At 37.8% G+C, this 144,179-nt stretch overlaps 1 long non-coding RNA gene across 1 annotated transcript; it reads left to right on the forward strand.

Annotated features, from left to right (window-relative positions):
* The first annotated feature begins 8,356 nt into the window (after positions 1-8,356).
* On the forward strand, positions 8,357-99,411 carry LOC127484469 (uncharacterized). The gene is made up of 5 exons (XR_007911496.2): positions 8,357-8,418; positions 47,877-47,944; positions 49,506-49,576; positions 85,601-85,656; positions 99,265-99,411. It is a non-coding gene; the product is annotated as an uncharacterized lncRNA (long non-coding RNA).
* Positions 99,412-144,179: the final 44,768 nt, after the last annotated feature.

Consider the following 144,179-nt stretch of genomic DNA (forward strand, 5'->3'; position numbering starts at 1 on the left):
ATGTCCAGATATTGCCACATTGCCAACAATATAGCGTCATATTATGACACTCTTTCACTTGAAAGCATCACTGATAAAGTAATCTACATTACATTTTGAAAGTAAATGGTTGCAAACCAAATTAGGAGGACTTCTCTAAAGTAATATTACCCAAAACAATATCTTGAAAAATATGGAGACTGTCAATTAATATTTTTTAAAATCTAATGAGATAGGTATTATTATTATCTTTGTTTTACAGGAAGAGAAAAAGAGGTAATAATAGGTTACTTATCATAAAAAGATTTAGTCATCTGACACTTGTAAAGTAACTCTTAAACATTATAGTATGCTTTCACAAAGGACCCCAAAATGTCTTTATGCTGTTGGTTAGCAATAGAAAATAATTCTCTGCCTTCAACTTAATATGTGGAGAAGAGAATTGATAATCAACTTACCTAATACATGAAACAACTCCAAGATAGAGGCAGAGAGAGTAAGGCTTGCCAGTTAACCAAATTTTCCATCTTCCTCTTCTCCATTTTACTATCTGTTATTTATACAATTCTCTTTTCAACTCATTTCCTTTGGGCCCTGCCTAGTTCCTGTCTTCATGAGCTTTTGCCTAACTGTGCCATAATTTGCATATTGCCACCACAGATTTCTATTACAGAAATCTGATCATGCTGATGTCTTGTTTAAACATTCCTTGAGGGTTTCTTTGGTTTCTGGAAGATTCTAAGACCTCTTTCCATTTGGCAATATTCAGCAAATTTGAAGATTCACTTAAAGCAGTGATTTCACAGTCAGTTCTTTATCTCAGATTGTCTCTTATATTATGTGTGGAAGGATATATTTAAAAATGTTCCATGCAGCATTGTTCATAATAGTGGAAAATGTTAAAGTTAATGCCATTTTTTTCAGGGCAATAAATACAAAAAAAGATATATTCAAGTAAGTGAGTATTGGACATATTTTTTTATTTTTGACAAAAATTATACATATGTATGATGTACAATATATTTTGAAACAGAGTACAGAATGAGTAAGCTAATTAACATATGTAATATCTGGCATGGTTACCGTTTTCTACTCTGGGAAATATTTAAATATATAATACATTGTTATTAACTATACTCACACTTGTATAATAGATCCCTTGAACTTATCACTGCTGTGTAACTGAAATTTTGTATTCCTTGACCACTGCAGTTTGACACCCATCCTCTGACAATCACCGTTTTATCCCCTGCTTCTGTGATTTCACTTTTAGATTCCACTTACGAGAACATGAGGTGTTTGTCTCTCTTTGTCTGGCTTATTTCACTTAACTTAGTATCCTATAGGTTCATTGATGTTGTAAATGATAGACAAAGACACTAATAACTATCGTCTAGTGTTACATAGTTATTGGGTAGAATGTATGAAAATGTGCCATGAGGGAAGAGGAGGTAAAAAAAGAATTATATATGTAATATCATCTAGTGTATTTTTATTTCAGTTTTTAAGCTGGGTATCAGGTACATATGTCTTCTTTGGACTTTTGTACATACTTTAAATAGTAAAATGTGAGTCATTCCTAGAAAAATGAGTAACTGGTAATAATCCTCCCCCAAAAAGCTGTGCCATAAATTGATCTCTGTGTGCATTTCCAATATCACGCTTGTCAGTCTGTTGATGCTTGCCTTCTAGTTATGATGTGTTATGAACTGTTTTCTAAACATATCCTTTCCTCTCCTGTGAGTCAGGCCACCGGTGTTTCTATTCGTGATGATTCCACGAACTGGATAAGGCTCATCCCAGAGCTCTCATGCTTTAGGAACTTTTTATTAAAGCTTTAATCTCACATATGGCCATTAGGTTTCTCATAGCATCATTTCTACTTTTATGCCAGTCCTTAAAACAATAGTTATTACTCTTTGTTCAAACTACATAGCCAATGTGTGTTGCTAGTGGGGCTCTGCTTGGCATAGCCTCTCAGAAAGCTGGGTAATGAAAATTGTGCTGGTGCTGCCACAGCTGCTGTGGAAGAGGAAAGCAAAATAGTAGATGATGGCTTGGCTCTTGAGTTTCTACCTAGAATTGACCAAAATCACTTCCATTCATATTTTCTCTGAGTAAAGAAAATCAAATAACCTCTAATATCAAAGGGAATGAGAAAGTGCAAGTCTTAAAATGTAGCTAAGTGAGCCGGCGCCGTGGCTCACTAGGCTAATCCTCCGCCTTGCAGCGCAGGCACACCAGGTTCTAGTCCCAGTTGGGGCGCCGGATTCTGTCCTGGTTGCCCCTCTTCCAGGCCAGCTCTCTGCTGTGGCCAGGGAGTGAAGTGGAGGATGGCCCACGTGCTTGGGCCCTGCACCCCATGGGAGACCAGGAAAAGCACCTGGCTCCTGCCATTGGATCAGCACAGTGCGCCGGTCGCAGCGCGCCGGCCGGGGCGGCCATTGGAGGGTGAACCAATGGCAAAGGAAGACCTTTCTCTCTGAACGGGGCCATCAAAGAAGGAGGTACCTTTCTCTGAAGGGAGGAGAGAACTTCCACTTTGACTATGACCCTGTCTAAATAAGATCGAAGTCGGCGAACTCAAAAGGCTTCCATAGCCTTGGCAACTCATGACTAGAGCCTAGGGAGATTACTGACGCCATAAACAAGAGTGTCAAATTGTTAAGTCAACAACAGGAGTCACTGTGTACTTACTTCTCATGTGGGATCTGTCCTTAGTGTGTTGTCCAATGTGAAGTAAAGCTATAACTAGTACTGAAACAGTATTTTTCACTTTGTGTTTCTGTGTGGGTGCAAACTGATGAAATCTTTACTTAATATATACTGAATTGATCTTCTGTATATAAAGATAATTGAAAATGAATCTTGATGTGAATGGAATGGGAGAGGGAGCGGGAGATGGGAGGGGTGTGAGTGGCAGGGAAATTATGGGGGGGAGCCATTGTAATCCATTAACTGTACTTTGAAAATTTATATTTACTAAATAAAAAATAAATTAAAAAATAAAATAAATAAAATAAAATGTAGCTAAGTGCAAGTCTTAAATGTAGCTAAGTTTTGTACACTGCAGTGTACAAAACATGTGATCAGTCCAAAACACTGCTACAGCCATGGCATTTCTTATGCTTTCATGAATTCTTTACTCTGGTGCAGAACTTTTGTCTTTGTCATCCTTGTATAGCTACCTCACATATACTGGTACATCCTGAAGAATATGTGTTGACTGAATAAGTTCACAGTTCTATTCTAGAATATGCTACATCTGGATGGATCATCCAAAAAGAAATATTTGTGCATGAACAACAGCATTTCACTATTGGCTCATTTTTCTGACCATATCCTGCTTGGTGGAGTGTAGGGTTATTAGACTTTAAGTTGTGAAAGCAGATCCCATTCAGCTCAGTTCTCCCACAAAGGAAAGGGGCTCTCAGCTCCTGTTCACTTTTATGTATCTGACAGACATTTTCTGGAAAGTGATCGATCAGGTCAGCCTTTTGGAGTGTTTGCGTGTGATCCGAGGGTAAGAGAGCCAGTTTCTTCACTGTTCTTGGCATAGACACTCACTCAGAAATCTATACTTTATCAGGTTTTTCTAAGGCAGTTGCCGATTCCAAATTGTGTTTCCGTCCCTCCTTGAAACTGGCTTACCTATTTGCTGTCAAAACAATAATGTTAATAGAAATCCAATGAGTCCTAAGATTTACTATTTTAAAATAGATTTCTCTTGATAAATTTCTTTATTTTGATAAAGGTTATTTTAGTGTGTTGAGTTACTTGAAAGAATGTGTCATATATTTCCTTTCTTCTTTACTCCTCTGGAATTATATCTATATAATATAGAGAGATAGAGCCATAAATATATATCTCTTTATATATAATAGAAATATATTTTGATATATATAAATATAGGTATATAAATATTTGAAATAAAAAATATATATTTGCAGTTTGCAGTGTTTAACATTCTGGAGAATTCATGAAACTTGGACTAAAAACTATTGTTATGGATAACTCACCTAATATATAAGATGTCAAGTGTAAATAATTAGCAATAGTGTGTGTCTTCACATCAAGGTTTAAATATATCACCCACATTTATGAGAGAAAAACATCATTGCATTCTGAGTTCTCAGTATTAACAAACATTTTAGTATGGCCCTGCTAACCTAACAGTAAATCCTGTTAACTGTTCACTGAAATAAAACTCGGAACCAGTCCTGCATGTAGTTTTTTGGTGCTACTTCTTGTGGTCGAGGCCACCACATCAACTATTTAGTGGTCTCCTGTCCTCACGATGCATGACCCTATATTTTTTCTTTTTAAATCTTATATCTATTTTTGAAAAATTGTACTTCAGTTATACAAGTTTAGAATATTTCATATAAACAGATCTAGGAACATGGTGACAAATCCCTCTACCTTCCCTCCCATCCACACTCCAACCCTCTTCCCCCCTGCATCTTGCATTCCCACTCTTAATTTTTACAAAGATAAATTTTCAGTATACTAATTACCATATAGTTAATACTGCTCTGAGTAGAAGAGATCAAAAATTATATGAAGAGGAAAACAAAACACTGTTCCTTAGTGGAAGAGATGGGGCTATAAACAATCATCAAATCTCAAAATGTCTATTTCACTGCAATACATACTCTATTAGTTACCTCGGGTCAAGGGAAATGTACGTTGTGTGTATTTTTGTGACTGGCTTTTTCACTAAGTATAAAGGTTTCCAGTTGGATATCTTGTTGCAAAATACAGGATTTCATTTTTTTTAACAGCTGAGTAGTACTCCATAGTGTTTATAAACCATCCTTTCTTTATCCAGGCAACAGCTGATGGACATCTGGGTTGATCCTTTTAAAGTGCGGCTCAGTGAAATCACAGTCACATCAGTCCTATGCCTGAATCCTCCAGGGGCTGCCTGTCTCGCTCGGAATGGGAACCACAGTCCTGAGTGTGGCAGTCAGTCCTGCTTACCTAGCCCTGCGCACTGCCACAACTGCGCCTGGTTCCCTATTGTGTTGGTTTTACCCTTTTGTCCCAGGACCCTTGTTCCTGTTTCTCCTGCCAGGAGTCAAATGACTCCCCGCCTCTCTTACAAATCTTTCCTGAGAATTCACATTTTCAGGGAGAATACGTTAGATAACAGTATCTAAAATTGTATTATGACATTTTCTATGTCTTTCTTCCATTTTCTTTTTTTATCTTCACATTTATCATACAGTTGGTATATTTGCATGCACATTCATATGCATATAAATACAAATTGAGATCATTATTTGAATATTCTCACTAAAAAAAAAAAAATGAGGTCCTACCAGGCTGGGCTTTTCTGATTTTATTCTCCAGTACCTAGAAGGGAATCAAGGATTTCATAGGTATTCAGTAATATTTGTTGAATGAATATGTAAGTGCCTGAAAAAAAACTCATACAGAGTAGATCCCTTCCTCCTCAAGGACTTACCCAAGTCAGTGGTACTGACGTCCCTACTATTTATGTCATTTGAGTCAAGGACTGTCGTTGCAAGTGTACCAGACATAGAGCTTCATCACCAGTCTGATCCATACCCTCCAAAGCTCAGTAGGGTTCCTTAGTTTCCTGTACTTCTTTCTTCCCTGCCTCTTTCCTATTCTGTTTTCTGTTCTTTATTTCTTTTTCCTCTGTGCATTCTCTATGAATATTAAAACTCCTGCAAATTTGAGGTCTACATGCCCAAATTCACCTTCTTAGGTGAATTTAGCACCCAGATTTCTGAGTTTTTACTGAAGTATAGATGTATAAAGGAATTTCAAAGAGTACATGGAAGTACTGATTACAAACAATGCTGTGCATGAATTTCAAACTTGCTTGCATTAAACAATCCATGGACTTTTTGAAGTTCCCTCATGGGTGTTGCACAAAATGCTGCTACTTCAGCACTGGGAGAATACTTTTACTCTACATATTTCTTCAATACTCATCAAGCTGTGTAGGAAGACAGCAGGCCAAGCATCGCTTTTCCTTAAAACCTCTGTCAAGCAAACAGGGGTGAATCACCAGACACTCAACATATGATTAGAGCTGGGTACTCCCAGACATAAGCACCATGGCTAATGTACTAGTGTACTATTGTAGATGGTACATATTTTCTCCATAGCCTCTTTCATTCTGAGACAGCAAATAGGAATTTAGTGAGGCAAAACGCCAGCATTTTGTAGAGAACTCCTGGCTTTTAGTTGTGGGGTATTTAATACACTTGATTAGGGAAACACAAGTCCCCTCCCATCAACGTAATCAGGCTTTGCTCTTAGCACAGTGTGAAGTGACAGAACTGCAGCATTCCACTTTCCACTGGGGCACTAATCTTGTATAATGTGGCTTCCATCCCCGATCTACTGCCTCAGTATTCTACTAGGATTGACAGCTGTAACTGCTTAGTTGTATCTGGTTTCCATTGAGCAAGGTCTCATTTCCAAAAACGTTCAGCTCTGCAGGAAACCAACATGCTCTCTGGGAGTCCAAGTTGTAAGAATCTGTCTTAGGCAATTTAATCCTTATATCTCACTTTGTTTAGTCACATCTCTTACTTTTTTCTCATCAGTTTAATTAGCTGAGTGTGAGTAGGAGCTTATCTTGCCATTATTATTGAGAGAGTCTGTGATGGCGTCACATCATAAATTTTATATTGTTGAGCCAACACTTTATGGTATCATAGTCTCAAAACACACAAAGACCATTTCCATCCTATTTAAATTATCTAATCTTTTCATCCATTTGCTTGTATTTAACACATGTAAATATAAAGTTGACTATGTGTGAGACACTCCTGTAGGTACTTCATAGCGCTTGACTCATTTATCTCTAATAAAAAGTCTATGGCATAAGTACAATTATTATGATCATTTTACAAATAAGAAGATGGGGGCATGGAGCTGAAAAAACTTCCCCATGGTCCCACAACTAATGAGTTTATAAATTGCACAGATTAGTCTAACCTTAGTTCCTTGACTACTGCTTTTAATCAATAATTAATTAATTAGTTTTCTACTTAAGAATTCTATGTATACATTTGTTTGTAACTTTTTCCTAGTTTCAAGAAAGGTATGTCTTCAGAATAATCCACCATAGACAATGATGGTTCTTATCTTAAATTCCCCATTCAAATTTCATTTATGACCTTGCATATGTAATTCCAGCTTTAGAAATGAAACTATTGTACTGCTATAGTAGTACCCTTCTAGATTAACAAACATATTTTCTAGAATATGACATCTTGTTGGCAATGTTTGCCCAAATGCTATTAAAAATATGCAATTTAAGGGTGAACATTTGGCCTATAGGTTAAGATGCTCACAACCCACCTTGTATAGCCTGCATTCAAGTCCTGTCTCTGCTCTTAATTCACTTTCCTGCTAATGTGCACCTTAGGAGGCATCAGATGATGGAACAAGTAATTGGGTTAAAGATGCAGATGGAGTTTCCAGATGCTAGCTTCAACCTGGCCCAATCTTGGCTACTGCAGGCACTTAGGGAGTGAAACAGTGGAGTTGTCTCTGTCTTCTCTTTCTGTCTCTCAAATAAATAAAAACTAAATACATACATACATATATACACACATACATTTGATATTAATATCTACTGTTAAGTAGGATTTTCGAATAAGAAATCTGTTTAGCATTTCTTAAAAGGCAGAGTTGCATATATTAACCTTTAATTCATTTTTAACTAATTTCTCTTCCAGCACTGAACAAGCACAGATGTGTTTTGACTGTTACACTACTGAAGGCATTGTTTTCAAAGACATTAATTCAGTCATCTAGTATCATATTTTAACAGCTTTAATAAGAAACTTAAATGCTCACCTCTCATCATTGATCTTTTCTTGATTAGAGCTTATCAAGTGTTTCTTTCATACTCAGATCTATAGCTCATGCAAAGTAACTTAAAAGAAACACACTGAAATATATCTGAATTTAAATGACAGTTTTAGTGTCTTTGACTTCAGAAAATGAAGATAAGAGAAATAAATTGGCTTAAAATATAAGTATTTAGATTAATCTGTATATCTTATGGAGCTGCAGGGTGATTGTACCTGTGTCCCAGTGAAAATTTTATTTGAGTTATTATTTTGTAGCCACAAAAAAGCTATAGTTGTCTTAAAAAGATACTGTTAGTAGGGGAACAAGGATACCTATTGAAAAAGATTATCTCTACTCTTTTGGTATAATGTAAACTCTCAGAACTTTAAATAAAAACATCATTCAATTCCAGAACATAATTTTCTATCAGCAAATGAAATTAGATATTCCATAGCTCTGTGATGTCATCCCGGTCATCCAATTACAGAGAGGGTTACATGGCACTTTTTTTTTTTTTTACAGAGTTCAACCAGTGGTCTTATGTAGAACAAACAGAGCAACAACAGCAACAACAACACTAAAAGGAATAAAATAGTAAGTTGTTCCTCAACAGTCTAGATACATGGCACTTATCTAAAAGACCTCAAAGCCAAATTCACTTTAAATGACTCAATTATAAGATCTATTTTTTTAAAAAACTTTAAAATGAAGTAGAATAATAGATGGAAAACTCGTGAATATGATTACACAGAAAGTGCTTCCTTGCTCTTAGGCTCCCCCAATAGGATTTGACTATTTTAATTCCAGTAGTGTGGGGCTGGCCCCTTTATGTCATCTCTTAGGACTCACCCTTCTCCCCGTGAAGAATGCTCAGTGTTCTTGCTCAAGTGCTAGATTTCCAACAAAATCCCCCAACCCTTCTGTCATTTCACTGATTGCTATACTTTCTCCCTTTTCCTCTTTAAATATGTGTATTTAAAATCTATTTGTAAATATTTATTTGAGAGACAGAACAACAGAGAGAGAGATCTTATATACACTGATTCACTTTTAAAATGTTTGCAGGAGCCAGATCTGGGCCAGGCTGAAGACAGGATTCAGGAACTCCATCCTGATTTCCTACATGAGTAATAGGGGCACAGGTATTTGGACCATCTTCCACTGCCTTCCCAAGTGAATTAGCAAGAAGCTAGATCAGAGATGGAGAAGTGGAACTCAAATTGGCTCTCTGATAAGTGATACAAGTGTCTCAAGCAGTAGCTTAAACTGCTGTTCCAGAATGCTAACCCTTGAAAGTTCATTTTTTAGAAAAAGATAAATAAATATTTAGCCAGTCTAACAAAGAAAAGTATCTAAAAATAAATAAAATTACAGATGAAAAAAAGAAAAAAAACTCTAATAAAAAGAATAATGATTCCCCAGAAATGCAAAAATATAATTGAAACAATTATGAAGAAGTACATATTAACTAATTGGGAAATCTCAAAGAAACAGACAAATTCCAGGAAACATATAATTTGTTAAAACATTGAAGCAGTAACTATAATTCTCCCAACAGAGAAAAGTCCAGAGCCTGATGGCTTTACAACTTAATTCTACAAAACATTTCAAGAGTAAATAAGCACAGTACTATTCATTATATTCCAGAATATTGAAAGGAATTGAACTCTGCCAGACTTTTTTTCTGAGACCAGCATTACTCTGATACCAACACTAAAGAAGGATGTAATGTAAAAAGAAAACTATAGGCCAATATCCTTGATGCACGTAGATGCAAAGATTCTTAAAAAATATTAACAAAACAAATCCAATACTACGTTAAAATGTTTGTATGTCAGTATCAAACTAGGGAATGCAAGGATGGTTCAAAATCTGCAAATCAACAAATGTGATAAATCACATTAAGAGAATGAAGAACAGAAACTATATGATAAGGGCTGGCACTGTGGTACAGTGGGTTAAAGCCACTGCCTGCAGTGCCAGCATCCTGTATGGGTGCTGGTTCGAGTCCTGGCTGCTCCAATTCTGATCTGTTCCCTACTAATGTGCCTGGGAAAGCAGCAGAGGGTGATCCAAGTGCTTGGGCCCCTGCACTCATACGGGAAACCTAGAAGAAGCTCTTGGCTCCTGGCCTCTGCCTGGCCCAGCCTGGTCATTGTGGCCATTTAGGGAGTGAACCAGGAGACAGGAGATCTTTCTTTCTCTTGTCTCTCCTCTCTCTGTAACTCTCCCTTTCAAATAAATAAAATCCTAAGAAACCATATGATCATCTCAACAAAGAGAAGGAATTTTATAAAATTCAACACCCCTTCATAAACAAACAACAGATATTAGGTAAAGAAGGAACATACCTCAATATACTGGCTATATAGGATGAACCCACAGTCAATGTCATACTGAATGGGAAAAGCTGAAAATTTTGCCCATGAGATCTGGAGTAGGACAAGGATGTCTGCGTCATCACTCTTATTTAATATAGTACTGGAAGTGTTAGAAAGAGAAATTAAGGAAGTTAAGGAAGACAAAAAGACATCATATTTGAAAAAGAAGAAGTCAAAATATCCATGTTTGCAAATACATGGAAAAGCTTAAAACACACCCACAAAAATATGAACAGATAAACTAATTCAGTAAAATTACAGGATTCAAAATCAACATTCAAAAGATAGCAGCATTTCTATATGCCAACAATGAGTTTGCTGAAAGGGAAATCAAAAAAGAAAATTCACTCTTAATAGCAACAAAAATCGAATATTTAGGAATAAGCTTAATCAACTTAGTGAAAGGTCTCTACATATGAACATTAGAAAGCACTGATGAAAAAGCATGAAGAACACACAAAAAATGTAAGGATTCCATTTTCATGGATTGGAAGAATCAATATTGTTAAAATGTCTGTATTACCTAAAGCAAGGTTTAGCTGCAATTCAATTCCCATCAAAATTGCAATATCATTCTTTATAGAACTAGGAAAAAATGCTATAAAATGGATAGAGCTAGAAAAGATCCACAATAGTCAAAGTGATACTGAGAAAAAATATCATGATGGAGACCCTGAAGTATAAAAGTTAAAAGGAGAGTATAAAATGATCATAATTAAAATAGCATGGAACCGGCATAAATATTGAAACATAGATCAGTGAAAGAGAACAAAGAACCCAGAAATCAATCTACATTCATACAATCAACTTATTTTTTATGAAATTGCCAAGAAAATATGTTGGAGAAAGCATAGTCTTTTCAATAAAAGATGTTGGTGAAACTGTATATATAAAAGTAGAAAAATGAAATTAAATCTCTGCCTCTCACCATATAAAAACTTTTAACACAAGATGGATCAAACACCTAAAAGGAAGAGCTAAAACTGAAATTACTAGAAGAAAATAGGGGAAACACTCTAATACTTCAGTGTAGCAAGGATTTTTGTGGATATTTCCCCCACAGACAGGGAACAAAAGCAAACTAGCCAAATGAGATTGTATCAATAGTTTCAGCACAGGAAAGGAAACAATCAATAGAGTGAGGAGCTATCAGACAGAATGGAAGAAAATATTTGCAAGTTACTTACCTGACAATGGAAAAATATCCAGCCATAACAGGAACCCAAATACTCAACAGCTAAAACCCAATATTTTGATTAAGAAATGGGCAGAGGATCTGAGTAAGCATTTTTCTAAAGATTTTTAAATGGCTGACAAATAAATGAGCTAGTTCTTAGTATCACTTGCCATCAAGGAACTGTGAATAAAAACCACAGAGATATCACCTCATGCTTGTTAGAATGGCTATTATCAAAAAATAAGTAACAAATACTAAAAGTGATGTACAGAGAAAGGAACTCTTATAAGCTGTTTGTGAACATGCAAATTAGTTCAGTGGCTTTGGAAAACAGTATGGAGATGCCTTCAAATACTAGAAATAGAATTGACCTATGATCCAAAAATCTCACTACACTGGGTGTATACCCAAAAGATAGGAAATCATGTGAAAGTGATAACTGAACCACAATGATTTTTGTAAAAAAGTTACTTCATTTATTTGAAAGGCAGAATGACAGAGAGAAGGGGAGAGCCTGAGAATGAGAGAGAGTGTCCATCCCCTGGTTTACTCCCCAAATGCCCAGAACAGCCAGAGCTGGGCCAGGCTGAAGCTGGGAACTCTATTTGGGTCTCCCATGTGGGTGGCAGGGGTCCAAGTAATTGGGCCACCCTCTACTGCCCTCCTAGGCATAGTAGTTGGGAGCAGAACCAGGACTTGAACTGGTGCTCATATAGGATTGGGCTTTGCAAGCAGCAGCTTAACACTCTATGCCATAATGAGGGCTATGAACCACCATGTTTATTGCAGCACTATTCACAGTACCTAAGATAGGGATTTTTTTTAAAGATTTATTTATTTATTTATTTGAAAGCTATAGTTACACAGAGAAGGAGAGGGAGGGAAGGAGAAAGGGAGGGAAGAGAGAGAGAGAGAGAGAAAATGAATGAATCTTCCAATCATTGGTTCACGCAATGGCTGGAACTGCGCCAGTCCAAAACCAGGAGCCAGGAACTTCTGGGTCTCCCATGTGGGTGCAGGGGCCCAAGGACTTAGACCATCTTCCACTGCTTTCCCAGGCCAGAGCTGAGAGCTGGATCAGAAGAGGAGCAGCCGGGACTAGAACCAGCGCCCATATGGGATGCTGGTGCTGTAGGTGGGGGCTTTAACCTGCTGTGCCGCAGTGCTGGCCCCCAAGATAGCAAATGAAAAAGAGTCCATCTTTGTCTAAATGGATAAATAGAAATGCTCCATGTATACTCTTCCATAAAAAGAAATGAAATCATGTCATTTGCAGCAAAATGGATAAAAATGGAGAACATCATATTAGGTGAGACAAGCCAGTCACAGAAAGGTGAGTGTTGCATGTTCTCCCTCAAATGTGTAAACTGAAAAAAAATCAATTTTGAACACAGAAAAGTGATTACTGGAGGCTGCAGGCATAAGGGATTAGAGAGAGTCTGGATAACAGGTTCCAGATCAGAGTTACATGGAAAGAATTTTTCCTAATGTGGCACAGCATAGAGAGTGACCAACATGTACAGTTACCTAGTTTATATTTTATAAACAAATGGAAGAACAGACTTCTAAGCCTCCAATCATTAGGCATTATCAAAGAAGGGGAAATGATCAGTACACATTCTATACACATATTGTAATATCATGCTATAGCCCATAAACATGCACAACTATTATTAATATTTTTTAAAAATTTATTGATACATTAGTTTTTCACGGGGGCAAAAGAAATGTTTTAGTTACTGTACTTTTAATATTTTATATTAAATAAAGCAATTTCATCAATATGAGACATTTATACATTTTTGTGGAGTACAGTATAGTAGGAGTTTAATACACACACACACACACACATATATATACAGTGTAAAATGTTGAAACTAGTCCTGTCTTACATTTTAATAAAAACAGTATTTTTTCCTCCTAAAATCCCTCAAACTAAAGAAAAAGTATAATATTTCTGTTGAATCATTCATTTCTTGGTAGAATATTTTTTGAAAGTCTGATATATATATGGCATGTTTAAATGTTGTACCTTTTTGGCAAAGTCTGTCCCTGGAATGGAAACACAAGAACCCAAGAAACCATTGATTGTCAGATTCCTGAAATCAAGGGTCATAACTATTCCCACCTACATATGTCTGCCCTTTTCTATGCACTCTTCTACAGACGGCATGGCAGGGAAGCAGGTGCACTGAATAATTATTAATTGAAAACAAACCACCCTAGAGTATTATGAATATACCACCTTCTACTATTCTTCACATTAAATAGCTGTTTGTTTGTTTTAGACTGAACACCCCAGGGACAGTTATAATATCTTATTCACAGCAGTAAACCCACCCACATGCTGATACATAATAAATGCTGATTTTTCTCACAAAAAAAACCCTATACTTTAAAATATAAACAACTATATGATGGAAGGAATAAAAGATACAGAAGCAAACTCAAATTCATACCCCATTTTTCTCAGTGTGTATAGTTTTAATTAATAAGTGATAGGAATTCACTATGTCAGTTTTGGGGCTAGACAATGATGTGTATGATACCTCATTTACTAGTCGAAATAATAATGTACAATGTGTATTTCAACACTTAGGAGAATCTTTGTTTATTGTGCAAAAAACGAAGAAAGCTGAATTTTGAATCTTGGTTTCTTGAGCCCAATTCCTGTTGTCTTTGCAATTTTTTTATTAAGTACAAGAATCTCTATTCCTACAAATTTAGATTCTCTTTAGGCTCTTCATTTAATAAAGGGCAAGAAGAGGACGGAGCAGCCACTGTTATGTATTCAGCTACGGGAGGCCCAGATAAATGAACTGCACTTGCACACCTGAGACAACAGTGCCCTAGATTCAGTGATTTAGCACAAAACAGAACAACTAGTCAAGAAAAATGATGTGGTTAGCCTGTGTGATGAGGCAGTAATGAGAGGGATTCAGGCTGTCATGACCCTCTTACCAGCTAAAAGCTATGATCGCTTTCCCAAATGCTAAGCTAGTAATCTGTAACCACGGAGGCAGAGACTAAAGCTTACATCCTTCAAATGCAACCCACTTCTAGCGTATTTACAGTTATACAGTGGTTTTAACACTCTCCCTGTTTTGAATTCTCCAATCTAGAATTAAGGTTTTATAAAAGACTATACTCAAGCATGAAGAACCTTAATATCCAATCTTGTTTTGTTATTTTGAGAGCAACATGTGTTTAATATCATTTAAACATGCTTCTAATGTTTAATGTTAGTGTGCTAATTCAGGACAGAAATTTTAAGTCTTCTTTGGCACGGTAGATAAAGGTACTTACACTGGCAAAGGAGACCTCAATGGGCTGAAATTTTCATCTTTGCCTGTGTCTAACCAAGTAACTCCATTTCAGGTTTCAATGTCTTATTCGTTCCTCATCAACACCTTAACTTTTAACATGAACTATTTAGTAAGTCCAAGAATTTAATAGATCATAAGCAAATATTTATTTCTATTTATCAAAACTGGAAACATAGATACCTCTCATTTAATGAATAGAAAACCAGTCTATGGTTCATATACAAATATTATTTAGTAATGGAATAATTGATTTCTAACACATACAATACCTTTGATAAATCTCACTTGTAGTAGATCAAGGAAAAGAATCTAAACTCAAAAGGCCAGAGAATATATGCTTAAATAAATGTTCTAGAAAAGGCAAAAATATAATAGACAGAAAACAGATTTTTTTTCACCAGTATTTGGAGATGGAGGCCAAGATATGATCAATAATAGGTCTCAAGTGAATTCAGGAGGGTTAGAACTTTCAAAGGTCCTCATTGTAGTGATAGCTACAGGACCATACATGTTAATCAAAACACAAAGAACTGACATTTACTATCTGTAAATGTTATATTATTTTTATAAGCCCCATAATAAGATAATGCTATATAGCCACTGGAATAGCAAAAATTAAAGTGCCTGTCAATACTAAGTATTACTTAGGATATGGAACTAGTACAATTTTCAGACACATATATTTCTTGGTAATATAACATGGTACAACTGTATCACACAAAAAAAATATAGCACTCTCTTGTGAAGTCCACTGTAGTTATTATACAGTTCAAAATTTTAAATTGCAGATATTTACCCAAGAGAAATAGAAACATTTGTCTATACAAGGACTTGAACAATAATCTTAGAAGCTTTATTCATTGTAGTCCCAATCAGAAACAACACTAATGTAAACCAATAGGTAAACAGATAATCAAATCATGATGTATTTAGTAAGTCAAATGCTACTCAGGAATAAACATGCAGACCATTGATACAACAATGTAGATGACTCTCAAAATTTTCCATGAAAGAAGTGCTGTGAAGACAAATTTAAATTACAATTGTTGAAAACATCTGGATTTTGTTTTTGGTTATGGATGATTTGAAGAATTGAATGCAATAGAGAATAAGGAAAGCTTTTGGATGATGGAATCCTCTATATTTTGGTGGTGTTTACATGATCGTATATATTTGTCAAATTCATGTAACCATATCCTTATGAGTTTATTATATGCAACTTATTAACAAACATTTTACCTACATGATTTATTTCTGAAATAAATATTACAAATTTGTGAGTTGATGTTATAGATGGGGGTTTGTTAAGAGCGAATATGCAATATTTCTGGGGAATCACTTCCACAACACTGTCTTTTAGGAATTTACAATGAGGAAAAAAAATCATTCTGCTGAAAAATATCCCACAAAGGAAAATCACAGTATACTACAGAAGTATGTCAAGAGAGACTCAGCAGATGCCACAGTGGGGAATGGTATTTTTCCCAAGGACTTGAAATAATAAATATTAAAGAAGCAGTGAAGAAAATGAGCAAACAGATACAAATAAACTATGAAGCAGCAAACTCCAAAATATATGACTAGCAGCAGGCTTACTTAGAAACTAAGGGGCAGGCATTATGGTGCAGAGAGTTTCACGGTGGGTTGGGTGTCACGGTGGGTTGGGTGTCTTGCGTTCCATACCTGAATGCCTAGGTTTGAATCTCGCTTCCACTTCTAACCAAACTTCCTGCTAATGTGCATCCTGGAGGCAGCAGATGATGGCTCAAGCACTTGGGTCCCTGCCAAATCCTCCATGGGAGGACAGCATGTTGTTCCTGGCTCCTGGCTTTGTCCTCCTGATCTGTCCCTGATTCAGCAGATGTTTGGAGGCATGAACCAGTATATTTAAGATCTCTGTGTAACTGTTTCTCAATCTTTGTCATTCTTTCAAATAAAGTTTTAAAATTAAATAAACATTTAATAAAATATAAAATCATAGTGCCAATAAGATTACAGTCATCTAAATAAATTTAAAGAATAATTAGCAAAAGAGCAAGAAGGTATAACTCAGGAAAATTGGTTTGGAAAATATAATGAGAAATTATCCAATAATGAACATAGACAAATATTAAAGATATAAAAAAGAATCAATAAAAACGTGAAAGAATTAGATTTTCCAACATGCATATAATAGAAATTTCTCCCCAAAGTGGAAAAGAAGTAATGAATAGAAAAGAAGACATTACCGAATTGGGATTTATAATTGAAAACTGATACAGCCATAAGGAAATCAGGGAGTCTATTTTATTCCAGAAAGGTGTTCAGGATAAACATATTACCAGAGACAAAAAAAGGTCTTTTTCAAATAACAAAAGGTTCTATCCATTAAGAAGATAAAACAATTAAAATGTGTGTGTGCCTAATAACAAAATTTTTAATACATGAAGCATAAACCAACAGAACTAAGGAGAAGAAAACAAATTTCACAAACATTTGAAGATACCTCTTGATAATGGCCTTAGCATGTAGAAAAAGAAAGAATATGTATTACCTGAACAATATCCATCTCTCCCCCACTCTCCCCTCCCCCTCCCCTCCCTCTTCCCCTCCCCCTCCCTCTCCCGTGTCTGTGTCTGTGTCCTCCTCTCTCTGTAAGTCTGACTTTTAAATAAATAAATTGATCTTTTTTAGAATTTTATAACCACACCCAAAGGACAGCAGCTGAACCAGTGGCTCAGGGTTCTGTTAAAAGGCAATCTGTATAGTGGTTCATAGCTGTGATTCAACAAGGCTCCACCAGGAAGAATTTGCAGATAGTAAATCTGGTATTGATTCTGAGAAGAGTTTATGCATAAGTTTATTATTCTAAAAGGCTTTTAAAGGAGGGAAGTTTGCAAAAAAGCCATTTTACTCTTGCATATTACAATTTCTCACCAAGATTATATTTTCTTTTCTTGAGGGAAACTATTGGCAATTATCTGGCCAAGAGCCTATATCTCTATATTGCAATTATGGTAAAGAAAGGAAAATTAGGAATTGCAAAGGTAATATATTTGAAAAGTTAATATAGGGAAGATAGGGAATAGAAGAAAGAGACAACAAGAAAATACAAGAAAAGCCAAGAAATAGATTACAAAGATGGTGAGAAAAGAAATTATGGCAATGTAATTCTGATTTGGAGAGAGAGGATTGATTCTGAAAAATAGCATGCATTTGACAACTAATAGCGTACTTGCCTAGGTTTTTAATTTTCTTGTCTCCTGGAAACAAAAACAGGATGACTGAAAGATCGCCAAGTTTTATAATATGATAACAAAATAAGTGAAGGTCTTGTTTGTTTTGTTTTTATTCTGGTGATTTCTAAAAGCTAATCCTGGAATCTGCTCAATGAAATATCCAGAATAAACACACACACACAGTATTTGTTGCCATCTTTAAATTATAAAAGAAATAAAGTAGAAGCTAGCTGTGAGAATTTTTGTATGCTATGTTAGATAGTTAATTAACTGACACATGTAAGGGATAGATGATGCTCTTGGGACCAGTGTAGTGGCTCAGAAAGTAATGCCTGTATCCAATATTGAAGTGCCCATATGAGTCTTTTTTGCTCTGCTTGCAATTTGGCTCCCAGCTAATGCACTTGGGAAGGCATAAGACGATGACCTAAGCACTGTGCCCCTGTCACCCACCCATGTGGGAGACCCAGCTGCAGTTCCTGGCTCCTGATTTCAGCGTGGCCCTGCCCTGACTGTTGTGGCTATTTGGGAAGTTACCCAACAAACAGATGAGCTTTTTCTCTGTGTCTCTCCCTCTCTCTCTGTCACTCTGCCTTTCCAACAAATACAATTTTACAAAGAAATGATGTTCCTAGATTCTGTAGCTACTACAGAATGTTATTGCTTTTCTATCATTTATTTTTATTAATCATTTATTCATTCTATAAATATTTGATTTCTTCTGATGTGCTTGATACTGTTCTAAGTATTAAGAGAAGTAAACAAAAATGGTAATACTAGTAAAATAGTATTTACTATTAAACATTGCTATTAATCATTTATTATTTACGAAATATTGTGAGTAAAAATAGAAATTTCTGTTTCCATGCATGTGGCATTCTAATATGAGCCCATTAATTTCTATCAGAACTGCAAGGAACTACTTTAAGTTTTGTGTTTAAAAAACACATTAAGTCAACACTCCTTACAATAATCCTTAAAAATACATGATATCAAGTAATAGTTGTGTTCTCTCTCAAATTTAGAAGTACTGCTTGTTTCCAATCATGAATTTATATTACTCTTTCTCTTCATTTCTACCAAATTATTATTTATTTTTCCCTTACACATAAGCATCTGTTCCCCATTTTGGGGCTAATTCAGGCACATAGGGCATTTCAGGATTTTTAAAAATACTCTAACATTTTTTTCACCTTTCTGAAGTAATACCAATACTTACTTCCCATTTTCGGATTCTCACTTCTCACTTTGTCATTTGGGCGCCTTTAGATTCTGAATAATTGTCAGCTAGGGGAAATCTTGGAAAACTTTAGAAATTGGCTGTTTTTTACTTTCCAAAATTATAACAACAACAGAGATAATCATCAATATATGCAATTTTTCATAAAACATTTCTATATTTTCAGGCTGCCTGCGGCGCCAGCCTCCCATATGGGTGCCAGTTTGAGTCCCAGCTGTTCCTCTTCCAATCCAGCTCTGCTATGGCTTGAGAAAGCAGTAGAGATGGGCCAAGTGCTTGGGCCACTGCACCCACATGGGAGACTCGGAAGAAGCTCTTGGCTCCTGGCTTTAGACTGGTGCAGCTCCGGCCATTGCGTTTATTTGGGGAGTGAACCAACGGAAGGAAGACCTTTCTCTCTGTCTCTCCCTCTCAGTGTCTGTAACTCTACCTCTCAAATAAATAAATAAAATCTTTTTTTTTAAAAAAAAAAGAAAAGAAAATAATTACAAAACTTGCATTCGTATAAGGATCTAAGATTAATTTATAGTCTGTTAAATAATTCCAGAAAAGTTTCTCTAACTGGGTCACTCTCAAAAGTGTCCTACTTGTGAGTCAGTGACTGGGACACTGACATAAACAGCCAGCTTATAGTATTGTCACTTGACATCATGGAGAGCAAGTAGCCACCTATTATTCTGACGTTTTTCTTGTTACTGTGCCTTATATAAATATGGCCTAGTCTTAAATGATCTTCAAAGTAAGACTCAGGCTGGTTGTAGGATGTCCAGTTTGAATGGAGGAGAAATATATGCATCCAAGGGACAGTTCTCAGTTAAACCCAGCGTCAGTGCTTTTCATTTGTTACATGTAAAAGGTAGAAATGCTGGAGTACCGCACTTTTTACTGAATTTTTTCTTAGATCTAAAAATAACTGAAAGAATCAGTTCCCAGTTTTTTTTTGTAAATACTCTAGAGTCTGAAGCAGTTTCTCTTAGGCGAGTCATGTTTTGCCTTTCCTGGGCAGCTGAGGCATTTTCATGATGCAGTAGGGCCTTTGCAGCTCTAATAGAAATAGTTTTTTTTTTTTTTTTTTCTGACAGGCAGAGTGGACAGTGAGAGAGAGAGACAGAGAGAGAAAGGTCTTCCTTTTGCCGTTGGTTCACCCTCCAATGGCCGCCGCTGCAGCCGGCGCACCGCGCTGATCCTGGCAGGAGCCAGGAGCCAGGTGCTTTTTCCTGGTCTCCCATGGGGTGCAGGGCCCAAGCACCTGGGCCATCCTCCACTGCACTCCCTGGCCATAGCAGAGAGCTGGCCTGGAAGAGGGGCAACCGGGACAGAATCCGGCGCCCCAACCGGGACTAGAACCCGGTGTGCCGGCGCCGCAAGGTGGAGGATTAGCCTATTGAGCCACGGCGCCGGCTAGAAATAGTTTTTAATTAACTGGTTAACTGATTCACATTTAGAAGATGAGTAGAAAACATAGCTCAGCCAACTCTCTCCAACCTTTATTTTCTCGATTCCTCTGTACTTTTCAGAGGAAAGTTGATTTCCCGAATCTTACTGAGGTGTCTGCATTATTTCAGCTCTCTATCGTATTCTTATATTTTAAAGATTTATTGATTTGTTTATTAATTTGAAAAGCAGAGTGATGAGGAGAGGGAGAGGGAAATAGATGGATCTTCCATCCACCGATTCATTCCCCAAATGGCTGCAACAGCCATGATCGGGTCAGGCCACAGCCAGGAGCCGGAAACTCAATCCTGGTCTCTCAGATGAGTGGCAGGGGCACAAGTGTTTGTGCAATCTTCCACTTCGCTGCCTCTGGGTTCATTATCAGGGATCTTAATCAGAAAGGGGCAGCCAGGACTTGCACAAGTATTCTGATGAGGGATGCTGGCGCTGCAAGCAGCAATTTAACCCACTGTGCTATAAGGCTGGCTCCCCCACCCTCCCACTGTCCGGTTCTTATTTTTTAACCTTATTTTTTGTTTAACATGAAAAGTATTATGTGTTTATGGAATATAATGTGTTCTGAAATATTTATAATTTGTGGAATAACTGAATTAATCTAATTAACATGAATGATTTTACATGGTATTTTTGTCATGAGAACACTGTCTATCCATCTTCTTTGCATTTTTAAGTAATATGGCATGTCATCGTTGGCTACAGTCACCGGGCTGTGTAGTATATTGCCCAGATTTGGCCTAATAGTAATTACATACCTTTTGAGCAACATCTCCTCAGTTTCTTCTCCTACCAACCACCCAGCCCCTGATAACCAGCATTCTGCTCTCTACTTTTATAAGATCAACATTTTTAGACTCCACATATAAGGGTGTTTATGTGGTATTTATCATACTGTGCCTGGAATATTTTACTCTACTGTTTCCCCTGAATTCATACATGTTATTGCAAATGACAGGAATCCTTTCTCTTTTATTGCTGAATAGCGTTCTGGTGTGTGTGTGTGTGTGTGTGTGTGTGTGTATTTATTTATTTATTCATTCATCTCTTCTGGATACTTACTCTTCTCTATTGTGACTAGCACTGAAATAAATATGGGAGTTCAAATGTACTATTCTTTAATTCCTCAGAGAGAGTGACTGTTTTCATTATTTTAAATTTTGAATGCTCATAGACTTTCTCTATTAAACTTAAACTAAATATAGTATTTTATCTTCATTTCATTACTAGACATTTCTATATGGAACACAGTACATACAAAGAATTTATATTCCATAAGCATATTTTCATACTATTTATCTACCTCATTGCTGTATTCTGCTGAGATAAGGAGGCCCAGTAGTACAGTGAGCTTATTATTTCCAGTAGTAAGATGCCATATTCTTATTACTACAGGCTAGAATTACATTAGGATTTTATTTACGTACTTATTTATTTACTTGAAAGGCTGAGTTACAGAGAAAGAGGGAGATTCAGAGAAAGAGATTTTTCCATCTGCTGGTCTGCTTCCCAAATGGCTGCAACAGTGGAGGCTGGGTCAATTCCAAGTCAGGAGCCTGGAACCTCAGCTGGGTCTCCCATATGGGGATCAAATGTCCAAGCACGGGGGGTTATTTTTCACTGCTTTCCAAGGCACATTAACAGGGAAGTGGAGCAGCCAGATGCGAACCAACACTCATAGGAGATGCTGCTATCTCAGGTGGCAGCATAACTTATTGTGCCACAATGGTGACCCCACATTAAATGTTTTGAGCTGTCACGTGATAGTGCCAACTTGTATAAAACTAAGGCTACCACCAAATGTAATTTTCTTTTAAACTTGATTATAGCCTATCAATCCATATTGTCATTAATACTATTATTTTAATACTTCTATCATTTCAGCTATCCCTTCCAGCTGTAGACTACATGTAAAATTTATTTTTAAGATTTATTTATTTATTTGAAAGGCAGAGTTACAAAGAGGCAGAGGTAGAGAGAGGGAAGACTTCCATCCACTGGTTCACTAACCAGATGACCACAATGGCCGGAGCTGTGCTGATCTGAAGTCAGGAGCAGGAGCTTCTTCTGGGTCTCCCATGTGGGTGTAGGGGCCCAAGGACCCAGGCCATCTTCTGCTGCTTTCCCAGGCCAGAGCAGAGAGCTGGATTGGAAGTGGAGCAGCCAGGACTTGAACTGGTACCCATATGGGATACCGGCATTGCAGGCTCTGGCTCTGCCTGTAAGCCACAAGGCTGGCCTTGTAAAATTTTTAAGTGTCTTGATGTACCTGCTTCAGTTCTTCATTGTATCAGTAATAAGCATATTTGAATAGCAAAGAGTTAAGGACCAACATCTGAAATACTCTTGTGAGTAGCTATTGAACTTTCACCTTTAAAATGAAATTGATTTCCTACCAGGTGCAAAAAAACACCAAATGGATCTATTAGTTACTCTTTAATTATTTTAATGGAAGATATTTTCAGATTTTAAATATATCTTTTGTCTTTCACTCGTTCTTTTAAATTTATTCAAAATAATTTTGAAATGGAAATAAAGTGAATATGCTGTGACTTTCATATGATAAACCAGCTTATAACAGTGTTTGCTCATCACTGCGCTGGACACATTCCACTTTCTAATCTGATGAGTTTTATTCTTTGATTCCGTGTTTGTTAAGCTAACTGACAGTTTGTGGTTGTTTTTCTTGTGTTTTTTAGTCATGAAATGTTGCTTGGCATTTTGTCTCTGTTATCTGCCAATCTCCTCAATCAGAGCACTTGAATTTTAAATGTAGACTAAGTCTAATGACGGGTTGTAGAATCAACTCTGTTCACAATCAAAGCACATTTGAAGACTATCTGTGCAGGGTCCCAATGAGTCACTCTCAAGTCAGATTTGCTCTTCCTTGCACTCTGACTTCTTCCACATCCACCGTTTCCGCCATCAGCTCTAATATGCTTTATAATGTTCATAGTAGGTCTCTCATAGTACAGTCCCTGACTTCAGTTTTATTATCCATGCTCTATGTGTATGCTGTATATTTAGGAGTAATGTGAGAGACAGGGGAGGAGAGAGGGTAGGGGAGAGAGGAAAAATGCAAAGGAGTGAGAACAATCCTTTACTTGGTAGCCTGCTTAGATGGCCAGTCACTCTTAGGTCAGTATGTCTTCAAATCCCGTGAGCCCTTTTGGACTAGGATGCCGCCTATCTCACAGTCCAGTGGGAAGAAACTCATTTCCTGTTGATGAACTTTTCTAACCTTTTCTACTTTCCATCTGGTTCATTTTACTGAGCCTCTGCTACTTATCTATCCAAAGCAATGCTCTCTGCTCTTGCGTATTAACCTTGCAAACTTCTCACATATCTCCTGCCTGTTTAGACGGACATCTGTCTCTTATCATCTAAATCCCCAGACATGGGGTGTTCTGGTTCACTGACTACATGCAAGGGGGAAGCAAGTCTTGGAAATTCAGACTCCTTTGCTGAAAGGCTGTCACTGCTTCTGCAGCCCTCAGATTTCTGGACGACTTGGAATATTCTATGTCCAGCCAAGTCTAACAATTCTCAGCCAAGATGCTTTCACAAACACCAATTTCCTAGACACAGCTAATCCTTTTGCCTCTGTATCTGCCTGCCAGACCTACTTTCAAATGACTCTCTCTAGTCTCTGCACCTGAGCACTTTGTTTAACTCTAGTTTTGAAATCCCAACCTAGTTAATGCCTCATTTCCCACATGGTGCTAAGAATTAAGTGTGTATATGTAAATATATATATATATATATTTCCTGCTCTTCAAGATTCTACTCACTTTCTGCCTTTGTGAAACCTCACTCTTCTGTTGGAGCAAAGGAGTCATTTATATCTTTTTCATGGTCCTTAGGACACATCTGCTATTTATGGGCTTGTCTCTTCTACTTTAAGGTGTGCTATCTAAGGGTGGAAACTACATGGATTTTATCCAGTTAGATAAACATATGTAGCAACTACCACTTGCTAGGAACTGTTGGCAATGCAGATTTTTAAAAATATTCATTTATTTATTTGAAAGACAAAGAGACACATGAAAAGATGGAGAGGCAGAGAGAGAAAGCGTAAGAGAGATGTTTCCATTCACTGGTTCACTCCACAAATGACTGCAGCAACCGTGGCTGGGCAAAGTAGATGCCAGGAGCCTGAAACTCCATCTGGGTCTCCCATGTGGGTGTAGGGGCCCAAGTGCGTGGATTATCTTCCTTTGTCTTCCCAGATGCATTAGCAGGGAGCTGGATCAGAAGTGGAGCAGCTATAACTGTACAAACTCTCATATGGGATGTGGGCATTTCAGGTGTCAGCTTAACATGCTATGCTATGGCACTGGTGCAAAAATGCAGATTTTAAAGAAAAAATGCAAAATTTTATGTTTTCTGTAATGTAGAATCATGATTAAATTACCAATATAACCAGCTTAAATAATTTATAGAAGTTTATTGGATGAATATTTGTTGACTGACTACAGTTCTTTTTAAAGTTTAATTTTATTTGGAAAGCTCAGTGACAGAGTTAGTGATTGTCCATCCACTAGTTCACACTCTAAAGGCCTGCAAAAGCTGGGGCTGCCCAGGCCTCAACCAGGAGCCAAGAACTGCATCTGGGTCTCTAATGTGAGTTTCAGGACTGCAACTACCTGAGTCACTATCTGTTGCCTCTCAAGTGCATTAGCAGTAAGCCAGAATTGAAAGTGGAGCAGCCAGGACTTGAACTAAGCCCTCCAGTATAGGATGTAAGTGGCAGTGAAACCCACTATGCTACATTACTGATACTGATGAGGACAGATTCTTAAATCTTAAATACTTGCTTTAGTGCTTGATCTCCAGGAAGCAAATGCCATTTATTGTGCAAAACAAATTTTAGAATGACTGTTGAAGCTGTTTGAGGAGCTTGGATTTGGAAGATTATTTATCATAATTAAGATAAAATTCTAAGCCAGGGACCAGCAATTTTTTTTCCTGTAAAAGACCAAATAATACATATTTTCAGATTTGTGATGATACAGTTTGCCAGAATCACTCAACTCTGGTGTTGTGGCATGATGGCTGCCACAGACAATAGCTAATTAATAGGTAAAATTTTAAATTACAGATCCTAAAATTTAAGCATGACAGAATTTTAATGTGCCATGAAATATTGCTGCTTCTTTTTAATTTTTTTTCCTCAGTCATTGAAAAGCCATTCAGTTTGAATATCTTGCAGAAATATTTTGGTGGATTTTGAACACTGGTCCCTTGTATATGACCCTTCATCTGGGTTTTCTCCTGTAATTTTTTTTTTTGACAGGCAGAATTAGACAGTGAGAGAGAGACAGAGAGAAAGGTCTTCTTTCCATTGGTTCACCCCCAAATGGCCACTACGGCTGGCGCTGCTCTGATCCAAAGCCAGGAGCCAGGTGCCTCCTCCTGGTCTCCCATACGGGCGCAGGTCCCAAGCACTTGGGCCATCCTCCACAGCAGAGAGCTGGACTCGAAGAGGAGTAACCTGGACAGAATCCAGTGCCCCAACCGGGACTAGAACCTGGGGTACCGGCACTGCAGGTGGAGGATTAGCCTAGTGAGCCGTGGCACTGGCCTCTCCTGTATTTCTTTTGAGAGCCTTTGTATTAAGATGAATCTTAGATTTCTTGATATAAAACTTTTCAAACTCCTGCAAACAGAAAATAACTTAGATCTGGTTTAGGTTTTTAATATCTGACAGGACAAGAAGGAACGGTGGCAATTTCAAATAATCAGGACAAAGCAAATATCATGCGCAGGTGCAAGAGCATCCACGCTCCTGTGTTGGTTAACTCAGAGTCATGTACGTGCTTATCCTCTAGACTATTTTTGGTCTTTGTGTTTAGTGTTTCCTTTCACTGACATAATAATAGAGAGGGCCAAATAAAGTTCAAGGAAATTATCTTTTGTGATTAGATTTGAAATGTGTCTGTGTTTTGCTTAGAAAAAAATCATCTTTATTGGAATAATACATAACACAGGCATGTTTAATCTCAGGGTACTGGGTCAGCCTTTGTCTTAATTTTGTCCAATCCACGCTAGTGTTAAAAACAATGTTCTTTGTCAAACCTTATTTCTGTTTGCTGAGTCAGTTGAACCAGTTGATCTCTGTATCTGAGAACTCAATAGAATCACCCTGATCCTGATAGCCTGTTCAAAAAATGTCCTCTTTTTATGCTTATAACCAAAACCAAATTCATCTCCAGATTGATTATAAGAAATGAGTTTCCTGCACATACTTTTTACAGTCATGTTATTTTGAGAAGAACTTGGCCACTAAGTCATTTATTTCCTTCCCTGTTGTCCTTGAATCTCTCCTTCATTCTCTGTTGGTCATTGTGGAATAAAGTGTAGACAGTATAAAAAATGACCATGTCTGTGTTACAGTATATTTACAAAACTGAGCTACAGGTAGAATTTAGTCTGCCAGATAAAAATTTGCCAACTCTTAAACTAAAGTATATGTTATGTGTATTTATTAAAAAACTGATATTATATGTTCTTTTTGTACAAAATTATTCATCACAAAAGCAGCGTTGAGAGACAGAGATCTTCTATCAGCTGCTTCATTTCCCCGAAATGACCATAAGAGCCGCAGATGGGCCAGGCTAAAATCAGGAGCCTAGAACTCCATTCAGTTTTCCCATGTGGGTAGCAGAGGCCCAAGCACCTGGACAATCTTCTGCTTTCCCGGGCCTATAAGCAGGGACTGGAAACATTGCACTGCTTTGGCAAGCTGTATTGTAGGCAGAAGCTTTACCCGTTGTGCCACAATGCTGGCCCCTTATATTACATATTTTAAATCCAAAATATATTATTTTTTGTTTTAAAATAAAAACAAAGCATTGACAAGCAGGTTATTATTATGGATTACTTGTAATGGAGCAAACGATTTTAAAAATATGTATACTAAATGGAAACATATCTCTTAGCATCTGCATCTCATACTTGATTCATAGAATCTGTGATGCAGTAGACATTCCTGCACATGTCTTGGAATAAACCATACCTTTAATCAATAGTGTGAAAACAACACCGGTTTGATCACACTATAATGTGACAGCATTTAATTTACAATATTCACAGACAGGTTGGTTTTCTTTGGCTGGTGCCATAGCATTTATCCCTTATCATTTTCTCGTTGAATCAGACTATTTTCCCTTCTTCCAGACTCCAGTTTTGAATTTGGTAAAGTCCATGGGTCAATGGCAGATTTACACATGCTATTTGTCCACCTGATGCTTATTCAAAACAACTGCTTCTCTCATGGTGGGCACTAGATAGTGAATATATTTGTTCATTTTATTCCAGACAGATGTCCTGATGCTATCTTTCCAGTGAATGTAAATAATTCTTTGGTCTAACAACAGTGAAAGGTTTAGACATTTTTCTCATGTAACCCTTACATGCTTTGCAATCCAAAATAGTTTTCATGACATTCAACCACAAACACTGTGGAAGTGCCTTGCCTACAAACAGGTGAAGATAATTTCTGAGTGCCAATTATATTCCTATTTCCACATTTAGATTTTTCATGTACTATGTGTCATCCAATCAACATATACTGTGAGATACATAGTAGTAACTAAAAGTGAGAAAACAGTTAAAACAGTTACAGATAGTATACTAAAGTTCTCAAGCATTTCCTGTGTAGCAAAAGGGTAACAGTAAAGCATGGCGGTGTTATCAATTTCTGCACTAGAATACCAGACACCAGCATTTTATTTTATTTTACTAAAGATTTATTAATTTATTCAAAAGGCAGAGACACAAAGATCTTCCATGTGCTGGTTCACTTCCCAAATGTCTACAGTGGCCAGAGCTGTCAAAATTGAAGCCAGGATTCAGGAGTTTCTAATAAGATGTTACATGTAAAATATGAGTTTCCTCTCATAACTCATTAATGTACTATTACTAAAATGATAAGTACAGCATGTGATTCCCCTTCTTCATGGCTTCTTATCTTAGATGTTTCAACCATGAAAACGTTAATACTTTTTTAAAAAACTTGGCAATTAACTTTTCATCCATATTCCTAAAATCTGCAAATTACAATTGAAAGGAAAGAAGATATTCTTTAGTTCAGACCAACTTACAATGCCAGCAGAGTCTGGCATGTAACATATATGTTTCACATGAGCTGAGGAGTAGGTTCATTGTATGTATTTTGTGAGCGATGGTACAGAAATTTTTAGGAGAGAATGTAGTTACATAGCCCAACTCCTAAAAGAAAGAAGCTGTCAAACCACAATACTATACCAAGAAAAGCTCTCATTTATAAATTAAAGTGAAATAAAGACCTTCCAAAACAAACAGAAATTAAAAGAATTTGTCACCACTTGTCTAGTCTTACAAATGAGTCTTAAGAAAGTGCTACACACAGAAACAGAAAATGATAGTCATCATTATGAATGAATATGAAGGTGTAAAAACCTCCTAGTACAAGTACAAAGGAAACCCAAAGCAAACAGTAGGAATATTTATGGAAAAATGGCAGGGTTAAGTTGTTACTTATCAATATTAATCTTGAATGTAATTGGCCTAAATTCTCTAATTAAAAGATACAGACTGGCTGAGTGATTAAAAAACAAGACCCATATTTGCTTCCTAGAAGAAATGTACCTCACCAACAAAAATATACACAGACAGAAAGTGAAAGGATGGGAAAAGATATTCCATGCTAATGGAAAGCAAAAAAGAGGAGTAGCTATCATAATATAAGACAAAATAGACTTTAACACAAAAAGTATACAACAAGAAGGGTATTATGTAATGATTAAGGTATCAATTCAATAGGAAGATGTGACTATAATAAATGTTTATATATATATATATATATATATATATATACACCTAATACCGGAGTACATGAATATTTAAAAGCAATGTTAATAGACCAAAATGAGATATAGACTCCAATGCAACAATGGAGATTTCAAAACCCACTTTTATGAATGGAGAGATCAACTAGACAAAAAATCAACAAAGACACAGCAGTGCTAATCTATATTATGGACCAAATGGACCTAGTTGATATCTACAGAATATTTCTTCCTATAGCTGAAGCATACACATTATTTTCATAAGTACAGAGAAATTTCTCTGTGATAGACCATGCGCTAGGCCATAATGCAAGTCTCAATGAATTAAAAAAATGAAGTCATACTGTGTATCTTTTTTGACCACAGTGGCATGAAGCTGGTAATTAACAACTTAAAGAAACTCCAGAAAATAGGCAAATATGTGGAGACTGGAAAACATGCTCCTGAATGAAGAATGGGTCATAGAAGAAATCAAAAAAAATCACATTTAAGATGGAACAAAAGCAGTGTTAAGAGGGAATTTTATAGCAATCAGTGCCTACATTAAGAAATTGGAAAGACATCAAATATGTGATCTAAAAATGCATCTCCAGGACCCACAAAAACAAAAGTTTAGTAGGAGGAAAGAACTAAAAGAAAGAAGAAATAAAATTGAGACAAAAAAGATACAAAGGATCAGTAAAATGAAGAACTGGTTTTTGAAAAAAATAAACAAAATTGATACACCATTGGCTCAACTAGCCAAAAAAAAAGGAGAAAACCCAAATTAATAAAATCAGAGATGAAAAAGGATATGTTACAATGGATTCCACAGAAATAAAAAGAATCATCAAGCCGGCGCCGCGGCTCACTAGGCTAATCCTCCGCCTTGCGGCGCCGGCACACCGGGTTCTAGTCCCGGTCGGGGCACCGGATTCTGTCCCGGTTGCCCCTCTTCCAGGCCAGCCCTCTGCTGTGGCCAGGGAATGCAGTGGAGGATGGCCCAGGTGCTTGGGCCCTGCACCCCATGGGAGACCAGGAAAAGCACCTGGCTCCTGGCTCCTGCCATCGGATCAGCGCGGTGCGCCGGCTGCAGCGCGCCGGCCGCGGCGGCCATTGGAGGGTGAACCAACGGCAAAGGAAGACCTTTCTCTCTGTCTCTCTCTCTCACTGTCTACTCTGCCTGTCAAAAAAAAAAAAAAAAAAAAAGAATCATCAGGAATTTCTACAAATAGCTATATGCTAAAAATTAGCAAATCTGGAGGAAATGAATAGATTTCTGAACAAATACAATCTATTAAAATTGTGTGATAAAAGCTTAGAGGACCTTAATAAGCCAATAACCATGATAGAGATTGAATCAGTAATAAAGACCCTGCCAACAAAGAAAAGCCCAGGACCAGATGGCCACTTCTGAATTATACCAGACTTTTCAAAACTAATTCCCATCTTCCCACCTATTCAAAACAATTGAAATGGATTGAATCCTCCTAAACGCCTTTATGAGATCAGTATCACCTTAATCCCCAAACCAGAAAATGATAAAACAGAGAAAGAGAACTATAGACTAATATCATTGATAAACATAGATGTAAAAATCCTCAAAAAAAAAAAATACTAGCCAGTTGAATCCAATAACATGCCAGAAAGATCATTTACCTGGACCAAGTACGATTAACCCTAGTATGCAGAGATGGTTCAACATATATAAATGAATAAATGTGATGCACCACATTAACAAATTGAAGAATAAAATCATGTGATTATCTCCATAGATGCAAATAAAGCATTTGATAAAATACAACATCTTCTCATGATAAAATCCTTAAACAAATTGGGTATAGAATTAACGCTCCTTAACAAAATCATGGCAATATGTGACAAACTCACATCCAGCATCATATTGAATGGGGAAAAGCTAAAAATATTTTCATGAATCAGGAACCAGACAAGAATGTCAGCTTTCATGATTGCTATTCAATATAATTCTGAAAGTTTTAGCAAGAGACATTAGAAAAGAAAAGGAAATCAATGGGATATAAATTGGAAATGCAGAAGTTTTATTACCCCTGTTTGCAGATGACATGATCTCATAATAGGGGAACCCAAAAGCCTCCAAAAGACACTATTGGAACACATAAGAGGGTTTGATAAAGTTGCAGGATATAAAAATCAACAAACAAAAATTAGCCTTTGTATACACAGACAATGTCATGACTGAGAAAGAATTGTAAGGTCTGTGCAATTCACCATAACCACAAAAAAGGTAAATGTCTTGGAATAAATTTGACGAAGGAAGTGAAAAAACTCTACAATGAAAATCACAAAACATTAAAGAAAGAGCTTAAAAGCAGACAAAAATGGAATAATCTTCCATGTCCATGGATGGGAAGAATTAATATCATCAAAATGTCCGTACTACCCAAAGCAATTTACAAATTCAATGTGATCCTACCAAAATGGCAACAACATTCTTCTCAATCTAGAAGAAACAATGCTAAAATTCATGTGGAATCACAAGAGAACCTGTATATTTAAAGCAATCTTAAACAACAATAACAGCAAAAGCTGGAGGCAACATCACAATAGTAAATTTCAAGACCTACTACAGAGCAGACATACTACAGAGCAGTTATAATCAAAATAGCCTGATTCTGGCACAAAAATAGACATGTGGACCAATGGAACAGAATAGGATACTGAGAAATCAATTTACACATCTACAACCAACTAAACTTTGACAAAGGAGCTAAAGTCAGTCCCTGGAGAAAGGACAGTCTCTTCCAAGAGACTATAATATCCTAGATCTATAAAGTGCTCAAGAAACTCAACAACAGTTAAGATATGGGCAAAGGATTTGAACACATTTTTCAAAGGATGATATTCAAATGGACAAAAGAGACATGAAAAAATGCTCAGGATCACTAACCACCATGGAAATCAAAATCACAATGAGATTTCACCTCACCTCAGTTAGAATGACTCTCATACAAAAATCAGCAAATAAACATTGGCAAAGGTGTGTGGAGGAAAAGCTACACTAATCCACTGTTTGTGGGAATGTAAACTAGTACAGCCATATTGGAAGACAGATAGGAGATTCCCAGAAATATAAAAATAGATCTACAATTTTACCCAGCCATCCTACTCCTTGGAATTTACCCAAACTAAGTGAAATCAGTATATGAAAGACTGATCTGTTACCCCATGTTTATTCAAGCTCAATTCACATGGCTAAGATATGCAGTTAGCCCAGATGTCCATCATGTAGTGACTGGATAAAGAAAATGTGGTAAATATATACTGTGGAATACCTCTATGCCATAAGAGAAATCCTGCCTTTTGAAACAAAATTATGCAACTGGAGATAATTATACTTAGTGAAAAAAGCCAGTCTCAAAGACAGATACCATATGTTTTCCTTGAGCTGTGGTAACAAAAATATATATGAGAGACACTGACATTTTAAGATTCAATTATTATTTATGGTCATTGTCTATACTATTGAGGAACAGTGTTTTTTGTTTTCTGTTTTTTTTATTTCTTCTTTATATTTGTCAAATTCTTTACTCAGTGGATATTTAAGCTTACAATTGTAAACTGAAAATATGTCACCGTAAAAGTTTAAAGAAAAAATAAGAAAGGAAGAAGGAGGTAGGATGGGAGTGTGGGTGGGAAGGAGGGAAGACAGGAAATATTATGCCCCTAATTTGCATATGTGAAATATGTGAAATTTGTTCATCTTATATAAATAAAAATTATGTTAACAATCCATGTACATTTTTACATAAAAATGTTTTTCATGAACTTTTTCAAAACCTCTCATAAAGCACATATCTAAATCTGCATTCACATGTGTATGTATATGTGTGGAAAGAAGAAAGAGAATACAAATAATTAGTAAATCTAGGTAAAGTACTGATGTTATAATTCTTCATTTATAATCCTTTGAACTTTACATTTGAACGTTTACAAATTAAAGGAGAGGAAGCAAGTTTTAAAAAATCAGTCTTTATGTGAAATAGTGGTTAAAATTTTGTCGAACTTCACTGTGCAGTTCATTTATTTATAATATGGGTTTGGAAGCAACAAACTGCTTAAAATTGGGCAGGCTTTGGGTTCAATGTTGAATACTATGGTTAGAAGGCCTATGTGCAGTATCAGAGTGCCTGAGTTAAGTAACCAGATCTGAACTATGGTCCCAGCTTCCTATTGATGCCTATGCTGGAAGCAGTGGTGATGGGGGCAGTGTTCGGGCTACTGCCATCCATGCCAGAGACCCGGGTTGACCTCCCAGCTCCTAGCTTCACTGCTGCACTGTCATTGTGCATATTTGTGAGGTGAATCAGTAGGTGAGAGGTTGTTGCCTCTCAGATGAATGAATGAATGAGTGAATGGAAAAATACCTGTGCATTTAAAAATGATTAAAACTATTTTCCTTTATTTAAGGAATTTTAAAATATTCTGTTCAACATTAAAATTGTAAGATGAGGGAGAGTAAAGGATGTGAAAAGCTGCCTGTGACTCTCTTACTAACATAACAGTTCCATTCTTCCTTTCTTTTAAATTTATAGATGTACTTGAATTGTTAAAAGTTTCCCTGTCCAGACTAAAGGAGATAAGATTTGATCAACTTCATGGAAACTATTTTCATCTGAGTTATCACAGCACAAATAGGAAGGGTGTCTTCACCAAGAGCAGTTATTTACAGGAAGCTAAAATAGATTTCCTATCTCTGAATTTATACACTTTATTTACTCTGAAATAATTCAATTCAATGAACTTTGAAACTTTGGTAGACAGATATTAAATAACTAAGAACAATAAAACTAAAATGCTTATCACATTTCTGTGTTTTTATGAGCATCTTTCAACAATAGAAACAATGTCATATTTGCCTCTAGGTCCTAATATAGAACTATTGAAGATTTTTAGCTTTGTATGCAGGTAGCTAACTATTGATTAGCAGCTTTGCTCATTACAGAAAACAACGATTATCTATTACAGTGGCCTAAGACAATAAAAGGACACATAATAATGTGTAGCCATGCATTTCATAAAAAAGTTATTGTTGGAACTGTGCAAAAATGCATACTGTTATGCTGTGTCAAGTAGTCCTTTTTAACCAAGAAACAATTGGCATTGAAATATATTTTCATTATTGAAATTTGGGTAGACCTGCTAGTCATGCTCCTAAATACATTTTAACACATTTTAACTAGGTGTTTCATGCTAGTGAGCTCTAGAAATAGAGGTTCCTATAAATGCTATTTTACTTTGTCAGTTTCACCTAACTTATCTTAGGAAGGAACAAAGACTAGAAGTTAAAGGTTCTTATTTCATTAACCATGTTTATAGCACATGTGATTTTATATAATCTTTTATGAAAGAGATTTAGGGACTTTTTTTCTGAATTTCATTAGTATGATGATAGTGTTGTTTATAAATTAAAATGAAGAGCAATAAGGAAACACGTTGGTGATTTATATATCATACTAATAGTTTTTCTTCCTGAAGACTTTTCTTAATTATAAATAAAAAATCATGGTTCTTAACTATGCCACAATTTCCATAATTCAGCATCAATTTTAAGCCAAGAAATAGATATGGATGTATGATGTCTGGCCATCGTGGTAGCCCCACATTCTCATAGACATCTGCAAGCCTTTGAAAGGTCAACTGTGAATCCTCGTTAGTATTCAGGGTCTTAGCTTAGACTTTGTTCCTGTTATTCACTTATAGCTATTAGTTTCCTATTATTATATTTTCATTTGTTTTAAATTTAAAATTTTTTTTTGACAGGCAGAGTGGCCAGTGAGAGAGAGAGAGACAGAGAGAAAGGTCTTCCTTTTCCATTGGTTTATCCCCCAATGGCTGCTGTGGCCAGTGCACCATGCTGATCTGAAGCTAGGAGCCAGGTGCTTCTCCTGGTCTCCCATGCAGGTGCAGGGCCCAAGCACTTGGGCCATCCTCCACTGCACTCTCGGGCCACAGCAGAGAGCTGGACTGGAAGAGCGGCAACCGGGACAGAATCTGGCGCCTCGACCGGGATTAGAACCCCCAGGTGCCAGCGCCGCAGGCGAAGGGTTAGCCTATTGAGCCGTGGCACCGGCCTAAATTTTATAATTTTTAAGATTTTATTTTTATTTTGTTTTGAAAGAAGTAGAGAGAGAGAGAGGTAGAGAGAGATCTTCCATCCACTGGTTCATTCCCTAGATAGCCACAACAGCCAGTGCTGAGCCAGGCCAAAGCAAGGAGCCAGAAGTTTCATCTGAGTGTCTCACATGGGTGGCAGGGGCCCAGATATTTGGACCATCCTCTAGTGCTTTCCCCTGACCATTATCAGGGAGCTGAATCAGAAGCTGAATCAGATGGGACTCAAATTTGTGGCAGTTAATGGATGATGGCATTGCTGGCCTTGCAGACAGTGGCTTGACCTGCTATGCCACAATGCTGGCCCAAAGGTTTTCATTAAAAAAAAAAAAAAAAATTCCAATGTATCATAAACCAGTACTATTGTGAATGTCATGGCAGTGCCAGGATTTCTCTACAAATATCTATGTGCTCACTTAATTTCCCTACTTACTCTAGTTTTATGTCACTTTTCAGATCAGTGAGTGACATTCCAGGGAGCACAACTGGAGAAGCAATGGATGAATCCATGCCTTGCTTCAGTTTACTACTTGTATATTTCAATGTGAGATCATGATTTTATTTAGAGTTAGAATTTGAGTTTTTCTTTTTGCAAATGTCACCATTTTTCAAATCATATGCAGGATGATACTAAAATGGTCTGTAGTACCTCCAAATTTAATTTTCTTACCCTCAGTTGAAAGATATGGAAAACATTGGCAGCATGGGCCTGAATCCCCACTGAATGTTTCCCAAAAATCCCAGGCTCAGAAATGGCATCTGGAAGATAAAGTGTTGTTTTTCAGTGTTGGTATGTTCTGTAGATTCTCTGTAGCTTCTGCCTGTGTTAGATTTCTCAGAAAAACCTGCTATAAAATGATTTTTCCCTGAATAAGGATCAATTTGCAACAGAGTGTACAAATTGAACAGTCTCCTTAAGAAAGATGCTATGAATTAAATTGTACTGAGTTGTTCGTGCTTCCATTGCATAATTATTCCTGACTTCCAGAAACTTTTGGAAATGTATAAATCATTTTATATCCCAGAGATTGCATGTTATGTGGGATTTCCAGTTGATCTTTTTCTTGAGTTATAAGTTGCTATTATGCAAATACAGAGATTTCCTTATCTGAGTAATCCCAATCTCAGCAGAGATATCATGTGCTGCTGATGAGGATTTAAGGCCTATTTTAAATTTAAAAAATTGACAAGTGAGCATAAAAAAATACTGATTTTTAACAATGTGTGACACTACACACCAAACATGATTTTTTTCATATTACCACATTTATCCCAACAATAAGCCTATGAAGTGCCATTTTTCATTGTACTATATGATCTCATTTTTTCTGTCCTATTAGGATAAACCAGGGTTGTACCTGAGGATGGGCAGAGCTGCCTCCTACAGGTCCTACTCCTCTTGGGAAAGCATTGCAAACAGAGACAAGCAAGACAGTAAAAATCTCACAGCTCCAGTGAATTAGACCAGTTAAATGTTGTGTCACATCTAGAAAGTCGGCTGAGCGTCCCCGTCATGTCAGTTCACCAGGCAAAACTTCGGGGGCAGCAAGGTCACTTAGCTTTTTTTATTACACATTTCCCTTTCAATTAACCTCTCCGAAAAGCAACATTTCCTTGACATTCAAACAACCCACTCTATTTTCCAGATAATTGCAGATGCTCTCCTGTTTACAACAGTTAAGCAGCATCTAGGCGGTTGTCTCCTTACACTGTAAACCAAGTGGTACTTGCTTTAAAACGCTAGATTTTGTTATCATAACTGCAATTCTCACCTCTGCCCCTTACAAATGTGGTGTGTGCTACTAGCTCACTGCAGTGTAAGTGGGTTATATGAAGCTGGAGTCAGGAGACTGGTGCACAAAAGGAACATGTATTGATGATGTATTACTTAAGCTACAGTCTCACTGCAACATTTTCCCAAAGCCTTCTTTATTCTAATGTCATTAGCCATCACTAGAACAGCTCACTACCTGAAATAGATTATGTTGACATTACAAGGAATGAAAGCTAAACATGTAAACTTTGCTCCCACTTCAGTAGAGTTTTTTTTTTTTTTTATTGTGAGTGTAAATGAGTATATATATTTTCTTCTTTTGGAAACTGGACTTTGCCTAATGTTTACTAATTTTCAATAAGCACTGAAAAAACATTCTAATACTCCCTGCAATAACTCGACCTACAAAATGCCTCCCCTGGTATCAAATATTAACAGATATACAACAAATAGGAGATAATTGAATGATTGACCCATCCATCTATCTACCTACCTATCTATTATTATTAAAAAAAAAACAGGGTGCACTTTTTAATTACATAGCCCTGTCCCTAGCTAGTAAAACAGAAATGATTGAATTATCTAAATAGGAAATAACAAAAGTGCTCTGTAAGCTAGGACACATGAGAAATATTCATTTACTTTATACTGCTGTTTTTAAATCTGGATAGTTAGTAAACCTCCTCAAATTATTGAGTGTTGTTAGTCTTAGTATATTACTTGAACCAATTCATATTTACTCATCGTGGCACAACCTTCATCTCTAGACACCTCAACTTGGCTTATATCTTCAGCTCCTGGATGAAGGTCCCAACCACCTACCCACCCGGGCAATTTAGCTGATACAATACCACATCAAACTCATTATCTCTTCCTAAGAGGGAAAAGGATCTCATAAATTAATCAGTTACACTTATGATATCTCAACAGAGATCCCACATGAGGAGTAAGTACACAGTGACTCCTGTTGTTGACTTAATTTGACACTCTTGTTTATGGTATCAGAAATCTCGCTAGGCTCTAGTCATGAGTTTCCAAGGCTATGGAAGCCTCTTGAGTTCGCTGACTTTGATCTTACTTAGACAAGGTCATAATCAAAGTGGAAGTTCTCTCCTCCCTTCAGAGAAAGGTACCTCCTTCTTTGATGGCCCGTTCTTTCTACTGGGATCTCACTCACAGAGATTTTCATTTAGGTCCTCTTTTTTTTTCTTGCCAGAGTGTCTTGGCTTTCCATGCCTAAAATACTCTCATGGGCTCTTCAGCCAGATCTGAATGCCTTAAGGGCTGATTCTGAGGCCAGAGTGCTATTTAGGACATCTGCCATTCTATGTGTCTGCTGTGTATCCCACTTCCCATGTTGGATCGTTCTCTCCCTTTTTTATTCTATCAGTTAGTATTAGCAGACACTAGTCTTGTTTGTGTGATCCCTTTAACTCTTAGACCAATTGTTAATGCTGTGCGTCTTGAGGTATTTTTTTTTTTTTGGCCACCCCTGCATCCACTTTCCTGATTTACTCAATATTCTCTTTCCATTTTATTTGTCACTTCACCATGAATTTATACTTTTACTTTGTCCCATGATACTCCTCCTTCATGTCTTGCCTTAGATTTGCTTACAAGTTTGACTCAAGGATATGCCTTATCCTACACTTTCTAATGATGGCTTTATCTGAACAGTTCATTCAATCATCCCAAAACAATGAACTCTATCTTGAAATGAAGTCAAATCCACTTATATTATTATTTTATATAGGTCTGAGTGACATGGAAATAACCCCTGGCTTGATTCTTAACATACTTAAATAAAACATTGGAAATTAGAGTCTGTCTGGCTCTTGCTAATACCTTGTCACTTGGAAATAGGTACCAGTTTCCTCAACAACTTATTAGGCTTCAAGCTATAGGTGATTTGGAGCAGCTGCCATAATATGATATTGTCATCTTTGCTGTTTAAGATTTATTTTATTCATTTGAAAGGTAGAGTTACGAGGGGCGGGTGCAGGAGAGAGGGAGAGAGAAAGAGGTCTTCCATCCTCTGGTTTAGTCTCCAAATGGCTCAGGGTTGATCCAGGCCAAAGCCAGGGGCCAGGAACTTCTTCTGGGTCACCCCCATTGGTGCAGAGGCACAGCCTCCACTGCTTTCCCAGGTGCATTAGCAGGGAGCTGTACGGGAAGTGGAGCTGCTGGCACTCAAACTGGTGCCCACATGGGATTCCAGTGCTGCAGACAATGGCTTAACCGACCATGCCACAACACTTGTACCCATTGTTGTTATATCTAATGCTACCTTTCTGTAACCTCAACTTCATCTTATCCACAATATTAAATACAATTATTGATTTGGGGTAGAACTGACATTTGCTCCCTGAACATTTTAATGTGTGTGATTAGTTTTTTTTTTTTAAATGAAGATCTATAGCCAATTCTGTTCATCAGTTTTGGCTCATCCTCTTTTCTTTACTAGCTTACCCTGCTAGCAGTCTATAATATCCTTTGGTTTACCTAGGTGTGACATCTTAAGTCTTTTAAGTCTTAGCAATAGTAAATAGCTTTGTTATCGATACTACAGGGTATTGCATAGCCCAAAATCTTCCAGGACACAGACTAAAGTGGTATGAAAGAAAAACTGTTTAGAGGAAAAGGCAGGCTGTCCAGCTTCACAAAGCCTGCATCCCTACCTCGTTTCTTCAAGATGCCAATGTGTAAAATAATTTCAGTATTGCAATTCTGGGTATTTTATATTTCACTATGTTGAAACCATAAAAACTAGAATAGGAGAGAAAATGAATGTAATATCACAAATCATGACAAATGAATGTGGCACTTGAAGATTAACAATGTAAGAAATATAGAAAGTTTAGCTATATTCCAAACCCAAGCTGGTATAGCTTTGACTTTTAACTGCTGAGGCACTGATTTAGGTTCTTTTTAGACGATGTTTTACTCAACACTTTAAAACAGATGATGGCTCTGTTATTGGGCTTTTCCTCTTTTCCATGCAGGAGAATAAAGACATAAAAATAAAGTTTGGATCTAGAAGAAGAAATGCATACTCTTGCTTGGAAAACCAAAATAAATTGGGAAAGATCTACTTTCCCAGAAGTGTGCAGGGAGAGTGTCGTTTCTCTAAACACTGAGCCCGTCAGGTGACTTACTTTGCTGTGACACTGAAGTAAATAGTGCAGATTTCACCTGCCAAGCATGTCACCTGTCCCATTACCCTGGGGGCATTCCCTGATCAGCCATTCCCTCTACTACAACCATCCTTTTTAAAAAGACATGCACTATTAAGTTTCCACATTTCTCTTTTGTGGCATTTGCCTGAATAAAACTCAGTCTTTAGAAAATTGATTTAAATGTTTTCTGAACTTTAGAAGATTATGGCTTTCTTTTAGGAAGGGGAAGAGATTATCATGTTTACCTCTGCTCATGTCAGTGAGGCATTGTGCTTCCTGCCTCAGGTTGAAAGGATTTATTTATTCCTCTCCTGGAGTTAGTTTCTCAAATGGAAAATGCGGCCTGAATGCGGCCTGAAATTTCTAGGAAGACAGCTTTATAATTTTGCTCATTAGACATTTATTTTTAACATTCTATAGTTAAGGGAATAAATAGGAGTTCAGAAAAGCCTCAGGCCTAGCTCTTGTAAAATACCCATGAATGTGTGGACATTTACTATCCTGTACAAGAGTGCACACTTGTACCTGATGTCAGAACGACAAGTTGCCAGAGCTACCAAGAATAATTAGAATAGTACGGAAGTTTATAGCGACACGGAGAATGGGAGAAGGAAGACTCCACAGGCTTGGATGAATGCCGCTGCTGCTCATTACACTGTGGAAAATCTGAGCGTATCAAGAAGCTGAGGTGGTTACGGTCCTCCTTTCATATCTGTGGGCACTTGGTTTCAGGACCCGTGCACACACCAATCCCAAGATGTTCAAGATCCTGCTGTAAGTTGGTATAACCTCATACATCTCTTGTATAAGTTAGAGCATTTCCAGGTTACTTTTAAACCTAATATAGTGCAATGCTCTGTGATGGTTGTTATACTGTATTGTTTAGGAGATAGTGACAAGAAATGAAAGTGTGTACATATTCAATGAAAAGGCAATTTTTTATGAATATTTTGGTGTACGATCAATGGTTACTGAATGTGGAACCCCATATACAGAGGTCTTACTGTATTAAGATGTTTATGTCTTTTAATTTGTGTAATAATTTCAGTATAAAACAAAACACAGAGACAAATAATGCCAACAACAACAAAAAGTGCTACTCATATCTATAAATGTAACTGTTAATTTTTTCTGAAGATCATCATCTATTTCTCTTATAATCTTCTCAAGATGGTCATATAAATTATAGGGTGAATTTCAATTTGACATATTTCTTAAACTTTACATTCATTGCTAACCTAATCATTTTACCATGCCTAAATGCCCTGTTTCTAGATTTTAACATTGATATTCTCATTATCTGTTTATTCCTCTTGTGTCATGCTAGAGTTGTATTACACTGGAAGAAACTGACATTGACCAGACTCTGCACTTTAATGATAAGTTGGCTGCAAGGGGCTTCTATTTGTAATGAACTACAACCTAGCTTGAAGTGCAAGCACGTTGTAGCTTGATCTAAGTTATGCTCTTATAGCTAAGCAAGTGAGCTTCTGTAAGTCCCAGCAGTGGACAACTGAGGCCATCCCAGATGACAGCTAACCAATTACACACAAATCTGACAATTGTCAAATTGTGCAAATCAGTTCATCTCTTTGCATCATTCCTTGTCTTTATCATTGTGAAAGTATCCAGTCACGTTGTAGGGGCAGGGGACATTGGGACCGCTTTTGGTCTTGGGTACTGTCCAGTTCTAGAAACTTTTTCTTGTGCAAGTAAATTTTGTTAAATGAATTTGTCTCAGTTTTTCTTTCAATGCTTGGGGAACAAGTGATGTTGAGTAAGAATGTATTAAGGCGTTTTCTTCCCTTTATTTGCTGGCTATTGTGCAACTTCATTGTTGAATTGCTTGAGCATTTTGTAACCTACATATCAGAATCAAGTTCAGTACACACAAAATATTTGCTTTCTTTTAAAACTAATACTATGTCAATACATTTTGTACTGATGTCACAGAAATGCTTTATTTTTCCTGTGCATTTGACTTTTAATGGTCTGTAAATCTTATGGACTATGACTTCTCTCAATCGTCATGACCTGAAAAGAAGGTGTCTGGCTAAATGGCTTTCAGGGGTCTCATCCAGCCTTAGTGTTCTATCATCAACCAAGCTTGATTAGTGAGCATTTTCTACATAAAAATTCCACAAAGCAGTCAAAGGATTATCTTATGTAGATTATAGCATGCCTATCAAAGTTCTTTTTTTTTTCATTTGTAATATACTTGCCTTTATGTCATTTAAATGTTCTTTTGCAGTAGGAAAGAGATGAAAATATTAAATGATTTTCCAAAGCTTATACAGGATGCCAGAAATAAGGCCTGCATTTGGCCTTTGAACCTAGTTTATATGTGTTTTAACCAAAAGCATATGGCAGGTACCATGATAAGGAAGGAGTAACAGAGCATTCTCTAGGAGATAGTTGAAAGGAACTGAATCATGTATTATAACATTATAAATGTCTCTCATTGTTTTATATATATAATTTGTATTCATATTATATGAAATAATTGTCCCTACATCCAATGCTTCTTTTTAAATAAGAGATGCTTTTAAGAACAATTTGAATGTCTGATACATTTTTCACAAAGTCTTATTTCATGATGGAAGGCATCGATATAGCAGGTTCTGGTAATTTAAGTCCCTATTCAACTTTTTGGAGGAGTTCAGAGCTTTAGAATAACCAGCAGTACAGCAGGATATAATCATTTTTGCTCCTAAATAAGCACATTTAAGAGTAGAGGCAGAAGTAATTCATATTATTATGGCTACATTAAGTAAAAACTATAAGACATTTGCAATTGGAGTCTTGAACTTCCTGTTAGAAAAAGTTAAAAAGTTAAATTGGTTGCAGATCACGTAAATCATATTAGATTTTACTCCATTCTCCATTGTAATCTACTTTGACTCTATAAGTCCAAGGGAAATTGCTTCATAATTATTATTTGCCCCCACCAGTCCCACACACACATTCAATGTTTGAAAACTATACTTGATTGTATTTATATATTACATACACTTTATTTAAATTTATGGTATATAAATAATTTATATATGCAAATTAATAAATGCAAATATCTATGCATAAGAACGCTAGCTACAGTTAAAACTGTAAAAATTCCAGTGAAAAGAGCCACACCATAGCTAACTAAAATGCGTTAATTTAGTTTATATTATACTTCTAAAACCAAAGCTAACCTTTTGCTCCTGAGAGAAATCTTACCTTGAATAACACTCTCAAGGTTTATTAAGAAATAAAACTCCCCTTATATTTCCATGCATTCAAATTCCATTGAAAATATTCATGGTTAGGTAAATCTTTTCACTATTAGCCCCTGACAGCAAGTCATAGCAGCTTACTTATTTGAATAAATTAATGTCAGAATACATTAGAACTAGAAAACTACTTCATTAATGGTCTTCTTCATTCCAAGTGACTTTGTTTTCTATTAAGTCTCATTCTCCAAATGCAGGCCCTAATATGAAGATTCATATGCAAGTGCTTATTGCAGAAGTGCTTTCATGTAAAACCAGAAAGGAAGTGGAGAAAACAAGACAAGAATGGAAAGCAACAACATCAATATGAGATTATCAAACCCATGCGTCAGCCAGTTCCTAAGCTCTGGAGTTTAAACTGGACCCAGAGTTAAGGCCCTACTGGAAGCACAAGAGCAAGGCTTTCCTACTTCAGTACCTGCACCTGAGGATAAAATAGACTCCCACACCATTTGTAGAAAAGTAGCTCCAGTGTCCATATAATAAAATTGTGAAGACAGATATTTTACAGACCTTTAAGAAGCAAATGTAAGCTGCAGGCATAGCCCAAAGAAATATCAGAAGGGACCCAAGAGTACTTGAGCAGAAGATTAATTGTAACTGTTACACATTTTAAAAGTAATTTATACTATATTTTTTACACTTGTGTATGATCGGTAATCATTCCTATAATTTAAAGTGTTATGGTTTATTAATTTTTTTTTATTTTTTTTTGACAGGCAGGGTTAGAGAGAGGGAGAGAGAAAGAGAGAAAGGTCTTCCTTTGCCATTGGTTCACCCCCCAAATGGCCACCACGGCCAGCGCATTGTGGCCAGCACACTGCGCCAATCCAAAGCCAGGAACCAGATGCTTCCTCCTGGTCTCCCATACCGGTGCAGGGCCCAAGCATTGGGCCATCCTCCACTGCCTTCCTGGGCCACAGCAGAGAGCTGGACTGGAAGAGGAGCAACCGGGACAGAATCCAGTGCCCCAGCCAGGACTAGAACCCCAGGGTGCCGGCACCACAGGCAGAGGATTAGCCTAGTGAGCCGCAGCACAGGCTGGTTTAATTTTTAAAAATTTATTTATATAAAGGGAATCATATATATATATTATATGTAGCTTTAAGACATTATGATACTTCCCACCCTCCCTCCCTCAATACTACCCTCTCCCTCCTTCCTTTCTTAATTTTCTTTTAATTTTTGTAATAGCATACTTTCAATTTATGTTATTATCACACGCTTAATCCTCTACTCAATAAAGAATTTTACAAGTAGTAGCAGAGAGATCACTGTTGCTCAGGAGTATAGACAAGGATTATAAACAATAGTCAAATCTCAACTTGAAAATTCATTCACCCACATTATATTTCTATATGCCATATCATAGTTATCAGAAATCAGAAAAAATACATTTGTCTCTTTGAGACTGGTTTATTTCATTAAAGTTGTATCTATTTTGTTGTGAAAGGCAGGATTTCATTCTTTTTTATGACTGAGTAATATTACATCATGTATATATACCACGTTTTCTAGTCATCAATTGGTGAACATCTGGGTTTATTCCATATCTTAGCTATTGTGAGTTGAGCTGCTATAAACATGGGGGTACAGATAAATCTTTCATATGTTGATTTAATTGGTTTTGGGTAAGTTCTAACAAGTGAAATAAATTGTAGATCTATTTTCAGATTTCTTTTGAATGTACATACTGTCTTCTATAATGGTTATACAAGTTTACACTCCCACCAATAGTATATTGGGGTACCCTTTTCTCCACATCCTCACCAATATTTGCTACTTTTGGATTTTTGGTTAATAAAGAATCTAACTGAGGTGAGATAAAACTTCATTGTGTTTTTTATTTGTATTTCCCTGATGGATCATGATCCTGTGCATCTTTTAATGTGTCTATTGGTCATTTGTATTTCATCCTTGGAAAATTGCCTGTTCGTATCCTTAGCCCATTTCTAAACAGGATTGTTTGTTTTGTTGTTGTTGAGTTTCTTGAGCTCCTTATATAATCTGAATAATAATCCTTTATCAGATGTATAGTTTGTAATTATGTTTTCCCTTTGTGTCGGTTGCCTCTTCACTTTATTGAGTGTTTCCTTTGCAGGGCAGAAGCTTCTTAGCTTTATATAATCCCATTTGTATTTTTTTTTAACTTTTATTTAATGAATATAAATTTCCAAATTACAGCTTATGGATTACAATGGCTTCCCCCCCATAACTTCCCTCCCACCCGCAACCCTCCCCTTTCCCTCTCCCTCTCCCCTTCCATTCACATCAAGATTCATTTTCAATTTTCTTTATATACAGAAGATCAGTTTAGCCTATATTAAGTAAAGATTTCAACAGTTTGCACCCACATAGAAACACAAAGTGAAAAATACTGTTTGAGTACTAGTTATAGCCTTAAATCACAATGTACAGCACATTAAGGACAGAGAGCCTACATGGGGAGTAAGTGCACAGTGATTCCTGTTGTCCATTTGTGTATTTTTGCTTTTACTGCCTGTGTTTCTCAGGTCTTTATAAGAAGTCTTTGCTTACACATGTGTATTACTGAGTTTTCCTGTTTCCCTCTAGTAAGTTTATGGTTTCAAGTGTTAAGTTTAGATCTTTGATCTATTGTGAGTTGATTTTTATATGGTATAATTTAGGGTCTTGCTTCATACTTCTGCATGCAGAGATCTAATTTTCCCAGTGAAATTTGTTGAAGAGACTGTCCTTTCTCCAGGAAGAGATACTTGGTCATTTGTCAAGGACTAGTTGGTTGTAAATGCATGGATTAATTTCTGGGGTTTCTAATCTATTCCATGTCTGGTTTTGTGTCAATACAAGGCTGTTTGGATTATAAGTGCCCTGTAATATGTCTTAAAATCTGGTATTTTGATACCTCTGGCTTTGTTTTTTTTTATAGTTTAAGATTGCTTTGGCCGGCACTGCGGCTCACTAGGCTAATCCTCCGCCTAGCGGCACCGGCACACCGGGTTCTAGTCCCGGTCGGGGCACCGGATTCTGTCCCGGTTGCCCCTCTTCCAGGCCAGCTCTCTGCTGTGGCCAGGGAGTGCAGTGGAGGATGGCCCAGGTGCTTGGGCCCTGCACCCCATGGGAGACCAGGAAAAGCACCTGGCTCCTGGCTCCTGCCATCGGATCAGCGGGTGCGCCGGCTGCAGCGCGCCGGCCGCGGCGGCCATTGGAGGGTGAACCAACGGCAAAGGAAGACCTTTCTCTCTGTCTCTCTCTCTCACTGTCTGTAACTCTACCTGTCCAAAAAAAAAAAAAAAGATTGCTTTTTCAACTTGGGGTCTCTTGTGTTTTCATACATCTACATGTTTTTATAATTTTGATTCATTATCATGTATTTGAAAGGCAGAGTGAGAAAGACTAGAGAGAGAGAGAGAGAGAGAGATTGATTCTCTATTTGTTGATTCATCCCAAAATGTCTGTAACAGCTTCTCTAGGCCAAGCCAGGATCCCAGAACTGCATGTTATTCTCCCACATGGAGGCCAGGAAGGGACCCAAGCACTTGAGTCATCATCCATTTCTACCAAGAGTACATGTTGGTAGAATGCAGGAATGAAAGCAGAAAAACTGGGATTCCAATCTGTACTCTGATATGTGATGTGAGTGTACCACACAGCTGCTTAATCACTGTGCTGCTACATAGTCCCCACCACTAAACATTTGCTACAAGTGTTCTTAATATTCACCAAAAGTATACTGTTTACAAAATATACAAAGTCAGATATATGATGCCATATGTAAGTATTCCCAGGTTTTCTAGGGAAGTATAAAAAAGAAAAATAAAATTTAAGCAGAGTAATTTTCATCTATTGATTAAAAAACTGAATTTTACTTCTCTAAGGTTTCCCTAAAAACATTGTTTGCAATAAGGATTGTGTTATTATATGACCATTCCAGGTCATGAACTGTGAGAACCAGTCTATGAAGAGAATGACGGTTGATAATAAAAATTTACAAATTATTATAGCTTATTTTTGCACCAGTTGAATCAAATAGTGAAACTTGTACTGTGTGTTTTTTATTTCATTTTTGGTAATATGTTTATTTTCATTATATCTTACAGAAACATTGTTCTGCAACAGACTACAAAATAAATAAAATTCATCCAGCTTTTCCTTCAATAACTGCAACGTGAGTAGCACTCTTTCAGATTACCCAATGCTAAGTTTTATTCTCTTTTTCTTTATTAAACTTATTTCTACTATGTGTTTTTTTGCATTAATTTCCTAGGGCTGCCATAACAAAGTACCAGAACAATGGATTACTTTAAAAGCAGAAATTTATGTTATCAGAGTTCTTAAATCCAGAAGTCTGAAATTAAGATGTAAGGCATGGACATGTGCTCTCTAAAGACTGCAGGAAAAAATCTTTCATCGGCTCTCTCCTAACTTCTGGTGGCCCCATGCTTTCTGTAACATATGACTTTGCTGATACTACATTTGAACAAAGATAGGAAGAATGTGAGGGGATTCTTCAAATTTCTCATGTCTTTGACTCAATTTGGCCAGACTTCAAGAAGAGTGGTAGCACTGGAAATAAACAAGCCTGCTTCTGGGTCGGATGGAAATACTATATCCTGATCATATTCGTGTTTATATGGTGGTATACAACTGTGAAAACTCATAGAACTGTGCACCTGAAAAGAAAGAATTTTCCCACATATACATTATAGCTCCACCAGCCTATGTTTAAAAATAAAATGCCCATTTGGACTATATAATCATTAATAAAACGACAGCTTTAGGAATCTAGCAGCAGGAATTCTTTGATTTTTTATTCTTCTGTTTTACTATTAATATGCCTTAAGGATTTCTCTTTTGTCTACTATTTTCTGTTGAAGCTGACTTTCAAGTTAACTTTTGTGCTTCTTATTTCAAACTCCTGATTGGATCAGTTAATAACTTTTTTCCATATTTGTTTAGAAGGTTTTGCCCTGCAAGAAGGTGTAGATAGATCTCCTATCCCAATCAGTTGCATTGTAATGGGTTAAACACACACACACATCATGGATGCCAAAAACAGCTTCCTATAAAGGACTGAGGATGATTATTTTACTTAGAAACAGCTGTAGTCATGGCAGGCACTGAAATTAACATGTTCAGTGCACTAATGGGTTTTTAGATCACACTGTTTCTTTTAGTAAAACATAGATTAAGCTGAAGATCTAGCTAACAGCCTTGTCATTTTTGTAAAGTCATGTTTTTTTCTATGATCAATCTTCCAGAATTTGTACGTCCTTTCCGTTGATGTCTGCTATAGAACTTTGATTGACAAAGCTTGGGGGTTTTTCATTAGATGAGAGAGTATTAAATCACTGGTTAAGATGCAGAAACTTTCAGTTTAGGTGGCTGATGTATTACAGAGAAACAAAACCAAACTCAGTTGCAGGTATAGCCTAGTAACATATAAATTAAAGTTTAATGCATATTTATTAATATGTCCTATACCAAAAATGAGAAGTAGCTATCACTTAGGATTTTGATTATTGAGTAATTGAGAGCATATTTTTCAAACCTTAGTTCTTTAACTTGTTTTGCAAAGAAGGCTTACTTTTCCTCTATATCAGTGGATTTAAAAAATAAGAAATATATAATTTCAAACTGCTATTTTGTTTGCAAGGCAAGGAAAAATGAGTTTAAATTGTATTTTTCATCTATTCAACAAACATGATTTAAATTTATGCTTTGTGTAGGTGCTGTGATGGTGATGGCAGGCACAGTTTCTGCCCTCTCCTGGGATGCATCTAGTGGGAGAGACTGATAAGTAAGTCACTATACAAATTGAAATTCGATATGCTGTAGGAGTACCGAAGATGGAGCAATCAATTCTGACTTAGTGGGAAAAGGAATACTTTTGAATTGGGTCTTAAAACATGAGTGGGATTTCAGAAGGGAGAAATAGAAAAACAGCATACCAGATGGAGGTAGAGCTATAAACAAAGGCAAGAAATAATATGCATTTTAAGGGAAAGGAAGTTAATCTAATATGCCTCACATGAAATATATACAAGGTAGGAAGAAATATGTATCTATAGAGAATTTAAGTCATATATTGAAAGCATTAATCCTCCCTGTTGATAGCTGTCATTCATTTATGATCATCTGCTTTGTGTCTCCCTTCTCCATTGCATTCTATCTCAATGAGGAAACTCTCAGCATCTTTTTCCAACACCTTATCTCCAGAGCTTAGCACTAAGCCTTGCACATATTATGCAACTATCATCTGTAAATATACTATTAATATTAAGTTCATGTTTTGTTGAGTTTTTTTTTTTTGAAGATTCATTTCCTTATTTGGAAGTCAGAGTTCAAGAAAGAGTTTGAGAGTTCAAGAGAAAGAGAGAGAGAGAGAGAGAGAGAGAGAGAGAGAATCTTGTATCTGCTTCGTCTTTCCCAAGATGGCCACAACAGCCAGGGCTGGGCCAAGCCAAAGCCAGGAGCTTCATCTGTGTTGTCCATGTGGGTGGTAGAAGCCCAAACAGTTGGGTTATCTTCCACTGCATTTCCCAGATCATTAACAGAGAGCAGGATCAGAAGTGGAGCTGCTCCGACACAAACCTGTGCTCATACGTGATGCTTTCCAAGGTGCAGCTTTACCCAACTTTCAACCATGTTGAAAGTTTTTAATTATCCTATGTGTCATTTAAAATAGCCAATAATGCAGAAAGAAATACTTATGAAGAAAGAGGTGAAATAGTTGACCTCATGCTTCAGAAAGGTCCTGTAAGACTCATAAAATGTATTTGATAAGAATCAGGATAAACCAGAGATAAAAAAAAATCAGTCAGATGCATTGCAGCCTGCAACTGAGAAATGCTGGGTAGGTGGGATGAAAATTGGTAAGATCACCTAAATTTAAAAGTCCCAGTAGAAATGGAAGGATTGGGAATGTAATTTGATGTGAGGGGTGAGGTGTTATACTTCAGTGACAACACTGAAGGTAGTGTGTGTTTGGGCATGTCATTTGATCTCCTGGAAAGATCTGAGTCAGAGAAAAAATTTAGTAAAATATCAAAAAGGAAGATACAAACATCTCAATTATTGAGGAATAACTTGAATAAAATTAATTGCTTCAAGTTATTCCTCACCAAACTAAAGAGAAAACATGAATAGTAATCTATAAGGGCTATTTGTAAATTAAAAGTAAAACCTAAAAATAAGTATCTGGATTTTTGTGTTGTATATTTTATATTTGAGTAGCATCAATAGAATCTTAAGATTTTTTATAATAAATTTAGGTCATGCTTAAGCAATTTTTCTTTCAATCACCATAACTTGGTAATGAAGTATGTTACACAGGAGGAATTGTCATCACATTGTACCACGACTTGATATTTCTTCATGATAGTGGGTCTGTAAGTGTAATATGTTGGCCAATCTCATTAATATCCTCTGTGAAGTTACTAGAAATACAAATCTCAGGCTCCAGACATACTGGTAGATTTGAAGGTGAGGCTCAGCAATCTGTGTTTTAATGATTCCTCTCCATGATTCTGATATATGCTTAAATCAGAAAATCACTGCTCCTTAGTGTTATGCTTGCCTAATAATGAGGACATCATGTTTCTAAATATGTTCATACTTCACCATCAGGGAGGTTCTGTAAAATTGTGTAAGGATGGTCACTGAATACAGCAATTGTGCTGTGCTGTTGGGAAACTTTGCAGATTGCAATGAAGGTGGTCTCAGATGTGTTTCAGTGTAATTATCATAATCTGTATGTAGAGATGATTGATGTTAGATTTAAACACACTGAGAATAGTTTCATCTTTGTCGTATACTTCTGCTATTAGGGACGTCAATGTGACTATAGAGGAAAGAGATGGCTTAGATGTTTCACCCATAGACATCAATTAGGGTGAATGAATGAGAGAAACCATAGAGACCTGAGTTGGAGGGTCAGGTCAGTAGTAAGGAATCCCGGAACATTAAGGCAAAGGTTTATGGGAACTATTTAGTGGACCCAAGGATGGCTGCTCTAAACTCATCTATTCCCTGAGGCTGAAAGGCCAGTTACTTTCCTATTCCACTTATACAGACAAGTACTTATAATTTATATCTTGTTTAATTTTAAAAAAGCTTTATTGGTCCATGCTGACACATATATAAATGACATACAAATGAATAGCTGTATAATTGATTTGACTCTATTTCTAGGAAGGGTTTGTTCTACGTCTGTGATTGTATAGATAAAAGGGGGTAACTGAAATCTTTATCATAATCAACTCCTGCAATACCCAGACATGAATACATGTGTTTGCACACATACTTGCACAGAAATACATAGACACATACATATTTTGCAGTTATTATCAGTAAAAAGGACACATGATTGGAATCTCTATTTAATGCCTTTTTTAAAGATTTATTTATTTATTTATTTGAAAGAGTTACACAAAGAAGGAGAGGAAGAGATGAGAAAGAGGGAGAGAGAGGTCTTCCATCCTCAGGTTCATCCCCAGTTGAACACAATGGCTGGAGCTAGACCCATCCAAAGCCAGGAGCCAGGAGCCTCCTCCAGCTCTCCCATGTGGTTGCAGGGGCCCAAGGACTTGGGCCATCTTCTAATGATTTCCCAGGCTGCAGCAGAAAGCTGGATCGGAAGAGGAGCAGCTAGGACATAAATTGAGACCCATATGGGATGCCAGCTCTGCAGGTGGTGGCTTTACCCACTACACCATGGCACTGGCCCCTATTTAATACCTTTTAAATAAATCAATAAACAAACCAACCAGAAAGGAAGCCTGCCATCTTCCATAGAACTTTTAAAAACTGCCTATTGTGTCTTTTCAAGTTGCCGCTATATTAAACATGAATGAAATATGGGTTTCTAAATGAAATGCAGTTCCAAAGAACAGAATGAATCCAATATTAAAACAGTCATTTATTCAATACATTGTTTTCTATTGAGAAACAGCTGCTAGAAGGGTTATGTGCACTTGAGAACTTAGGTTTTTGAGGTTGCCTCATATCATGTAGAGTTTCAAAGAAGTAATTCTATTTCCTATTTTGCTGTGTTCCACGAATCAAAGAAAACATCAGAGATGATTTCATTCAGAGTGACATAGGTGACTGTCAATGGGCTATTATTTGAGAAGTAATAAATACTTTCTACTGCATTGTATCTACATCAGAGTCTGCCATAAGCTCAGAAATCCACAAATTCTGAAATTAAAATGAAGGTTACATGGAACAAAAATATTGAAGGATATTTTCTTAAACTGATTTATCAGGCAAAATCTGTAGGAAATAGAATAGGGAAAACAAAAACATTTAGTGGTGAAAGGGAAAACATGAGGAAATGAAATTCCTTAGTAGAGGAAGCAGAGTGAATGGGTAAACCACAGATGTATCAGTTAACAAACTTTACTTAGCAGCAGTTATGCATCAGGACATGATGTGTTATCTGCTAGGGTTACAGTAGTAAAAAATCAAGACCAACTCTTGTTCTCTAGAAGCCTAAAGTAAATCTAGAACAGGAGTCACAATAGGAAGAAGTAGGGTTGTAATTTTCACTAATCTCATGACTGATCACAGAAGTAGTTGGTGAGGTAAACTTTGGAGTAAGAGTTTGAATGAAACTAGGGCTCTTAGCTAACCAGATGTCAGGGGAAAGTGTCCTCTAGGTTAACAGAATTAGAAGCGCAGGGGCAGACGTTTGGCACAGTGTAAGATGCCTGGGTTCAGGTCCCAGCTCTGCTTCGGATTCCAGTTTCCTATTAATTGTACTCTGGGAAGGCAGCTGGTGGCTTATGTAGTTGGGTCATGGCCACCCACTTGGGAGACATGGATTGAGTTCATGGCCTTTGCCTGCAACCTAGCCTAGTACTCACTCTTGTTTGGCATTTGGGGAGTGAACCAGTGGATGGGAGTTCTCTTTCTCCCTTTTAGATAAAATAAAAATTTAAATAAATAAATTTATTTGATAAATCTTCAATGTCTTTGAAACAGGGGCATGGTACATATTTTCATGGCACTTGCCCAAGGAGTTCCAAATGCCTAGGTATAAAATAATAAGAAATAAGCCAGTTGAATACGGAGTTGATGATTGGTAAGAGGACTGATCATATTGGATCTTTTAAGTCACAAGTCTGTTGACTTTGACCTAGATGAGCAGCTAGTGGAGTGGTTTTGCATAGAAGCATCATGATCTCATTTATATTTTAAGAGAATCGCTCTGCTGTTTTAAAAATAGATTGCAGGGGTCAAGGGGTTAGGAGGCAGAATATTTAGCAAGCTAATGACATAAAGCAAGCTAAAGAAGACATTGGCAGAGTGAATTATTATGAAGTGGTTAATACAGGTAAATGTACAAATGTAAAGTTCAAAACTAATGTAGCCTGGAAATACAAATTGACCATCTACATAAGTTAAAGCTACAGTATAGATTTGGATAGTTCTATACATAGGAAAAATCCTAACTATGATTAGAAGATGAGCAAGGGGGATGAGAAAGAATCACTAAGAGAACTGGAGGAATCACTAGAAACATTGCCAAATCCCAGTTAAGCAGATGTCCTGGGAGACACAAAGAACATTGCATGGTACAAAGAGTGATGAAGTGTACAAGAGCCCTGATGAGAGGAGCATAGGGAGGAATGTAGGTGCGGTTCACTTAACAACATTTGATTCTGAATGTCTGTGGACAGATGTAAGAATGACAAAGAGAGTGATAAATTCATGATAAACCGGAAATTACCTTTGACCCTTTAAATCCATTTTCTCTCTCTCTCTGATTACTCTTCTTGAATATTAACGTTTAAATCTCTTCCCATTGTTCCATTACTGTCTGTTCCCCATCTAGGTTATACTTCCAAACACACAGTTCCACAAATAGTATAGTTTTTCTGTGGGCAAGACCCATGTATCTATTAAGCAGAATAGGCAGAGCCTTTCAACACATGGTATCTTCAAGGTTCCATTTAATTTAATTTCTTTTTTTTTTTTTGACAGGCAAAGTTAGACAGTGAGAGAGAGAAAGGTCTTCCTTTTTCTGTTGGTTCACTCCACAAGTGGCCACTACGGCCAGCACGTTACGGCAGGCACACTGCACCAACGCAAAGCCAGGAGCCAGGTGCTCCTCCTGGTCTCCCATGCGGGTGCAGGGCCCAAGGACCTGGGCCATCCTCCACTGCACTCCCGGGCCACAGCAGAGAACTGGACTGGAAGAGGAGCAACTGGGACAGAATCCAGCGCCCCGACTGGGACTAGAACCCGGGGTGCTGGCGGGCAGGCGGGGGATTAGCCTAGTGAGCCATGGCGCCGGCCCACTTAATTTCTTTTGAAATCAGAAGAAACTAATTACTAGGTCAAAGAAAGTTTTTTCCATGTATACTATTATGTAACACACATGAAAGTATCTATATAAGGTGTATCATGTAGTTTATAATGAAGTAATGAAGTAGGAGACCATGAACAACATGGTACCTGGTGATCATTAAGTCATTATGAGTCCTTGACATCATATGTATCTTGGTCTGTGATAAGGAAGGGGTGGAACACAGTTTCAGTCATAGCATTGCCATCCTTCAAATCCTTCCAATGAAGTACATCTTAGACTGCGTAAGATCTAGCTCCTCAGCTTTCAAATGACCTTCCCAAATAGTTCATCAAAGTGACATTCAAGAGTTTCTAACATTATATCCCATCCCTTCTTTCATAACTCTGTGTCTTAGACATACTAATTGTTTTCACAATGTCTGTCCTATTTCCAGTTTCCTGCCCAATTGGCCCTTTATCACCCCACCGCATCAACCCGTGTTCCGATTGGAACTTTACCAGTTTAGAAGCTATTCTTTCACAGTGAAACTTTCCTTAACCATCCCTTACAGAAATACTCTCCATATCTTGTGATTGCCCATTCATTTCTTTATTTTACTATTCTGTATATAATCACCTTACTATATAATTATTTTGTAAATTGGATATTGAGTCATGTACCCCTAGAAGAAAATTGTCTCAGCTAGCGTGTGTCTTTTTTTTTTTTATCTTTTATTTAATGAATATAAATTTCCAAAGTACGACTCATGTGTTACAATGGCTTCCCCCCCATACCGTCCCTCCCACCCACAACCCTCCCCTTTCCCACTCCCTCTCCCCTTCCATTCACATCAAGATTCATTTTCGATTATCTTAATATACAGAAGATCAGCTTAGTATACCTTAAGTAAGGATTTCAACAGTTTGCTCCCACACAGAAACATAAAGTGAAAAATAATAGATGATTTTTTTTAAATGATGATGAAATCAGATCAGACCTATTGTCATGTTTAATCCCAGTGAGAGTCAAGTTGGGAATTGATAATTTCTTTCTTTTTTTTTTTTTTTTTTTTTTACAGAAGATCAGTTTAGTGTACATTAAGTAAAGATTTCAGTCGTTTGCACCCCCATAGAAACACAAAGTGAAATATACTGTTTGAGTACTCGTTATAGCATTAAGCCTCAGTGTACAGCACGTTAAGGACAGAGTGGCTTACCCTGTTTTCTTCCTAAAACAAAGATCTGCTTCATGTGAAGAAGCCCCCTTATGGGTAGGAGGTGATGAGCTCAGGTTAAAGGTGACTGAGAGAGAAGATACAAGGAACCAGGGTTCCAGCTGAAACTGTGGAACTCTCCTGGGTTTCTTAACAGCTTACCATTGGGACATTTTTAGGGGAAAAAAAAGGCCCACCTTGATTACTTTTTTTAAGATGCTTCTTTTTGTTGTTACTACTGTTGTTAGTTATATCTCCATTTGGTTTATTTATTGCCATAGAAAAGGTATTTTACTCATAAATGAGCTTGTTCCTTCAATGATAAAATATCATAGTTAAAGATTTCTGTGATTCATGTTTTGGGGTTCACTCAATGGTTTTTAGACCTCAGTCATTTTTGTTTAATAGGTAACCTTAGCAGTAATTGGGGATATTAGACAATGTTGGTATAATGTCATGAAAACATTGGTAACATGTCAAATATAAAATGTAAAAATGTTTCGTGTTGTCTTTTTTGTTTGTTTTTGTCATTATCTTCTGAATCTTGAGTGAACTTTTTGTAGCTGCTTGTAGATTTCTTCAGTTCCACCTTGCTTTCTGCTCCCCAATCTATACCTTATAATGGAAGTAGCCATTTTACAATTCAACCCTATCCTCCAAAAACAGTTTAATGCTGATATCTGACCATGAATGTCTGGTCCAAGTTAGTGCATGCAGGTTCCCTCCAGGGACTTTGGAGCTTGAACCAGGAATGAGAAGGCAGTCTATCTTTGGATGACTTGATGTAAAGCCCAGAATCAGTCAAAGAATAAATCTGATGCCAGGTGGACTGAAAACTTGGGGAAAGCTGCTCTGTACAAATGAAGCATATAGAAACAGGGAGAGAAAGTCAGCATTCACAGCACATGGACATCAGTTTCTGTGCTTTACACCCAAGGATATTGGTGCATTTAGATTCCATGAAGCATATTCCCACCTTGTAAAAATGTTACCTTTTGTCTATATAACTTCAATTTAAACATTTTGGATCTTCTCATTTTCTCCAAAATAGTCTAACTAGAATGGGAATTGTAACCAAGAGCAAAATGCTGCATTCAACAAAGGACCAACAACACACAGTGCATCAAAATCAAGACATCGTAGGGAAAAGTGAATGTGCCTGATCTTTGACCACAGTGTTAATAGTCCTGATAATAAGACATTAGGTTATTTAGGCTAATGTTTATGCTGGGTCCTCAATCCATAAGGACACCAAGAGAAGAACATTCAGATTCATAGTGTCAGAGTGTGATGATTTTCAAATTTGTTAACAATTCTTATGGACTAGGTCACATGTTAGAAAACAATAGTCCTGCCCATGAGCCAAAACACGCCATCGCCTGTTTGTGTAAATCAAGCTTAACTGGGATGCAGTCACATCTATTTGTTTCAGCATGGTCTGCAGCTGCTTTCACACTACAAGGCTGAGTCTAGTAGTTGCTGCAGAGACTGCTTTGCTAGAAAATCCCAAAATATTTGCAATATCCCTCTTTACAGAATATCTCTGCCAACTCCTGTGTAAGACTGAGACAAGAAACCAGAAAAAGCCAGTTCAAGCTGACATTTTTGAAAAGAGGTGAGAAAATAAGACAGCTTGGCAATAGAGAGAACAGAAAGAATGAAAGTGATATTCATAAAATATGATGACAAAATTATTCAGGTATTTGAGAATTTGATTTCACTTGCTCCCTAGTCTGAACATATGCTACCTTCATGTTCAATGAAAATACATGAATGGTTGTAATGAATTTCCTTTTTGTACTTTAGTGAGTTTGCACTGGTTTTCTGTTGCCAGGAATCCTCACTTAGTGCCAATCCTATAAATGCAAACTCAAAACATCTGAGTTCAGTTGATAGCTTGGACTTATTGCTTCTGTGGGACAAACTTCTTCAAGAGCCTCAGGAATGAAGAAGCGTTAATAGTTCCATCTGTCTTCCTGTGATAGTCAAAGAAGATTTCTAATTTTCAAGCATGAAATGTACAAAATATAGTGTGGTGATGCTTCTACAGATGCAGATAGGTTGATAGTCAATTTTTGCTCTATCACTTATTAGATATGTAGCTTTAAAGATATCACTTTCCTGTTCAAAGTCCCGGATTTGCCTTCTTTGAAATACAGTTAACAAAAAGGCTCTTGTGAGGAATAGGAAGCAAATACAAAGTAATGTCATAGAAGGACATAGTAATTATTAAGTGTAATTATTATCATCTGTAAAGATAGGAATTGCATAGAGAAAAGGACAATGCTTTTTCCTTTTACCTTTAAGGAGAAAGTGATTTATAAATATTAGGGAAATGACTCAGTTGTAATTCCCAGTGTAATATGACCTAGCAGCATGTGGTCAAGATAAGAATCCTGGTGTACTTATCTCCAGGCATAGTGAGTACCAGCCTGTTATAAAAACACCTTTCATTAAAATTTTGTGAATAAAAGATCATTTTGCAAAGTACATAGCTACCTTTTATGTTTTCTGAACACCTGCTGATTTGCTGTTAAATCAATTAAGTTGCTCCCCCACTTCTTCCACTTATAGAATGAGTTCCTAAAAGGGAAGGTTTACCTGAGGTTCAGAAAAATAGGTACTGTGAAGTTTAAGGTATGGTCCCGCTAGATACATTATACTAATGCATTTGCAGATTGGTTAAATAAATAGTCACTGGAGTTAAATATCACCTCAGCCTACTGCATTATTCCTATCTCAATAATCTTTATAGTTCCCATTCCAGGTCTGTATGGATTTCATATGCAAAACAATCTATTAATGAGAAGATGTTTTTTCTTTTTCTTTTATTATGAAAAGAGACTTTCAAATCACTTGTTCAGAGATTTAAAAAAAAATCTTGGAAATATTCAATGTTATTGCATCTATTACTGGAATTGTAATAAAATAAATATTAATTTATGGCTCCAACTTGCTGCATTTGAATTTAGAAAAGATAACATTCAAACTAGGAGAAACAAACAATAAAACAGAGTAACACAGAGATAATAAAACTACGATTTATAATTCTGCATGCTTAAATTGGAAATGTAGGTTGTAAAATGTGGCTTGATTTCAGAAAACCTAGGAAAATTTAGACAAGTAGAATTAAACTAACTAGATGAATTTGCATTATTCTCCTTGCTCATTAAGTTGGATTGTTGGTGAAGAATGTCAAGATCATGGTTGGAGTAGGCCATTGGCCTAGCTCTAAAATGCCAATTTGGACACCTGCATACTACATAAAATGCCTGGTTCAAGTCTCCATTCTGCTCCTGATTCTAACTTCCTGATAATGCATACCTAGAAGGCAGCAGATGATGGTTCAAGTAGTTAGGTCCCTGTCAGTCTCGTGAGAGACCTAGACTGAGTAATTGGTTCCTGGTTCCTGGCTTCAACATTGGCCATTGTAGACAAATTTGGAGTGAACCACTGGGTGGGTGGGGGGCTCTCATTCACTCTCTCACTCTCTTTCTCTCGCTCTCTAACTCTCTCTCTTTCTCTGAATCTCTGTTTCTAACTTTAGAAAATAATTTTTTTGACAGGCAGAGTTAGACAGTGAGAGAGACAGACAGAAAGGTCTTCCTTCCGTTGGTTCACCCCTGCAAATGGCCGCTACGGCCGATGCGCTGCACTGATCCGAAGCCAGGAGCCAGGTGCTTCCTCCTGGTCTCCCATGCGGGTGCAGAGCCCAAGCACTTGGGCCATCCTCCACTGCCTTCCCAGACCACAACAGAGAGCTGGACTGGAAGAGGAGCAACCAGGACAGAATCTGGTGCCCCAACCGGGACTAGAACCTGGGGTGCCAGCGCCGCAGGTGGAGGATTAGCCAAGTGAGTTGCGGCGCCGGCCTAGAAAATAAAATTTAAATGAAAGATTCAGGGAAAAGAAAGGAAAAAAAATCAGTCCATATGTCCATAGGATTGTATTTTTCTTTTAAAAAATCATTCATTCATTTGAAAAAAAGAGAGAGAGAGAAATAGTTCCTCAATCTGCTGATTCACTCTCCAAACGGCTACAACAGTTGGGGCTGGGCCAGGCTGAAACCAGGAGCCTGGATCTCCATCTGGGTTTCCTATGTGAGTGACAGTGACCCAAGCACTTGTGCCATTTTCTACTTCTTTCTCGGGAGCATTAGCAGAGAGCTGGATTGGAAGTAGAATAGCTGAGACTCGAATTAGTACTCATATGAGGCGTTGATGTCTCAAGCAGCAGCTTAACCTGCTAGCCACATCTTAGGCCATTCAGGATTATATTTCTAAATGGTATTTCCATCTGCATATATGCTTTATTTGTCACTGTTGTTGGTCTCTGCAGACTGATTCCCTTGCTGTTTGACCCATGCTGTGAAATATGGCTGCCTCAGATGCTGAGTTTATAATTCTGTCACATGCGAACACTAGAGAGCTTTGAAAACCAAGTGCACTGCCTGGGTGGCAGAACCTTACTGGCCTAGCTTGGATCCATATTAGTTTCCCATTGTGTATTCAATGGGAACTGGGTTACACAGTATGATATTGGATGCTAGGAGCAATCCCTGTAGATCAGGGATCCTTTAAAATGTTTGGACGAAATCTAGGTAAACGTTCTCTCTTCCTCTTCAAAACAAAACAAAACAAAACAAAGCAAAAACAGAACTTTTGCCAGAAACCCAATGTACTTTCACCCATACTCCTAACATATAGAATAACATATTGCCTCTTCTCAAACTAAAAGGATTTATTTTTCCCTCCTTAAAAGTGTTTTCTCTTCTACCAAAGCTCTTAAAGCTTACATATTCAATATCATCCACATAACAGCTGAACACCTACTTGAAGGAGGTCTGCTCTAAATGTAGTGGGAAATTCAGAGAAGAGAGGAAATGGGGCAAACTCCAGAGTACACAGGGACCTGCAGTAGCAAGCATCTTATCCTTAGCTCCAGCCAATTACTAACTTCTAGATCTGACTTTTTTGGGGATTCTTGAGGTGAAATTTGCTATTTGAATATTTTGGGGAATCTTCCAATTCGACGTTAATAGATAAGCAATAGTGTCTGGGGATCTGAATGTAAATCATTCACCACTAGTTTGAGAAATGTGATGCATATGCTTATGATATAATTGATTGAATGATTTAGATTCTTTTGTTAACCAGGGTTGCTTATCTCAACAGAAACGCTGATCCGACCCTTATAAGATTTCATACCTTAGAATAAACTTTCAAAATGTGAATAAAGCAGAAGTTTGCAAAGGAAGTAAATTTGTCTGTTACAGTAAGCTTATCTCTTACATGAATGTGGTTTTTTTAAGACTTGTTTGGCTGCTTAGAGCAATACATCATAGGTTAACCTATTGATTATAAGCCAAGCATTGCAAATCCATTGCTTATCATAAACTTAGAGATGGGGCTGAAAGAAAAAAAATGTGTTGTTAAGGACAATAAATGGAAGGAAATTAGTGCTTAGCAAATTGCCAGTTAAATTACTGGAGCGTGAATAGCTTCGTGACTGTTCCAATAGGTGTCAGCCAAGTGCCACTTGAAATGTTCTGACAAAACTAAAACAGGATGTGACAGCTTCCTGTCTCACCTACAAACCAGAACAGTGCTATTTCAAGGAGAAACCAATCTACCTGTTATATAGTTGGTAGACAATGCATCTGCTTTGAGAAATACCTGGCAGTCGGTAACATAAATGGTAACAAGCTTGGAGTACTGTCAAATAAGAGTTTGGAGAACTTCCTTGGAAGATTCCTGCTCCTGCATGAACTAGAGGTTGACATTTTAACAAATCTCCAAGTTAATTAGTAGCCTGATCTTAGAGCACATTAGCATTTAACCCATGGAGGACAAAGTCCATTAAAAATTTTTCTTCTTGGGATTACGTCTTGTGATTCCCAGTTGACATCATCCCTCTACCCTGTGATTAGGGAAATGAGCATTCTTGTGTCATGTCTTGTAGGATCTGACTGTCGCTCTCTGACATCTTGCAAAGGCTTCAACAAGAGAATCCAATTGTGGATGGTGGCTCTGGGCAGAAGCTCTATTTGAAGAATCTGTTTTGTTTACTGATGTCACTTTTCTGCTTTTGAGATGAAAGATACCACCACACAGAAATCAGCCTGAGAACTGTGAATGTCTCCTCGTTGTCAGTTACCTCTCTTCTTTGTATCTTGTTTTCACTACTGTTGCATGTTTTCTTGTCTAGGCTTATAATATAACCAACCTAGATTCTTAGTTCTTTCACCCTGCTGTCTCTGGGTATATTCCTCATATTTTCATTACTATAATACATTCTCTCCTCAATCCACTATAATTCCAGTGCAAGAAATATTATTTACAATAGATTCGGGAAAGTTTGAATCCGTCTTATCATTTGCTACCTAACTGCATATCTGTCCTTCATATTCCCACACAGCACTCCTTTCTCCCATGAAGTTTCCTTGCTTGGTACTTAATTGTTTTCCAAGTACTGCCTCTATAATTCTTGATGCCTACATCCGAATCCCTTTTTTCTCTTTTTTACCTTATTCTATTTAGCCTAACATCCTGAACTAATGTCTATCTCTTCCAGTCTTTATTTTTGGATTCTACCCTCACTTGATTTCTTTTCTCTAATCTATTTGTTTCTATATTCAGATGCCTGTTTATTTATTGACCGTATCTGTATCTTGTTACTGCCTTGAGAGTAAATTATATTTCATACTTTTGAGCCAGTAAGGGGAACCAAGAAGCTATACAGTGTACTAACCAAATAACTAAGGAACAAGAATAAGGAAGAAAGCAGAAAGAATAGGGGAAAAGAAACACTACTTTTGAAACTTCAGAAATAAAAACAGTCATGTCAACAATAATGCTTTGAATCTCAGTATGAGACTTCCACTTCAAACTTATATATGAGGAAAAATGAAAATAGGATAAAGTAATTCTTACACAAAGCTTAAGTTAAATGCACATTAAAGCCTGTTCAGAGTCACTAAGATTTTTAAATTTTCAAATCAGTTTGGCTTTTTAACTGCTGTATATTTCAAGTATACAAATAATTTCATGTATTGATTATTAATGTCTTGTTTGAATGGGCTGGACTTTGGGGCATCACTTGCAATATATTGGATAGAATATGCATTGGGATTTAAGATCCTGTATTTCTGGGGTGAGAATATTAATAATTTATTGATTTAGCTCTGTCACTTAGAAGCTCCAAAATATACTTTTTGTAATTTAATTTAATTTTATTTATATTCATCTTATTTCATAAGAATATCACACATCAGAAACTTAATTTCAGTTGCACTTTCCTTGTGTCAGAACATGATTTTCACTGATGCGTAATTATCAATAATTATACTTGAGAGATTTATAACTTTTTTTCCACAAGGAGGTAAAGAAAGATGTAGGGCAAGAAAATTAGTTAAGCTGATATTTATTATGATGTTGGCCTATTTAAACACAGCAGTTGTCAGTTACACAAAGGGAGAAACGAAAACTGAAAATATTAGAAAGTGCTCAGAGTGGCATTGTGCACATTCTTTCTCCTTTGTTTGCTTTCAAATATTGTTTTGCTAAAAAGGCTGGAAAAGGCAAATGTTCTGATGATAGGTTTGTAAAGGGTTGATAATTATATGGTTGATACAGTAATGGAACTTCATCTCCGTGTGGCTTTTTTTTTTAAAGCTAAAGCCTTGCATTCTCCTAGGGAGACAGCACAGTACTTTGCATATTATTGATTGCTGCATGTTTAAAGAGCACACCCTACTTCTAGACATGCTTTTTGAATATTACATGAAATGGAGCTGGAGCCTGAGTTACACATTTCTACAAATTGGTGAATTTGTTAAATCCATTTTCCAGGCTATATATATTATCTCCCTTTAATAGTTCCATTTATGGTACTTGAATTTAACATGAAGAAATGTATTTATGGCATTCTATATTGAGAATCTGGACAGGATTCATTAGAGGCACTTGCTCCTGAAACTTTTTATCCTCTTATTAAACTAGAACAATTCCAACAAAAAATGAAATATGGTATTTACCTGAGGTTGGGAGAGGGTTCGATAATTTCAACAACAAAGGATAAAACACCAAATCTAGAGATCTAATAGCTCCAGAAATTGTTCCATAACAACCTACCCCCAAAAAATTGGCATTGAAACACGTTTACTGTAGTTTGGAATTGATGGAGACTTGGCTAGGAAAACTTGAGAGCTAGAATTAGAATCATCTGAAATTAACACACACAAATGGCTAAGACACAAACATCAGGCTGGGACGTCAGGGATTTCTCTTTATATCCCTATGTGATTCCTTCCCATGGCCTGTCCAGGATAGTGGTTTCAGGATAACCAGATTTCTTGCATGTAGGCTCAGGAAAGCCAAAGCCTATAGACTAAGAGAGAACAAGGGAAAAATGGCATTGCTCGTGTGACATAGTCATTAATTGGCATTCCTACAACTTTCTCTTTATTAAAAAAATCACTGAAGTGTCGCTCCCCCTCTTCGTGGAGGAACGACACAGGACCCTGCGCTGTTCTTTTGTCTGCTCGGCCCTTCCCGGGTTTGCTGCTGGTCCTTCCCAGGTTGGCTGCCGACCCCTCCACCTCCGTGGAGGGGCGGCTCCCCCTGCCACTTTCTCCACTTCCACGGAGGAGCGGCACACCACCGGCCAGCTCTCTCGGGGGCTGCTCAGATGTTATTCGGATGTTCCCTGGTGCATGTTGTCTCTCTCCTCCTTTATAGTCCTCTTCCACCAATCCCAACTCTGCTACCCACACACCGAGCACGCTGCTCTCCTCCAATCAGGAGCAGGATCAGCTCCTGCAGGTTATTGATCGAACTGGAGGCAGCTGTGTAGAAGTTGTTTGGTCTCTCTCTCAGCGCCATATTGTGGGAGAGCAGATGCATAGAATAAGTCTTAATTCCAGTAACAGTCTAGTCTCAGTTGCTCCCCACACTGAAGCTCCTTATTTGATAAGAAGGAGTTGGATTCTATTTTTAAATGAAACAAGTAGAGGGTGACACTGTGGCTCTTCTGATCAGCTCCCTGCTAATAATTCTGAGAAAGCAGAAGATGGCCCAATTGCTTGGGCCCCTACACTCATACGGGAGACCTGGAAGAAACTCCAGGCTTCTGGCTTCAGATTGGCCCAGCTCCCACTCCATTTGGGTAGTGAACAAGCAGGTGGAAGAACTTTCTCTGTGTCTCCTGTTATCTTTCTGTAACTCTGCCTTTCAAATAAATAGATAAATCTTAAAAAAAAAATTGAAGGGAGGGGCCAGTGCTGTGGCCTAACAGGTAAAGCCATCGCCTGCAGTGCCAGCATCCCATATGGGCACCGGTTTGAGCTCCAGCTGCTCCACTTTCAATCCAGCTCTCTGCTATGGCCTGGGAAAGCAATGGAAGATGGCCCAAGTCCTTGGGCCCTAGCACCCACATGGGAGACCTGGGGGAACCTCCTGGCTCCTGACTTCAGATCAGCACAGCTCCGGCCATTGTATCCACTGGGAGTGACCAGCAGATGGAAGACCTCTCTCTCTCTGCCTCTGCCTCTCTGTAACTCTGCTTTTCAAATAAATAAATACATCTCTTTTAAAAAGTGAAGGGGGTTCAAAAATTGGAGAAATATTTAGAACCACATTACTATCTAAATATTTTAACATTAATATTAAATCAACTAAAGCAAATATGGCAAATATTTTATGACAGCACTTTCTGATTCTTTGAAGCATACTCAAAATTTAAATACTGTTAATAGCCTTCATTGTTTCTTTCCAAGTCCTCAGTTATTTGCATTCTTACTTTGCAAGTGTTTTCTAGCCAACTCATTCATTGATTATAGAAGTACACTTGTTTTAAATGGGATTTTTGTTAGGTTGTGTCTTATGGGAATGCCATGCTTTTAGGTTTTACATTTAGGTTTTTGACTCATTTTGAGTTAACCTTTGTAAACTGTGTTATATACAGATCAAGCTTAATTATTTTGCATGTGGATACCCTACTTACCCAGTAATACTTGTTGAAAACACTATCTTTTACCCAGTTGTATAAGCCCGTCACCCTGTCACGAATCATTTGACAGGGTCTGGTACCTGACACAGAAGACTAACTGGCACTTAGGGACTCACTTCTTCCAATTAGGAATTGCCTGTTTTCAATTCTCAGCTCTGTCCCAATTACAACTTCCTGCTAATGCATATCCGGAAGGCACAAATGATGGCTCAGTTACTTGGGTCCCTCCTACCCATGTGGGAGAGTTTGATTGAGTTCTGATCTTCTGACTTTGACCTTGTCCAGTGCTGGCTGTTGTAAACATTTGGGGACTGACTCAATGAATGTGTTATCTCTCTTCCTCTCTGCCTCTCATTTTCCAATGAATATAATTTAAAAAAAATTTTTTTGACCATATATATGCAGGTTTATCTCGGGATAATTTATTTCGTTTCATTAATTTGTATGTCTTCATTCCATTACTACACAATTGAATCATTATAACTTTGTAATGTTTTAAAATTAAAAGTGTAGATTCTCTAGTTACTTTTTAATGTTTTTATGTAAGCTGAGTGACACACACACAAACAGACACACACACAAATCTTCTATCCACTGTTGCACCCCCAAAATGCCTGCAACAGCCAGGATTGGGCCAGGCCAAATCCACAAGAACTCCATCCAAATTTTCAGTGTGGGTGGCAGGGGCCCAAGCACTTGGGTCAGCATGAAGTTAGATCAGAAAGGGAGTAGCCTGGAACTTACACTGGCAATCCACTTGAGGATACAAGAGTACCAAGTGGCAACTTAACTAGTTGGACCACAGGGCCCATCCCCATTCTCTACTTTAGTGTTTTAATTTTGGTACATTTTTTGACTCTTTATGGTTCCCTGAGAGTGTACATGAATTGAAGATTTTTTTTTTTTTCTAAGAAGATAACCATGCTTCCCTCTCTTTTGGTCTCCCTTCCTCAATTGCCCTTCTTCTTTTCTTTTTCCTTTACTTTTTGCAAAGATATGCTTTCAATCCACTCTATAATCCCAGGCTTATTTCACTGCTATTCAGCAAGTAAGAAGAAGACCACAGTTCCCCAGCAGTAAAAACAAGGGGCTAATAACAACAGTCATAGCATAAGATGTCTGTTTTGTTCTTATACAGAGTTTTACGTTCTATATTAACTGCCACATGTCAGAGAAAACATATGATATTTATATTTCTGGGACTGGCAGAAAAATCTCCAGTTGCATGTATTTTGTTGCACAAGACAGGATGTCATTCTTCTTTTGTGGCTGAATAGTATTCTGTGGTGTATATACAACATATTTTCTTTATCCAGTCATCAGTTGGTGGACATCTGGGTTGATTCCATATCTTAGCTATTGAGAATTCAGCTATAATAAACATGTAATAAACATGGAGGTACAAATAACTCACTTATATGCTGATTTCACTTTGTTTTGGTAAATTACCAGGTGTCTGATGGCTGGTTCCTATGGTAGATTTGTTTTCAGATTTCTGAGGAATCTACGTACTGTATCTCCCATAATGGTTGTACTAGTTTACATTTCTACCAAGTCTATTAGGATACCTTTTCCTTCACTTCTTCACAATTTTTTTTTTATTTTTGATGATAGACATTCTTTTTTTAAAAAAAGATTTATTTATTTATTTACCTGAAAGTCAGAGTTACACAGAGAGAGAAGGAGAGGCATAAAGAGAGAGAGAGAGAGAGAGAGAGAGAGCAAGCGAGCACACTCTTTCATCCACTGAACCTCCTCTGGGTCTCCCACATACATAGAGAAAGAAAGGGAGAGAGATCCATATACTTTCTATCTGTTCACTTCACAAATGCCCACAACAACCAAGGCTGGTCCAGACTGAAGCTAGGAAGCTGGAAAATAATGCAGGCCTCTGAGGTACTTGAGCCATCACCTGCTGCCTCTCGGAGTGCACATTGGCAGGAAGCTGGAATTGGAAGCAGAGCCGGAACTCAAGCACAGATACTCCCATATGGGATACAGACATTTCAGGCAGTGTCTTAACTACCTCCTAGGTGTCCCTCTCTGCTTTGAAATCTTTGCTTAATTCGGGACTCTGCAGGATCAAATGCTATTGCCTAGTTTTCCCCCTTTCTATGGGTTGTGCTTTTCTGTTTCTTTGCACTTCTCATACTTGTTGTTGTTGGAGACTGGACTTTCAGGTAAAGCAGTATGGCAATTAATTATGGTAAGAGTGCTTAACCCACAGATTTTTATTATCATTTCCTTAGTTGTTTTTTGTTTGCTTAGTGCTTTGCTTGAACTAATCTTACAAATCCTATTTCTCCCACAGCATGTACAACTCAGATTTTTTTTTCACACTCTTTCTTAGCTTAAATCCTGGCTATGTGGTGTCCTTGAATTGGTATAAAATTAGCTATTGGTCAGTGTTTTCTTTTGCCACTAATTCAGCTAAATGTTTATTCTTCTGCCAGTTATCCAATTAAATTTTTATCCTTTATCATAGGGATATATCATGGGTTAGAGGTTGCCTTCAGAGTCCAAGTTTTTAATTTTTTCCCAAGCAATTTGTAGCTTGATGGATTATTTTTTGATATGTCCTGAGAATTTACATCCTGAGTATGTATACAGTTTCCAGAATGCCAGTAACATTAAGTCTAGCTTCACTTGAATTACCTTTAGGTAAGAGTAGCCTATTTGGTCAGTATTTAGTCAGTTCTATTTGCAGTCCTTGTACCAGCAAAACCCTGTGTTGAGGGGGTAAGCATAGGGTTTGGGGAATGCTTTCAAGTTTAATTACTGTTGCATTGATCCTAAGTAGATGATGCCTAATGTATATGAGCACATTTCCTGATACACAGAATTGACTGTGACCTGAGGAGGGCATTACTTGGCTATAACCTTCCAGAACTCCCTGAATGAAACTTCTGCTGTCATCAAATTTGGGTTGAACTACAATGCATTCTACTCTTAACTATTCTCCAAAATCTCCATTGTTTTTGACCGCGGTGTCACAGGTTAATTTCTCCACGATCTATTCCAAATAAATTCAGTCTCCTTAGACACAGATACAGAGCTCTTCCTCCTGTGTACTGTCTTTTCCTTGGAGAAGAAGCCCTACATCACAGTTCTAGGTCACGGAGTAGGGACCTGCTTTCCTTGAAGTATCGCCTTTGGTCTACAGGTGGACCTTGTGGGGTGGGCCACATTGCATTCTGGTCTTGGACTTCTGCTCTGTGAGCAAGATGGAAGAGGAGTAAATGAGACTCTGTATTCTTTGCTTGTTGCATTCAGTCTTCTTGCTGTACCAACCTTGAATTGAGCTTCTGGTAACAGATCAAGGTTTTGAGAAATATAATTATGTCCTCTTAAGATTAAATTATACTGGCCGGTGCCGTGGCTCAATAGGCTAATCCTCTGCCTGCGTCGCCGGCACACCGGGTTCTAGTCCCGTCGGGGCGCCGGATTCTGTCCTGGTTGTCTCTCTTCCAGGCCAGCTCTCTGCTATGGCCAGGGAGTGCAGTGGAGGATGGTCCAAGTGCTTGGGCCCTGCACCCGCATGGGAGACCAGGAGAAGCACCTGGCTCCTGGCTTCGGATCAGCGCAGTGCACCAGCCACAGCGGCCATTGGAGGGTGAACCAACGGCAAAAGGAAGACCTTTCTCTCTCTCTCAATCTCTCTCTCTCACTGTCTAACTCTGCCTGTCAAAAAAAAAAAAAAAAGATTAAATTATACCCCAGATGGGAATGAGGACAGGGGAGAAATAAACTCCGTGTATTCTTGTCTGTACCGTCCCAGAGTAGAGTCTCCAGGCTACAGTTTCCATAACACACACCTGCAGCTCAGTGAGGGGTAGAAAGATAATGTCTCAAATGTACAGGTTTTCACTCTTTTTCCCAAAATTTAGTAGGTTTTTGTTGAATTAATATTTTCCTATTTGCTGTATGCCCTTAAGAAAATATCCTGAGACTTTAAATGATTGTTTTCCTTGCCTTTAAATAGTTCCACCAGTTAAATTGGTTATTTTTCTGAGAAGGGAGTCTGCCTTTCCACACATAGGTTTCTATCTTAATTTCATCAATTATTGCCCCTCTTTAGATTCATGGACCTGACCTATACCTCATTTCAACTTCATTACTTGTTTTGACACCTGTTCTTTCTTTGTGTAACTTAATGTTTTAGATTCTTTTGATAATGGTCTCAACATTTCTGTAAATACTATTCTGGCTTCTTTTTGTGATTTTATTTGTATTTATTTGATAGAGTTACAGAAAGAGGTAGAGACAGACAGAGAGAAAAAGGTCTTCCAATTGCTAGTTCACTCACCAAATGGCACAGTGGCCAGAGCTGAGCTGATCAGAAACCAGGAGCCAGGAGCTTCTTCCAGGTATCCCACATGGGTGCCAGGAGCCCAAGGACTCCATCCAACCTCTGATACTTTAGCGGGCACATTAGCAGGAAGATGGATCGAGAGTGGAGAAACTGGGGCTCGGACCAGCACTCATGTGGGATGCCGGTGCTGCCGGCCCTGGGGTTTAAGCCTCTGTACCACAGTGCCAACCTTGTAAATATTAGTAACTCATGTGTTAAATACATATTTTATTAACAAAGATATGTTTAGATTATCTCAGGTATTGGGATTTGTGTCTTGAATCAGAACTTCCAGTATTGTCAATAGAAGTCTTCTGTGTGAAATCGTATTAAATTTAGTGTAATCAAGGAAAAAGGATATTTGTATTCATTTTCATTCTATCTGTTGTTATACAAGATTTTGGAAGCACAAATTTTGTAGTAATGTAAGATGGCTCTATGCAAATCTCTGGGGATAGAGTTTGATTTTTTATTTGTAGAAGGAAATTCTTAGCTACCTTTCAGAAATTATGTTAACATCATATAAATTTTAAACTTGTCTAGTGATAGTAATTTCAATAATGGATGTCCTTTCTGTTCAAATTTCAAATTGGTTTCTCGTGCAGTCCTTGGATTTTACAGCTGTTTGCTCATTTATGTTTTCTGAAACCAAAAGCATTTGATCTCATTTGTCATGCTGATATTTTCCAACACAGAGAGAAATGTTCCACTTATATAGGATCTCTAGGTTCCTATTCTGGTAAAGTACATTTATTTTCTACTTTTCAAGTCTAAAAAAAAATAAGCAAGTAAAAATCTCTTTTAGGTAGTGTTCTGTAATGACAACAATCTGTCATCTATTCATAAGGGGAGTTAAGGTATTACCTTTTTTGCAAAGTATCCATGAAGCTTAAGAACATTAAATTTAACTATTTTTATAGAAAATTGTTTTATTTTCACTGTGGTTGAGAAGTGTTACGTCAAACAAAGAACTTGGAGCTGGTGTTGTGACACATTTCATTAAGGCTCCGCTTGCAACAACTGCATATCATATTAGGGTTTTTGTTCGAGTCCTGGCTGCTCTGCTTCAGATCCAGCTCTGTGCTTCTGTGCCTGGGAAGGTAGCAGAAGATGGCTGAAGTGCTTGAATCTCTGACACATATGTGAGAGACCAGTATGGAGTTCTTGGCTCCTGGCTGTGGCCTGGCCTAGCCCTGGCTGTTGTAGGTATTTGGGGAGGGAAACAATGGATAGAATTAATCTCTCTCTTTCTCTGTCTGTCTCTCTCTCTCTCATTATGCTTTTAAATTAAATCTCCTTTAAAATATTTATTTATTTGGAAGGCAGAGATAGAGAGAGAGAGAGAGAGAGAGAGAGAATCGATCAATCTACTTCCACTGGTTCACACCCCAAATGGCTGCAATGGCTGAGACTAGGCCAGAATGAAGCTGGTAGACAGGAGCTTCTTCCAGGTCTCCCACAGGGGTGCAGGTGCCCAAGGACTTGGGCTATCTTCTGTTGCTTTCCTTGGTGTATTATAGGGAGCTGAATCAGAAGTGGAGCAGCAGAGACTTGATCCAATGTGCATATAGGATGCCAACCAGCAGAAGGAGGGTTAGCCTTCTATACCACAGCAATGGGCCCTCAAATAAATCTTTCACAGAATTTATTGGAAGTAACACAATTTAATTGGGCTGGTCCTATGGATCTTTAGACAGGACTAGATGAGGAACCGGTGTTTCTGTATGTATATGAGTACTAGGATGCTCTAATAAATAACTTCTGAACAGTAAGAATGGAATTATCTGATACCATGATAGCATAATAAGGTAGATCTGGGGAACTTTGTCAATTCTTTTGTCAATATTTAAGATAAAAAATAAATAACTACCATGAGATATGTGACAATAATTTACCAGTGAAAAAGCAGTGGTTGAGTTTCATTTTAAATATTCTTTATTCTTGAAACAAAGTCAGACACATTGATTCTAAAAGTTGCTTATCATACAAAACAGAGGTTTACTATAGCAGTATAAAATTCTAGTAGTATAGCAATGTGGCAAAGAGGCAGACTTGTTTGTTTGTTTCCTATCAAGCAAGGATCCAATTCATGGGAAATATCATTAAGCTGATTTTCATCTCTCCTTTCCTACTGAACTCTCATTTAACATTGTTGATACTATTTGAAAACTTTGACTTGAGTCTTTGATTTTGTTCTCACTAACATTTATCTTAGATTATTCTCTCTAAAACCTTTACTTAATACTATAAGTGCTCAGAAGAGACAGAAATCGTTGTTATTTGTAAGTTTTTATTTGATGTAACAAAGCAACAGTGTACATTTATATTCTAATTATTTATATTTTAAAATAGTCTTGATGGGTTAAGAACTTTCACAGGGGACTATTAAATACTTTTTTTTTTTTTATTTTTTGACAGGCAGAGTGGACAGTGAGAGAGAGACAGAGAGAGAAAGGTCTTCCTTTTGCCATTGGTTCACCCTCCAATGGCCGCCGCTGCAGCCGGCGCACCGCGCTGATCCGATGGCAGGAGCCAGGATCCAGGTGCTTTTCCTGGTCTCCCATGGGGTGCAGGGCCCAAGCACCTGGGCCATCCTCCACTGCACTCCCTGGCCATAGCAGAGAGCTGGCCTGGAAGAGGGGCAACCGGGACAGAATCCGGCGCTCCAACCGGGACTAGAACCCGGTGTGCCGGAGCCGCAAGGTGGAGGACTAGCCTACTGAGCCACGGCGCCAGCCAAATACATTTTTTTAAAATTTATTTATTTATTTCAAAGTCAGAGTTACACAGAGAAGGAGAGGCAGAGGGAGAGAGGTCTTCCATCTGCTGATTCACTCCCCAATTGGCTGAAACAGGCAGAGCTGCACCCATCCAAACCCGGGAGCCAGGAGCTTCCTCCAGGTCTTCACATGCGGGTGCTGGAGTCCAAGTACTTGGGCCATCTTCTACTGCTTTCTCATGCGATAGCAGAGAGCTGGATTGGACGAGGAACAGCCAGCACTTGAACCGACACTCATACGTGATGCCAGCATTGCAGGCAGCGGTTTTACCTACTATGCCACAGCACCGCCCCCCTATTAAATACATTATCAGGCGGCCAACTTGGAACAATAAGTCTACATGTATGAATGTACTGATGCAGTTTTTACTAATGTTTATTCTTGGTTTATATACTATCACAGTATTTTTTTCTTGCTAATTAAGAAGGAACTTTGCACTTAACAGATTCTGGAGAACTAGGCTACAAAGGGATTTCAAAAAGTTCAGGGGAAATGGAATTAAAAGAGAAGCTTATTTTGGTGTGAAGAATTTGTAATACCCATGCATAGATATTTTATATTACATATTTTCCCAAAACTTTTTGAAGACCCCTTTTCACGTGAATTTCAAAAAATTGCAGCAAAATAAATAGATTTTTTTCTCTAGTTTGTTTCTTCTGAATCTAATAAGTATTCTTGGCTGAGGTTCCGGAACAGCTAACAGATCACAGAGAAACAGTAGTAGTATAGGCTTCTGCTCTGAATGAGAAGCTATACTGTACCTGCTGGTCTTCAGTCAGGGCTATAGACTTATTTTTTTATTTCTTGTTCTGTAAACTTTTTGAAGTATCCTTATAAATGTTTCTAACTTTGGGCCTCAGTTTCTCAATAGTCAGTAAGGAGATTCAACTAAATTAAATTTCTTATACATCCCTTAGTGGAATGCTTCTAGCATGAGAATGATTATTAGTTATGTGTCACTTTGTAAAAGACTATACCAAAATTTGTTGCTTAAAAAATTAACATTTTTGCAGAAATTTTTGTAAGCCTGGTATTTTGAAGAAGCTTAAACACATCTCATGAATATAATCAAGATATTGAGCAGAGCTGCAAGTGTTAAAAGATTTAACTGGAGGATCTTCTTTAACTCAATAGGCCTAAGTCTTTGCTTAAATGAGATCACACTCAAAAGTTCGGAAGCATAGAGACGACCTGAGTTTGCTTGACTGTGAGCCTCTCTATAACCTTATAACCTCAGCCAAATGAATATGCAATGAGCAAATGGCTCAACAAGAGCTGCAGGCATACATTTTCGTAGACTGTGGACAATATCATTGACTTTACTCTCTTATTTTCTTCATCAGTCTGAGATTTTACACAGAGCAAAATTTGTTAATGATCCTTATATTTGGTGGCTGTTCTCTAGTATTTATCATTCTTTTTAATAATGTTATTAGTTTTCTATTTTTCGGTAATGAATTACCTCAATTAATTGGTTAAAGCAGCACATGTTTATTGTCTTCTAGTTCTGGAGGTCAACAGTCTGACACAGTTTCACTCAGCCAATATCAAGGTGTCAGCAGGTATGAACTCCTTTCTGGAGGCTCCAAGGAAGCACCTGTCTTCTTCTTTTCTAGTTCCTTATCTGTGTCCTTACTCCTTGATATGTGGCACCCTTCCAAGACCTTCAAAATCAGCAAAGGCACCAAAACCTCACTGCATGTTTCTGATCCCAGTTCTTGCCTTCCTATGCTACTTTTAAGGAATCCGAATTATTACTTTGGACCTACTCAGGTAATGGAAGATATTATCCTAATTTTAAGGCCATCTGAGTAGCACTTTAATACCATCTGTACCTTTAATCCATGGTTGCCATGTAAACAAATGTATATACAAATTCTGTGGCTTAAGACTTAGACATCTTTGAAAAGCAATAGTTCTGCTATTTTTTGTTTTTTAGCCTTTTAGAATCCTTTTGAGATAAACGTTTGACATTAACTTTTGGTCTTTCCCATAATCTAATCCATCCTTTTAGCATTATACTCATTCTTTAAGTTGCTCCTCTAAATTTGGGTAAGTCTTTTATGCATTAATATAATTGGGAACAAATAATTTCTTTTAAAGGGTATTTATTTATTTATTTATTTGAAAGGTAGAGTTACAGAATGGCAGAGAGACAGACAGACAGACAGACAGAGACAGACTCTTCCATCAGCTAGTTCACTAGCTGATTGCCAGGGCTGGGCCTATCTGAAGCCAGGAGCCAGGAGCTTCTTGCGGGTCTTCTACAAGGGTGCAGGGGCCCAAGCACTTAGGCCGTCCTCCACTGCTTTCCTAGGCAATTAGCCGGGAGCTAGATCAGAAGAGGAGCAGCTGGGGCACAAACCGGTGTCCATATGGGATGACAGTACTGCAGGTGGAGGCCTAGCCCACCATGCTACAGAGCCAGCTCTGAGAATTAATATTTTCTTTCTTTTTTTCTTTTTCATTTACTTTAACTCACCAGTTAATTGGACATGTATTGCTAGTTATCTTTTTTTTCTGACTGCTATTAACTACATTGTGATCAGAGGACATGTTTTGAAATTTCAGTCATTTGACAGAGCTCCAGTTTGCTTGAAAATAAGGTATGAAGATACTTCAGGAAGTACATGGAAAAATATAAATAAAAGATAAGTTTATATTCATGCAAACGTTTTTGAGACCCGTGCATAGTAAGGTCTTCACATGCTGCAAGAAAAATAAATGTTATGAAAGAACTATAGAGATTGCAACAATTTTTTAACCATGTAAACCTGTTTTTAGTTTGTTATTTCTTTTAATGTTCAAAAGTGCTATCATATTTTGTGTGATGTTTTAGGAATGCAGATTGGGTCTGGTTAATCATGTTAAAATATTTTGAGTCATTATTGGAACCTTTTATTTTCTACCAATTACTGAAGTTATGTCGTTGAAATATTTTACTATAGTGTGCATTTTCTGTATTTGATGAGGTCCTTTAAATACTTGTCTGTCATTTTGTTTTGCTTCCTTTCTTTTGAGGTTATATAATTAAGTGTATAACTGTCTAAAAGCATTAAATATTTATGAATTTTACTTTTCATCAAATGATACTGAATACTTCTAGCAATAGAGATCTTTTATTCAATAGACTTATCTATAGGGAGACTATTCCAGTGGGTCAAGTGTAATCCCAGGCTTCTGTCAAAGTGGAAGGAGACTGAAGTGGAGGTCAGAATAATTTGATGCTGCGTTTTGTCCTGCAAGGCCACACTGTCAGGGAGAGCAGGGCGACGGTGTTCTTCCCACAAGGAGCACCAGGGACAGGCTTCGGTGAACATGTCTGCTTTGTTCACAGCTATGTACACTTTTAAAGGGCAGGCAAAAGGGGCGAACGCTAACTATAAGACAGGATGCAAATATACTCTGGTGCAAATATACCTCTCCAATCAGCTTGAAAGTAGCTAGGATAGCTTTCCAGGTGGGCCTGGGCCACACCCAGGAGCAGTTTACTTGATTGGCAGTAGGTGGGGTTGGGGGAAATGTGCCTGGGAGTCCTGCCACCTGCCAACAGTCAGGCTAACTGCAAGGGCTAGGCAGGCATGGGATCGCCCACAGACGTGAGTATTTGGGCAGCTTTAATAGCCTTAAATTACCTTAATATGTACTTTTTATATCTGTAGTTTAATCACATCAGCTTTATTTATAGACTTGTCTGTTTTATAAATGTTCATCCTCATCCTTTTAAACTTCTTGTATGCTTACATTCCCACTACCTGTCCGATAAATAGCTCCATCTATTACCCAGTGTGGCCATCCTTGCATTTTCTTTCTTCTTTGATGATATTGCTATGATTGCAGCTCATCCTGAAACATGGATTATAGGTATAAAATGCAGGTATAAAATGTTCCTCACCAATGGGCAGGGAGATTTAGAGTGCAAAAGAATGTGAAGGTGTAAAGTTCAAAATAATACTTCACTTGATTCCCTTCTGTCTCACAAACCCTACTTTGCAGAAATGAGGTTCTCACAGGACAGTCTTGCTCCTCTCTGCTGCACCCTCTGTCCTCAGTTCAGTTCACTCTTTTCCGATTTCTTCTTCAAGGCTCACAAATAGCAACTGTGTCTCTCTTTTTTTTTTGTTATTCAACAAATATTTATTGATCACCTACTACATTCTGGGTGCTATTTTAGATACTTGGTATCATTCCTTATCAAAACAAGCACAATTCCTAGTCCTCACACAGCTTACATTCTAGTAGGAAGAGATGGATGATAAACCATAAATGTAAGAAATAAGGAAATTATACTGTATGTTAGAGTGTGGTATTATTTGAAAAAAAAAAAAAAGCAGTGAAGGGAGAGTGGGGTAGGTAGGTGGAATTGCAGCTTGTAGGTGACTGATTTAGGTTGGTCTCCAGGACACAGAGGGAAATGGGGGAGTGATGAGTTATGTGGATATCTAAGCAACTAAGGTACTAGGCAGATGTTACAGTCAGTGCAAAGGCTCTGAGGCAGGGGTGCCCCTGACAGAAGCAAGGGCTGCAAGGAATAGAGTGAGCAAAGGAGAAAGGACAGGGGGAGATAAGGTTACAGGGGGGGAATGGGGAGGGAGGATCCTAGATCCCACGGAGTCTTGCCTAATGAAGCGGCCGTCATTCACGTGTTAAAAGAAATCAAATGCATTGAATATATTTCTTTAATATTCAATAAAGGTTTATTTATTTATTTGAAAGGCAGAGCTACAGAGAGAAAGAGAGGAAGAATCATTTGTTGGTTCACTTCCAAAATGACCACAATGGCTGAGTATGGGCCAGGCTGAAGCAGCTCCACCCTTGTCTCCCACATGGATGACAGGAGCCTTCCCAGGTGAATTAGCAGGGAGAAGGAGCAGAAGTGGAGCAACCTGGATTGGAATCAGTGCTAATATGGGACGCAGGCACCACAGGCAGTGGTTTAACTCACTACGCCACAACTCTGGCCTCTCTTCTTTACTTTTTAAGAATTATTTATGCAGAGGAGAGCCAGCTCCCATCCTCTGTTGGTCTACTCCCCAAATGCCTGCAGTGGCTGGGATGGACACAGGGTCAGAAACTCGATCCAGGTCTCCTACATGGGGAGCAGGGACCCAACTACGTGAGCCATAACTGCTGCCTCCCATAGTCTGCATTAACTGGAACTGGAGACCAGAACCAGGAATCAAACCCAGGCAGTCCAACATGGATATGGGATGTAGGCAACCTTTTTTTTTTTTTTTAAAAAAACACTTATTTATTTGAAAAATGACAGAGAGAGAGACAGACAGACACAGAGATCTTCCCTCTGCTGGTTCACTCCCCAGATGGCTGCAACAGCCAGGGATGGGCAAGCCTGGAGCAAGGAACTTCATCTGGGTCTCTCACATTGGTGGCAGGGACCCAAGCCCTGGGGCCATCATATGCTTTCTCAGGTGTATTAACAGAGTCCTGGGTTGAAAGCAGAGCAGCTGAGACTCAGAGTGGCACTCTGGTGCGAGATGCTGATGACTCAGGTGGGGGTTTACCCTGCTGGGCCCCAACACGGGTTTCTTCATCAGTGTCCTAACTGCTAGGCCAAAGGCCCACCCCTGAATGTATTTCTTCCGAACAAAGGACAGCTGTGCTGGGCCAAGAAACCCGTCGCTCTTGAGCAGGGCTGGGGAAAGCCTGGCGTTCCGAGGTTGGTGGACTCACAACAGATGGGCTGCTTGGAGACCACCTGACGTTCAGCCGGGGCTCACCAGCTCTCTTTCAGCAACACGGCACCACATAGGGAGACGGGCACTGATCGATTAAAACAGATTCTGGCCATCACCTGTCACCTCTGCCAAAGAACCATCGGTCTTTTCTTTTGTTCAACTTGGAATGAAAGAACTTGCCAATCTCTGTCTTTTACTCTGAGAGAAATGGAGAGTTACCGGAGGCTATCGGAGCGGAGCAGGCACAGGATCGGACTTACAGGTTCAGCGGATCTGAGAACCTGGCTGCTGTGCCGGCCGGCGTGGAAGCGGGAGACACTGCAGCCATCTTGGAGGGAGGAGATGTGGCCGGAATCCCAGTGGCATCCTGGTGGTGGTAGAGGGAGCAAGAAGTCGTCCCCTTCAGGATTATTCTTAGAGGACTAAAGTTAAAGGCGAATACGGCACCAAGCCCCTTGTCGATGCAAGTTAAGGGGAAGGTGATTTCCAGCTCTGGCTGTAGAAATCTTTCTGGGTGGCCGCTTGAGTCACGGCCCCTTTGTGATGTTTGCTGCCAGGGAAGCTCGACCCATACTGCAGACGGAGACAGTCAAGGAACTTGGATACCCAGATGCAACGATGCGCCGCGGACTCTGGCAGCCAAAATGGGAAAAGCCACAGCTCGGGTTGCAGCTACTATGCTAACTACCGGGGGAGAGAGAAAGGAGGGGACGCAAAAATGTCCAGAGGTTCACGGTCAAGGCCAGGCGGTCCGACCACCCTACTGAACCCCAAGAGGAAGGTGGCTGAGTCTCTGGGTGAAACCTGAAGAAACCGACACCCGCGCTCAGGGACCAAGCGAGAGGGAGCGCGGTGCCCCTGGCAGCGCGCACAGGAACACGAGGAACACCCGAGGCGCAGCCGGCTTTCCCACGGGTGCGCGCGCAGCCCTAGGCGGCTTTTTTGTTTGTTTGTTTGTTTGTTTTTTCTTTTTTTTGACAGGTAGAGTGGACAAAGAGAGAGAGAGAGACAGAGAGAAAGGTCTTCCCTTTGCCGCTGGTTCACCCTCCAATGGCCGCAGCAGCCGGCGCACTGCGGCCGGCGCACCGCACTGATCCGATGGCAGGAGCCAGGTATTTATCCTGGTCTCCCATGGGGTGCAGGGCCCAAGCACCTGGGCCATCCTCCACTGCACTCCCTGGCCACAGCAGAGAGCTGGCCTGGAAGAGGGGCAACCGGGACAGAATCCGGCGCCCTGACCGGGACTAGAACCTGGTGTGCCGGCGCCGCTAGGCAGAGGATTAGCCTAGTGAGCCGCGGCGCCGACTGCGTCTCTGTTTTAAAACATACATCTTCCCCCAAGAGATGGACCATCACATGTTCCCCACTGTTCCTTAGATATTCTTTGAATAGCATTCGTAGGGCAAGGGGAGAGTCTTAGTGCTGAGTTCTGTCCTCAGAAGTCTGCTTGGGCTTTGTCCAACTCCAATGCCATCTTTCTTCTCTGTTACATCAAAGAATCTATCTCCCTTGACAGAGCAAACACTAATTATTTTTCCTATGTCAGAAAGTAAAATTTTAGATTATGGAAAGTAATTTCCTTCATACTTTGTTTACTGACTCTGGCCTATAATACACATTTTTGTGATGAAGCAATGTTTGCTTCGACAAGTTGAGTCCACTTGAAATGAAAACAAACAAATCAACAAGAGATTAAACACCCTCACTATATCACAGCAGGTTCTGTCTTTCTGACTTAGATTGTTAAGTAGCAAGGGGCGGGAAAATTTTTTCTTGTACCTTTATGGCTAAGTCCTTCCACACAAGATAGGAGGAGGGATTATCATCGATTGTCAGGAAATTTTTTAAAAAAGAATTGGCACACACGGACTTTTCTTCATTTTACACACACACACACACACACACACACATACATAATTACAGAAAGGATCTAGAAAGTTGTTACTTTCATTGATGTAATTTAAAATGAACTCATAATAGTTAATGCCTCTAATAGGCATAGATTTATATTTATATGTATATATATCATATATATATCTATCACAATTATGCTACCTATAAATAAATACTTGAAAGATGATGGTAATACAGTTTTTCTGAGTGGTTGGACGTGCTTTTCCATTCACAAACTTGGAAAAGAATGTGTGTGTTACTGTTGTGCTTAGCAAACTAATAGTTGGTTATTTACTTACTTCTGGACCCTATATACTATGGTGTCATATTAAGTCCTTAATAAAACTTCAGAAACAATTTGCATGTCTTTTAAAATAAACAATACTCTTTCCCTTGAAGGTTGTAAGTGAAATCTAAGGACAGGTAGAGATTCAAAGTAAATGTCTTAGGAAATATCACATATAGCTGAACAAGCATAAATGATAAATATGAAGTCAAGAGGGCGCAATGATTCAAATAGATTCCATTTCCTTTCAGCTTCCCACTTTCTCTAAATCATATAGCAAGGAAGATGTAGCAGTAAAATCATGCAGTAGTTCGTTTATAATTACATATTATTTCCATGGTATATAATTCTTAGCAGTGAGGTATTTGGGAATCTGCTGTTTTGTGAACTCAGTGTCTTCAAGTAGCCATCAAAAGATGATGGTCCTGAAAGATTGTGCTTACAAAATGGATATGGTAGGAAGAACAAACTGAGATATCTCAGTGGCTAATTCATGCCTGCTACTGTGTTAGTTAGACACCATGTGAATTATTGTCCCTTTTCATGGTCAAATCAATGCCTTATATTCTTGTCAGATTTCTGTTAAAAAATAAGCAAGATGAGGCCATGAGAACTTACACATTTGTTCCAGATTTATCTAGCTGGTGGAATTTCATTTAAAAGTCAAACCAGTTAGATTTCTCCATATGCAGGATTGTGCTAAGAGAACTCTTTTCTAAAGGAAAAAAAAAGAACATTTTAAAAAAACTGATTGTGTTGCCTCTATAAATTATGATGTAAGCATTTTCTTCATGAGAATGTTGAGTGAAAGTCTGGATGGAGCTTCCGGGAGAAACTCCCTCTCCTGCCTGTGCTTCTCAGTTGGCCTCTATAGTGTGTTCTTTTTCCTACCTTGCTTTCATCTAAATAAATCTGGGTGTATTATGGGGAAAATGCCATGGAAAATGAGAATCATAGCTCATTAATTCAGTCAAATGATGGAAGCACTTTTTAAATTTGTCACTGGATGTGCGTGGATATTAAATAAAGAGACATGGACTCTTCAAGGTGAAGCAACCTCTCTTTTGGAGTTGGCTGCTTGTCGGTATATTTACTTTGTAACTATTTTTGCCCCTCCCCCCAAGTCAAGCATTTCTTACTATAGCAGGTTCGTCAGCCTCTACAGTGTAGACATTTTATAGTGTGGGGCTGTCTGTACATTGTCACATGTTCAGGAGTACCCTTGACCTCTGCTCCCTAGATGCCAGTAGCATTCTCACTATTGTGATGCTGAAAAATGTCACCAGATATTGTCAAATTCCTCTTGGAGCAAATTGTGTCCACTGAGAGCCACTGAGCTACAGGAATCTTTAAACATACCAAAGCTGGGATAACTTATATAATATTCGTAAGTTTGAATGTTTAAGGAATTGTGAGAAGTTCTGAAAATTAGATTTTTAAGGTGCAATGCATGGCTAAGAGTAGCAGTATACATATTACATATATATAATGTAAGTATTAATATACATTTCCAGGTACTGGTATATCATTTCTATATCATATGCTTAGCTGCAACATTCATTCTCCATATAACTACTTTCTTTTCTGTTAGTCCTTTCACAGTGTGCTTTATGGTAACAACACCAGAATAATATATCTAAAATACATGATACATATCTATATGATAACACCTCTCTTATCAGCATTATTTAATTTCTCAATTTTTCTACAAAATGCTAAATTATAGAGTCCCAATCATATATTATGGCATAGATTGTTTGAGAGCATAGGTGAAATTTTTAACATGTGGATAATTTTTAAGAGCCAGATTAGTAATCTTATTGAACTGTGCTTTTTGATCAGTCTGTCCCCTTTTGCCATTTACCCTCTACTACTGCCATAGGAATTATTTTAATTCTCTTCTGAAGACCTTTGTCTTTTATCCCATCTCTAGGGTTTGTGTCAACTTTTTCTTTTCTTCATTGTATTATTTTCAAATGATGCTTTTAACATCATTCAATATTTCTTGTCCCAAATTATTCATCCTTTGTTTAATATATTTGTAATAATTATCTTAGAGTCCTTATCTAGTAATTCTGAATACTTGGCCATGTGGAGTTCATCTTTTATGGACTATTTTATAAATTTATGTGTCATATCTTCATGCTTCTTTGTTTGGCATACACTTTTATTACGGATACTGAATATAAAATAAAAGTGGAGACAACAGTATAGTAACTTTCAGTTTTGTCTGTTCACCACAGTGTGTCATTCCTTTCTTTTGCTGATAATTTTAATGATGGATGGTTCTTCAAATTTCTCTGCCAGTTACATTGAGCCACAGCTGTCGAAATTTATTTAGATTGGGCTTATCTGTCTTTATCCTTTCACCAACCTCCTATACTTCACCTACTTGCTATGGTTTTATTTGAGTAGAGGAAGCTGGCTACAGTTTCAACTCTTATGACTCGTCTTGGAGCTCAACATCAATATTGGTCTATCATTGCAGATTCATGAAAATGTAGACTTCACTTCTTCTGTATGCACAACTCCTACAGCTACTGAAAAACTGGGGGATAGCTAGTACTGGAATGAATGAAGTCTCCTTCCATATAGGCCTCCTTTTCCAGTTTATAGGAAGATTTGGTTAAGGAATGTGGAAACCATATTTAAGTTTCCTTTTCATTTACCTATGTGAAAACACTACTATATCATCTTTTTTAAAAAAAATCATCTTTCTAAAACATTTTTCTGCTTTAAGCAAATCATGATCTCTAAAAATACACTTAAATGGTCCATCCTAGCTGCATAATCATTAAACACAAATTGGCACATGTTTTCCCACTTTCAAAATTTTGTTTTTGAATTAGTCTCCAAAAGGCTAGAACTAATGCTATTTTAAGTTCATTTTCATTTGAATGAGTAGTCTCTGTTTTCCAAAACACAGACATGGTAGATATGAATAAAACACATACCAGTATTATGGCTTCCTCCCCCTGGCTCCCAGACCAACAGGGAAAAGGCAAAGGTAATCAGACATGTGAAGGTCATTTCCCCTAGCAGCTCACACTGGTGAGGATTCAATGCAGTCGGGGAGCAAGAGTGTCTAGAATTCTTTTATCCACAAGAAATGATAACATTAAACCTTGCATCCAGGAAAAACAACTTGGTCAGTGGATTTTAGCAAAATAGACAATCTCAGGTTTCTTTTAAAAAATATTCATTTATTTATTGGAAAGAGACACAGAGATAGAACTGCCATTTCATTATTTACTCTCCCCGTTTCTTCAATGGCTGGGGTTGGGTCAGGGCTGAATCCTGGGCCCAGAAATGCAATCTAAGTCACCCAAGCGGGTGACAGGAACCTAGTCACATGACTCATCACTTGCTGCTTTCCAAGGTCAGCATTGTCAAGAAATTGAAGGCAGCAGGCAGAACGAGGTGTAGATATGGGATGTGGATATATTTACTCCTAGGTAAAAAAGCACATTCCAAGCTCAGAATTCTTAATCTTTTGCTTTGGGTTAATGCTGAAAAAGTACGAGAGGTTTCTCAGTTACAATACCCAACTAATTTTTTTATTTAAATACAATTAAAGTTTATTATTGATGGATTGATGGAATTGATTGATTTCATTTGTAAAGCAGAGAAACACACACAGAAATTTCACATCCTCTGTTTTTCTCCCTAAATGTCTATACAGCTAGGAGGTGGCCAGAGTAGCCACTTACTCAGTCCAGGTCTCCTATGAGTGTAGTAGGAACTCAGTACTTGGGCCACTACTTATTGCCTCCCAGGGTGTACATCAGCAGGCAACTACATGAGGACTGGGGCCTGGGCTTGAACCCAGGCCGGTATAGGACGGGGGTAACTTCTGCTGTGCTGTATTCCCACCCATTTTCTGGTATTCTTATTCACAGTCAGTTATGAGAATGGTCACTGGGACATACTGACTAAATGAAATTATTTCAGTTATCCTTTCAAATAATAAACCACTTCCAACTTAGTATAATATTTTTCTCTAAGTTCAAACAATCCTACTATATAAAAGGTCAATGATATTTCTTATAACTTAAGGTCCAGAGGCATAAACAAATTTTGAAATTACTTGGTGACTGAAGAGAAACAAGTAGAGTACCTAAAATGTAATGTATCGGAGTGAAGTTGACATTTTGAGATTCAATGATCAGTTATTAAAGCCCTTGTCTCAACTGTTGAGGAACAGTGGGTTTTTCTTCATACTATTTGTTGAAATCTTTACTTAATGTAGGGTTAATCTTCTGAATATAAAGTGAACTGAAAATAATGTTTGTGAAACTTAGGAGTGGGAACAGGAGAGGGAGCGTGAAGAAGGCTGTGAAAATGGACAGGATGGAAGGTAAGCTGGAAAGTATCACTATGATCCTAAATCTGTATACTTGAAAAGCATGAAATTTTGTATACCTGAAATAAAATTAAAAAAAGAGAGAAAGTGTGTTGTCACACGGTAGCTTTTGTTTTAGGATCTAGCCTCTATAAATGGGCTATGTATACTTAAGACATCATGATACAGATTCCTAACAGTATCTCAAAATGGACAGCACACTTCTCTCTATCTGCAGATTCCCTCCCCTGTGTGAGGATATGTAGGTCAGTGTTTCTATATGTTTGGTAATTATCCAATTCTTAGTCAATATGGCTAACACTTAACAAAATTTTGCTTTTTTACACCAGGTATTGTGCCTGAAACAATTATAAAGAAATACCTATCATAATCCTTGCTTTTAAGTAAAAATGTAGTTCTGCTAGTGTTCATTTTCAAGTATTAATATGTGGTATGGGCCATCATCTGCTTCTAACCCCGACACATGAGCAGAAAGCTTGATGGGAAGTGGAACAGCTGGGACTTACCCTGACACTCTGATATTGGATATCAGCATTGCAAGTGGTGTTTTACTTGCTATGCTATAATGCTAATACCTACCCAGTTTTATCATGTTGCATATTTAGTAAAATATCAGAAACAGGATGCTGCCTTTGATACTGTCAAAATGTATAACATTTACTTCTCTAGAAGGGATCCTTCCTGTTACCCCACTTCTTCTCACCCACCTTCTCTTTAACCCCTGGGAATTAATACTCTGTTTTTTTTTTAATATTGTCACAATGCTGTAATATAAATGAAATCATGTAGTATTTAACATTGTGGGATTGGATTTACACTTGATCTTAGCCAAAAGGCCAAGAAGCGATGGGATTGGATTTATTTTACTCAGCATAATACTATAGAAATTCTCCTAGACTGTTATGTGTATCAATAGATAATTCCTGGGGTAGGCATTTAGCCTAATAGTTAAGACTTCACTTAGGACACCTGTCTTCCATATCAGAATGCCAAGTTGGAATGCCAGCTATTCTCCTGATTCCAACTTCCTGTTGATGTTCACTCTGGTGGTAAGTGCTCATAGGTGGAGCAGTTGGGTATTTGACACCAGCGTAGAAGACCTGGACTGAGTTCCAGCTTCTCAGCTTTGGCCTGGCTACCTCTGGTTCTTACAGGCAATTGAAGAATGAACCAGAGGATGGGAGCTCTCTATATCTGCATTTCCTTCTTTTTGTCTCAAATAAAATAAATTATTAAAAATAATTAATTCTTTGTAATTGATAAGTCCTATTCTATCATTTGGATGGATGATGGTTAATTTTAGATGTCAGTTTGATTAGGTTAAATGATACTCAGCTGGTAAAACATTATTTCTGTAGAAGTCTCTAGAAGACAGTATTTGAATCAGTGGGTGGAGTAAAATAAAAATGCCATCACCATATTGGTGGGCATCATCCAATACATTGAGGGCAAGATAGAACAAAAAGGTGAAGGAAGGGGAAAATTAACTCTGTATTTTGCAACTCACTCATCCCTCTCCTGCACTCAGGCATCAGAACTCCAGAAGCTAGGGCCTTCAGACCCTGGAACTTAAACTAGCATCTCCCTACAGCTTCTTAAGCTGCCTTGGCATATTGTGAAACTTCCCTGACCTCCATAATTGCATGAGCCAGTTCTGAAATTAAATTCTCTATCTATCTATCTATCTATCTATCTATCTATCTATCTATCCATCCATCCATCCATCTATCTAATACATACCACTGGTTCTCTTTTCTTGGAGAACTCTGACTAATGTTTCACAGATTGTTCAACCAGTGATATAGTCCGAGTGTTTGTGTGTTCCTCCCAAATTCAAGTGTTGAAATCTAATCCCCAATAAAATAGTATTAAGAGGTGGAAATTTTGTGAAGGGATAGAGTTGTGAGCACTTCATCCCTATGAATGGGGTTGATTCCCTTATAGAAAAGGCTGTGGTGAACTGCCTTGATGTTCTGCAAAGAGGCAGGGCCTTACAGACCTCAGCTCTCCTGGTGATTTGAACTTGGACTCCCCAACTCCTAGAATTGTTAGAGAAAATTTCATGGCTTATTAGTTACTCAGTTTAGAGTATTTTGCTATAGCTTCTCAGATATACTAAGGCAATCATTCACTCACTGAAGAACATCTGGATTATTTCTAGTTTTTTATTATTGCGGATCCATTTGCTAAAGCAAGTCTTCATTTCTCCTGGATTAATGTCCAGTCATGTTTTGTTTGTGGCAGTTGCAGGTTGTCAGTGATGTTGTTGTAGTTCATCGTTTCACTTAGTTATCAAATCCTCATCAATCAAATATCTCTTCATATATTTTCCCATTTTCTAACCAGATTTATTTTGGTTTTCATTATATTTTTGGTGTTCTTTAAGCACTAGTGTTTTGTTGGATATATAGTTTGGAAACATTTTTCTGGCAGGTGGTTTGGCTTTTCATTCTGTCAACAGGCTATCTCATAGGGCACTAATAATAATAATAATTTATGATGTTTAGCACATCAAGTTTACTTTTGTGGATTATCATTTGGTATCAAGCCTAAAAAATTTTACCTAGCCCTGGAACACAATGCTCCAAGTAAATCAGGAATTGTTATGTAACTAACCTAAATAGAAACCTAAATAGAAACACAAATCAGTATTTGTCAATTATTTTTCTATATACATTTAGTGGTTGAAATTCTAGATTAAACTCTGATGATCAAAAGGCTTAAAAAACTTGAAATTGGGATTTATTCTGCAGATTTATTCCATTTACATTATTCTATCATTAATGAAGCAGACTGTGCTATTATATTAAAATTCCAGTCTAACTGTCACATTCAAGGGAACAAGTGTTTTAAAGTTGTGTTTAGTGAAGTGGATTAAGTCGAAACTTCCGTATTTCCTTTTACAAGTACAATACTCCCAAGAGAACTTGTTAAACTTTATTTTTACAATGTAAAGTATGCATTTTATAATACACCACTTCAGTATACAGTGAGGGATTTTCATTCCCATATTCCTATTTCTGTGTAAATCTTAAATTGTTGATTTACTTAGTGATATTGGAAGACATTTTTCCTTTTAATTCAGGAAGATTAATTGGATGTCAATCTCTTAAATTTCTTGAATCTTTAGTTTCTTGATAATAAAAGGCACAACACTCATATGCATATGGTTTAAAAATTTTTATAGCAAAATAAATTGATCTTTTTATAACATTTTCCATGTTCTTTCTGAAGTACTCCTTTATTATTTGGCAAAAAAATGTGGAAATTATCCTGTTAGAAACAAATGAATGAATATCACTGAAATAAATTCATAATAATTTATGCATATTATTTAAAATATCTATTCACCAAGAAAGTTAACGGTCTATTATAAAAATCTTTAAAATTGTTTGTATGAACGTGGTGTCTTTTTGTAGAAAGTCTTATCCTTTAAAGCATAAAGATAACAACCTGTAAGTAGCTGCATACACATTTTGCTTACACTTTTTATTATATCATTTCAGAGTTATGGAAAAGAGCAGGGATAGTACAAGAAGCTCCCTATATAGTTTTCACTGAGATTTGCTATTAGTTTACATTTTTCCTATTTACTTTATCTTTCTATAAATATGTGTATGAATTTTTATGATCCATTGAAAGTAAGTTGGAGATATAGTGCCCCTTTATATCAGAATACTTCAGCGATTACTTCCTTTAAACTACTGGTGGCAAAATGTGGAAATTTAACTTTGAAGCAAAACTATTTCATCTATATACCATATTCAAATTTTATGATTTGCCCAATAATCTCCTTTATGACTACTTGTTCCCCTGAGCCAGAATCTAATACTGACTCAAACATGGCACTTCTCAGCCTTTTCAACTTTGTCATGTTTGTTTGATGAGTACAAGCCAGATTATCTAATAATGTTTTTCAATATGGATATGTCTAATGTTTGCTATTCATCATTTTTCAGGAACACTAACAAAAACACTCATATATTCCTTCAATATTATTATATGGAGTGTCATTGATGTTGATTGTCAAAATTGGTGATGTTACCGTTGGTCATTTGATTAAGGTATTGTCCTCCTGGTGTCTGCAATGAAAGTTACTATCTGATCTTTGTAATTAAAGTTGAAAGTATCTTATTGCGAAAATTAAAGAATAAAAGGAAGCAGGGAGACTAGAGTAGGAAGGGAAGAGAGAGAAGCTTGGTTATCTTCTTAGAATTGTATTTATGAAATACATGAAATTTGCTCAATTAAAATTTTTTGAAAAAATAACTTACAGAACAATACTTTTAACTGTAAATATACAGTTTCTTATAAAATTTCACCAAGTAGTTTCACCTAACATTGATAATTTGGAAAATACCTCATCAACCTTTTTGTCATTGATATTCTAGTGTAAGAAATTTTCTGGTACCGGTGCTGTGGCGTAGCGCACAAAGCTGCTGCCTGCCGCACTGGCATCCCATGTGGGTGCTGGTTCAAGTCCTAGCTGTTCAACTTGCCATACAGCTCCCTGCTAATGCACCTGGGAAAGCAGCAGGAATGACCCAAATGCTTAGGCCCTTGCACCAGCATGGGGGACCCAGAAGAAGCTCCTGGCTTTTGCCTGGCCCAGTCCTGGCCACTAAAGCCATTTGAGGAGTGAACCAGTAGATGGAACATCTTTCTCTCTCTCTTTCTGTCTCTTTCTCTCCTTTTCTGTAGCCCTTTCAAATAAATAAATAAATCTTTAAAAAAAAAGAAATTTTCTTTTCCAAGTATTTACTGACCTACTTATTAAATCAGAATTAAATCACTTATAATTGTTTCTATCATTATTTATTTTGGAACTCAAATTTTCCTGGAGCCAGCCAGTGGAGACCCTTTCAAGCTGTTGTACTCTTTTGATATATTTGATTCTTCAAGTCTTTCCTTCCTTGCTGTAGTAACAGGATGCTCCAAACTTTACTTAAACTTTCTTAACCTATCTGTGATATCAATTTTAAGACTTCCCTTTTTAAAGATTTATTTATTTATTTGATAGGCAGCGTTGTAGAGAAGAGAGAAAGAGAGAGATGTATCTTCCTTCTACTGGTTCACTCCCCAGATGGCTGCAGTGGCTAAGGCTGTGTCAAGCTAAAGTCACAAACCAGGAATTCTGTCTGGGTCTCCCACGTGGGTGGCAGGGACCCAAGCACTTGGGCCATCTTTGTCTGCTTTCCTAGGCACCTTAGCAGGAAGCTGGATTGGAAGTTGTACAGCCGAGCCACAAATGGCACTCATTTGGGATGCCAATGTGCCTTAACCCACTGTACCACAATGCCAATCCTTAGGACTTCTTTTTTAAACTATTTGATATAATAAGAAACTCCAAGATGGGCTCAAAATTTAGCCTTGGTTTCTTTTAGTGGAGAATGGTGTTTAGAAAGTAAAATCTGGCTGTTACATGTACATTGTTTCTTGTGAATCAGTGTTTTTAGGTACTCTTAACAAAGCTGGGATTAGACGTGACTTGATGTATAAAATAATCTTAAGCCACAAATATGATCAGATTTCCCCATTTAGGGTTATTTTTATTCCCTTTGCCAATGGGCTCTCATTATCTTTGATCTTCTAGCTCAAACCTATGATACTTAGAAATTACTTTTAGAATAATCAACACATGCCACTAAAATAAGCCTAATTCAATGATTTTTACAGGATTTTTTCCAGTTTGAGATAAAATTTACATGCAGTACAATGCATATATTATTAGATGAGTTTTGAAAAGTGAATACTTGTGGAAACTACACCCCTAATATAATATTAAAGAATTCTATCATCTTCCCAGAAAGTTCATTGGTTTGCCATTATGTCAATCTCTACTTTTCTTCCTAGAGGAACCATTTTTCTGTTATATAATGCTAGAAATATGTTGAGATACTCTGTTTTCTACTTTTTTATAATGAAAATGTAATTATCATTTATATCATTGTAGTCCTTATTTTATCATTTTAATTTGTTGCCAAGGTTTTCATTTATTTTATTTTATTTATTTGAAAGGCAGGGTTACAGAGAGGTAGAGCAAGGAAAGAGAGAAGTCTTCCAAATACTGGTCACTCCCCAAATTGTCATAACAGCCAGAGCTTGGATGATCTTAAACCAGGAGCCTGTAGCTTCTTCTGGACCTCCTACATAGGTACAGGAGCCCACAGAATTGGGCCACCATCCACTGCTTTCCTAGGCCATGGCAGAGAACTGGATCAGAAGTGGAGCAGCTGGGACTCAAACCAGTGCCCATATTGGATGTTGGTACTGCAGGCGGCAGTTTTACCCACTATGCCACAGTGCTGGCCCCTTCATTTTTATATTTAAATGATATTCTATTTATTTGAAAGAGTTATGGAGAGAGGTAGAAGCAGACAGATCTTCCATCTGCTGGTTCATTCACCCGATGACTGCAAAGGCTGGAGCTGGGCCAGGCCAAAGCCAGGAACCAGCACTTTCATTCTGGGTCTCCTATGTAGTTGAAATGGGCCCAAGGTATTGGGCCATCTTCTACTGTTTTTCCCAGTCTATTAGCAGGGAGCTGGATCAGAAGTGGAACAGCTGGGACAGGAACCAGTGCCCATATGGGATGCTAGCATTGTGAGTAGTGGCTTTATCCACTGTGCCACAACACTGGCCCCTTTCCTTTTATTTTATTTTCAGTACTTGGCTGTGATATACCTAGGTTTTTTTTTTGTATGTTGAATTTTTTCTCAAGACTTAGAAAGATTCTAGTTTCTGTATGCTTATTTTAAAAATAAATTCATTAAATTTTAGGTATACACACACACACACACACACGTATATATATTCTGCACCCATCCATTCTCTTTTTCTAGGACTGTTTTTTTTTCTTCTATTGACTTTACGGCTTCAGGTCTTACATTTAAGTCTTTAATCATTTTGAGTTGATTTTTACATATGGAGTAAAGCAAGGGCCTGTTTTAAATCTGCTGTATATGGGTATCCAATTGTCCCAATATCATTTATTAAAAGACTATTCTTTTCCCATTGTATGTTCTTAAAACTATTGTCAAAAATCTCTTGGCTCTAAATGTAAGGATGTGAGAAGAGGTCTCTGTTCTGTTTCACTGGTCCAAGTGTTTTTTTCTTTTTTTAAATGCCAGTACCATGTTATTTTGATTACTGCAGCTTTGTGTTATACTTTGAATATCTTGAAGTCAGGAACCAGATGCATCCAGTTATTTCTTCATTTATGAAGTGCTCTTTGCTTTTTGAGGTCTTTTGTGGTTCCATAAGAAATTTAGGGGTGGGTGTTGTGGTGCGGAATGCTAAACCAGCTTGGGATGGCCACATCCCATATTGGAGCACCTGCTGGGGGCCCAGCTATTCTTCCAACCCAGCGAGAGATGATGCCTCAAGTACTTGAGTTTGTGACCCCATGCCAGAGACCTGAGTGGAGTTCCTGGCTCTTGGCTTCAATTTGGCCCAGCCCCAGCTGTTGCGGCCCATTTCTGGGGTGAACCAGAAGATGGAAGTTAACTCCTCCCTCTATGTTATCCTCTGTCACTCTGCCTTCCAAATAAAATTAATAATTTTTGAACTTTTAAATTGCCTTTTCTATATTCTATACTTGGAATTTTAATAAGGATTATATTGAATTTGTAATCATTTTTGGTAGCATGTACATTTTAACAACATTCATTCTTCCTTCCATGTACAAAAGATATTTTTAATTTTACCTTTGTCTTTAGTTTCTTCTGTCCACGTTGAATAGATTTCTGGGTAACATGCTTCACTTCTTTGATTAAATTTAATTCAAAATGTTTTGTACAATTTTTGCCTTTAATTCCATTAATGTGATATTTATAAACTGGCATATATTGAACTATCCTTGCATCGCTGGGATAAATCCAACATGAATGTGATGAATGATCCTTTTAATGTGCTGCTGAATTTTGTTTGCTGGTGTTGTGTTGATGATTTCTACATCTGTATTCATCATTTGTACTGGTTTGTAATTGTCTTTGCTAGTAGTGTTTTGTAAAAAAAAAAAATAGGCTTGAGAATATTATCTCTTCTGAATTTTTTAAAAGAGTTTAAGAAGGATTGTCATTCTTTAAATGTTTTCTAGAATTTGGCAGTGAAGCTAAATCAGGTCCTGGGCTTTTCTTTGATGAGATAGTTTTTATCGCTGATGCAATTTTCTGGTTATTGTTCTGCTCAGATTTCTTATTTTTATTTAACTTTGTAGATTTTATGTCTCCAGGTATTTAACCATTGCTTCTAGGTTATCTAATTTGTTGAGTCTAATTAATCAGAGCAGTTTCTTAGGACCCTTTGTGTTATCGTGATGACAGTCATAGAATCTCTTCTATTTCTGATTTTACTGATGAGAGTCTACTTATTTTTTTCCTTAATCTAGTTAAAGGCTTCCCAATTTTGTTTGTATCTTCCACAAAATCAACTCAATTTCACAGATCTTTTCTGTCACTTTTCTAGTTTCTGTCCCACTATTTCTGCTCAGATCTGTATTGTTTTACCCCATATGCTAATTTTGAACTTAGGTTGTGCTTATTTTTCTAATTCATGTTTTGTTATATCGGCCATTTTCTGAAATCTTTCTTTTTTGATGTTGTAAAATTTCCTGTAAGAAGCCATTTGCTGCATCCTATAAGTTTTGGTACATTGCTCACCTATTTTCACTTGTTGCATTAGTTTTGACTTGTTGATTGTATAGAAGTATGTTTTCTAATTTCTATGTATTTGTATTTTTTTTAATTCTTCCTGGTGTTGATCCCTAGTTTTATTCTTTTGTGGTTAGGAAACTAATAGATAGAACTGCAATCTTTAGAAATTTGTTTTAAGACTTATTTTATAGCCTCATATACAAATCACCCTAGAGAATCCTCTTACGTGCTTGAGAAAAATATATATATTCCTACTGTAGGGTGAAATATTCTGTATATATCTTGTACCTAAATGGACAAAACTGTAGTTTTTAAGTTATTTTTTAAAGATTTATTTGTTTATTTGAAATGTAGAATTACAGAGAGGCAGAGGCAGAGGTGGTGGCGGGGTGTCTTCCAACCACTGGTTCATGCCCCAAATGACCTCAATGGCCAGAGCTGGGCTGATCTGAAGCCAGGAGCCAGGAGCTTCTTCCAGGTCTCCCACACAGGTTCAGGGACCCAGCACTTGGGCCATCTTCCATTGCTTTCCCAGTCCATAGCGGAGATGTGGATTGGAAGAGGAGCAGCCAGGATTAGAACTGGCACCCAAATGGGATGCCAGCATTGCAGGTAGTGGCTTTACCTGCTGCGCCACAGCACTGGCCTCAGGTTTGTTTTTAATTGTTTCAAGATTTCCTCCCTCCCTCCCTCCCTCCTTCCTTCTTTCCTTCCTTCCTTCCTTCCTTCCTTCCTTCCTTCCTTCCTTCCTTCCTTCTTTCCTTCCTTCCTTCCTTCCTTCCTTCCTTCCTTCCTTCCTTCCTTCGTTAGAGTGACAAAGATGAAAACACACACATACAGGGAGAGGGAGAGAGCACAAGCAAGAGTGCTTCACTCCCCAAATAGCCACAGTGGGTCCACTGTAAGCCAGACCAAAGCCAGTAACCCAGAACTTCATCTGGTTCTCTGACATGTGTGGCAGAGTCACAAGCACTTAAGTCATCTGTCCTTGCCTTCCCAGGTGCATCAGCAGGGAGCTGTGTTGGCAGCTGAGCTGCCCAGTCTCAAACCAGCACTCTGATATGAGATGCCATTATCACAAGTGGCAGCTTATCCCACTATGCCACAGTGCTAGCACCTAATGTGTAGTTTAAGTCCAGCATTTTATTACTGGTTCTCTATCTGGATAATTTACCTTCTGCTAAAACTTTTGTATTGAAGTCCTCAACTACTATTGTCTTAGTATATCTGTCCCTTCAAATTTATTAGTATTCCCACTGTATATTTGCAGTGTCTTGATTTTGGAGATACACACACACACACACACACACACAGAACTGATATTCTTTTTTTAAAGATTATTTATTTAGTTGAATTTTAGAAAGGTGAAGAGAGGGAGTGAATGTTGAAGGGAGAGAGAAGGGAAGAAGAGGAAAGAGACAGTAAGAAGGAGAGGAAAAGACAGAGTTCTTCCATACACTGGTTTACTCCCCAAAAGACAGCAGCAGCCAGGTCAGGGTCAGGCAAAGCCAGGGGCCAGGAGCCATTATCCTCTGCCTTCCCAGGTACATTAGCAGGAAACTGTTTCAGATGCAAAGCAACCAGGATTCCTTTTTTTTTTTTTAAGATTTATTTTATTTATTTGAAAGATGGAGTTATAGACAGGGAAGGAGAGACAGGTCATCTGCATGGGTATAGGGGCCCAAACACTTGGGCCGTCTTCTACTGGTTTCCCAGGTACATTAGCTGGATCAAAAGAGGAGCAGCTGGGACTCGAACCAGTGCCTGTATGGGATGCCAGCACTGCAGGCTGTGACTTAACTGATTATTGCCAGCCCTGCAACTGGGATTCTTAACCTGCTGACCTCCCCAACGCCCTTTTTTAATGATGATAAATTTTCTTAATGAATTGATCCCTTTATAATTATATAGTTATGTATCCTTTATAGTTTTTTTTTCTTTTTTAATTTGAAGCCTGTTTTATCTGGTATAAGTGTAGTTATTTTTGCTCTCTTTGGGTTTCCATTGGAATTCCATGGAATATCTTCCCCACTTTCAGTCTGTGAGTAAGGCGAGTGTTCTTGGCAACATACAGCTGCGTCTTACTTTGTTGCCCATTTTGACATGCTTTGTCTTTTGATTGGAGGGCTTTTCAGATTTATTAATTTTATCTGAAAATCAAAGAAGGAGGGAGGGAGTGAGGGAGGTAAGGAGAGAATCTTCCATCCACTGGCTCATTCCCCAAATGGCTGCAATGGCCAAAACTCGGCCAGGCTGAAGCCAGTAGCCTGTCACTTCATCCGGGTCTCTTACATGCACGCAACGGCACAGGGACTTGGACCATCTTCAGCTGCTTCCCCAGGCAGGCTAATTAGCAAGGAGCTGATTGAAAGTGGAGCAGCCAGTGTCCCAGTTGGCAACTTAACCTGCTATGCCCCCTTGATTGGAGGATTTAATCCATTTATGTTGAAGGTAATTACTGATATGTAACTACTTACTGGTCTTATTTTGTTAATGTTTTCTGAATCTGTCTTAGATCTTATGTTCCTATATCTGTACTTGTTGCATATTCTTTGTAGTTAGGTAATTTTATCTAGTGGAATGTTTCATTCCTTACTTTTTGTCTTTTGTCTATCCCCTTGTTTTAGTTTGAATAGCTTGGGTATTCCGCCACAGGCCTGTGTTTTAGGAGCTTGGTCCCTAAAGTCTTAGGCTAATGTGTAGTGGATTAATATTAATGGTTAATGGACACTTGATCCAATTATAGCATCTAAAGAGGTGGACCTTGTGAGAGGCCGTTGAGGAGAATGCTTTTGGGAGGGGGTTCCACAGATTGGGGTGGTTATTTAAGCTGGGTTTGGCCCTCTGCTTCTTGGCTCACCATGTGATCATTCATCTGCCATCCTCTGGCCCATGGATTACCCAGTTAATGAGACTTCCCAGTCTTAGTCTGTGAGCCTGCAAAAACTATGAGTTAAAATAAAACTTATCCCTAATTACGTAGCTTCACTCCGGTATTTTTAAAATGTAGTAATTAAAAAACTAATATCTTACTATATTTTTTCTTTATTGTTATCATGAGTCTTAGAAAAAATCTTGTAATTATCTATTTTAAACTGATAACAACTTAACTTTGATCATATATAAAATTACATTTTTACCTCACCACTTCTCACACATTTAAAATTTTTGATTTCACATTTTACATCTTTTTATATTGCATATTCCTTAATAAATGATTATAGCTATTATTATTTTAATAGTGTTTTCCTTTAACCTTCATACTAAAGTTATGGCTGACTTAGGGACCAATTATGCAACATTAGAATATACAGATATTGTCTTTGTACTAATTTTACCAGTAGTTTTATACTTTCCCATGTCCTCACCTTTCTAATCAGTGCTGTTTCTATTTCCACTTTAAGACTCCTTTTAGCATTTCTTGTAAATTCTGCTTGAAATGAAAACCCTGAATTTTTATCTGTCTTAATTTTCCTTCATTTCTGAAGAACTGAAAAGACAGATACAATTCACTTTGTTGATAGATTTCTATAAACTTGAAAAAAATTAAATTTGTTCTGATTTTAGAGAATCCATTGCCTTGCCTTCTTCAGAATATCATATATTTGGAATCATTTGATATAGTGTTTTCAAGTTGCCTTCTTTCTCTTAGGTTCCTTCATATTTTGTTCCTGTCTAGTAGTTCATACATTTTGTCCTTTCAGTCTCCCAGTAGATTATTCTTGAGTTTAGTCCATTTACATGTGAAGTAATTGTCCTGGTTTCGAGTCCCAGCTCTGCTTCTTGCTCCAGCTTCCTGCTGGTGTGCATCCTGGAAGGCAGCAGGCAATGGCTCTAGTCCTTGTGTCCCTGCCACCCTGTGGAGACCTGGATGGAACTCTTAGCTATTTTCTGTGGCCTGACCCAGCCACAACAGTCCTGGTATTTGGGGAGTGAATAAGAGTGCTGACTAGCCTGTGTGTTAGCTCTACTTGGTTATTAGTCCCACAATATTTTTGTTGATTTTGTTGATTTTCAGAATAGACTGTCAGGCCATCTGTGAACATAGAAAGCTGTATTTCTGCATTCTTGATTTGCATAATCTTAACTTTTTTTTTGGTCTTACTGATATTACTAATATTTCTAATATGATATTGAAAAAGTGTAGTAAGATAACATTCTTTCCTTGTTACTGTACTTAGGGGAAAAGTTTCAAGTTTGTCACCATTAGATATCATGTTTTATGTTTTATGTTTACATTGTTGATCATGTTAAAGAAGTTCCTCAATTACCTAGTTTACTGACAGATTGTATCGTAAATGAATGTTGGATTTTGTCAAATGCCTTTTATGCATCTATGGATAAGATAGTATGATTTTTCTTTCTTAGCCAAAAGGTGTATAGGTTACATTAATTGGCTTTTGAATATTAAACCAGCATTGCATACCTTGAATAGTCCCACTTGATGTTTTTATGCATCACTGGATTCAACTTGTTAATAATTTGCTAACAGTTTTTGCAGCCCTGCCAATGAGAGATACTGGCCTGTAGTTTCTTTTTCTTATATTATCTTTTATTTGGTTTTAAACTCACTCAATCCTCAAGTTTCCATTTTGCTGCTGATAGTCTCATATATTGCTTCATTATAAATATGTTTTGAAGTAGTTGAAAACATTTAAAATCATTGCATTGAATCTTAAGCATGATGATTCCACTCTGGATTTTGACTCTTTTTGCCCTTCAATGCAGATCATGTTTTCCATTCATTCAAACATCCTAATAACGTGTTGATAATTTGTTGAATGTTGTGGACATAAGAAGAGCAGAGTTGTGCTCTTCTTAAGTTACTGACATTATGTTATTTTGTAATAATTATTTTTATTCTCTATTGGGGTAAATTTATTTTACTTGTCTCCCACGTGGGTAGCGTGGACCCAAGTACTTGAGCCATCTTTTATTGCTTTCTCAGGTCATTAACAAGAAGCTGAATAAGAAGTGGAGTAACTAGGACACGAATCGGCGCCCATATGGAATGCTGGTGTTGCAAGCAGTGGCTGTACCCGCTATACCACAATGCTGGCCCCTAAATGATCATGTTTCTAAAATTGTTTAAGAAATAAAGGAGATAATCTATGTAGAAGTCTTTGTAGAGCTGTAAAGAACTAGACCATGAACATCATCATTACTATAGAGCAAAAAGAAACTTTAGTTTAGTCTTTGATCACAAATTCCAGCATAAAAGAGTTAGGAGTTAGAATTGATGGTTCTTAGCAGTACTCTTCCCCTTTAAAATTTTATAATAGCATTAAACTCGAGAAAATGAAATCCTATTTCATTTTTATTGAGGAAGTGAAGATGATCTAACCAGTTAACTTTTAAAGGATTTGGATGAATGATGGTTATTTTCCTGAAGTGTAACTTAATTTCTTAAATGCATATGGGCTATAAACCATATAGGTAATTCCTTTGAATAATATTGATTATTTTAGATAATATTACAACACCATCGAATCAATGCTTTTGCCTTGTTGGTGAATTCCCTCAATCTCCATTGTTCACTTACCAAAGAAGCAAATGAACTTCAGAGTACCTATTCATTTCCAGTTATTAGATGGCTTTTGGTAATAGCACAAACATGTTCCCCTTCAATATATAAGCCTCTTTATATTTGGAATTAAATGCTCCTTTTTGACAATGTAAGTTTTTTATTTAAAAGTTGAATATGGTGGCAACTTTTCTTTTTAAATGCACTTAAACATTTAGGAAATGAATTATTTTGTTCACCAGAATATTTCCCCAAGGTTCTCCTTTAGGAGGAAATTAGTTTCTTGAAAGTACAAGTGGAATATGTTATTCATAATTTTATGGTTTTAAAAAAATGTAACATCACGTAAGAAAGTTTGGCATGGAGCACAGAATCCCATTAGCAGCAAACATGTATGATAATAGAAGAGTAGCACACACCATGGGAATCTATTATAGAGCTAATAATTCTCCTGAGTTATTTCTGAGGATTTAATGGAGAAATGCTATTGTCTCAGAAAATAATAATAAAATTGACTGGCAGCTTATAATACCATTTACAGGGGTTTTCCAGTAGAGGAAGACGATTTCTGGGAAAAATATTCAGGCATCATTTATAAAAGGTAAAAGAGGTTTTATGTATTATATAGAAGAAAGGGAAGCACAGTAGTCATCAAGCAAGCTGAGACCCTCCTTTTTCCAGGAGCTTTAAGGGATCCTGTCATTCTCCATTTCCTCATGTTTAGCTCCATGGACTAAAGTGGTCTAATTTTAAATTCACTAACAACTTGGAAAAGATGTTGATGAACCCAATTTCTAAGATTGGAGAATGCTAGAGATAAGGAATACACAATTTTCTCTTTAGAGTTTTCTGATAGAATCAGTACTACCTGGCTTAGGAAGGTTCTGTGAGCAGATAAGTAACACCAGGTGAAGACAATTGCACGACGTTCACTGATCCACTGTCAATCTGAAAGAGATAAGGAGCACAAGAGATAGATTGTATGGTCAGTACTGTCAGGGTCAATGACAGAAGAGTCAAAGAAATCCTGAGCAGATAAAAGAAGAAAAAGACACGAGAAAGAGGAGTGTAAAGAGAAAATTATATGAAGAAATAATATACATTTTATATCAAGTATATCTTCTTTTTAGAAACCTTTTATTTAATGAGTTTAAATTTAAAAAGTACATCTTTAGGAATATAGTGTTTCTTCCCACCATACTTGCCCTCCAACCCACACTCCCTCTCCACTTCCTCCTCTCTCTCCCCTTCTAAGTCCTATTCTCCATTAATATTCATTTTCAATTAACTTTATACATAGAAGACTAACTCTATACTAAATAAAGATTTCAACTATTTGCACACACATACACACACAAAATATAAAAACTGAGAACAAGTTTTACAGTTAAATCTCATAGTACAACTCATTTATGACAGAGGTCCTACATGGAAAGTTAAGTGCACAGTGACTCCTGCTGTTAAATTAACAATTAACACTCTTATGTGTGACATAAGTGATCACCTGAGGATATTGTCATGAGCTGCTAAGGCTACAGAAACATTTTGAGTCCACAGTCTCTGTCAGTATTTAGGCAAGGCCATAGGCAAAATATAAGTTCTCTCCTCCCTTCAGAGAAAAGTACATTATTTTTGGTGGCCCCTTCTTTCCACTGGGGTCTCACTCACAGAGATCCTTCATGTAGGGCATTTCTTTTTTTGGCCACATGGCTTTCCATGCCTGAAATGCTCTCATGGGCTTTCAGCCAGACCAAAATGCCTTAAGGGTTGATTCTGAGGTCAGCAAGCTATTTAAAGTGATTGTCATTCTATGAGTCTGTTGTGTGGACTACTTCCCATATTAGAATATTTTCTCCTTTTTATTTCTTTGTTATTATTAGTAGATACTTGATCGTATTTGTATGATCCATTTAACACATAATCCTAAATATATGATCACTTTGACACTTAATATGGTCAGTTTAATACTTAGTATGACAATTTTACCACTCAGATTAATGGGATTCGAGGTTTCATGGGAAGTTTTTTTTAAAGATTTAATTATTTTATTTTATTTTTTTTTAACTTTTATTTAATGAATATAAATTTCCAAAGTACGGCTTATGGATTACAATGGCTTCCCCCCCATATCGTCTCTCCCACCCGCATCCCTCCCCTTTCCCACTCCCTCTCCCCTTGCATTCACATGAGGATTCATTTTCGATTCTCTTTATATACAGAAGATCAGTTTAGCATACATTAAGTAAAGATTTCAACAGTTTGCTCCCACACAAACATAAAGTGAAAAATAATAGATGATTTTTAAATGATGATTAAATCAGATCAGAACTATTGTCATGTTTAATCCCAGTGAGAGTCAAGTTGGGAATTGATAATTTCTTCTTCTTCTTCTTTTTTTTTTTTTACAGAGGATCAGTTTAGTATACATTAAGTAAAGATTTCAACAGTTTGCACCCCCATAGAAACACAAAGCGAAATATACTGTTTGAGTACTCATTATAGCATTAAGTCTCAATGTACAGCACATTAAGGACAGAGATCCTACATGAGGAGTAAGTGCACAGTGACTCCTGTTGTTGACTTTACAAATTGACACTCCTGTTTATGGCATCAGTAATCTCCTTAGGCTCCAGTCATGAGTTTCCAAGGCTATGGAAGCCTTTTGAGTTCACCGACTCTTATCTTGTTTAGACAAGGTCATAGTCAAAGTGGAGGTTCTCTCCTCCCTTCAGAGAAAGGTACCTCCTTCTTTGAAGACCTGTTCTTTCCACTGGGATCTCACTCACAGAGATCTTTCATTTAGGGTTTGTTTAATTCTGTAATTAATACACAGTTATTCTTAAGTGTTGAAATTTAACTGAAATGTGATCCCTGTTAAACATAAGAGTAGGAATAAGAGAGGGAAGAGATTTACAATTTGGGACATTCTCAAGCTGACTTGCCCCAAATGGTAGAGTTAGAAACATACCAGGGGACTCCAATTTAATCCCATCAAGGTGGCATGTACCAATGCCATCTCACCAGTCCAAGTGATCAATTTCAGTTCACAATTGATCATAATGAAAGGACTAAGAGTCAAAGGAAGCACATAAACAAGTCTAGTACCTGCTAATACTAACCGATAGAATAAATAAAGGGGAGAGTGATCCAACATGGGAAGTGAGATACTCAGCAGACTCCTAGAATGGCGGATATCCTAAACAGCACTCTGGCCTCAGAATCAGCCCTAAAGGCATTCGGATCTGGCTGAAAAGCCCATGAGAGTATTTCAGGCATGGAAAGCCAAGACACTCTCCCCAAAAAAAAAAAAAAAAAAAAAAAAAATCCATGGGAAATTTTTTACACTGTACTCTTAGAATTAAGTCCTTAGGTATTTATGCAGAATTATAGAGCTTTACAGTTATAAGATGTCTCCTCCCTTTCTTATCCCCACTCTTATTTTTTACCAAGATCTGTTTTTCAATTGACTTTATACATATACGATTAACTTTGTTAGATAAAGAATTCAACCAGTGATATTAAGAAAGAAAAAAAGAAAAGAAAAATATAAGTGTTCCTCAACAGTCACAACAAGGGCTGTTCAATTCATTGCTTCTCAAAGTGTCAGTTTTGCTTTTTCAGGTTTCCTTTTAGTGTTCTGTTAGTTATCACAGACCAGGAGAACATATGGTATTTGTCCCTTTGGCTTATTTCACTATGTATGATGTTTTCTAGATTCATCTATTTTGTTGCAAATGACCAGATTTCATTTTTTACTGCTGTGTAGTATTTTATGGAGTAAATATCCCTTAATTTCTTAATCCAGTCTTCAGCTGATGGACATTTAGATTGATTCCATGTTTTAGTTATTGTTAACCAAGCTGCAGTAAACTTAGGGGAGCAGATAGTTATTTTATTTGCTGATTTCATTTCACTTGGTTGAATTCTGAGGAGTAGGATGGTTGAGTCATATGGTAGGACAATATTCAGATTTCTGAGGTATCTCCAAACTGTCTTTTTAAAATTTTTTTGACAAGCAGAGTGGACAGTGAGAGAGACAGAGAGAAAGGTCTTCCTTTGCCGTTGGTTCACCCTCCAATGGCCGCCGCGGCCAGCGCGCTGTGGCTGGCGCACCGCACTGATCTGAAGCCAGGAGCCAGGTACTTATCCTGGTCTCCCATGGGGTGCAGGGCCCAAGTACTTGGGCCATCCTCCACTGCACTCCCTGGCCATAGCAGAGAGCTGGCCTGGAAGAGGGGCAACGGGGACAGAATCCGGCACCCTGACCGGGACTAGAACCCAGTGTGCCAGCGCTGCAAGGTGGAGGATTAGCCTATTGAGCCGCGGTGCTGGCCAAATTGTCTTTCATAATGGTTTTACAAGTTTACATTCCTACCAACAGTGGATTATGGTACCTTTTTCTCCACATCTTCACCAGCATTTGTTATTTGTTGATTTCTGTATGAAGGCAATTCTAACTGGGGTGAGGTGAAACTTCATTGTGGTTTTGATTTGCATTTCCCTGACAACTAGTGATCCTGAGCATTTTTTCATGTGTGTGTTGCCCCTTTGTATTTCCTCTTTTGAAAAACATCTGTTTAAGACCATTGCCCATTTCCTAACCTTTTTGTTTGTTTTGTTGTTGTGGAATTTCTTGACCTCTGTATATTCTGGTCATTAATCCTTTATCAGTTGCATAGTTTGCAAATAACTTTTCCCATTTTTTCGGTTGCCTCTTCACTTTCCTGAGTGTCTTATTATTTTTTTTTTGGAGTACAGAAGCTTCTCAGCATCATTTTTTCTAGATCTGAGAAGAATGTCTTTGTAATTTTTATAGGTATTGCATTGAATCTGTAAATTGCTCTTGGAAGAGTAGACATTTTGATGAAATTGATTCTTCCGATCCATGAACATGGAAGTTTTTTTTTTTTCCATTTCTTTGTATCTTCCAATACTTTGTTTAATGTTTTGTAATTCCTCCCATAGAGATCTTTGATTTCCTTGGTTAAGTTTATTCCAAGGTATTTGATTTTTTTGTAGCTATTCTGAATGAGATTGATCTTAGAAGTTCTTTCTCCAGCATGTCATTGTGTATACAAAGGTTGTTGTTTTTTGTGTACTGATTTTATATCCTGCTACTTTGCCAAACTCTTGTATAAGTTCCAGTAATCTCTTGGTGGAGTCTTTTAGATCCCATGTATTTAGAATCATGTCATCTGGAAATAGGGATAGTTTGACTTCCTCTTTCCTGACTTGAATCCCTTTTATTTCTTTTTCTTGTCTAATGGCTCTGGATAGAACTTCCAAGATTATTTAGAATATCAGTGGTAAGAGTGGGCATCCTTGTCTGGTTCTGGGTCTCAGTGGGAATGCTTAAAACTTTTCCATATTAAATACATTAACATTTCTTTTATATAGCCAGGTGCCCTGTAATCAGGTACATATACATTTATAATAGTTGCATCTTCCTGTTGAATTTATCCTTTAATCATTAGTGTCCTTCTTTATCTCTTTTAGCAGTGTTTGTCTTACAGTCAATTTAATCTTTTGTTAGAATGGCTACACCAGCTCTTTTTTTTATTATTTTTTTTATTTAATAAATGTGAATTTACAAAGTGCAACTTTTGTATTGTTGTGGCTCCCCCCCCAACCTCCCTCTCCCTTGCGGCCCTCCCCTCTCCCACTCCCTCTCCCATCCCGCCCTTCATCAAGTTTCATTTTCAATTACCTTCATATACAGAAGATCAACTTAGTATACACTAAGCAAGGATTTCAACAGGCTGCACTCACACAACCAAACATGGTATAGGGCATTGTTCGACTAGTAGTGTTGTTTTTAAGTTTCATAGTAGAACACATTAAGGACAGAGATCCTATGTGGGGAGCCTGTACTCAGTGACTCCCGTTGTTGATTTAACAATTGGCACTCCTATTTATGACATCAGCAATCACCCGAGACTCTTGCTATGAGCTGTCTAGGCTATGGAAGCCCCTTGAGTTCACCAACTCTGAACTTGTTTAGTCAAGGCCATATCACAGTGGCGGTTTCTTCCTCCCTTCAGAGACAGGTGCCTCCCTCCTTGATGGCCTGTTCCTTCTGCTTACACCAGCTCTTTTTTGATTTCTGTTGGCATGGATTATCTTTTCTATCCTTTCACTTTCAGTCTGTATGCATCTTTGTTGATAAGATGTGTTTCTTGTAGGCAGCGGATAGATGGGTTTTCTTGTTTAATCTATTCAGCCAGTCTGTATCTTTTAACTGGGAAGTTGAGACTATTTACATTCAGGGTGACTATTGTTTAGTACTAACTTTGTGTTGCCCTGTTTCCATAAATAGTCATAATTTCACATTGTGGGTTTCCTTTGTATTTTTACTGGGTCATTTTCTATTTTCATTTTCCTTTGTAGTGATGCTCCTATTTCTTTGTTTCTGTGTGTAGCACATCATTGAGGATGTTTTGTAGGGCTGCATGAGTAGTTATGAATTCTTTTAGTTTCTGGTTGTTGTGGAAGATCTATTTCTCATTCATTCATAAATGAGAGGTTTGCAGTGTACAATATTCTGGGTTGACAGTTTTTTTCTCTTAGGGCCTGGAATATATCTTGCCATTGTCCTCTTGCCTATAGGGTTTCTGATGAGAAGTCCAGAGTGAGTCTAATTAGATTTCCTCTGCATGTAATTGGGCATTTCTCTCTACACATTTTAAGATCTTTTCTTGGCTGGTGCTGCAGCTCACTAGGCTAATCCTCTGTGGTGCTGGCACCCTGGGTTCTAGTCCTGGTCAGGGTACTGGATTCTGTCCTGGTTGCTCCTCTTCCAGTCCAGCTCTCTGCTGTGGCCCGGGAAGGCAGTGGAGGATGGCCCAAGTGCTTGGGCCTTGCACCTGCATGGGAGACCAGGAGGAAGCACCTGGCTCCTAGCTTCGGATCAGCGCAGTGCACCAGCCATGGCAGCCATCTGGGGGGTGAACCAACAAAAGGAAGACCTTTCTCTCTGTCTCTCTTTCTCACTGTCTAACTCTGTTTGTCAAAAAAAAAATCTTTTCTTTATGTTTTACTGTGGGGAGTTTTACTGCAATATGTTGTGAAGATCTTTTCTGGTCGTGCATATTGTGGGCTCTGTGTACCTCCTGTATTTGGATGCCTCTTTCTTCAGGTTTTAGAATTATTTCATTAAGAAGGCCTTCTAATCGTTTCTCTCTTTCTACCCCTTCTGGAACTCCTAGGATGTATTTATTTGTCTCTTGTTACTATCTTGTAGATCTCCAACCATGTTTTTAGTTTCCTAATTTCTTCTGCTTTTCTGTGGTCTGACTATAACATTTCCAGAAATTTGTATTCTAGTTCTGATATTGTTTCTTCTGACTCACCTATTCTGCTTTCCACTGATTGTTTTATTTGATCTATTGAATCCTTCATTTTTAGTAGTTCATTCTGGCTTCTCTTTAGTATCTCAGTTACTTGGGAGCACTTTTCATTTAGATCATGAATCTTCTTCTGATTGCTTCTAAGTATTTTGACGATTAATTTTCCGAATTCCATTTCTGGTATATCCTTGATCTCTTTATCTTCTATTATTGCAGAGTTATAGTGTTCCTTTGGTGGGTCTCATAGTTTCTTCCTTATTCTTATTCAGGCTTTTCTCTTTGTTTTTTGGCATTTGTGTGTGTGTGTGTGTGTGTATTTTTTTGTCTGGGGAATTTCACTTGTGAGGTTTCTCTCTGTTATGAGCTACTATATGTTTGTGCATTTCAAATGGAAGCAAAGAGCACTGGTGCCCTGCTCACTTGTCAATCATAGTCAGGGTAGATATGAGCTCTGGTGCACTTAGCCCCACCTACTGAGACCCAGCTCCCTTCTCAATGGTTGATGGAACAAGCTGAATTTTCAATACTCAGGACTTTTCCTTGTTGTACAGCTTGCATGGTGGAGAAGAAATTCTTCTGAAATGTTGCTGACCTTGTTCTTGGGTGGGGGGTGTGTTGGGGTGGCCCCTACAATTGATGGGTGTGTGCTCAGGATGCTAAGGCTTACATTCAAAAATGTGAACATTCAAGATATAAAGTCAGATGCAGGTACAGGTGGGAGTTGGCAGGGATGGGCTGGTGAGTGCACAACCTCTCTGTTTGCTTTTCTATACCTTCTCTTTTGTTTCCTGCAAGGAACTTAAAAAGCCGTTCACCAATCTCCCCCTCCCGCTGCTATTTGCAGCTCCATGGACCCACAATTTTCCACCTGACCTAGTTTGTTGGGGGCTGGCACCAGCCACCTCAAGTCACACCTCTGCTGCTTCCCTTTCTTATTTGCTCTTTCAGCATGGACCTACCCAGTCTGTGTTGGCCTCCTGGACTTCCTGTCCTGAATTTCCCATGGCTCCATCTCCGACATGTATCCTCTCCTTTTTAACTATCTATTTTGCCCACATCATCCTGTTGTTATGCCACCATCTTGGGGACCCCATCAAGTATCTCCTTTTTTTTTTTTTTTTTTTGACAGGCAGAGTGGATAGTGAGAGAGAGAGACAGAGAGAAAGGTCTTCCTTTGCCGTTGGTTCACCCTCCAATGGCCACCGCAGCTGGCGCACCGCGCTGATCCCATGGCAGGAGCCAGGTGCTTCTCTTGGTCTCCCAAGGGGTGCAGAGCCCAAGCACTTGGGCCATCCTCCACTGCACTCCCTGGCCACAGCAGAGAGCTGGCCTGGAAGAGGGGCAACCGGGACAGAATCCGGCGCCCCGACCGGGACTAGAACCCGGTATGCCAGCGCCACTAGGTGGAGGATTAGCCTATTGAGCCGCGGCACCGGCCTCAAGTATCTCTTGATTTGAATTCCTTATGATTGAAGACTACAATAAAGTTATCTTTATAATGAGCATTCTTTTTTTTCATTTTTTCTTTTTTATTTAGTAAATATAAATTTTCAAAGTACAGTTCATGGACTACAATGACTTCCCCTCCCATAATTTCCCTCCCACTCACACCCCTCCCATTTCCCGCTTCTTCTCCCATTCCATTCACATCAAGATTCATTTTCAATTATCTTTATATACAGAAGATCAATTCAGTATATATTAAGGAAAGATTTCATCAGTTTGCACCCACACAGAAACACAAAGTGTAAAAAAGGTTAGAAGGGGCTGTTGTTGTAGGAGAGATGTTGCCTCTTCTAACACAAGCATCCCATGTCAGAATGCTGCTTTTAAGTCCAGGCTTCTCTGCATCTCATTCATCTTCCTGCTAATGCAGCCAGAAAGGCAGCAGGAGATGGCTTTGGTCTTATGCCACCCTTATGTGAGACCAGGTTGAAGCTCATTACTACTGGCTTCAGCCTGGCCCAGACCTGGCTATTGTGGCCATTTGGGAAATGAACTAGCACATAAAATCAATTATTTATTCTCTCTCTCTCTCTCTCTCTCTCTCTCTCTCTCTCTCTCTCTCCCCTGCCTCATCTCTCATTTTCTTTCTTTATGCCATTCTTCCTTTTAAATAAATAAATAAATAAAATCTTGAAATAGGGGGTCTTCTATGGCATGGTAGGTAAGGTTTCCACCTGCGGTGCTCACATCCCATATGGGCACCTGTTCTAATCTCAGCTGCTCAACTTCCAATCCAGCCCTCTGCTGATATGCCTGTGAAAGCAGTGGAAGATGGCCCCAGTCCCTGGGCCCCTGCATCCACGTGGGTGACCTGGAAGAAGCTCTAGGTTCTTGACTTCTAATGGACCAAGCTCCGACCGTTGCAGCCATTTGGGGAGTGAACTCCCATTTAGGAAGTGAAACAGTGGATGGAAGACCTTTCTCTGTCTCTCTCTCTGCCTCTGTCTGTGCCTCTGCCTGTGCCTCTCTGTAACTCTGCCTTTCAAATAAATAAATGTTTTTTTCTTATTTTTAAAAAAGAAATAGGTTAGAACATATTTCTGGTCTTTTTTCCTTTTAAAAGAGTTAGGAGGAACAATTATAAGTCAAGTTATCCTATTCATGGCCTGCACTGACTGAATATTGACAGAATATGATGAATTACGCGTTCTTAAAATAAATTTATTATTTTTAGTTTTCAAATTTAGCAATTTTTAATATTTTGCCACAATCACTTCAAATGTAGTATTACGTACATCCATGTATATACTATTTTTTCCTGAAAACATATCATTTTCTCAAAGTGAGGGATTCATGAAAAATGACCATTATAACATGGGGGGAAAAAGTGTATCTTGGCATGTACATAGTATGACTCAATAGAGCAATATTGAAAACTATATACCAAATCATATGACATCTGCACAATTTTTATACTCCTTTTTTATCCAATGCAGATGTGTATTCATATACATCAGAATTTGAGAGCCTCTTTTTTTTTTTAAAGATTTTATTTATTTATTTGAAAGGCAAAGTTACAGACAGAAAGAGAAAGAGAGGACTTCCATCTGCCAGCTCACTCCCCAAATGGCTGCAACAGCTGGAGCTGCGCCATTCTGAAGTTAAGAGCCAGAAGCTTCTTCTGGTCTCTCATGCAGGTGCAGGGGCCCAAGCACTTGTGCCATTTTCCACTGCTATCCTAGGCTACAGCAGAGAGCTGGATTGGAAGGGGAGCAGCCAGGACTAGAACTGGTGCCCAAATGGGATACTGGCTCTGCAGCGGAAGGATTAGTCTGCTGCGCCATGGTGCCAGCCCCACCTCTATCTTTTTTGATACTGATGTATTGTTTGTATTCTATATCCTTTTTATCCTGCCTTTCTGAGCACAGCCAGATCTATAAAATGCCATTTACAACAATATCCAACTTTCGCTAGATAATATTTTTTGAAGATATAGTGTAATATTCAGGTGGTCAAAGGATTGAATGCAGACTACAATTTTTTTTAAGATTTATTTTATTTATTTGAAAAGCAAAGTGGCAGAGAAGGAGAGACAGAGAACATTGGTTCTCTCCCCAAATTGTCATAGTGTCTGGGGCTGGGCCAGAGCCAAGCCAAAGCCAGCAACTTGAAACTCCAACCAGGTCTCCCATGTGTGTGGCAGGGACCAAGCACTTGGGCCATCTTCCAGTGCTTTTCTAGGTGCAATAGCATGGAGCCTGATTGGAAGCAGAATAGTTGAGAATCCATCTTGTGCTCTAATACAGAATGCCACTGTTGCTGGCACAGGGTTAACATGCTGCACCACAACATAAGCCACCAGGACAAAATGAAAATAGAGGCAGAAGACATGAAAAGAGGGACTCTAACAGAGGGATTTTGTTAAAAAGATGTATTTATTTATTCAAAAGTCAGAGTTACAGAGAGAGAGAGAGAGAGAGAGACAGAGAGACAGAGAGAGACAGAGAGAGAGAGAGGTTTTCCATCCGCTGGTTTGCTCCCCAGCTGGCCACAATGGCTGGAGCTATGACGATCTGAAGCCAAGAGCCAGGAGCTTCCTCCAGGTTTCTCACGTGGGTGCAGGAGCCCAAGGACTTGGAACATCTTCTACTGCTTTCCCAGGCCATATCAGAGAGCTGGATTGAAAGTGGAACAGCCAGGACTTGAACCGGTGCCCATATGGGATGCCAACACTATAGACAGAGGCTTTACCCACTACACTACAGCGCCAGCCCCTCTAACAGAGGTTTTTTTTTTTTTTTCCAAGATTTATTCATTTATTTAAAGAAAGGTAGCGTTAAAGACATAGAGAGAGAGAGAGAGGTCTTCCTTCTGTTGGTTCACCCCCCAAGTGGCCACCATGCCCGGTGCTGCACTGATCCGAAGCCAGGAGCCAGGTGCCTCCTCTTGGTCTCCCATGTGGGTGGGTGCAGAGGCTCAAGCACTTGGGCCATCCTCCACTGCCTTCCTAGGCCACATCAGAGAGCTGGACTGGAAAAGGAGCAACTGGGATTGGAACTCGGTGCCCAAAGTAAGCCACGGCACAGGGCCCATCTAACAGAGGTTTTTAAGAGGCAGATTTTTTTAATGCTAAATAACAAAGGAACTTGGACTACTTAAGTGTAGACACATATTTACTTGACATTTCTAGATTACAGGATGGTATCTTTTAAGATTGAGGATGTAGTATAAAGTTAAGTCTTATTGAATTATTTTTATAAGAATGAAGAAATGTATATTGAAGTCCAAGAGATAGAATGAGATCCTGTTTGAAGAAGAAACAAGTTATTAGATATTTTTAAAGGCAAATATTTAAATGAAATCAATAGACATTGCTCGATTTATATGTTTATGATGCCCACTGGATTTTTCAGTCCTAGAGGGTTGAAAATTTAACTAGTCTGGGTATTAGATAAAATACTTATGGTTGGAAAAAATACTATTTCCAAACATAAATGAGTTTAATCCAAATTATTTTTTGTATGGATGAAACAGGAGAATGGTGTTCTTAAGGACATTCTGTACAAATGATGTATTCTGACTTAACTAGGATATTCTACTTTCAAACTGATTCACTTTTATTTACTTGAAAGGAAGAAAACAGAGAAAGGAGACAGGAAGAAAGAAAGAAAGATTAATTTCCATCTAATGGTTCAGTACCCCAAATACCTGCAATATCCAGGACTGGGTAAAACCAAAATTAGTGGCAAGAAACTCCATGCTGATTTCCCCACATGGGTGGCAGGGACCCATCTACTTGAACCATTATTTACTCCCTCACAGGGTGTACATTAACAGGGAGCTGGATGGCAGATAGAGGCAGAACTCAACCCCAGACATTCTGACTTGGGATGCAAATGACTGCAGTAGCTGCTTTACCTGCTGTGTCCCAATGCTTGACCCATATCCTACCTTTAAAATACTTAATAAATATAATAATTGTTTATTGCGTGCTCAAACCAAAGCTAGGTGCTGTGATACATATGCCTCACCTATCCATCACATCTGAGAATTACTCAGAACCAACCTTGAAATCGATGGTTTGATGCCTGAAAGTATCTCTGTCTGTGTTAAATGAGCCTTGGAAATTGTTTACAATTTCATCTTCAGGTTGTACTCTATATGGTCTGAGAATTTAGTGTCTAGCTCTTTGAAAGAATAAGTTATAAACCAATCTGGCAGTCACATAGAGGACAATATTATGGTTAGGATTTTCAGTAGTTTCCCAGAAAACAGGATTGATGTTTCCATTATGACACAATGCCATAAATACAGCTATTTACTGCTGCTTGCTGTGTTTTCTTTCCCTTATTCTTTGTCTATCTCTGCAAATTTTCTAGGGCTGGACATTCAGTGGTGATCTGGGGGCCTGTAATTTTGAGAATGATGGAGGGGCTCCCTCTCTAGATATAAACATTTCATTTACTTGTGTCGATAGACCAGCCTGGTGTAATTGTAGAGAGAGCAATTTATTCCTTTCCCTTTTTCCTGTGAGTGGAAACACACTGCGTCTTAGAAACCTACTTTGGGGAATGCCTTTACTAAGGGTGTGTCTGAAGGAGCTAACTGCGATGCCTGGTTTCAGAAAGAAATAGTGGCGTGCAGCAGCCTACTTGACCTCCTGTTTCATATTATCAGGTATACAGCAGCCAAATCTATTGGAAAGACTAAAGATTGATTTCTATCACATGAAATTGAATAGTTTGAAAGTTTCTCCATGAATGTTATTTGGGTCATCTTGGTTATTTTCTTCAAAAGTTTCAAACACTTAACAGAAATAGACTTATCTGTTTACTTGGAGGAAGGAAAATTAAAGGATATTCCAGGAAAGAGAAAATTCTATTTCTAATCAGATTTTTTGTTTGTTTATTTGTTTTAGTTTTTAACTGAGGGTTAGGGTGAGGAGCCCTGAGGCTGCTGGAGTGTTAGTGACAGAATCAATGTAAACATTTACTAATGTAAGTTATAGTCGGGATTATGGTGAGTACTTCCTGGCAGCACCCCAATTTAATTAAAAACAATAATAATAAATCATAAAGAGTCCTGGATGTCGACTTTCAATGGCCCTGGTTGTTTTCCTCTATACTGTTTTCAAGTTTCTTCACTGATTTCCTTTCTGTAATATGTATTCCTATTGTAAGTCCAATAGAGAGTATATTTCACCCTTGCCCTGAAATTTCCCATTTTTACATTAATGCTTCCTGACATTTATCTCTTTATACCAGAGATTTTTGTTTTATTTTTAGTGAACATGTATCATTTTATAGCTAGAATAAAGCTTTTACCTGTCTTCTAATTTTTCATCATTTTCCCCTTCAGCATAAGAGAACTAATGATGGTATTTTTTTCATTATGACCAGTGATATCAATATCAAAACATTATGAACAGGCTTATAGATCACAAGATGATGAGGACTGAAGATGGAGGAGCACCCTGAATTCAGTTAGCAATGTGTTTCTAGGATTGGAATGTTGTCCAGTGTTCTCTCAAAGTAACACAAAAGTTGATTTTCCTTCTTGTCCCCTGACTACTCTCTCATTTTCTTTTATTCATATAGAATCATAGTGTCAGGGGTTACTGAACTCATGAATTTTGTTAATCATCATGAAAAACTACAAGGAATACTATTATTTCAATAAGTATTTATTGAACATTTTTATATATGAGGCACTATTCTAAACACACTTCAAGATCACATTGTTTTTGATAATAGGAAATACATACATGGTCCATGAAGCTAGTATTTCAAATGTGCCAATTTTAAAATGATGGGAAGGATTACTGGGTAGAAGAATTTACTAAGGTTACCTTAATCTACCAGGATAATATATGAGAATATATAGTATATGTATTTACATTGAGAAAACCTTTTTAAATGCAAATTTTAGAGAGCAAACTTCTACAGGATGACATACATGTAATGATTGAGGATTGTTGTATTAATAAATCTTAGGCTACCACCACAAGTCTTTTTATTTAATATATACACTTAAAGAGATTAAAACCAAAACAAACTTTAAATTCAAATCTCTAAACACAGTTATGAAAGCTATCATTATACTTCAACTTTATTTTTCCTGTTCTTGGTCTCTCACTCCAGCCAAAAATATGCCACACAAAGCTCAGTGCCATTTCAGGCTCAGTTCCACTTCACATCCACGTTCTTCTCCTTCTGTTCTCCTATCATGCTTTTGCTATTTTACATTTGCAAAAGTCCCCTTACCCTCTAACCTTCTAAGTTCCCTCCTACTCTATCTCTAGTGCCTGGTCCAGGGATTCAGAATCAGAGACCATTTCCTAAGCAGATAAGTACCAAGCATCATAGCAGTTGTCACACTTGCCGTCAACTGTTCTGTGATCAAGAGAGGTCAGTACCCCTATTCCAACAGTTAGGCAAGCTATAGCTCTGAGAGAAGAGGCAGGATGACCTGTTGAGGGAAACTCACTGGTCAACACTTATTACAACTGCTGTAGAATGCTATTCTAAATAACAAGAAGAAATATAAGCTACAGGCAAAACAGGGTTGCTGTAATACTATGAGAAATGACAGAATATTTTTTTAACTTTTATTTAATGAATATAAATTTCCAAAGTACGACTTATGGATTACAATGGCTTCCCCCCCATAACGTCCCTCCCACCCGCAACCCTCCCCTTTCCCACTCCCTCTCCCCTTCCATTCACATCAAGATTCATTTTCATTCTCTTTATATACAGAAGATCAGTTTAGCATACATTAAGTAAAGATTTCAACAGTTTACTCCCACACAGAAACATAAAGTGAAAAATAATAGATGATTTTTTAAATGATGATGAAATCAGATCAGACCTATTGTCATGTTTAATCCCAGTGAGAGTCAAGTTGGGAATTGATAATTTCTTCTTCTTTTTTTTTTTTTTTTTTTTTTTTTACAGAAGATCAGTTTAGTATACATTAAGTAAAGATTTCAACAGTTTGCACCCCCATAGAAACACAAAGTGAAATATACTGTTTGAGTACTCGTTATAGCATTAAGTCTCAATGTATAGCACATTAAGGACAGAGATCCTACATGAGGAGTAAGTGCACAGTGACTCCTGTTGTTGACTTTACAAATTGACACTCCTGTTTATGGCATCAGTAATCTCCCTATGCACCAGTCATGAGTTTCCAAGGCTATGGAAGCCCCTTGAGTTCTCCGACTCTTATCTTGTTTAGACAAGGTCATAGTCAAAGTGGAGGTTCTCTCCTCCCTTCAGAGAAAGGTACCTCCTTCTTTGAAGACCTGTTCTTTCCACTTTCCACTGGGCTCTCACTCACAGAGATCTTTCATTTAGGTTTGTTTTTTTTTTTTTTGTTTTTTTTGTTTTTTTTTTTTTGCCAGAGTGTCTTGGCTTTCCATGCCTGAAATACTCTCATGGGCTTTTCAGCCAGATCGGAATGCCTTTAGGGCTGATTCTGAGGCCAGAGTGCTGTTTAGGACATCTGCCATTCTATGAGTCTGCTGAGTATCTCGCTTCCCATGTTGGATCACTCTCCCCTTTATTTATTCTATCAGTTAGTATTAGCAGGTACTAGACTTGTTTATGTGCTCCCTTTGACTCTTATTCCTTTCATTATGATCAATTGTGAACTGAAATTGATCACTTGGACTAGATAGATGCATTGGTACATGCCACCTTGATGGGATTAAATTGGAGTCCCCTGGTATGTTTCTAACTCTACCATTTGGGGCAAGTCAGCTTGAGCATGTCCCAAATTGTACATCTCTTGCCTCTCTTATTCCCACTCTTATGTTTAACAGGGATCACATTTCAGTTAAATTTCAACACTTAAGAATAACTGTGTATTAATTACAGAATTAAATCAGTCATATTAAGTAGAGCAGACAAAAAAAACTACTAAGAGGGATGATGTATTAAGTTGTTCATTAACAGTCAGGGCTATGCTGATCAAGTCACCATTTCTCATAGTGTCCATTTCACTTCAACAGGTTTCCTTTTTGGTGTTCAGTCAGTTGTCACCAATCAGGGAGCACATATGGTATTTGTCCCTTTGGGACTGGCTTATTTCACTCAGCATGATGTGTTCCAGATTCCTCCATTTTGTTGCAAATGGCTGGATTTCGTTGTTTCTTACTGCAGTATAGTATTCTAAAGAGTACATATCCCATAATTTCTTTATCCAGTCTAACGTTAATGGGCATTTAGGTTGGTTCCAGGTCTTGGCTATTGTGAATTGTGCTGCAATAAACATTAGGGTGCAGACCGCTTTTTTGTTTGCCAAATTAAATTCCTTTGGGTAAATTCGAAGGAGTGGGATGGCTGGGTCGAATGGTAGGGTTATATTCAGGTTTCTGAGGAATCTCCAGACTGACTTCCATAGTGGCTTGACCAGTTTGCATTCCCGCCAACAGTGGGTTAGTGTCCCTTTTTCCCCACATCCTCGCCAGCATCTGTTGTTGGTAGATTTCTGCATGTGAGCCATTCTAACTGGGGTGAGGTGAAACCTCATTGTGGTTTTGATTTGCATTTCCCTGATTGCTAGTGACCTTGAACATTTTTTCATGTGCCTGTTGGCCATTTGGATTTCCTCTTTTGAAAAATGTCTATTGAGGTCCTTGGCCCATCTCTCAAGTGGGTTGTTTTGTAGTTGTGGAGTTTCTTGATCTCTTTGTAGATTCTGGTTATTAACCCTTTATCTGTTGCATAGTTTGCAAATATTTTTTCCCATTCTGTCGGTTGTCTCTTCACTCTCCTGACTGTTTCTTTTGCAGTACAGAAACTTCTCAATTTGATGCAATCCCAATAGTTGATTTTGGCTTTGACTGCCTGTGCCTCCCGAGTCTTTTCCAGAAACTCTTTGCCTGTGCCAATATCTTGAAGAATTTCTCCAATGTTCTCTAATAACTTGATGGTGTCAGGTCATAGATTTAGGTCTTTAATTGACGTTGAGTGGATTTTTGTGTAAGGTGTAAGGTAGGGGTCTTGCTTCATGCTTCTGCACATGGAAATCCAGTTTTCCCAGCACCATTTATTGAATAGACTGTCCTTGCTCCAGGAATTGGTTTTAGATCCTTGATCAAATACAAGTTGGCTGTAGATGTTTGGGTTGATTTCTGGTGTTTCAATTCTGTTCCATTGGTCTATCCATCTGTTTCTGTACCAGTGCCATGCTGTTTTGATTACAACTGCCCTGTAGTATGTCCTGAAATCTTGTACAAGATTGCTTTAGCTATTCGAGGTCTCTTGTGCCTCCATATAAACTTCAGCACCATTTTTTCCAGATCTGAGAAGAAGGTCTTCGGTATCTTTATTGGTATTGCATTGAATCTATAAATTGCTTTTGGGAGAATGGACATTTTGATGATATTGATTCTTCCAATCCATGAGCATGGAAGATTTTTCCATTTCTTGGTATCCCCTTCTATTTCTTTCTTTAAGGTTTTGTAATTTTCATCGTAGAGATCTTTAACGTCCTTGGTTAAGTTTATTCCAAGGTATTTGATTGTTTTTGTAGCTATTGTGAATGGGATTGATCTTAGAAGTTCTTCCTCAGCCATGGCATTATCTGTGTATACAAAAGCTGTTGATTTTTGTGCATTGATTTTATACCCTGCTACTTTGCCAAAATCTTCTATGAGTTCCAATAGTCTCTTAGTAGAGTTCTTTGGGTCCCCTAAATAAAGAATCATGTCATCTGCAAAGAGGGATAGTTTGAGTTCCTCCTTCCCAATTTGTATCCCTTTAATTTCTTTTTCTTGCCTAATAGCTCTGGCTAGAACCTCCAGAACTATATTGAATAGCAGTGGTGAGAGTGGGCATCCCTGTCTGGTACCAGATCTCAGTGGAAATGCTTCCAACTTTTCCCCATTCAATAGGATGTTGGCTGTGGGTTTTTCATAGATTGCTTTGATTGTATTGAGGAATGTTCCTCCTAAACCCAATTTGCTTAGAGTTTTCATCATGAACGGGTGTTGTATTTTATCAAATGCTTTCTCGGCATCTATTGAGATAATCATATGGTTTTTCTTCTGCAGTCTGTTAATGTGGTGTATCACATTGATTGTTTTGTGAATGTTGAACCATCCCTGCATACCAGGGATAAATCCCACTTGGTCTGGGTGGATGATCTTTCTGATGTGTTGTTGCATTCTATTGGCCAGAATTTTATTGAGGATTTTTGCATCTATGTTCATCAGGGATATTGGTCTGTAATTCTCTTTCAATGCTGCATCTTTTTCTGGCTTAGGGATTAAGGTGATGCTGGCTTCATAGAAAGAATTTGGGAGGACTCCCTCTTTTTCGATTGTTCTGAATAGTTTGAGAAGAATTGGAGTCAGTTCTTCTTTAAATGTCTGGTAGAATTCAGCAGTGAATCCATCTGGTCCTGGGCTTTTCTTTGTTGGGAGGGCCTTTATTACTGTTTCAATTTCTGTCTCAGTTATGTGTCTGTTTAGGTTTTCGATGTCTTCCTGGTTCAATTTAGGTAGGTTGCATGTGTCCAGGAATCTATCCATTTCTGATAGGTTTCCCTGTTTGCTGGCATACAAGTCCTTGTAGTAATTTCTGATGATTCTTTTTATTTCTGTGGTGTCTGTTGTTAATGTTTCCTTTTTCATCTCTGATTTTATTGATTTGGGTCTTTTCTCTTCTTTTTTTAGTTAGTTGGGCCAATGGGGTGTCAATTTTGTTTATTTTTTCAAAAAACCAGCTCCTTGTTTGGCTGATTTTTTGTAATGTTTTTCTTGATTCAATCCTGTTGATTTCTTCTCTGATTTTAATTATTTCTCTTCTCCTACTAGATTTGGGTCTGGTTTGCTGTAGGTTTTCTAGATCCTTGAGGTGAATTGAAAGCTCATCTATTTGGTGCCTTTCCAATTTCTTGATGTAGGCACCTATTGATATAAACTTTCCTCTTAACACTGCTTTTGCTGCATCCCATAAGTTTTGGTATGTTGTGCTGTTATCCTCATTTACTTCCAGAAAGTTTTTGATTTCTCTTTTAATTTCTTCTATGACCCATTGTTCATTCAGGAGCATGTTGTTCAATCTCCATGTGTTTGTGTATGCTCTAGGGATTCCTGAGTTGCTAATTTCCAACTTCATTCCTTTATGGTCTGAGAAGCTGCATGGTATGATTGTAATTCTTTTGAATTTGCTGAGACTTGCTTTATGGCCTAGTATTTGGTCAATCCTAGAGAAGGTTCCATGTACTGCTGAGAAGAATGTAAAATCTTTAGCTGTAGGATTGAAAGTTCTGTATATATCTGTTAGATCCATTTGGGCTATAGTGTCATTTAAATCTACTGTCTCCTTGTTGATCTTCTGTCCTGTTGATCTGTCTATTTCAAAGAGTGGAGTATTGAAGTCCCCCAGTACTATTGTATTGGGGTCTAAGTCTCCCTTTAAGTCCGTTAACAAATCTTTTAGATAAACCGGTGCCCTGTAGTTAGGTGCATATACTTTCATAATTGTTATATCTTCTTGTTGTATTTATCCCTTAATCATTATATAGTGTCCCTCTTTGTCTCTCAGTTTTTGTGGTAAAGTTTATGTTGTCTGATATTAAGATGGCTACGCCCGCTCTTTTTTCATTTCTGTTGGCATGGTATATCTTTTTCCAGCCTTTCACTTTCAGTCTGTATGGATCTTTGTTGGAAAGATGTGTTTCTTGTAAGCAGCAAATAGATGGGTTTTGTTCCTTAACCCAATCAGCCAATCGTTGTCTTTTAAGTGGACAGTTCAGGCCATTCACGTTCAATGTGACTAATGATAAGTGGTAACTTTGCCCTGCCATTTGCCAAAGATAAGTTCTAATATATGCTTTGAACTCCATGTGATCTTTTGCTGTGAGGTTTCCTTCCTTTACCTTCTTTCATATTGATGACCGTGTTTCTGTGTTTTGTGTGCAGCACATCTTTAAGCATCTTTTGCAGGGCTGGACGAGTGGCAACAAATTCTTTCAATTTCTGTTTGCTATGAAAAGTCTTTATTTCACCTTCATTCACAAATGATAGCTTTGCAGGATATAATATTCTGGGCTGGCAGTTGTTCTCTCTTAGTACCTGGGCTATATCTCGCCATTCCCTCCTAGCTTGCAGGGTGTCTGATGAGAAGTCAGCTGTGAGTCTGATTGGAGATCCTCTGAGAGTAATCTGACGTTTCTCTCTTGCACATTTTAGGATCTTTTCTTTATGTTTCACTGTGGAGAGTTTACTTACAACGTGTCGTGGTGAGGATCTCTTTTGGTCGTGTTTATTAGGAGTTCTGTGAGCTTCCTGTACTAAGATGTCTCTGGAGAAATGACAGAATATTTTACAATAAATGCAGTAAGGCCTTGTACAATTACAATGGTCATTAATCACTTCTCTACCCCTGTATTTCTTCATTTGTCCTGTGTGCCCCCTCTTACCCTCTGCTGGTTCTCTCTCAGTAGCTGTCGCTGCTGTTTGCTCCTCTCTGAATCTTTTTAATGTTTCTATCTTTTTTAAAAGATTTATTTATTTATTTGAAAGACAGAATTATAGAGAGAGACGGAAGGAGAGAAACAGGGAGAGATCTTCCATCCACTGGTTTACTCCCCAGATGGCTACAATGGCTGGAGGTGTGCCAGGCTGAAGCCAAGAGCAGGACACAGGTGCTTCTTCTGGTTCTCCTACATGGTTTCAGGGTCCCAAGTACTTGGGTCATCTTCTGCTGCTTTCCCAGGAGCACAAGCAGGAAGCTAGATTGGAAGTGGAGCCTCCAGGACATAAACCAGCATTTATATGGGTGCCGGCACCACAGGCAGAAGCTTTACCTGCTACACCCCAGCACTGGCTCCCAGTGTTCATGTTTCTCCACAATATCTTTCTCTGACATAATTTTAATTTCTGTGTCTCTCAACCTTATCTTTCTCTACTAAACTCATCATGACACTGGACTGCCAGTGGGATAGAGTTTTAGAGAAGGGGATATAAACAGAAGGCATTCATGAGCACAATAGAAGAATCAAAGCCGTTCTCTTCTGATTTCAGCTTGTGCTCTTACCACTGTGAAAGCCTGGGAGACTATTTTAATCATCTTCATATTCCTACAATATTTTATAAAACACCTGAAGATTGTAGACTCTAATAAAATGTTGGTTGTAGTAATAAATAAGACTGACATTGGCAGGCTATTGACATATTCCAATCATTCTGAAAGTCACCTCTCAGTTCAGTATCATTAAAGCCTCCTGGACTCAAGTCTCTTGACAGAGGCAGGAGGGAGGGAGGAGAGATAATAGAAAGTTTATTGAGATGCTTGATTAGGTTAGCTGAGCAGGGGCAGAGTCCTGAGCTGGGAAGGAAAGGGAACAGAGAAATGGAAATCTATTCCACCATGTGGTTATTTGACAGTCTGTTGCAGCTACCAGAGATGTTTGGGAAAAAAAAAAAGGTGGAACTTACATCAGGAGAGAGGAAAATCCAAATAAAGAGACAAGGTTCTCCAGGCTTAAATAGATCAAAACGTGGCGCAAGGATTTGAAGGTTAGTTCTTCTTCTGGAACCCCAGAGACATGAGTGCCTGGAAGTTCGAAGTTAGGCAAAGATCTTCAGAACTAATCAGTTTTAGATATTCAAACAGCATTCCATCTATGTTTCATCTTCATCTTTAGCATATACTCTCAGAAGGTAATTCAGGGACTAGAAAAGCAAACTCTGAGATGTTTATTTTTCCCCTTTATTTCCGTTGCATCTCAGGTATTCTTCTTCCACATTCTCTCCCTCACACTCTTGGGAGTCCCCACAGAAACTGAGCTAGTTGACTCATCTGGTCTGCACTGTCAGTTGGGTTACCAAATGTTAGAGTTGTAGGCACCATCTATTTTTTTTTTCCTTCCTTTGCACCATTCACTCTTCTATTTACCTATTACTTCAAATGTTTGCAATTCTCTAAGAGGTCATAAACATTTGTTAAGGCTATCTGTGCTATTTTTTTCTTTTAAAAATATGTTATTTTAAGTTTTTCTTTCAGTTCCTCTGATTTTCTGAATGGTTCCTTGGGGCCCTCATTATTTGGATCTCCCACTGACTTCATCTTCTCTAGGGCAGAGTGCTTAGAATTTCCTTGGTTTTAAGCTGCCACATTAATCATTTGCCTAGGCTTAAAGGGTTTAGGTGCAGCCTTTTCCAGTGGAACTGCTGCCTGTGTCGCTGCCATGACAGCAAAGAAACCCTACCCAGTCTCCTCCATGGAAGGCAATCTGCCCCCTGCCTGGGCTCAGCTTTGTGGCCACAGCAGAACCAGCCCTGTGGGAGCTGGGGAACTTCAGTAGTAAGAGAAACAGCACTGGTGTAGAAGGCATCCCTTCCCTAGCCTGTAACTCCATGCTGTGGCCAGGAAGGGACATAACGGAGCCTCAACAAGCCCCCTACCCTGTGTTGCCCTGCTCTGGTCCACTCTAATCATGAATCTCCCATGTGTCAGGTGGGAAGCATGCAGAGTGGTTACTTCCTATGTGGCTTTCTTAAGTTTTTAATGACATTTAAAATTTCATCCCTGCTATTTTCTGACCTCCTATCCATCTCTCCTTTCCTCTTTCTTGTCTGTAGATGTGATGCTAGGGTATCCATGCACAAGAAAATAAATTTTCCTTTGTAGTAATTGAACAGAATCTTTTCAGTAGGGATGCATTAACTTTAGGTAAAATTTTCTAAGATGGCCACAATGGCTGGAGATGGACCTTGAAGCCAAGAGCCAGGAGCTTCTTTTGGATCTCCCATGTGGGTGCAGGGGCCCAAGCACTTGGGCCATCTTCCACTGCTTCTCACTGCCACGCTATTAGCAGAGAGCTGGATTGGAATAGGAGCAGCTGGGACACAAACTAGAGCCCGTATAGGAGGCCAGCACCTCAGGCAGAAGCTTAGCCTACTATGCCACAGTGCTGGCCCTGAATGTCTCTTTCATACACTTTTTCAATTTCTACTTTCATTCCAGATTTTGTGTTAGATTCATGATCATCCCTCCCATAGTTCCCAGAGCAATGTATTGCACATATTATACATTCAATGAGTAATTATTAAAACATAAATATACAGCCAGCGCCGCAGCTCACTTGGCTAATCCTCCACCTGCGGTGCCAGCACCCTGGGTTCTAGTCCCGGTTGGGGCACCAGATTCTTTCCCGGTTGCTCCTCTTCTGGTCCAGCTCTCTACTGTGGCCTGGGAAGGCAGTGGAGGATGGCCCAAGTGCTTGGGCCCTGCTCACGCATGGGAGACCAGGAGGAGGCACCTGGCTCCTGGCTTCAGATCGGCGCAGTGCACCGGCCATAGCGGCCATTTGGGGGCTGAACCAATGGAAGGAAGACCTTTCTCTCTGTCTCTCTCTCTCACTATCTAACTCTGCCTGTCCAAAAAATAAATAAATAAATAAATATAAACACATGTATAGAGTGACTTGGTGGATTTCTATGGATAAACATCAATTGTTTGGTCAAACACCATATCTGCACTACAAACTAAGGACTCACTGTTGAGCCCAAGCATGGTTCACCTGTAAATTCTTTGGTCTTATAGTTCTTTTCAAGTCACTTGGTCACTTTTCTCTTATCATGATACCACCATGACTAGAATGTTCTCAGCTTACTATCCCTTTTGTTTCTTGTTTTTTCCTGCCTTATTCTTTCTGCTCAATGATATTTCCCCACTGGATAACCTGGATTCTCCCCAGTTACAGCTTTGTGCGTGGTATATGACCTCTTCATGCAAGTAGACCCAATTAACATCCTTTGCTCTCAATTTCTTCTTGTTCAGGTTTTGGCCCTTCTATAAGGTTAGTTGTATCTCAACAAGGGGTCCCAATTCTTAATATCACCAGGTCTTACATTTGTGCATGATGCTTATCAATCAGGGTTGAGTATTGAGCCTCTCTCCTACATGGGCAAGAAGCTGTCCATATCAAAGACCTATATAAAAATCTCCCTAATGCTAAACTTGGTACTGCCTTTGCCAGGGCCTGTCATTCTTAAGCTTTAAGGGCTACTTGTATACAAAGAAGCCTTACATCTGCATCTTCTGCTTTGGTACTTTATTTCCTTGCCTTCAGGTCCTGTCTTTCTGGGTTTACTACGATCTATTGATTTGAATTTTTCTAGCACAGATATTGTGTAGCAATTAGTATTAAATTAACTATTTCTCTTCTCATGGTATCCTCATGAATTTCCTGCCATTTACAAAAACACTTGCATTAATGCATAAATAGTCATTGAGCAAATATAAATCATAACACATTTTCCCAAGCAGCAGCACATATTGCTAAGAAAGACATACATAATCTTCACCATACCTGAGTTTTAATGTTAATAAAAATTCTAATAAAATTATTTTTTCTACCAAAATAAAATCTTTTAGACAATATTTGGGCTGTTTTAAAGGTAAGCCTTCAGCATTTTTATTGGGCATAATTTATACATCATAAGGCCTTGTTTATTTGCATTTATGAATTTTGACATCTCTCTACAAAAGTTTTATAGATGGCCATCATTTGTTCTTGTAGAACATTCCTTTATAATATTTCTTGAGTTAGTCCCGTACCCTCTAGCTCAAGTATATTCCAGTTCCTTTATCCTCTTTATCTCAAATTTATTTCAGTTGTTTTTGGTTTTACCCAAATATCTTTTTGTTGATTCTCCTTTCTCTTGTACAACCCTATTTCTATCCAATATGCACAATGTTACCATTTCCATCTCAGTCAAATATGTTTTGGTTCCACATAGAAAGTTTTACTCCAAGTGAAATAAGAGAAGAAAAATGTAATATAAGGATGTAACAAATAAAATGATTTAACCAAAACTAGAAATTAGACAAATTTAGGACAGTTTTTTTTTTTTTTTTTTTTTTCATAGCCAGCACTATATTGAATAGGAAAACTGGAAGCATTTCCACTAAGATCTGGAACCAGACAAGGTTGCCCGCTCCCATCATTACTATATAGTATAATTTGGGAAGTTTTAGCCAGAGCTATTAGGCAAGAAAAAGAAATCAAAGGGATACCAATAGAGAAGAAGGAAGTTAAATTATCCATGTTAACAGATGATATGATCAAACACATAGTGGAAGCTAAAGAATCCACTAAGAGACTGTGGGAACTCATAACAGAGTTTGGCAAACTTGCAGGATACATAGTCAACACAGGAAACTTAACAGTATTTGCATACATAAAATATGCCATGGCTGAGAAAGGACTTGTAAGAAGAGTCCCATTCACAATAGCTACACAAAAATGTCAATACCTGGGGATGAATTTCATCAAGTACATGAGAGATCACTATGATGAAAATTACAAAAAAAAATAAGGAATGAAATAGAAAATACCAAAAGATGGAAGAATCCTCTATATTCATGGATTGAAAGAATTAATATCATCAAAACATTCATACTACTCAAAAAATTTGCAGATTCAGTGGGAGCACAATCAAAATACCAAGGACATTCTTCCCAGAACTAGAAAAAATGATCTTAAAATTCATATAGAAAGGCCGGCGCCGCAGCTCACTAGGCTAATCCTCCGCTTTGCGGCGCCGGCACACCGGGTTCTAGTCCCAGTCGGGGTGCCGGATTCTGTCCCGGTTGCCCCTCTTCCAGGCCAGCTCTCTGCTGTGGCCAGGGAGTGCAGTGGAGGATGGCCCAGGTGCTTGGGCCCTGCACCCCATGGGAGACCAGGAAAAGCACCTGGCTCCTGGCTCCTGCCATCGGATCAGCGCGGTGTGCCGGCCGCAGCGCGCCGGCAGTGGCGGCCATTGGAGGGTGAACCAATGGCAAAGGAAGACCTTTCTCTCTGTCTCTCTCTCTCACTGTCCACTCTGCCTGTCAAAAAAAAAATTCATATAGAAAAACACTGGAAACCCTGAATAGCTAAAGCAATCTTAAGCAGAAATATAGCCAGAGGCACCACAATACCAGACTCAAGACATACTACAGAGCATTAATAATCAAAACAACCTGATATTGGAACAAAAATAATCATGTGAGCCAATGAAATATATTAGAAATCCCAGGAATTAATTGACACATGTACAGCCAGCTATTCTTTGTGACAGATGAGCGAAAATCACTCCCTGGAGAAAGGACAGTCTCCTTAACAGAGGGCATTGAGAAAACTGAATCTATGCATGCAAAATGAGAACCCTACTTTATAGCCTTTACAAAAGTCACCTACAGTGGATCAAGCATATAACCTAGGACCAGAAACTATCAAATTACTAAAGGAAAACATAAGGGAAACACTGAGAGACATTGGCCTAGGCAAATACTTCTTAAATTAGACCCCAGAAGCAGGGCAATAAAAGCTAAAATAGACAAATGGGATTAAATCAAGCTAAGAAGCCTCTGTACGGCAAAGGAAACATTCAACAAACTGAAGGCTCAACCAACAGAGTGGAAGAAAATATTTACAAACTGCATTTGTTAAATGATTAATATCCAGAACATGTAAAAGGCTCAAAGAACTTAACAGCAACAAACCAAACAATCCAGTTAATAAATGAGCTAAGGATATGAATAGTAATTTTTCAAAGTGTGAAATACAAATAACCAATAGTCAAATGAAAAGATGTTCATGATCACTAGCCATCAGGGAAATGCAAATAAAATCACAATGAGGTTTCTCACCTTACTCCAGTTAGAATTGGTATCATCAAAAAATCAAAGAATAATAAATAATAAATGTTAAGGTTGATGCTGTGACACAGCTGGTTAAGCCACTGCCTGCAGTGCTGACATCCTACATGGATGCCAGCTTGAATCCCGGCTGCTCCACTTCTGATCCAGCTCCCTGATGATGTACCTGGAAAAGCAGCTAAAGATGTCTCAAGTCCCTGGAAGGCTGTACCCATGTGGGAGACCCGGAGGAAGCTCCTGGCTCCTGTCTTCCGCCTGGTCAGGTCCCAGCCATAGCGGCTATTTGGGAGTGAACCAGAGGATGGAAGATTTCTCTGTCTGTCTCCTCTCTCTGTAACTCTTTCAAATAAATAAATTAATCTTTAAAAAATAAATAAATACTGGCAAGGATCTGGGGAAAAGGGTACCCTAACACACTGAAGGTGGGAATGTAAGCTCTTACAGCCACCATGGACGACAGTAGGGAGATTCCTCAGAAATCTGAAAATAGATTTACCATGTGTCCCAGCTATCCCACTCCTAGGAATTTAGCCAAAGGAGTTGAAATCAGCATATGAAAGAGTTATCTGTACATCATATTTAATGATGCTCAATTTACAACACTTAAGATATGGAATCAACCCATTTGTCCATCATCTGATGACTGGAAAAAAGAAAGTGTGGAATGTATATACATAATATAAAATTATTCAACCATAAAATAAGAATATAAACCTGTGCTTCACAACAAAATGGATGCAATGTGAGACTATTATGCTTAGTGAAATAAGTCAACCCCTAAAAGACAAATACAAAAATAAGTTTTCTCTGATTTGTGGTATCTAATATATGGAGTACAAAAATAATAGATAAGAATGAAATTGACATCTTGAGATTTGATTATTGTTTATAGCCCTTGTCTATATTCCTGAGAAATGATTGTGTTTTTTAGTTACTACTTGCTGCATTCTTTATTTAGTGGAGGATTAAGCTGTGATTATAAAGTAAATTGAAACTATATCATCTCAAAAATTAAAAGAGAAATAAGAACAAAAGGAGGAGAGAGGGTGAGAGCAAGGAAGAGAGGTTGGAAAACATCATTATGTTCTTAAAACTATATGTAATTTTATATATGTTACATGAATACTGTTTTCTATATAAATCTAAAAATGATTTGCTTATTTATATGAAAGTCAGAGTTACAGAGGGAGAGACATAGAGATAAAGGTCTTTTATCTGCTAGTTCACTCCCCAACAGGCCACAATGGCAGGAGCTTATCCAGAACAAAGCCAGAACCAGGATCTCCATCCATGTCTCCTACATAGGTTGCCCAACACTTAAGACATCCTCTGCTGCTTTTCCCAGGCCATTAGTAGGGTACTTGATTAGACGTGGAGCAGCTGAGACTTGAATTGGCATCCATATGGCATGTCAATGTGATGGGAGATGGGTACACCATGCCACAATGCTGGCCCCTAAGGAAGATGAGAGACTTGAGATACGGTGAACCTGAATGCATTTCCTACAGGAAACTACAATTTTCCATCTCGTTCCATTTTTTTATATTGTCTTTCCTCTTTTTTCATTCCTTCATTATCTTCTCACATATTCTCTTTCCATCTTTCTTTCTGTGTCTCTCCAGTCTGACTTCCCTCCAAAAAGTATCCATTTTCTTTTCAAATGCATGTGACTCTAATGTAACCCCATGTACTGCCATTCCAAAGTTTCAGTTTGGTTTGATTAAACTCTTTCTAAACTCCACTTACAAATTATTTGTAGAGATGATAAGATATGATGCCTAAACTATTCTTCCCCATTTTAGATGAGCTAATCCTTTCTAAGGTGCTAAAGAGTGAGGAATGATGGAGTTAGGTAGGGGTGCTCCAGCCTCATATTTTATAAATACATCTTCCAAGGCCCAGTACTGGGGTGAGTGAGATTCTTGTGCTTATAAATGAATCCAGTTTGATTCTTTTGGGATTTTTAACTACAATATATATTATTTTATAAATCTATTTTCAAGCACCCTTAGGACACTCCTCCAGAGAATACAACACATAACTAGTCATGTAAGGTAATAAATAAACATAAAATAAGATGAGGCTTGTAAAATACTGAATACATAGTATGCCTGGTGATATAGTGAATGCCAAATTAAGCTCAGGATAAATTTATAAAGGGTGTGGTAGTTTGTGGACTTTCCATGATTTGATACTTTGTTTAATTCCACATCCAGTAGTACCAAAATAAAGAAGCATTTTTACTTGAGGAACAAACTGTTTTCAAAAACTAGAATTGTTGACCCATAAATTGAGTTGACCACTGAGGTATCACACAGTATTCTTATCCATTTATTATAGTTCTTCAGAACCTCACAGTTGAGCCTGTGCTGATCATTAGTTTGGACTCTATGTACAAGAAACTAATAAGGAAGCCTCCCTTCAACAGCATTCTCTATCAGATACTACTTGCCAGTCAGTTAACCTGAATAAAAGTCCTTATTACATACCAGAATAACTCTTTCAGAGTTCTGTAACTCCCTTAAGAGACTGATTGTGAGTCATTTCCTAAATTAGTTTCATTTTCATTTGATTCATAAGCAATACATATTTGCTCTGGGTTTGGGAAAAGCCTACCATGACTAGTAAAAATAATACTCCATGGAATATGTTATGTTTACTTGGAAAACTTAAAAACAGAAAGAACTTCTTTTTAGATATCCTTTTAAAATGTATTTCTTATTTCTTTAAAAGGCGAGAGCCAGAGAGATAGACAGAAAAAGAGAGAGAAATAGCTCCTACCAACTCATTTACTACCCAAATGCCGACAGTGTCTGGGGCAGGGTTAAGTCAAGCCAGGAGCCAGACACTCAATCCAGGTCTCCCATGTGGATGGCAGGAACTCAATTATTTCAGCCATCACTGCTGCCTTTAGGGTCCACATTAACTGGAAACTGGAATTAGTGGATATCAATCTGAGGTATTCCAGTGTGGGGTGTAACCATGTTAACTGGCATATCCATGACTAGGATAAATGCTCACTCCTATATCTTTCTTTTGAATCCAATTTTGACAAACAGAGTGATATAATGATATATTTGATAAAGACTACATGAAACTATTCAACTAATCAACAAACTTATTAATTATTGTACCACTGGCATAACTTAGTCTCTAGAACATTAAAAGGAAGAGTAGTCTGGGTTGTGGCACAGATACTGGTATCATGTATCAGTGCCAGTTTGAGTCCTGGATACTCCACTTATGATCCAGTTCCCTGCTAATGTACCTTGCAAGACAGCAGAAGATGGTCCTAGTACTTGCCACCTACATGGGAGATCTGGATGGAATTCCAGGCTCCTGGCTTTGGGCTAACTCAGTCCTGGCCATTGAGGACAATTGGAGAGTGAACCAGAGGATGGAGGATCTATATATCTATCAATTATCTATCTATCTATCTGTCTATATATCTACCTACCTACCTACCTATCTATAGATATAAATATCTGCCTTTCAAATAAATAAAAATAAACTTATTTTTTAAAAATAATAAGAAAATGCAAGAATGCAAGAATGCAAGAACACAGTCCATCCACTTCTCAAGAGTGAAAGTAGAGTTGTGATAAACATTGCACAAATGATTCTATTTTGTTTCTGATTTGGTACCACATTTACCAGAATCTCAATAAAATGGTGTTTTTTTCAACCTCACTACCCTCGAAACAGTGCTAGCAAACACATCCTAATTTCAGCCATGCAGAGAATTTTGGCTCTACTAGAATTCATATTTTGTAGAATTATTTTGTTCTATATTTTTGGGGGACAGGAATCAGGAGTGACATTGAGTGGTTGGTTCTAGCAGGAATAGTGAAGAATATAGTTATGATAAGCAGCATATCTCCCCATGGAGCTGGGTCTTACTCAATGCTTGTAGTTGAGGTTATATTTTCCTCATAGTAGTACAGTCTATTCAACCTAGTATAATACACAGCTGTCATTCATGAAAAGTAAAGCACTTAGATTCAAGATCTCACTGCAAACAATTAAATCTTACTCTTCCAAAAGGGGAGAGTTGTACACAACAAATAGATTCAAAACTTACCAGTGTTTGCCTTGCCTCCTGGCATTTAGTAATATGTCATTTGATGCTCATGACGGCATTACAGAATAAAGGCAAGTGCATTCACTTTTGAGATGAGGAACTAAACAGTGAAAAATTAAAATAAGTCCATGTAGTCAGAATATCTAAGGTCCAAAACCATTCAGGACTGGTATTTATTTGAACTCGTGTCTTTATGGTTCAAATTGGTAGGTGATGGTGTCAAAATGGCATTTGGTCATATGATGAGATATTGAGGTATATAATGGACCACATTCAAAATGACAGTGACAGGAACCATAGACTCATAGAAGAAGTATCCATTAAAATATTCAAAACATCTTTGAAATTGAAATATATTCCTACTCCTTTCCCTTCTCTTGGAACAGAACTATCAAATATAGGCACTTAACTAATTGTTTCAGTAGTAGCAACGGCATATCTTTGCGAAAGATTTATATATTTATTTGAAAGGTAGAAAGAGAGAGAGAGAGATTCCATCTGCTGGTTCATTCCCCAAATAACTGCAATGGCTGGAGCTGGGCCAACCTGAGCCAGGAGGTGGGAGCTCCTTTGGGTCTCCCACATGGGTGGGTACAGGGCCCAAGGACTTGGGTCATCTCCTGCTGATTTCCCAGATGCATTACCTGAGAGCTGGATCAGAAGGGAGCACTCAGAGCTTGAACTGGCACCTCTATAGGATGCTGACATCATAGGCAATGGTTTTACCTATTACACCACAGTGCCAGTCCCAATGGCATATATTTTTGTATTTCATTCTCAAGTAAAATTAAAAGGCAATATGCCTCATTAAGTCACCTTATTCTTCAATTATCTTTAGGCTTTCTATTTGAAATGTGGGAATTTGGATTGCATTTTAAAAGACTTTCTTTTTTGCATTCTTTAAAAAATTTTCATCAGTTGAATGACAGAGCTATGGGAAGAAAGAGGAAAGGAGAGGGAAAAGGAGAAAGCCAAATGCCACAACAGCCACTGCTAGTCTGGGTCAATGCCAGAAGCTTGGAACACAGTCCGTGATCTGTGGTCCTGGTTTAAATAAAAGGCTTGAAATAGAGTATCTACAAGAAGGGATTCTTTCCTCTCAAGCCTCTTGCTCTGAGGGCCAGAAAACTGTTGTGCCCAGAGTGGGACCCAATGTGGACAGTACCATCAACTATATAGGAATCCTTGAAAGTCCAAATCATCCTGTCTGGTATTGGGAGAAGATCAAGTTTTTCTCATGCTCCAAAGGCTGAAAAGCAAGCTTCTTAGAGAAAGAAGTAGAGAAGGTCAGAGGTTCTGGACATCCTGATATCCAAAGATAGATGTTGTGTGATGGGAATCAGCCATGGTTTGGAGGATATCATCACGGGGAATTGTTGCACATCTCCAAGATAACAATAGTGGTAGAAACAAATTGTTGCAGACTACCAGAACATCAAAGATGAGATTCTTTCCCTGATACCAAAATTAAATCTTTTGGGAACTGAGAGACTATATGAAAGAGATGCAAAAAAAAATTTAAATTTGTTGTGTTGAAACACAAATTGGTGGATAACTGATTACATTAAACTATTTATTTACCAGGTAGTAGCAATATTGTGTTCCTGTTATACAATACTGCCTCAATTTATAACTGAAGTCTTATTTTTTAATATTTATAAATTTATTTAATTATCATTTATACATACAAGTATTTAAAAATATTTTAAATTTTATTTTGAAACTAAAAAATTATACCCACTGAATTTCATTTCATTTTTAGTTACTTACTGTTGTTATTGTGAGGGTTAAAATAAAAATAAATGTAAATCCAAGAGAGTGAAAACGTGAAATCAAGATTTGTGCTGAATAGGAGTTGAGGAAAAAATGATAGAAGACACCAAAAGGAGAAAATTAGATAAACATAGGTCATTAAGCCTTTGTTCCCTCCAGAGATACTCACTCTAAGAAAAAGACACTGATAAATTCTGTTTAGAATGGTCAGAATGCAATTCCCTCACTGTCTCACGTATTGATGTTGAAAGACAACTTGTATTCAACACTACAATCTGTCCTTCAAATTCCTAGGCATTCTCTTAAGCTATTATACATTTGCTGTGATGTAGAATTACATCATGAAATATTTATGTTAAAAGATTTGTACCAAATACGCAGAAGGCATATTATTAAGGAGGAAGAGGATGATGGAAAAGAAAAGGTAGAATGGAGAAAGAAGAAAGAGAAAGAGGAGGGGGAGGAAGAGGAAAATGAGATCAGGAGGAGGGAGAAAAGAGAGGGAGAGAGAGAGTGAGGGAGGGAAGCAGGGAGGGAATCAACAGGAAGAGTGACAACTTCCCAGGGCTGGCTGGGAAAGCTGTATCTGAAGAATCAGAAAATTGACTAATGTTCATATCTAAATATTCGGTAATTTCTTACCAAATCCTTTCATCCCATCCTTTTCCCTTTTAGTGAGGGGTTCCACAGCATCATTTATAAGTGCTTCTGAAACACAGGCTGCTAAAAAATCAATAGAGTGTAGCAAGCCATCTTTGGAGCCCCTGGATAGCACATGCTCTCTCTGAAATAAAGTAGGTTATCTTCTTCTGAATGAGATGAGGGTGAAGGCTTGTGAGGAGATAAGAAGCACTAATGTACTGTAGCATTTAAACAAATCAATGCACCACTCTACCTTGAAAGCCACAAAACAAACAATTGATACCCAGCAGGCCTAGCACTTAAGGCAGCTCCAGGCTGCTAGGAGGCCAGTCATTTATTTCCATTCCTGATGCCTGTGGAACATCATTAGCAGCAGGCAAGCATTACGACGACAAGTGGGATGGATTCACATCTGTCTAGGTAACTGTGAGAGCTAATCTATTTGAAATCTAGAGAGCTGCTTAGAATTTCACTTTTGCTGATGGTGTTATTCTTACCAAATTGACTGTAAACATCGGTGCCAAAGGGGTTTCTTCAGTTTTGTCTGTCTCCATGGGAAAACATTTATTTTTCCCTAAACAGAACAAGCAGGGACTGACTTTGCATATTCAAGTTCAGTCCAAGCTTTTTCAAGTCACTTTTCTACTCCTCATGAAAAATGGGATGCTTAATAAAAACAAACCTTGCAAAACAGACCCCAAAGTGACAGACAAAATAGTATTTTTATGCCTTCCCATGTATGCACTGAAGTGTAATTTTTTCTCTTGTTTTTGCTTCCCCTAAGATAATTTTTTTAAATAGATAACCATGGACTCTATTTTCTCCTTAAGTCTTAGAATATGTTGTCAACCTTGGTAAATATTTTAACAGCTGTCAGAGTAAATTTATTAACAAAGATGTCTAAATTTTTATGTAATTTAGAAGAGAAGGTACTCTGGATGGGCTTTATTTCAACTGTTTGAAGACCAAATGTCTAGCATGATATGGATGCAAACACAGAGTTGGTGATAGGAGATCTCCAACTGTCATCTGTTATGCAGCAGTGAATAAAAACAGATTGTCTGAAATTGCACCACTTGAAATTTCCCTCCGGTCACATAAGCAAGAACCATAGACAGAGAAGAACTAGCTAGTCTGAAATAGCAGAAATGCACGTTTGAAGATTAGACATGCAGAAGATTTACTTTAGAGAAAAAAGGACTGTAATAGTTAGCTTCCTGACTTAGTGTATGATTTTTTTAAATCCAAAGCTAAGCAGAAAAAGAGCACAGTTTGTGAAGTTTAATGTAAAAATAGATAGAAAAAAAGGAAAAATTGTCATTATTTACAAAGAGAATACTAGTATCTTCCTTTTGAAGTCTGTGAAGGATTTCCGTATAGTTACTGAGAGTAATAGTATATAAGGCATACTCAGAACAGATAATGGACTTGAGAGTAAGATGTTTCATGAGCCAAATAGCTTGGGATTCAAACAATCTAGCAATATAATCTTATGCATCTAATAATTTAACATAGCATGGATATATATACACACAGAGAGAGACCTATAAGTAGCCATTAGGTATCCCCAACTGCTACATTCCATCTCAAAAATAGGGAAGTTACCTGTGGAAATACCAGTCTGGGTAAATTCAATAGAATGCAGATTTTTAAAAATGTAGACATGGACTTCATCCAAAATATCTGAAAAATCCCTTGACTTTTACATACTGAAAGGATGCTTAAAAGATTAAAAAATGACTATAGGAAAAACTAAACTCACCAAAGAAACATAACTTTCACTCGTTGATTAATATTCCATGGTAGTGCAGACTACTGTCAGCAAATGACACTCTGTGATACAAATCTAGCCTGCAAACTGCTTTGGTACATGCTCATTCTTTTACATTTGTCGATGGCTGCTCTCGTGCATGGAAAGCACAGGTGAGTAGTTGCAACAGACAGCATATGGCCTGCAATCAGAAAATATTTATAATATAGTTGCTTACAGAAAAATCTTGCTAATTCCTGGTGTAGGTATTAAGGAGTCAATCTGAACAGATTCAAATTCCAGGTCTTACGGGTGACATAAGACGTGTTACTCATCTTCTTCACCATTAAGGCCAGGGGTGATGTCAACCACATAGAGTTACTGTAAGGATTCAATGAGTAAATGTACATAAATCATTAGAAAAATGGCTAATGTATAATGAGATGTGATATGACCAAGTATTGGTATACCATTACAGTACTCAGTAATGCAACTTGAAAGAATTCCAATGAAACTATGAGTTTTCATCTATGATTCTTTCTAATTAAAAATTTGAAAGACTGTACAGTTCCATTTATGACAGTTCAAGAGAAAACCATGAGATTAAGTTAAATCCTGGCATATCAGAAGCTATTGGGTATTTTAAAAGTGATAAGAAAATTGGTTAAATTAGTGCTAAAATTGAGAAAGTGAAAAGTAACCAAGATTACAATGTACGTAGCAATCGCTATTTATACAGCTTAGCATCATCCCCCACTGCCCATATTTACCGTGTTAGAAAAATTCAAGGCAAGAGGTATTTTCATAATGTAGAAACTTGGGAATGAGTTCACACAAAGTTGAAAGCAGCAATGACCATCTGTAACTGAAATTTGGGCCTCTGTGGTGGCCACCATACAAGTGGAACTAGGAAGCCTTATGGTTCTTGGCATGCTGATAAATAAAATTTTAAACTAGAGATTAGAACAATGCAAATGTTCCATTAAACAAGTAGTGTTTACAAAGTGAAGTTTGTTGATAAGAAGTCAAAGTTCATGAATAAAATAAAAAGCATAAGAGTTATCTTTAAAAAAAGTCCCATTGTTTGAGTGAGACTGACAGATCCATATTATATGATCCAGGCTGGAACTCAGCTAAAGAGAATAAAGTTTAACATAAGAAGCCAGATTGTAGAGTAAGTATCATGGAAAGAGAATGGGGAGTGGAGAGGGAAGGGAGAAGGTAGATGAAAGATGGGAGATGAAATTTGGAGAAAGGATGTCTGGAAATTTTCCTTGTTCCAATGAAGTTACAGAAACTTAAAAAAATGTTCAGAATTGAGACATACTTGGTACTTGGCAGGATCAGACTTTTGTGAATGATTTATCTCAGGATGAAAGTAAAAACAATCAAAGGAAGCCATCAACTTGAAGCTCTATACAAACTGGCTAGAAACTCATAACCATTGTCTTATATCTTTCTCTCCATGATAGCCAGGTCATTCTCAGGCCCCATAGACCATAGCACACTGCTACATAAATTGTCAGTGGAAAAAAAGGTTGTCAGTGGAACTGTGGCTATCACATGAAATCCTCTGTCCATTTTCTGTTTGATATTTCAACTTCGTTCCTGTAACTGGCGATTGCATATTTGATTTCAGTGACATCCATCTTCTATGTGCTTATACACACCATGCTATTTCTGGCCTCATATAGTACCTTCTGCTGAGAATTACATATTCCCGTTTTTCAGACAGCTGGTCTAACTTGACTTCATATTGTAATCCTCTGTTTTGGTTTTCCCTGAAGAATCTTTGTAAACCTACCTACTAAATTAGATATTCCTCTTGTATATTCCTATTACATATGCAAATAATAATCCTTTCATTATAGTATCTCATTGTAGTTATTTTATGGGTGTCATACTCACTAGAAATATGTCATCCAGAGTATGACTCATTTATATTATGTTTTATTTATTTATTTATTTATTTTTGACAGGCAGAGTGGACAGTGAGAGAGAGAGAGAGAGACAGAGAGAAAGGTTGGTTCACCCTCCAATGGCTGCCGCGGCCGGCGCGCTGCGGCTGGCGCATGGCGCTGATCCGAAGGCAGGAGCCAGGTGCTTCTCCTGGTCTCCCATGGGGTGCAGGGCCCAAGAACTTGAGCCATCCTCCACTGCACTCCCGGGCCACAGCAGAGAGCTGGCCTGGAAGAGGGGCAACCGGGACAGAATCCAGCGCTCCGACCGGGACTAGAACCCGGTGTGCCGGCGCCGCAAGGCGGAGGATTAGCCTAGTGAGCCATGGCGCCGGCCTATATTATGTTCTAATATTGATAGGATGATATCTGACATTCATCATAATCCTTGTTTAATGAGCAAAGAGATGAGGATCTTTCAATATTCTCACTCAAGTTTCTGAAATATGTGGTTTACGTGTTGGATTTCAGAAAATGTGGTGTGTCCTGATGATTAAAAATTTTAAAGAAAGCCATGTACCATTAGACACAATTTGAAAGATGCCCAAAAAAAGTGGGGAGAGGAAGAGCATAATGAGTAGGGAAACACATTTCTGCTGGAAGTTTCTGCTCTAGTGTCACCATTCATTAAGGAAAGACAGGTCCATACATTTATGCTCCATTTAAGCTGTTGATGATAATGATTTTCTAATTAACTTCCTTCTTTTTTTTTAATCTCAGGAGTACCTAAGCTGCAACATCTTTAGTAACCTTGAATATTATCAGTTTACTTTAGTTCACTTATTTCAAAAGCCAGAAACGGCATCCTCTATGTAGATATAAATCTTAGAGCAAGGCGTTCCCTAGTTGATCAGGGCAATTACAGCAGCTTTACTGGATTGTACCTTCTCTTACTTTAGCCAGTGCAGAGTCATGTTATACTACGAAAACTTCATCAACATTTTTGTATAAATTAATTTTCTGCCTGTTTTTCCTTCTTTTGTTAATTTGACCAAAGAGAAGTTTTTCTGCTGCAGGCAGCCATGGGAAAGGATGCAATGTGGGAAGTGAATTTTAGTAACTAATGACATGCACAAGGCATTGTGATCAATATGCATATACATATATATAATATTGCACTCAATCTTTCTTATAAACTTTATTATCTATATTATATAATAAAGCTGAGACTAATAAGATTGAGTTACTTAACTCAGAAAATCTGTCATCTATCTCTGCATAACTAACCTTCATAAAGTTGGTGGCTGAAATCCTTAATCCTGTCTCAATTTCATTCCTGGTTCTTCACCTTGTCTCAATTGGTCAATCATGAGGCCATTGTCATCTTATGCATCTAGATGGCCTTAAATGGACTAACTCATGTGTCTGGCACTTATTCGTGACCATCGGCTAAGCCATGTGTTTCCCATAAGCTAGCTTAGCTTTGTCACGTGACAGCAAAAAGATAACAAAAGATAAGGCATTCCCAAATGCATATATACCTTTCAGTATGTATTACAGTAATATTCTGTGAAGCTCACATCATTCAAAATAGTGTTGAATTAAAAATAAATAAAATGGGGGCTGGCGCTGTGGCACAGTGGGTTAATGCCCTGGCCTGAAATGCCGGCATCCCATATGGGTGCCAGTTCTAGTCCCTGCTTCTTTTCTTCCGATCCAGCTCTCTGCTATGGCCTAGGATAGCAGTAGAAGATGACCCAAGTCCTTGGGCCTCTGTACTCACATGGGAGACCCAGAAGAAGCTCCTGGCTCCTGGCTTCGAATCGGCGCAGCTCTGGCCCTTGCATCCATCTGGGAACTGAACCAGCAGATGGAAGACCTCTCTCTGTCTGTTTCTACCTCTCTCTGTAACTCTGTCTTTCAAATAAATAAATAAATAAGAAATTTAAATAAATAAATTAATAAAACGGGGACTGGTATTGTGATAGAGTAGGTTAAACTACTGCTTTGGATGCCCACAATCCCCATCTGAGTGCCTGTTAGATATCTGCTTGCTCTGCTTCCAATCCAGTTCACGTTAAAGTATAGTAGTTTACACTATATGAAGTGCATATATAGCAATTATGGATTAGGGATGTCATCATGGAAAAGTTCTTGTATGGTTGTTGTGATAACTAAAAAAAATTGCTCAATTATACTGCAGTGAATGGGGGTAGGGGTACTACACAAGACATTTTGGAGAGGGGTTGGTTACTAAAGAAAGATGGTGCTATTCTTGAACCTCCAAGCAAGTTTGCATTGCATTTAGTATATCACAAATCCCTATTGCATTGTATTGTATTGTATTGTATTGTGTTGCATTCTATTTCCAATCAGCTCCCTCTAACATATTTCAGCTCATTTAAAAGGCAGGCTAGGGATGGAGTTTTATAGTCCATGGTTTAAAAGTATAGTGCTGTATCTCTAAGTTTGAATTATGTTCATGCTTTAGAGGCCCTCAAGTAGACCAGTAAAAATTAGCCATAATAACACTAACCCACTGACCCAAAATAACCTTGATTCAGGATATCTACCTAATGTTTGTCCATGAGTTATTTCCTGATTTTTCTTTCAATTGTAAAATTTCATCTCTGTGATTCTAACTTTTTTTGTATTTTATTGTTACCATAGCTCAAAAATTATAACTATCAGTTTATATTTAATTTACAATAAGCTGCACATATTTGCAGTGTGCAGTTTGACAAGCTTATGAAACTTCCACCAAACTCAAGGTACTAAATATAATATTAATAATAAATATTTTATCATGCACATATAGTTCTTATTCCTTTGAAGATCATCCTTACTCTACTTCCATGTGTAGGCATTGATCAGTCCTTAAACATTGATTTATACTCTATAAATTTCTCTAAATGCAAACAAATGAGCTGCACTCTTATGTCTCTGCCTTCTTCCACTCTGTGGGATAGTTTTTATAATTCTTCATTTTGAGCATTTCTATCAGTTGACTTTATTTCCAAGTTGTAGTTGTTGCTTGTTTTCTGGAAACGGTTACCTGTCAATGAGCATTTTGAGTTATTTGTATTTTGGAACTATTTCAATGAAGACTTTTATGACTTCTTATATAAGTCTCTCTGTGAATCACATCATTTTTCTCGGCTAACACAGGTCATATTCAGATGAATGTTTAGCTTCTTATGAAACAGCTGAACCATTTCTCAAAGTGGTTGTACTAATTTACATTTCTAAATGTGTGCATGAGTTTCAGTTGCTCCACTTTCTTCCCAAAACTTGACATTTCCTTTCTTTATAATTTCAGCCATTTTAGTGGCTGCATGGTGATATTTTCTTACATACTTACTTATGTGTTTGTTTTTCTATGTTTTTTTTTCAGTCTTAATTTGCTCTTAAGTTAAAATAATACATAGAAGTATAAAGAAGAGTTTAATAAGCAAGTCTAGATTTAACTTTTAAAAATTTCCATATTCTCTTCATATGTAAAAAGTATATCTATACAAATGCATAGTATTTTTGAAGCAGATATGGATGTATCATTATCATATAATGTGGGAGTCATGACTGAAATCAGAAAATGAGAAAAAAGGGCTACATTATTATGTAAGAGATATAATTCAGTGAAGACAACAGCATTATACCAAACAATTTGCTTTTCTTTGCCAGCTATGCTGGTATTATATATATATATATATATATATAAAATATCATATATATACACACATATATATACACACACACATAATGGCTCACAGTTACTTTAAGTGAACAATTTCTGATTTATTTTCTATTAAAATACATTATATAAATTTTATCTAAAGGACCATCACAGTGATGAAAATAATTAGTGATTTCTCAAGGAAAAAAAAAATGTTCCAAAAGAATTGAGCTTTGGTATATGTAAAAAATGATCTTGCAGTATGATTATTTTCAAATAGTTGAAATGTGAAACATGTCCACTATTGAGGAAATATTTAGAGTATGCTTATTAGTCTTTCACTACATTTGTATAATTCTACAAATCTTTAATGTAAATTTAAGACTCACAAGGTGAGAAAAAGTGTATTTTGTTTAAAAGGATTTTTTTTTTTAAAGATTGTAGACAATACAGATTTTCAATTCAAATTTACCTGGGAATGTAGTGGGGGGTTGAAGATTTAGGAACTTTAAAAATCTTTGGGGAATAAACACTTTGCTATTCAAAATGTGGTTCTTGTCTAGTGGCACTGACATTACCTGGGAGATGTTGAAGGGCAGGATCTCAGCACTGCCCCTAGCCCCACTCACTGGATGAGAACTTGCAGTCTGGTGGGATTCTCAGGAAATTCACACACATGTAAATGACTGAGAAATGCTGTAGTCAACCACTTGTCCCTTCGTTCAGGATTAAGAAAGTCCTTTGATTTAACTGCCACTTCCCAGTCTCTAGTGATTAGAAAAAATGGAAACAAGACCTCAATTCTCTCTCCCATGTGACAGGTAATTTGTCTTGTTTTCTATAGATTCCAGAAGAGGGGAGCACAGAAGTCACTGTGGATGGTGCATTTTCTATTCATTTCACACCAGAACCATTGGCTCCCCTTGCCTCAGCCTAGCTTTAAAGCCGGGTGTTTACACTGTGATGAATTAGCCATGTCACTTACAGCTTTACATCCAAAGCCCTCCTGAGATACTGTTTCAAATATCTGTTAATTGTGTTTTGATCCTGAATCCCAAGTCTCGATGTATACCAACCACTGCTATACCAGATCAGCGCTGTCTCCTTACCCACCGGTGTCATTCAGGCTGCCTCCATTCAGCTCTGTACTAATATCTGTTGTTTTGGTCTCTGGCCTCACTACCCCATAGTCCTTTACATCTAGCTCATTCCAAACTTTATTACCTTTTTCAGCATTGTTATTTGGTCTCCATCCTCAATACTTCTCACCTCTGTTTTACCCTCTCAGCAATTCTTGCTACTTTGCAGCATGTTCTTTCTTCCAGGTTATTAACATATAAAGTGGAAAAAAATTGTCCTTAATATTGACCCTTCTGGTTCTCTATTTCCAAGTCTTCGAACTCCTAAATAGTTTCCACACCCAACTGCTCTTTTGATAAGGAATAATCCAATTCTTCTTCCATTTAAATGTGGTCTAAGAAGGGATTGAACTCTGTGTTATTTTTAACTAAAAAAGTGTGATTTAGCCAGTCTTTTTGAGTTTAATGAAAGACAACTCATAAAAGACTATACTTGCTGTTCAGATTGAGGGAATAGGTTACCTAGCTGAACAGCTCGGGACAGGGCCACAGGAGATTGGAAAACCATGATCGGCTGATTCCACACTAGTTCTGAGAACCCATCGTAAGAACATCACAAGAACCCATCACAAGAACATTCTGAAATGACCAAAGCAGGGCAAGTGTTTTCTGAGTTTGGTTTTGGTTTTGGTTTTTAAACATTTATTTATTTGAATGGCAGAATGACAGGCAGAGGAGAAACAGAAAGAGAGAGTTTGTCCATTTTGCTGGTTCACTTTCCAAATGGCTTCAATAGCCACAGCTGGCCAGACTGAAGCCAGGAGCCAGGAACTCTATCCAGGTATCCTATTTGGGTGGCTGGGGCCCAAGCACTTGGAGAATTCTTTTGCCACTTTACTAGGCACATTAACAGGGAGCTGGTCAGTAACAGATAAACCTGGGCTCAAATAGGCACTCTGATATGGTGAGGCTCTCGCACATCTGAGGATGGGTGTTTGGCACTTGGGATTCCTATATCTCAAATCAGAGTGCAAGTCATAGCTCTCAGCTTCTGATCCACGTTCCTGCTAATGTGCATCCTGGGAGCCAGCAGGTGATAGCTAATGTACATGGATCCTTGCTACTCATGTGAAAGACCAGGAAAGTTACAGGACTCCTGGATTTGGTCTGGCTCAGCTCTGGTTGATGTAGGCATTAAGAAGGTAAACCAGTTGATGGGAGATCTCTCTTTCTGTCTCTCTGCCTTTCATATTAAATAAATAAATAAATAAATATCACCAAGGCAAATCGCAAATGAAAAAGTTAGAAAGACAGATTCTGTTTCCCTTTTTGAAAAACAAGATAAAATAAAATAAAAAAAATTTATGTTACTATTTCCCACCATTTACAAATTTCCAACTAGTCAATTCACAAAGTTTCCTTTGATATTTTGTCATAGAGAATGGGGCATGTACAAGCAGTGCCAGAGAGAAATAATGAACATGATATGAGAAAACTCCTAAACTAGGAGAATACGAGAACCAGAATTCAAGGACCATTCAGAGGTCACTTGCTGAAAACAGAAGGATTTAGGTTTAAAATTTGATTCTAAAACTTCTCAGCAGTTGCCTAGTCCATCAATGAATTCTAAAATTGGGATAAAATACATTTTTCAATCATGCCTAATTTGCTTTGCTTTTGTGTTTATTCTCTCTCTCTCTCTCTCTCTCTCTCTCTCTCTCTGTATCATATGCAGGTTTCCACAGTATGTACTTTTTTCAGAATCATATATTCTTCTATAAATTGGGATTCATTGAGGAAAACAGCAAGTCTATATAGTTAAATGATTCTTCATTGTAATCTCACAACAATATTAAATAGAGGGAGGAAGAAGAATAGGAAAAGGAAAGTTTTCAGCCTTTGAAATGGATTCATTACACTTAACGTGCATAACCAGTACATCTTGCTGCCTAGGATTGTACGTGATTAGGAAAAATCCACAACATA

The sequence above is a fragment of the Oryctolagus cuniculus genome, chromosome 17 (genome assembly GCF_964237555.1).
Source record: "Oryctolagus cuniculus chromosome 17, mOryCun1.1, whole genome shotgun sequence".
NCBI lineage: Eukaryota > Metazoa > Chordata > Mammalia > Lagomorpha > Leporidae > Oryctolagus > Oryctolagus cuniculus.